Below are 130294 nucleotides of genomic sequence, written 5' to 3'. Positions count from 1 at the left end.
TTTGAGCTGCATTGCGTTCTACAGGTAGGGTCCCATGGAGTAGATAATTGACGAGCAGGTCAATCCAGCTCGGTTCTGCTTGCAACACTGGAGCAACCTCTTCTGCCCCCCCAAGAATGTTGGGCCAAGGCAGGTCCTCTATATACATGGTTCGCATGGTGTTGTTGCTGGTACTTGCTAATCATGACAAGGCGTCGACCTCAGCATTCTCGGACTTCAGTATCTGCCTAATGAAACAAGAGCGAAGGCCTGGTAGTGTTTCTCTAACTTTGTCTAAGTAGGCCGCCATAGTTGCATCGCGAGCTTTGTAATTTCCATTGACTTGGTTTACTACTAGCAGCGAATCGCTACACACTACAAGGTGTTTAACACCCATCTCCTTTGCTAAGTTGAACCCGGCAATTAGCACCTCGTACTTCGCCTCGTTGTTCAATGTCTCAAATCCGAACTGGAGAGAGTACTCCAGCTTCACCTCACTCAAGTAGTATAGTATTTGTCCAGCACTGTTTCCTCGCAGGTTAGACGAGCCATCCACGTGGAGCATCCAAGGTTCCTTGTTCCAAGTCAATCTCACTCCAACCGGGACCGATGCCACACTGGTTGACGCCTCCGACATGCTAGCGGGCTCAGTCAGTTCTGGAGCCAGCATGCTAAACATACATTCTACAATGAAGTCCGCCAAGACTTGGGCTTTGATCGCTGGATGTGGCTCGAATCGGATGTCGTACTCTCTCAGTTCGATAAACCACTTCGTTAATCTCCCTGACTCCTCGGGCTTAAGCAGAATATGCCTCAAAGGTTTATTGGTGAGGACGATAATGGTGTGGGCATGGAAGTACAAGCGTAGTTTCCGAGCTGCTACTACTAACGCATATGCCAGCTTCTCGATGTCAGGAAACATGGTCTCCGCATCCTACAAAACTTTACTTACGTAGTAGACTGGTTGTTGGACCCGGTTTACTACTCTAATCAATACCGAGCTGACCACCTCGTCACTCGCCGAGAGGAATAGCTTCAATACATCTCCTTCCTTAGGTCGAGTTAAAACCGGGGTGGTACTTAGGTATTTTTTCAACTCATCGAACGCGAGCTGGCACTCTTCAGTCTATTCAAGGTTTTCGTTCTTTTTTATCGCCTTAAAGAAGGGTAGGCACCGACCCTCCGATTTAGACATAAACCGGTTTAGGGCAGCTACCCGCCCAGTTAACCATTGGACTTCCTTTATTTTTTGGGGTGGTCGCATATCTAAAATGGCTTTAATCTTATTTGGATTGGCTTTGATGCCACGTTGGTTTACTATGTATCCGTGGAACTTGCCCGGCGTGACCCCCAAGACACACTTATTCAGATTTAAATTCATATTTTATTTCCTTAGAATTTGAAAAACAACACTCAAATCATCAATTAAAGAATTAGCAAACTAGGTCTTAATGACCATGTCATCAATGTAAATTCCATTTTATTGCCAATTAAAGGCTTAAAAATCTTATTTACAAGTCGTTGGAAAGTTGCCCCAGCGTTTTTCATACCAAAGGGCATGACTTTATAACAATACAGCCCGAGTTCGATTACAAAAGCAGTTTTGTCTTGGTCGGCTATGTCCATCCTAATCTGGTTGTAGTCAGAGTAGGCATCCATGAAACTCAGCAACTCATGCCCAGAGGTCATGTCTACCAGGCGGTCTACTCTGGGCAGGGGGAAGTAGTCCTTCGGGCAGGCTTTATTCAGGTCGGTATAGTCGACGCACATGCGCCACTTTCCATTGACCTTCATCACCAGCACAGGGTTGGCAACCCAGCTCAGGTAATGGACCTCCCTGATGAAATTTGCAGCGAGGAGTTTCCCAACCTCATCGACTACCCTCCACCGCTCTGGGGTGAAGTTGCAATTTCTTTGTCTAACTGGCCTAACTAAAGGGTCCACATTTAACTTGTGAGTTATCACTCTGGGCTCGATTCCGAGCATTTCTGCCGCGAACCAGACAAAAACATCTAAGCTATTGAGTAAGAAACTTACTAGTTGTGTCCGGAGTGGTTCGCTTATCAGGGCACCGATCTAGAGAGTCTTGGTCGATTCGATCTCAGAAACCGGTATGTGGACTATCTCCTTCATCGGGGCAGCTCGCTCCTTGGTGTAATTCGTTGGTTGCTCTAATTCGGCGTCTTCTACCAACTTTGCTTTTCCCTTGAGGGCATCCACGTAGCACTTACGGGACTCGAGCTGATCGCCTCGTATGACCCCTATTACATAATTTGTCAAAAACTTCACCGCCACATAGTAGGTTGATACTATCGCACGTAAAGCATACGTGATGGCCCGACCTATGATCGCGTTGTAGGGGGACGGAGTCGCGACCACCAGGAAGGTATGCTCGAACTGCACAATGTTCGGCCACATGCCCACGTCCACTAGTGTTGTGATCTAACCAAGAAATCTAACTTCTTCTCCACTAAACCCTACAAGGGGGGTATCCGCCAGTTTCAAATCACTTTTCTGTAGTTGTAACTTGTCAAAGGTCCCTTTGAAGAGGATGTTGGTCGAACTGCTCGAGTCCACCAAGATCCGCTTCACTTCGAAATCATTGATGTTGAGCTTCACGACAAGGGCATCGTCATGAGGGTACTGAATCCCACGAGCATCGTCCTCGGTGAAGTAAATGGGTTCTTCTATCCGAGGTCACTTTGGTGAGTTCTCTGTGTCGTGCTCCAGTTCTCGAACCGAAGTCTTCTCTGCTACTGTTGTGCACCCCGCTACAACTTTCTTCTGGTAGCTGCCGAGGTGATTGCTCATTTTGTTTACTAGTCTCTGGGGAAACTTTCTTCTATTCTCCCTATCGGTCGCCCTACCCCTTTTCCTCGCACAGAATATAGTTTTTCAAATACCTGCGGTGGATGATTTCCTCGATCTCGTCACAGAGGTTTCTACAGTTCTCCGTGATGTCACCATGGTCCCGATGAAAGTGTCAGTAAACATTTGGGTTCCTGGTCGTTGGGTCTTCCCGTAGCCTAGGTGGCCATCTGACAATGGAGGAGTCCTTAATGGCCATTAAGATCTCTCCTCGCTTTGCATTAAGGGAAGTGTAGTTGGTTCTCTCTACAAGATGGGTCCTGGAACGCCGACCCGACCTATAGCTTCGGGAGGGGGACTTACTCCTTGAGCATAGGGGTGTCAATTGGACTGGATTTGGTCCAATCCGGTCCAATCCAATGTGAGTCCATTACATGTGGACTTGGTCCAATCCAGTCCAATGAATATTTTGGACCACTTTGGACCGGTCCAGAGATTGTTCAATATGTTCAAATTCCTATTAATTTAGATTGGTTTCAACTCAAACCTAGTCCATTGACAACTATGTTCTTATCTTTTATCAATGGACCAAATATTGGCTCAACCCAATATAAATTCATTTTGGACAGACCAGGTCCAATCCAATATGTCATATTGGTCTGTCCAATCCATCCAAATTCAATATGTCTTATCAGTCCATCCAATCCATCCAAATGAATTTTGATTTGAATGGAGTCCAACCCAAAACCAGTCCATTGACACCCCTACTCAAGCGCGACAACATGCTTCTTCTCCTCGGGGACTTGCTCTTTTTCCTTTTTTGCTTGTCGTTGCATGTTCCTTATTCTTCTCTCTTCCTCTTTTTTCCTTGCTGGTTTTCTGTCTTCTGGTTGATCTCTTCTTCAGTGCTTATGAATTGATCTGCTAGCTTGAGGAACTCGGTGATGTTCTTTGGCTTGTTTGCTACAACATGCCACTTGAATTCCTTGTGAGTGATTCCTTTCCGAGCTACGGTAAGGTGCACTGCTGGATCAAGGTCCAATATCTACAAACAGGTCTCGTTGAAGTGCTTGATATAGCTCCAAATCGATTCTCCTTCCCTCTACACCACGTTCAGAAGGCTCTCATGCGACTTTGGGCACTTCTTATTAGTGATGAAGTGGATCGTGAACATGTTTGCAAACTGCACCCAACTAAATGTGGTGGAGAAAGCCACGCACATACAAGCTTCGTTGACTCCGACGAGATGCATCTAAGACTGGAAAGCATCCACATGATCATTGGGGTTGAAAGATCCGTCGTACTTGTCCAACAGTGATACTTTAAAATCCTTTGGCATTGGGGCCGCTAGGAGTTCAGGTGATAGGGGCGAGGGCCAGCTCAACAGAGCAGGTGCCATTCTCGTAGCCACCAAGAATACCTCTTCTCTCTCTCTGATTCTTTCCACTGATTGGTTGTTCTTGGCTGGGGAACAGCAAGTCTTGCGACGTCGCCGCTACTGCTTCTTTGCTGGCCCTTCATTTGTGCTGACGGCTTTGATGTTATCAAGTATTTCTATCTTGCTCCAATGCTGGGGCGAGGTGGATCAGGGGTCCTTGTTCTTGCTTCTTCTTCGTTACGAGACCGGCATTGGATGTCGTGGGGTGCCGAGGGGTCTCACCTTGAGCCTGCACCTCAGTCATCGAGCTAGAGGTCATTGTTGTCTGGTCACGAATGCTGCTAATGATCATTGTTCTCGGGCCTATCCTTCGGGTTCCCCGCTTGAGAGATTGGGAGACTATGTTGCCCGTTCGTCTGACCCCGAGGTGGGGTCTGGCCCCTGGGCGGGACCTATACTTGTAGGGTCCCCTCACTCCAATGAGGAGATCGGGGGACGTTCTGGTGGGCCTTGTGCCGGTGCTGGTTCTAGCGGTTCTAACCTACTAATAGAAGTAATGTTGTTGGAACTGTTGAAACTGGTGAATCTGTTGCATCTCGATCTGCATCGCTTGTATGCTCTGAACGAGGTCATTGAACTGGGAATGTTCGACCCAATGGAATCACAGAGGGCTCCAAGAAGGTGGTATTCACCTGAGGGAGAAGGACATTCACCTGCAGAGTGGTATGTGGTATAGACAGTGATGGGATCCCCGAGGCTGTGAGGGGGATGGTGAACTGCCTGATGGTCACCAAGGAACCTTGGGGAAGAGTCATCTGTTGACTTTGCCCCCGGTGACGTTCATGTCAATACCTTTTCCGGTGCTGTTGGAAGATGCCATCGATGTTAAGATTGAGTAAAACAGGAGGTGAAAATGCGGAATGACCTTTTAATCGTTCTCACAAACGGCGCCAATTGATGGTGCGCAATCTGGATCCTCCTAGCTGTAGGGCAGCTTAGACGTCTGTTGCCAAGTAGGTCACTCAAACTGCAAATAAAAGAGGATTAGAGAACCCGGGTCGCTAACTCGGCGAGGTCGCTTTGATGCTTAAGTCAGTAACTATGATATGCGAACTGAGAGTTGAGAAATAGGAGAGCTAGAATGCACTTAATCGCGTGTACCTGGGTCTTGAGGGTCGATGCCCTTATATAGTTGAGCTACCATGGGTCTCACAAAACGGCTCTGGAATCCTCGACCCGCATAGGTGAGACCCGTTCCGCTTTAGAAGGAGAGTAACGTATCGGTCAATGAAATCTATTGTTACCTTTTGATCCAGGCGGGAAGAGGATAAGGTATGCTGTTATGTGGCGTGATCCTAGGAGATTCGGAATTCGCTGAGAAGCTTTTGGAATCGATTACGTGTCACTTCGGTACTCTGGTGCCGAAGTGGCTTTGGTACCGAGGTGCTTGAACACTCGGGAGGTCGCGTCCACGTGTCTCTTACTTATTAGGTCAAGCCACATCACCCCTCATCAATTATAATTTGTAAAAAATATATAAAATTTTATATTCTTATATTAATATCAAATTTGTTATCTAAATATATATGTATATAAATTCTAGGTCGAGTTTACGAGTTGCTTAACTTGGGCCTTGCTCACTGGGGTTGTTAATGGACTTTGAAAGTCTAATACTTAATTTGACCCCGAATCTGACCAATTATGCCGGATTTAGATGTTAGAACTTGCATCTAATTAATAATCATATCATATGCAAATTTAACCCCATTCAATCCAACTAAAATCCAAGTCCAATAAAATTATTATTTTATGTATATAAGTAGTATAACTATGTATACATATAGATATTATGTATAATTATATAAAGTTTATAATTGATAAATTTATATACATTTATTATACATATATATATATATATATATATATTTAAAATAATTAGTTTTTAAAACATTTTTAATTTTTTGGTCATTTTAAACACAATAAGATGGTTATAAATTAAATCCAAATCTGATCCAAAATACGTCATAATAATCGGATGTGGATGCAAATCTAGAGATTTCATAATCGAACGCTGGTGCAGATGCAACTAGACTAAATCTAAATCCAATTTGTTTACAACCTTAGTACTCGCATTATGTATGGGCTTGGTGTAGATCAGAGCTATCTAAGAAGAAAATAGTTGTTTGAGCCTTGAAATTTGTAGGTCCAATTAGGTTGGGTTAAGATATAAATGATCATCCTTAAGTATGAGTCTTATTACATTTCTAATTTGGCCACTATTAGTTTTATTATTTTAATTATCTTTATAACTTGTATATGGAACAATTATTTTTAAATAGAATTCAAATGTATTTTAATTAATTTTTAATTTAGTAACTAGTAATTTTTATTAATTTATTAATTTTTAATAGTTGTTAGATAAAAATATGGTAAAATTTAATATTTTTATTAATTTTTGCTATTAAGAATCAAATTATAATTTTGAACAATTAACCAATTAAATAGAATTTGAATATGAAACAAATAAATGGAACTCGGATGAGCGTAGAACCCTCTCTTAGAATTCTCTTTGTAAACTGTTATTTGTTTTTAACTACTTTTAGGTGATTTAACTATTTATAATATTTTTATTAACTAATTTTTAAACTGTCATTTGTTTTTGGGTCGGATTGGGCCTATGCCTACATGAACCTGAAATTTGTCAGCCTAATGTGGACAAGGCTCTGGTTGGACTGAAATGATGAATGATCATTCTTGGCCCGGCCTAGAAACCCAACCCAGCCCAGCCCGCAAATTTCTGGGCTTGGGCCTAGGTTTTTGTGTGCAAGCCTGGCCTGGCCTGAGCCCACATCAAGCCTGAAAAATTTTGTGCTGGTCTTTCTTCCAACACTTCAAGCTCGGCCCGACCCACAATATAATATAATATATATTTTTAAATATATTATGACATTACCTTATATGTTATATATAAGTATATTTTATTTTATACTAAATATTTATTATTTTGTATAAGATGTAAAAAATTTAAGTTTTACCATAAATAAATATTAATTAGTTGACACATATTAATATATATGTGAACACTTGGGCCTAGATTAAAGCACTTATCATTAGTGTTAAACCCGGCCTGGGCCCAGCCCACGATCACGAAGTTAGAAATCCAATTGGGAAGAAAAAAAAATGGTGGAAGAGAGTGATCTTGAACATCTTCAATAACTCAAGTCAGTGGTGAAGGAGATCCTAAGGATACACCCTCTTGATACATTGCTATCTCCACAGGAAACCACGGAGGAATGTAAGATCAGTGGATATAACATTTACCCTAATGCAATAAGGGCTATTGTGAGTCATTGGACTATTAGAACAGATCCTGAGTCATGGGAAATTAAACCCAAAGAATTTTACCCAGAAAAGGTCCAATTAATTGGATCCCTTTGCTATAAGAGCTCTTATTTTTGTGTTAATAACAATCTATGTTTGAAATCTGATTAAAACTATAGTGATGGAGAGTTGTTGATTTGAATGTCAGTTGTAGTTTATTAATCTTATTTAGAACATGGGTATGAGAGGTGTTCTTTTCATTATGTACGAAAGATTATTTAAATGTGTTAAAAGTATAAAGTGATAAAATCAATCATTTATTTCTACCATTTTTTTTTTGATAGAAATACTTACCTTACTTAACTTTGACCTCTGCCAGGGGCGAAGGAAAGAATTTTCTTTCATTTTTTTCTTTTCCGGGGGCAAAACATTATATGGATGTGGATGGGGTGGGGGAATAATAAACTGGATGAGGGGCAACTACCCATAAACATAAATGGTGATTTTGGGGCATAGGAGGGACGATGGCTCCCTTGATCCCCCTTAGGCTATGCTTGGTTTGAAGGAAAAGGTAGAGAATTAAAGGAAATGAAAGGTAGCAAAACCCATACAAAGTTTGTAAAGGTTTCTCTACCTTTCCTTTTCTTTCCCTTCAAACCAAACACAGCCTTAGTTCTATCATTGACCACGGCTCTTCCATTAACTATCATCTATTGGATATGTTAAATTTATGAAAATTCTCTTGTTACAAATGTGCATGGTGAAAACCAATCAATCTCTAGATTGCCTGAGTAAGATGTTTCTATTAGACATGTTACGGGCCAGGCTTTGGGCCTGATTTTACACTATTCCGGATTTGGGCTTTGGGTCAAGTTCATTCAAATTTTGGCAAAAGTTAAACTTGAGACCAGACCTTGAACAAACCTAGCTTCTACTAATAGGGGAAGTTTTAAGTTCAATCCCAACTTAGTCTTTGTTGTTGGACTTGACGAAGTGAACAAAGAAGCACACTTAAATAAAGTTAATCTCCTTTTTGGTGGTAGTTTGGTAAATCTTCATACAAATAAAGTTTCTCATTAGCAAAATTGGGATTTTAAAAGCTTTAATACATAGTGTTTTCCTTTAGGACAATTAATGGAATGGGTGTACTTGCATGCTTATTGAAACATTAAGACTGTTTGGTTTGAATAAAAAGGTAGGGAATGGAAGGAAAAGGTAAGGAAACCTTTACAAATCTTGTATAAGTTTCCTTGCCTTTCCCTTCCTTTTCCAACCTTTTCCTTCAAACCATAAGGGAAATTTTTACAGAGGTTCAGGTACAGGGGAAATTTTAGTTTACTTTTGATTCATAGTTGAGTTTGCCTTGTATGTTTATGAGAAGTAAACAAGAAGAAAAATGAACCAGTCCCCACTTTATATAAAAGAGAATGGAGATAGGAGGGCTTATTCTTTTGGAAGTGAGGTAGGAAGTAAGAAAATGTTGTTCCTGCTTTGTATGAGGAGAGTTATATTGAGGAAGGAGAAAGGTGATGCATATTTTGCGTTAGTTTTTGCAATACAAAACTTGTATTGCTAGTGAGTACAAATGAGAGAAAAGTGCAAATTCCATATCAGGTAGAAGTGCAAATAATAGTTCCAAATAAACAGATGCAAAATTTATTGAGAAAGGGTCATCGGAACAGACCTAGACCTACCCAGAAGACCTACAAACAGCAAAGATTACTTCTTGCCTTGGTGCAAGGGTTTCTAATATCCGTTTCCCTCCCTACCATCCTTTGATAATTCTCTTCCGTTATCTTCTTGAAAAGCAGAAGGATCGACAGAATAGAGAGCAGAATAAGCTAGAAAGCTTGTATTGATATTATACAGTTATACATATATTATACGGTTATACAAGAATTAAGAGATATGACTAGCTACAAATCTGGAATATAAAAGGAAGATATATACAAGATATTGATCAGGTTTAATATAGAAGATATGTAGAATCTTCTCTTTAACACTCCCCCTCAAGTTGGAGAGTGGATATCCTGCACTCCCAACTTGCGAACCATAGGAGCAAAATTTTCTCTCCCCAAAGGTTTGGTTAGGATATCTGCCAGTTGATGTGCAGAATTTACGTACTTTGTAACGACAGAACCATCTTGGATTTTGTCCCTGATGTAATGGCAATCCATCTCAATGTGCCTAGTTCGCTCATGAAAAACTGGATTGGCTGCAATGTGCAAAGCCGCCTTGTTGTCACAATATAATATGGCAGGTCCACGATGAATAAGTCCCAAGTCTTTTAATAGAGAACGGAGCCATGTTAACTCACAGCATGCCCCTGTCATTGCACGGTTCTCAGCTTCGGCTGAAGAAAGAGACACTGTTTTCTGCCGTTTTGATCTCCAAGATATTAATGAAGGTCCAAGAAAAACACAGTAGCCTATAGTAGACCTTCTACTAAGCGGGCAACCTGCCCAATCAGAATTAGAATAAGCTCGTAGTCTGAAATCACTATTTGAAGAAAAGAACAATCCCTGGCCAGGTGCACCTTTCAAATATCAAACAACTCGAAGAGCTGCTTCCATATGAAGTTTCCATGGTTGATGCATAAACCTGCTCAAAACATGAACTGAATATGTGATGTATGGCCTTGAAACAATCAAGTATATTAGTCGCCCGACTAATAGCGGCCTAGATCTTTAAGTAAATCACTCTTATCTAACAACTTCAAACCTTTCTCCATAGGAGTGTCAACTGGTGCCGCACCCAACAACCCAACATCTTTGAGAATTTCTAATGCATACTTGCATTGGGAGATAAAAATTCCATTTTTAGAGGCAGAATTTTCAATTCCCAGAAAATATTTCAAGTCACCAAGATCTTTAAGACGAAATATGCTATGTAAAAAATTCTTAATCGTAGCAATACTGACAGGATCATTCCCAGTAATCAAAATATCGTCAACATATATCAAGAGTGCGGTGAAAGACTTGACTTGTTTTCTGGTGAATAAAGAGTAATCGGCTCGGGATTGCACATAACCAACGGAGCGGATAGCATCTGGAAATTTAGAGAACCACTGACGTGATGCCTATTTCAAGCCATATATGGACTTATGCAGCCAACAAACCAAGTGTTCCTCCCCCTGTCTCCGAAGCCCTGGCGGTGGAGACATATAAATTTCCTCATGAAGGTCACCATGAAGGAAAGCGTTGTTGACATCCAGTTGGTGAAGGGACCAACCCCGAGCAGCGGCTAAGGCAAGCAAGCAACGAACTGTAATGATCTTAGCAGTGGGGGAGAAAGTGTCATGAAAATCAACACCCTCCAATTGAGTGAATCCTTTGGCTACTAACCGCGCCTTGTACCGTTCAATTGAACCATCAGACTTATGCTTGATTTTATAAACCCAATGACAGCCAATTGGTTTCTTACCGGGTGGAAGAGGGGTGAGAGGTCAAGTGTCGTTGGCTTGGAGTGCCTCTAATTTGGATTGCATTGCTGCCCACCATTCAGGATGAGCAACGGCTTCGGAATAGGACTGTGGTTCAGTTGTGTGACTGATATGGGCGATGAAGGTAAGGTGTGCCAGCTTGTATCGATGATAAGAGACATAATTGCAAAGTTGATAGCGGGTGCCTTTGGTCGGACCCAGAAACAAAGAGGATGACGGCTCGGGTGAAACATGTGTGACATTAGAACAAACATAATCTCGAAGCTTGACCGGTGGACCAACGTGGTGGCTGGAGCGACGAAGTGGTTTAGGTGATGGTGCTGGTGGATTAGGCGAGAAGAGGGGTGGTTCGGGTGTCGGTAAAGTTGGATGGAGGGAAGACGTCGATGTTGGAGATGGTGCATCAGATGGCAATGATAAAGGGACATGGACGATCGGTGAAGATGGCTCAATGTGTTGTGATGGGTTGGAGGGAGGAGAGGAAGGGGATGGTTGTTTGGGTTCCAAAGAGGAAGTAGGTGAGTGAGATTCGTCTGTGTGGGGAATAGTGTTGTGGAGAGGTGAGTCTAAAAGTTGGGTCAACGGTAGGAAGTGTAGGAATTGGGCTATAATGATGGGCTGAAGAAGGTGTATTAAGGGTGGGCTGACTAAAGGCATAGGGAAAAATATTTTCATGGAATTTTACATCTCGGCTAGTGAATACCTTCTTGGTTGATAAATCGAATAATTTGTATGCCTTTTGACCAATAGGATAACCAATGAAAATTGAGGGTGTAGCGCAGTGATCAAATTTATGTGAAGTATTCACATTAGTAGCATAGGCTAAACGGCCAAAAACACGGAGATGGGAAAAGGAAGGTGCTTTTGAGTAGAGCAACTCAAAAGGAGTTTTGAAAGAAAGAACTAATAAGTAATCGATTAATTATGTGGACAGCAGTAAGAGCACATTCACCCCAGAATTGGGTAGGGAGTTGAGCTTGAAATCGTAAAGCTCGAGTGACTTATAAGATGTGACGATGTTTGCGTTCCACAACACCGTTTTGTTGAGGTGTGTAAACACAAGAATGTTGAAAAATGACACCATTATCTTGAAAAAAAGAATGAAGTGAGAGAAATTCTCCACCATTATCACTTCGAAATATTTTAATGCGAGTTTCAAATTGAGTGAGAACGTGGTTAAAGAAGCATTTTAAAAGGGATTGTGTTTCATTTTTGTGTCGCATCAAGAAAATCCAAGTGAAACGTGTATAATCATCAACAATGGTAAGAAAATAATGAGCACCTAAAGAGAGAGGTGTCGATATCGACCCCAAATGTCACAATGAATAATGTCAAAAGGTTTGGAAGAAGAAATCACACTAGTACTGAAAGGTAAACGACTTTGCTTCGCCAAAGGACATATAGGGCAAGCATTATTTGATTGAATGGAAAAATCCAAAAAATTCTTAGCAATGAAAGCCAAGCGAGAGGATGATATGTGGCCTAAGCGTCAATGCCAGAGGTCAATGGTAGAAGTGGTGATATTGCAGGTTGGTTGGAAGTTGGTGGATGATGAAGGGTTGGTAGATTTCTTCGTTGCTAGTGCCACTAAATAATATAGCCCGTCACGCTATTTACCCAAACCAATCATCCTCTTCGTAGCTAGATCCTACAAAATACACTACTAAGGGAAAAATGTCACTAAACAATTTAAACCTCTCGTAAGACGACTAATTGACATCAAATCAACTTGGAAAGTAGGCACACATAATACATCATGTAGAGAATAAACAGAATTCAGAGTCAATGACCCCTTGGCAACAATATTAGCCTTTTGTCCGCTAGGCAGTAATACAGGAGGCAACGAGCAAGCTTTATCTTTATGTGAAAACAATTTAAATGATGAAGATATGTGATCTGCCGCACCGCTATCAATGATCCAATTGCGGGAAGTGATCTTAGACAAACCTGGTTTGGTTACCGCATTAGCTTGAGGACTAGACTCCTCATTTTTTACGCTAAGAAGCGATAAGAGCTACTGCAATTGAGACTCTGATATCCCAACAATTGGTTTTCCTTCCTCCTTAGAATAGCCTTCTGAAACATGAATAGCCGCTGGTTTGCCGAACTGATTTGAGCCTGAAGTATTCTTTGCCTTTGGATGGCCTGGTGGATGTCCATGTAGTTGATAACACTTCTGGACCCAATGGCCCTTATCACCACAATACGTGCATTGAGGTCTACCTCTGCCAAAACCTGAACGTCATCTATCAGTATCAGAACGACGTTGGCCATACTCCTGTGACTGCTGGAAATCGACTGATCGAGTTTGGGAACCATAAGGCCGATTAGTCTTCTCTGTTTCTGTCGAATTACGCACAGCCATAGCAGCACTGGATTCTGCATCGGAATGGATTGAACTTAGGTGTCACTGCTTCTCCTCTTGACCGACTAAAAAGGAGGCTTGACGAACAGAAGGAAGCAGATTCATTAGGAGAATCTGCCCGCGAATAGCATTATTAGATTCATTCAAACCCATTAAAAATTGTATTAATTTTTGTTGATCAGCTTGCATCCCATACGCTGTGTCTGAATATGTTGCCAATTCGTCCCATAGGCTCTTCAATTTTGTATAATAAGCAGAGACAGAGAGTTGTTCTTGTCGAAGGCAAGCAATATCTCGCTGAATCTCAAAGATATGAGGTGCATTATTTTGAGAGAAACGCTCATGGAGATCTTCCCAAACTTCATGAGCAGTAGAATAATAGATCACATTGTCTGAGATTTCTGGACTGAGAGTGTTAATAATCCAAGAATGGACCATATCATTGCATCGCGACCAAGTCGCATAACCTTCAGGATTGGCTTCTTTTGAAGGAGCCTTGATTGAGCCATTGACAAAACATAGCTTGTTCTTGGAATTCAAGGCCAGTGTCATAACCCTCTTCCAAGCAGAATAATTGTCTCCATTCAAAAGTTTGGAAACCAGGTTGATCTGAATGGTGAAGGAAATAAGGATTGGAGATATCTGTGGGAGTAATAATAATTTCTGGTTTGGATATACCAGAATCGACATTGATCTTGCCAAGAGCAGGAGTCATATTATCGTTGGCCATGAAGACTGAAAAGATGAAGATATGCTACACGAAGGAATAGAGTGCAGCGATGATTGAGTCAGGATCTTAGTCCCGCTCTAATACCATGAAAAGCAGAAGGATCATAGAATAGAGAGCAGAATAAGCTAGAATGCTTGTATTGATATTATACGGTTATACATATATTATACGGTTATACAAGAATTAAGAGATATGACTAGCTACAAATCTGGAATATAAAAGGAAGATATATACAAGATATTGAATATAAAAGGAAGATATATACAAGATATTGACCAAGTTTAATATAGAAGATATGTAGAATCTTCTCTTTAACACTTCTCTTCCTCTACTTCATCTTCTTTCGATTATTTCATGGTTGATGATGAGATATTGAAGAGTACCTTGTGACTTCTCCTTCCTGAATGGTCTAATACTGTCAAAGCTAGAAGATTGGATCAATGCTTCCTTTAGTGAAGAACGAAGATGATCCCTTTGTTGGAAAAATGGGGTCATTGAAAACTTTGGAGGAGAAGATCTGAGGCATGTCTAAAGACACTGTCTTTAGAACGTTATTTGCCCCTACTCAGTGTCACCGAGTTTGCTGTTGGGTTACAAGCAAATTCGTTCCTGGGATACAACAAAGCCTTGGGTGAGAATCTACAACCAATAAAGTTGAAAAGTCTCCGAAGAAACCTTCTATGAGACTATAACAAACCGGATTGAGAAAGAGAGAGAGAAAGTGATTTGAATTGTGCCTCTTGATCACACCCGATTGAATCATGATCAAACAGTGATCAACAGTCAGCATCGCACCAATACCAAAGCCACCCTTCGCAAGCAAAGTGCGCCTCTAAAGCGCTTCATTGCGTGGTATCAAACCTCCATACTCTCCTCTACTATTTCTAAGGAGCGTATATCAGTTCCTATTAAAATACTGAAAACAAAGCTTATAATTTTCCAATGTTGGACAAGTTCAAAAATGGGTTTTGTAAGAGAAGCTAATTTTCCAAACAAGGGTGCAGGTGCAACTTCTCATGTAATTGACCAATCAAATCCATTGGATTTAATCTCTCATGAGATCAAAATCCAACACCCTCATCTTTAGAGTCCACAAAGATCAAAACCTAAGGTTATGTTTGGTTTGAAGGAAAAGGTAGGGAAAGGTAGGAAAACCAATATAAAGTTTGTAAAGGTTTCCCTACCTTTCCTTTAATTTCCCTACTTTTTCCTTCAAACCAAACACAACCTAAAGGTCTCAGGGCTAAAAGAAATGATTTGCAAACCGTGGAAGGTCAAAGAACCAACCATTTTGGATTTCAGTGTTAGAACCTTTCTAGAGAACGAGAGTTAACACAACGCCAACTTCATGTAGATGAAACCAATGTTTTCAACCAGCCTTGACCCAGCCAATTGAACTGTTCAAACCGTCACCCAGTCAAGATTTCGGGTCCGGTTTAATCAAGACCCAATGTTCGATTGGGGTCTTTTTTTTTTGATAACTTTTCAAGATTTATGTGCCCCAAGGGCCATAGGCACACCTTCTCCGCTATTTTCATGAAAAAAAAACCTATTTTTTTGTCTCAAATTACAATTTTTAATATTTTTTATAAATAAAAAATTAAAAACATAAAATAATATATATATTATAACATATCTAAAACATATATATACATTGTTTGTTGCTAATATATATATATATATATATATATATATATATATAAACAAACACTTAATACATATTTGCGCTGAGGTTGCACAGTCTAAACCGTTCAGCTGGACCATTCGACCCAGCTAATCAAAACAGTGACCCTTGCCCGGAGGCAAAAACGGTTCGTCGGATCAGTTTTTTAAACATTGGATAAAACCAATACTCATTTATATGATAAATAAAGTTTTAACGATGTCATCTAAAACATGTTGATTTTTAGTAATTAGTAGTAATTAATTAATGGTTTGGACTATTTTGTCCGTTTCTTTTTTGCTTTGACTTTGAGCTCAGGTTTCTTTGTATTTTGTTTGTTCTTTATATTAATATATTTTTATACTTTACCTTGGGAAAATTTACGATCAGTAACTTTTACTTTGACGCGACAAACTATTCACCTGCCATTAACCATCCGTTAAATGGCACGTGGAAAGATACAAATGCCCATCCATCAGTGGCATCCCTTGTTATTTCGTCAAATCCCAATCCTAAATATTTTAATAACTCAACCCAACAAGATAAATTACTCTGCACTGAGGTTGGGGACTTTGGGGCTGGGGACCTCTATTCTATTTTCCATTACCAGACAGACCATCGTCATCAAATCCAATTTTAGAGCAAAGGTACGGAATCAATGAGTAGAGAGAAGCAAGGGAGAAGAGACCTAGACCCAGACTTCTGAGATCTAAAATTTTCTTTAGGGTTTTTTGTTTTTTGGTTGTATTTCGAGATGAAGAGAGCAGTCGTCACTGGCGAAGAGTTCAACGGTTGATGATGAGAAAAGGAGGAAAGAAGAAAGAGGAGAATAGTCAAGAGACTAAATTTGTGCTTCTCGATGAGGATCTTCTCTTCAAGGTGAAGCACTTGGATGTGCAGTCGCTTGCGATCACATCTTGCGTTGTGGTTGCGGGAGTTGGCATCCGACATAAAAACCAAACAATCTTATTGATAATGTATCAATCAAGAATCCAAAATGAAAAACATATAATCCTATTATATTTTAATTATTATATCAGTTATTCTCTATTTTAGTATTTTTACATTTTTATATTAACAGAGAAGTCAAGTGAATATTAAATTATCAAATATAAATTAAAATATCAATTAAACATTTATAAAATATATCATCTCAACCTAAATTATATCAAATGTATTAAAATTTTTAAGATACATATTTTATGCAAATTCATAATTTTTAACTACTAAAACGATTATTTCATTATTAATATTTTTATTTCTATAAATTTTTAAAATTAAAAATCTTTTTTTATATAAATGCAGATTAGTAGATTTTATAGATTCTATTTAATATTATATTCTTGAATATTTTATAAACAATTTTTATTTTTGTAAATAATAAACATGTGTTTAATTTAGTGTAAATTAAAATATTAATTAATAATTTAAAAATTATATAAAATGTTAAAATACATATTCTATGCAAATATATAAATTTTAAGTACTAAAATAATTATTCTATTATTAATATTTTTATTTCTACAACTTTTCTAAAGTTAAAAATCTTTTTTTATAAAGATGTATATTAGTAGAATAAGTCATGTGCAAATTTATAAATTTTAAGAGTTAAAATATTTATTCTATTATTAATATTATCTTTGTATAAATTTCTTTAAATTAAAATTATCTTTTGAAATAAATATGAATTTGATATATTATTTATTCCATCATTTTATAAAATTCTAATTTTAAATATTATTTTTTTAATTCTTAATTGGAATTATTAAACATAAATATTTAATGTGTATTTGGGTTGTCTTTCAACAATAATAATAAAGGTTATTTTATTTTACATATGCATATAAATGTTGGGATACCTTCATGGCTTAAGAATGGATGTGTTAAGTGTGTTATCCTTATTGGCCCAGGTTCAAATCACCTAATATATATCATCCGAATAATATATCATCTTGAAACCAACCCACTGGTTCCGGTTCCTGGAACCACATCAGAACCGATTCAATCAGTTCGGGTCCAACCCGACCCATTGACAACCCTGGAGAGAATAGGTATTGAATCTACACTCTACACTAGTCATTTTTGGGTGGAAAAGAAAAGGGGCAACGGCCAGGTGCTTTAGCTTTTGTGATTTTCTTTTTTAATTTTTCATTTAATTCTTGAGAATTTGGCGCCGTACGTTGAACTAAGAAAAGGCATAGAAAGTCAAAGTTGAGCATTATTTAATGGTCCTGTTTGTGACTTAAACTCCGGTCAGAGACAAGACAGTCAAAAGAGTAGGCGCATTTTGCCATTTTCTTTTGCCCCAAAAAGCTTTTGTTTATTAAAAGGGAAGATATACCAAATGCAGAGATGCCACTCTTGACACTTTGCTCTTTGTGGGAATAATCCAGAAACTCCAAATTGACGATTTGATTGGCCATGACTGAAGTTATTCATAGCAAAATTTGATGGATGAATATACATTGGTTTTACATATTCTGCTATTTTATGATTGATGGCAAAATGAAAAAGGGTGGGAGGAAATAATTAGGAAGATTTCATTTTTTTTTTCCTGACTGATCTAAGGATAAGGATGTTTGGTTCCTGTGAGAATAGTGGGCTGTAATTGATATCATTCTAATTGTTTGGTGGGATAGAATCAAAATTTTATTCCCTTTTTTTTTAGAATGGCATTTTCCTATTTAAGAGAATGGACATTCCCTTCCCTTTCTTTGGGAATGAGAATTCATTTGCAAATATCTGATTGAACTAAGCAGGCAATAGGTATAGACCATTCCCGTTCTAGATCAAAAGGATTTTGATTTTAGTTCCAAGTGTGAACCAAACAGACCTTAAGTTTCTTTATGTTTAGGAAATATGACTTTTTCATCGATGATGTACTAACAAACTTGTTGGGATAAGACATGGATGATGATGATGATGATGATGATAGTGTACTAACAAGTTTCCAAGTTCCATCCTCCTTTCTTGGACATTGTCTTTGTTTATAATATAGACAACACCAAAAGAGAAAAAATGCCTTATAGATACAAGAAAAACAGTTCAACCCACAAAAACAAAAAGGAATAATGCTGATACTTGCCTTGGTTCTTAGCTAATGAAAGGAATTTGATAGCTGTTTTACTGGCTGTGAGACCAATCATTTTGTTCCGCACCAACTATAGTGCATTATTTATATCATGGGCATCACCCTTTATAATTTCAAATTCTAGAGTATAAGAAGCTATTGCTTGGTGTAATGGTAAACCCAAATTCTAGAGTATCAAATTAAAGGGCCATTACCTAATCCTTTAAGCTCAAGCTAAAAGTGAAAAATTGTAAGCTTGAGCTTAAAGGAAAGCATGCACCCACTTTGTGGCAAATAAAAAACATAGAAGAGAAAGCTCAGGTCCCTAACCAATCCACCCTTCTCAGTATCCTATAGGATTAGGTAATGGCCCTTTAATTTGATAGAGTATTTTCATTTCTTGGATTCATGGGGTCAGGTAATGGGTCAGGTAAACCCAAAACTGAACAGACCCAAACCATACCAACCCAATTATATGGGGTTTGAGTATCCATTACATTTCCAGATTATAATTGGTTTGGGGTTGCATGGTTTGGTTGTTTCAAACCAAAACCCACATGTATGTAAATTGGACCCCGTGTGACGACGCACAAGATGTACCAAGTGAAAATTGAAGTATAAAGACTAAGGGTGCAACTTGGGTAGGCCTAATTGCCCAAGACTGACCTAAACCTGGCCCAACCCATTCAACCTGCCCAACCCAGCCCAGCCCAAGTTCTATTGGGCTTAAGATCAGGTTGGGCCTAGGTTGATAAACGTGGACTTGAACTTAGTTTGGATCATGTTTGAGTTTGAGGTTTATACCTTTAGGGTTGGGCTGCTCTTAAATTGGGCCATGTAATAAAAAATCGACATAAAAATGTTTAACATTCAACCAACCCACCCAAGCTTGACCTGATTCAACCTGAACCAAGCCCGAGCTGAGTTTTACTTCTGTTGGATTAAGGTCAGGTTGGGCCTGAGTTGATAAGCTTGGACTTGACCTTGGTTTGGCCAAGCCTAAGCTCAAAGTTTGCATCTTTAGGGTTGGACGGGATTGACCTTCCATTCAACCCAATCTGCCCAAGTTGCACCTCTAATAAAGAGTCTTGTGTTCTTAACCTTTTTTTTGAAGTGTAGTCCTTGTTCAGGATTTAATATAATAAATAAATTAATGCATCATTTTTTTCATTTATAAAAATATATTAATACTAACAAGAATTTTAAAATAAATATTATTATCTTAATAATAAGTTACTGCCAACTATAGTCAGGTCTTTTTAGGTTATTAGACCCAATCATCCCGACTACAGCCCCTATAGGAGTCAGGCTTGGAACTGGTTCTGCAGATTTAGTTAGCAAGTCAGAACCGGGTCTACCCTGATTAGACCTGGACCAAAGCCAACCCATTATTGACAGCACTATGTGGTAGCCTGTCCCCATACCAATGAGATCAGATCGGCGCCCCACACCACCTCCCACCTGTGTATTAGAAACATCTCCCTATGATAAATGTGGGAGATGTTCCCAATGAATGGTGAGATGTGCACGTGAGGCGCTTATGAGGCGGCCTCTGAACTAGTTGACACCTTCCCCTTCCTAGTGTGTAGTTTTTTTTTACTCCACACGCCCTCAATAAATCCTTTAACTAAGATAAAAAATGTAAAGATGTTCCATTTGATTCAAGTTTTCCCACCAGTGGAGAAACTTTCTCCTTTTATTTTTCTTTTTTTTTTTTTTTTGACTCTGTTTGTAAGAGACTGGTTCAAGGATTCAGATAGATGGTTTGGTTGCACAAATGTAGAACATGGAGTATGGATTCCATTGCAGATGTAATTGGGTAAAAACTGATGAATGATTATTGAAATTTTATTACCAGCTAATGAATAACTTGTCACATATTGAATTGATGGCAAAATGAAAAATGACAAAAAAAAGGAACAATTTACTTTTCCTTACAAGAATAGGCAAAGAAAATTAAAATTATGGGCTAGCTGCATCACTCTCATATAATGCTTTCATCCGGGATCACTGCGCTTCTCAAAACAATGACAATTCCTTCACTGATGAAATACCCAAAAGCTTCCCTATCTCCTTCTTGGACATTGTCTTTATTTATAATCTACAAAACACCAAATTAAAAGAGACAAATTCCTTATCCACAGACACAAGAAAGACAATTACTCAACCCCACGAAGAAAAAAGAAAAAAAATGACATTTTAATTATTAAAATGGTATACAAAAGGGAAGGCAGGATTTAAGATAGTAGTCTTTCTTTTATTATTGATTTTGAAAAGCTGAATAAAACCCTTTAGTTTGATCACTTTTCAGAACTCTTTTGATATTTCCAAACTACATTAAAATTGAAGAAAACAGAGATAAATATGGAAGTTTGTCTTGCACTAAACAATACCTTGACATTTTTGCCGATCCTTGCATTCTTGTCTATAATGGCTTTCCTTATGTGAGAGCTTTTCCCGATTCCAATAGGGATTTCCATGCCATTTATTTCTTTAATTCTTCGATCTCCCTGTAAGTACTCAGCCATGAGGCCAGTGGAATTCTGAACCCACTTATTCATGTCTTTTCAAATTCATAGTATTTGAAATGAGTCTATCAGTGATTCAAATTTATAGGGATTAACAAGGATATTGGATCATATATATCATAGATAAAACCCTAGAAATAATAAAAATAGGTCATTTTCAGGATTTTAATGTGCTCATGTGTTTGATTTGTTTCTTTGATCATTTCATTTAGGCTATGCTTGGTTTCCAGGGCATAAAAGAGAAATAGAAAGTTGAGGGAACCAAAAACTAGGGGTGAGCATTGTTCGATTAAAACCGAAAAATTAAAATTTATTATACATATTAATATGTTAAAATGTATTAATATATTAATGAAATTCAGTTTTAATTGAAATAACAAAAAACCAAACTGAAAATTTTGGTTTCGGTTCGATTTTAAAAATTTTGATTTATTCAGTTCGATTTTTAACTGAATAAATCCATTGCTCACCCTTACTAAAAACAGCTTGTTATTGCCTACGGATATAAAACCTACAAAAACCAAAATTCCATTTCCAGATGGTTCAAAAGCAAACCTAAGTAGTATTCAAGATGTTTCTTACTTGGTATACATCAGATCCCATGATCATTGAATCCTCAACCACAGCTGCATCTCCAATCCATGTCCGCATGCCAATTACTGAACCCTTGATCCTGCAACTCTACTTTTTGTTCTAAAGATCAGAATTCTAGCAATCACTAGTAAAACAAGATGAAGATTTTCATGTAAATATGTTATCACATATTTATATTTCCGTGTGATACATGCATGCAATTAGACATGTTTGGATGACATTAAATGAATTGATTTTGTTCTGGTTTCCCTTTAAATTTTGGTTGTTAACAAAATGCTGGATTTAAGTCAGTTCAAATATTGGATTTTTTGGTTTTTCATAAAAATACTGGAAAAAAAATTTATGAAATTCAATCAGATCTTTCTTACAACTTTCTGTTTCTCATTTATTTTTGAACCAAATGCTTTTCTTATCTTAGGTTTGTGTTTAGTACCATTGCCATTTGGATTGATCAATGCAAAGTGGTGAGAGATATGTATTATCATATCACCATTGCCCTTGATGTTTCTACTTGAAACAGCAATTTTACATTTTATAATTATATATAATTATGTAAATCTTATAGATGATAAATTTAATGTTTTATATTTATATACATTTTCTATATACGTATAAGTTAAAAAGGATTAATTAATTTTTTTTACTTCTTAAATTTTTTTTCCCTAATAAGGTGGATGCAGATTAAATCCAAACCCAATCAAATCCAAAATATTGAACTTGGACCGGAGTTGGATCCGATAATTGGATGGGGTGCGAATTTAGCTGGATTCGATCCATTTATAGCACTGGTTTCTAAGGTATGTTTCAATTATAAGCAACATAAAATAACAAAAATAACAGTTGTATGTCAATTTGTATTAATCATTCAAAACAATTCAGATACAAACAGTAATGGTACCAAATAAAACCTTAATGGGCTAAAATGAACCCATTTCTGAAATGAAATGATTCCACTTCACGTGGAATCCATGTGGTAATATCAAGCATGGCCATGTCCACTATGTCCACACATGCAGAAATTTGGATGTATATATAACTTAGTTATATACGAATGTGGATGAATTGAGCTTTCTAAAAGAACTTAAATTAAGTCCTTACATTGAGAATGCAACCATCTCCAATGATGCTGTCTGTTATGTGAGCACCAGTCACCAAAGTAGGAGGAAGATACCTTGGAAGAGTGTAAACTGGAGAATCTCTATCATAGAAGCTGCCATCAAAAGAAAAGCTTGGGTTAGTTGGTAGGGGCTCAATAAAGTGTAGAAAGACTGGAATTATTCCTCATTTTAGGACTGATTTGAGAACATCCATTGTGTAGAAAGACAAACAAACAACAATGTAAAATGGTGAAAATCAATATCAAAAGTGGGATGTGCCCAAATCACTCCACTATATATAGAATTCTTTCACTCCTTCCTGGTAGTTGAAGTTACTAACTTGAACCCCGAGGTTTCTTTCTTCGTACATTCCATGTTGGCTCGATAGAATGATTTGATGCTGTTCATATCCTCCCAATATCCATCAAATAAATAAGACCGAACCTGATCCAACCCAAGAGAAGAATATGCCAATGAACTTAGTTTAGAAAGTAAGGGCACCAAAGGAATACCTATATCTTAAGATAGTCCCTATGAGTTAGGCTTATTAAACCCAGAAAGCTGACCTTCATTCCCATGGAAATTGCTCCTGGTATTATTTCAGTTGTAAAGTCATTGGCCTTTGGGAAGCACTCTGTTAGTAGCTTTGTCATTACTTCCCTCTTAATCACATAGATACCCATACTGCCCAAATCACAAGTAGAACCATCCTCAGATTTTCTTGAGCTATCCACCTGGTGAATAATTTTTTGTCACGTATATCTACGTTAGAGTTTTCTTTCTTTCTTGAAGCAACAGAAACAAAAGTGTATGAAAGCAAAGCAACACTTACTGCCATGAAATCCACTGGCTCCCTCTCTGGCCTCTCTTTGAATTCAACAACTTGATTTTCTGAGTTTATATTTAGAAAGCCAAAACCTGGATCATGATTCCCAATAGTGGTAGAAGAAACAGCAATTGTTATATCAGCATTGCTGCTCCTGTGGGCCTTTATTAGTCTCTGGTAGTTCATGTTGTAGAGATGGTGACCAGGGAGGATCAGAAACTCATCTACTGGGTATTCTTCCAATACCCACAAGCATCTTCTAACAGCATCAGCAGTTCCCTGAATTAGAAGAGCAGAAAGAAGTTTGATCAAATCAATAAATCATACAAAAACAATGAAACAGTAGGCTGAAGAAGACAATATGAAAACCCAGTAAAATAGATCAAAAGTAGGACTAAATTGAATGGAGAAAACTGTTTTCTCATTGTCATATATAGGTGCAAATTAACCTGAAACCAATCTTTTTCTTCAGGGCTCTGATACGCAGCTATAACTTCAACAAACCCATCTTTCCCCAGACCAACTCCAGAATAAGCTCTGGAGAGGTGAGAATTAAGCGAGGTGGAGTTGAATTGCGTGAGAGCATATATCTTGGTTATATTGCTGTTTATGCAGTTGCTCATAACTACATCAATGAGCCTGTAATTTGCTGCTATGGGAATAGCCCCTTTGGATCTCCTCTTTGTCAATGGGTAGAGCCTTGACTCTGATCCATCTCCAAATACAATGGCTGCAACACTCTGCGATATGAGTTAATGCATTAACCAGCTGAATTCAGAAATACCCAGAACCAAATTCCTCCAAAACCAAGAAAATATTAAACTAAAATGGTTAAAAGAAATAACATGTACTGCATTCGTTCTGTATGAATAATTCAATGTACCTGATTTAGTGAAGGGTACTGTGTAGTGGGATATTCTGAGTCCTGTGAACTGGATACACACATACTCGAACGAGCAGTGCAAGGGAGATTCAATGGAGGTTTCTTGTGTCCATGAACCAATCCAAGAACAGGGAGTGCTGTTGAATAACTTGCAGAAGTGGGAAGAGAAACCTGCCACATCACTTCAACAAGAAGAACAAAGACCAGAAAACAGTTCTTTGACTGCTTGTTATAATCTCTCCCTTTTATCTCCTTCCTTCCTTCTGCATTTGGTGGTGCAGCAAGGAAGAGAAAGGAATTATGGCAGAATATTGAGCTTTCTTCTTCCTTATGGCTACTAGTTTCTTTGCATGGATGAGAGAGGCTTGGCTTGATCCAACAACAAAAATTCTGGGCAAAAACCACATAATCCAACCAAAAGCATTAAGGATCCATTTGATTCATTTGCACATAACGCATCTCTATGGGACACTGAGGATGTGATATTTTAATTTGTAAACTGTGAAAAGCCCATGGTTTCTTTTAACTAAGAATTGTCTGTGTATATGTTTATATTTATTTGGTTTTCTCTTCTTTTGATTTGATTCTAAGCTTCCACGACAAAGCCAATGCTTTCTTTTAACTGTAGTCTATATATTTATTTTGTTTCCTAGATCTTTGTTTGCTTTGATTCTAAGCTTCTGCAACTCTTTCTTCTTTACGTGACGCGCATTCTCACTTTGTGTACGGATGGCACACTCAGTTTCCAGCCGAGAATCCATTGAATTGGGTTGGCTAGATTTCTTGACCCGACCCACCCACCCTACCCGAATCTTTATTATTATTATTATTATTATTATTATTATTATTGTTATTATTATTATTATTATTATATGATTTCTGATGTTCTTTTGTTTAATTTAATAAGAGGGCCTAAGCCTATGCCTAACCCACCGAAGAAAGTTAGAAACCCAAAAAATAAAAATAGAAAACAAAACAAAGAAGAACAGAAATGGTAGCTAGCCAAGTTTCGGGTTGGCGAGTCCAACCCAACTAATCCCAGCTCAGACACAGTCGGGTCCAAATGTCAGCAACTCTTTATTTGAATGAGCATTCACAGACACTTGGATTACGTAACCAACGACTTCCAATAGTAAGTTAGAAAGTGGTCAGATCGCAACAAAAAAAAGATTTAAAAGAAAAAGGGTAATTTGCTGAAACCCTGAATTTTCTGACTGTTGCTGAAATCTCCTCTAAAGTTTTTGTAACTGCAATCATCTCCTTTAAAATTCATTCATTTCGTTAAAATCTTTAATATATGGACACAAAAATGTTTAAAATACCTATGCAGCAATTATTGAGACTAGTTTTTAAGGAAAAAAAATAATACAAATTTTATAAACAACAAAAAATAAAGATTTTAAATTACAACTTTATATTTGAGTAGTGATTGATACGAAGGCCAAATTTGGAAAATAAATCAATTTCGAAAAAATGACATAAAGGTATGGGCTAGCCATTCACATGAAGAGAAAATTTGAAAATAAACATTTCGATCAAAATAATTGCATAAATATTTTGAACATTTTCATGCCTCTTTTTAAAAGATTCTAACAAAAAGGATCTACTTACAATTATATCAGAAAATTCAGAAGAGACGAATGTAATTACCAAATTTCAGGGAAGGTTTCACAAATTTATCAAAAAGAAAGATAACGGAGTTGTTTAGTGGGGCCCAAATGTGTTGGCCGTACCAATCTGGTTGCCTTTTTCAGGTATGGTCTTTGGCCCAAAGACAAAAGCCCAAAAACCCCATACATGGAATTGAGTCGTTCTGAAGATAGGCATGTTTTCACATGTTACATTTACAGCTTTTGCTTGCTCTCTTGACCCAAATTGACAAGTAGGACTGTGGTCATCTGGAACCAGTTGGAAACCTGGTTCTGATCTGGGGCCCTCGCAACTTGCCTCGTGTTGAAATTTCAGATACCATGACCTGCTGTTTGTGGGTCCTACCTAAGAACCTGAATAAAAAAAAAGGGTTTCCCAACCATATGATCTATGTTGCTTTTAGGGCTTTTAAAAGATCCATCCTCTGTCCAAATTCTAGCAGATAAAACACACTTCTGTAATCATATCTTAAGCTGATTTTCAATTAATTTTATGCCACTTAATCTCCTTGGTCGAACCCGTTGAGTGAGGCCGGTCCAATCATCCCAATGTGAATAACAGACAGCACTGTTATGGAGCCCTTGTCTTGTTTCCCACGACCCAAAATGTTCGCTCTCATTTACTAGTAAAATAATAAAAAAAAAAAAAATTGTTAAAGAATAAGGTGGTGTTTGATAACACTGAAATGGGATTATTTTAAAAATTGACGTAGAACTGGAATTGCTTTGACCACCAGTTTCTGGGTCAGCAATTTGATCATCTGGTTCAAACAGACGGCCCATTCCAATTTAAAAATTAAAATAAAAAATGACCAAAATCTATTGTCTGGGTCAACAGTTTAATTGCTCGGATCAACAAATTACTGGCCAAGTCAATGATTTTTGACCAAGGACCAATTAAGGGTGAAACAAAACCAATTGCCTGGATGATGATTTCCAGGCCGAACAGTCGACCATCCGGGTGAATAACTATTTCAGAGGTTCAGTCTCATTTGATAGGAGATGCTTGATAAATGGAATGTTTTCAAATGTGTTTCAAATGACTCATAATGAGGCTCTAAAAAGCAGAAAAGCAGATTTACTGTTCTCAAACATAAGACTTAAGATTTATTAAACCCCACCTAAATAGTAGATATGAACGTGATAAATGATAATGTACAGGGGTTGCACTTAATTGATGCCTCCGTGATAGATCATTTTTAGCCATCAAATCATAGAGACCATCATCAATCATCATTAAATCAAAGATTTAGTTTTAAGGCTAAATTTGAAGTGGTTATTTGAAAAATAAGCGTTTATTCTAACAAGTAGTTATGAGCATTTGGCGAAAAAGGATTTATTTTAAACAGAGGTGGTATAGGTATTTTTAAAATGATGTAACAGGTCAAGATAGGTCAAAAAGGAAATAAACAATTATTGAATAAACACTTAAAAATAACCCCAAAACTTAGGCTACTCAAATAAGTGTTTATTCTCATAATAAACACTTATTTTAGACTTATTTCTCAAATGTAAATAAGTGCTTAACTGCTTATTAAATACTTATTCATAATCATTTTAACCACTTCCAAACTTACCCTAAAGCAAGCAGAGCCCATTTTTCATACTTATCAACGACAAATTTCTTCCCTGTGGAACCTCAGAAAAAATAAAAAATTGGAAACACTCCAGCTGGCATAATGAGGGGGAAAATCTTCTACTCTAGGACAAAATATTTCCAAAAGACCAAATCCAACATGGGCTGGTGCTCTAGACAGTGGACAAGTTGGGAAAGCTGCTTGTCTGGTGGACAAGTTTTATTGGCCAAATCATCACTCCACATGGCTGATGGCCTTGTGGGAAAAGAATAAGCCACTAGGATGCTAAAGACTACACAAGTTCAGAAAGCTGATTGTCTGATAAGACACTTTACACTTTACACTGCTCCAATCATTCTTCCACCTGGATGGAGAGGGTTCTTGTAAGAATAGAATATTGAGTTGACATGGCTAGAAAAGGTTCTCCTAATCATATTCCAACTTTATAGCCTAAAGGCTGTGTTTGGTTTGATTTAAAATAAGATATAAACAGAAAATTGAGAGAAATTTTTTAGTCTACATTTGATTGCAGTATAATTTTATTTACACTAGTATAAATACATGGGAGTGCAGACGAAAAGTTAGTTTAATTTTGTTTGGGGTTTTACATCCAGTCTTAATTTACTTCATTGTACTGAAATAAAATAAAATAAAGTAAAATTTGGATTAAAAAAAATAAGTAAATCATAATTTGCATCCAAATCATTTACACTATAAATTTTGCATCAGTGCAAATAAATTTGTGTTGCAATCAAACTCAACCTTAAAGGAATTCCATCAAATTTGTTAGGAAATTACCCTCAACTTTTTGTTTGTCTCCTATTTTTTATTAATCGAAACATGACCAAAGTGGTTAGTTGGCATTCCGTGTTAAGGAAACCCACACGAAAGCAGTCTCGACGTCCCTCTAATCCTGACCCTACTAAATACAGTTTTAATGTATATTAGGGCAGCAGAATGATTCAAATTAGGTATACCCAGATCCAAATTTGGTTTGATTAAATAAAAGTTATCAGAATACTATATATCATTAAAAAAGCAAATTTGAAAAAAAAAATATTTTGATTATGTATCATGAAATATTGAATATGACCTGAGCTTGACTAGTATGAGCTTGTCTTACACTGTCGGTCTAAGTCTAGATGAATAAAAGGGTTTGAGGGCAATTTTTTGTCTTGAATATCAATAAAATATAATATTTTTATAAAACAATAAAAATAGGAAATATTTTATGAAAAATATTAGGGAAAGGCAATGACACTGTTCATCGCCTTCCTCTTTCCTCTGCCTTTGAATTCATCCACTTCCTTTTCATCGTCTTCCTCTTCCTCTACCTCTGTATTCATCCGAATACACTGGAATGAGACAAAGCGAGTCGTGTCGGACTGTGCACTCGCTACCAAACGCCACAAACACGATCGTTCTGGGTTTCTTCCCATCAAGCCACTTTAATATCTTGCCCCGATCTCCTTCCCTTTCCTTTGCTTCTGTGCTGCTCGGCGCCGGTGGAAGCAGACCCACTGGAATCACCAGTCTCCGCCATATCTTCTCGACCAGGTTCAGATAATCTGGTTCGTACTCCGAGCAACTACGGCTGGCCACGGCCTGGCATGCTTCAACAGCTACAACTACTCGCTCGTTGTCCGTTATACCGAACGCGTTTTGCCCAAAGAACCCGGCAAATGCGGCGTTTGCCTCGTGGCGCCGGAAGGCAACCGATGACGGGAACATGACCCACTCCGGTGAAGATATCATGCTTTCCGGTGACGTCCAGTATTTTGCATGGCTGTCATTAGTAAGGTACTCCAGGGGTCCGTGAAAGCCCAGCATAGCAGCAGAGTAGACAGAGAAGGTGATTAATGGGACGTCGTATTCTCGTGCGATTTTGGCCACCCAGCAAGGGATGAAATCTTGGATGATCCAATCAGGTGATTCATTAGCGACGAATTGCTTGACCTGATGGCGCAAGAGATCGTAAGCCGCCTTGAGGTGCTGGATTTCATCCATGGAGACGTCGACGGTGGCTTCAGCTCCGAGGGGTAGGCCCTCAACAGTGGGTAAGCGGAGCTCAACAAAGCTTAGGAGAGCAGCTAAATTTGGAGGAACTTTTGGGAGCCTCTAGACGTTCCTGGGAGTGGAGATGAAGGAGACGCAGATTCAGGCCTTGGCCAAAGCCATGAAAAGTTGGAGAAAAGGGATCAGATGACCGAGGGCCAACCATGGAACCATGACGACGTGTAGATTGCTGTTAGCCATGTCCCTCGACCAATTTTGCTATGGCTGGACCAGTGTATTCGGATGAATACAGAGGAGAGGAAGAGGAAGAGGATGAATAGTATCATTGCCCTTCCTTGATTATTTTTATAAAAAGTTGTCCTATTTTTGTTATTTTATAAAAATATTATCTTTTATTGATATTCAGGACAAAAAATTATCCTTACCTGCTAGAAATCCTAAATAAAAAGGGTGCATCATGCTAATATACAACACTAAAACTTTCACCAAATTCTCATGAAAGTACGTGATGATAGTTTTTACACAATATTAAATTAAAATTTTTGTCAAGCTCTCATGAATACTATAGGAAGATAGCTTTTACACAACATTTTCTTGCACTCCTTAGTAAATATACTACATTTCTAACCAGCTTTACTAATAGATGCATATTTTTTTTTATATAAATGCATATTAGTTATCTAATATAAAATGAATTGCAATACATATTCAAATTTTGAATGTTCCACTCAAGGTTCTAAATATTGACACGTCTGATACGTCAGTAGGGGCGTATTGGGCAGTATCAGTACTTTTTTTTACTTCTTTTTTATTTTTTTAAACTGGTTCAGAGGGGCGATTTAAGGTTCCTCCACCCCCTGAATCGATCAGAACCCCGATACACCCTTTGTAGGGGCATATTAGGGTGCTCCCAATACAATATATATCAGTCAATACGGGCATATACGTGTCGATACTTTGAACCTTGGTTCCACCCACAATGCGATAGTAATGTGCATTACTATTGTCAATGCATATGAAGAGCTTAAATTGACCACTTAACATTCGAAAAAGTTAAAATCTACCAAAGCTTGTTTATTTGAAACAAACGGTGGTTGTGTCTGGAGCTTTTCCAACAAGACACCTTATCTCAGTCATTCCTTTGTCTTTTTCACCAAGGCCATGTTTGGGTTTGAAGGAAAAGATAGGGAAAGGTAGGGAAACCCATACAAGGTTTGTAAAGGTTTCCCCATCTTTCATTTCTTTTCCCTACTTTTTCCTTCAAAGCAAATACAGCGTAAGGGGGTATTTGTTTTTTGGATTTCTAGAGGGGGACCAAGAAACCTTGTTCTTTTTTCATATTTATGTGGAGATCAAAGAAAGTTTATTTTCTTGGGTATCAATAAAAGTGACAACCATCTCCTAAGTGGAAAAGTTTTACCGACCTAGGGAAAAAGGTGTCAATTCTTAGATGGGACACAATGCCCCTTTTAATAATGGATTTTTATGGATAAAATGGTCATTAGATTATTTACTTGAGAAATAAAATATCATGAGAAAATGCACTTACCCAGGTAAATGTTTCCTAGGTAAATGCAACTTAACCAAATGGAGCCTAAAAGAATATTGGATAAAATTACTCTTTTAACTCACATCCATGGTAATGTATCATTTAAAGAAGCACTTAAACAAGTTGCTTCAGAAAAAGACATCACCTGCACCACATCAGAAATCCATATTTTAAGAAAACAGTTATCTTTGGTTAGCCATTTTTCTGAAAAACGTTTTCTCAGACAATGCCTTAGAAATCAGAAAAGGTGTGATATGAAAAAAGCCTTATTTTGGTGTTTTTCCATTATTTCTATTGTTGCAAGCAACAATATACTGATATGGCATTAAAATATGACTGGCAGCAACGGCAATGATGCCAAATAGAAAATCTAAAAAATATTTTCCATGAAAACAGCATGCTTATGCAACACCATTTTCTAAGAAAATGTCTTAGGAAACAATATTTGGTTCCAAACACCACAACGACCCAAAAACCAGTTCATATCATTGCGTATGATCCATGCATCATGTTGGTTTCGTAAGGTATATACATGCGTATTTTAACTCTATATTTTGCTCTCTTCAATTGAAGTTCCGAATCCAAGCTTAAGCTCAGTTTGAAGGAGTACAAATACGAATATGTACAATACAAATATATAAAATAATATAAAATACATAATTTTATACTCTATATATTTGTATTTCAAACAGAACCTTAGGCTGTGTTTGGTTGCAGTGCACTTTTATTTACATTAGTACAAATGCATGGTCGTGCAAATGAAAAAATGCAAATTCCTATTTAATTTTGTTTTCAATTTTACTTTATTCTATTTTATTTTTACTGCAATCAAACAAAACAAGCTAAAATTTGAAACAAACATAGGTCAGAATTTATGCTCAAACCATTTGCACTGCCATAATTTTGCATCAGTGCAAATTTACTTGCATTGCAACCAAACACAACCTTAAGTGCAAATGTCACTACAAACTACAACTTAGTGGTAAAACAGCATAGCTTTAAAGATTAACTTTTTAGCCTAGTTTCATAAACTTTAAAACCATTCTTTTAAGTATTAAAAAAATTATGTTGGTTTATTCTGCATGCCCTAACTCTTAAATCTTAATTAAATGTATCCCAGTAGCTCAAACTTCATATAAACTTTTAAAACATGTATTTATTATGAACTTATTTACAGTCCTTTTTGAGCCTTGGGGCTCAATTTGAAAAGAGTACAAATACAAATATATAGAGTGCAAAACCTTGTATTTTGTATTATTTTGAGCGTAAAACCTTATATTTTGTATTATTTTACAAGGCTCACGTTGGAAGAAGTACAAATACAAATATGTAAAGCACAAAACCTTGTATTTTATATTATTTTATATGTATTTGTAGAGGTGTAAATTGGGTCGTGCCGCTCGCAGCCCAATATGATGGTTCATAGGCCATGCCAGCCTGCCGGGCTTGGGGTTTTAAGTCTATGGGTCAGGCCAGCACAACACAACCAAGTGGGCCGTGCAACCTGCAGACCACATGCCGACACGGCCCACATATATTTTATATATTTATATATATAATATATTTATATATGTATTATATAGTATATAATATATTAATAAAATAAACAATTGTTTTTAATTTTATTATACTATTTTATTTAATTATTGTATACATCAAAATTCATATAAAATAAAATTTTAAGATTTTTTCAATTTTTTAGATAAATAGCTTTGGTCCGGTCCACGGCTTGGTCTGGCCTAAGGCTCAACCCACAGACCAGCCCTGCTCTTGACACAACACGACACAGCACAAGCCCACGCAGGCTTGGGCCATGGGCCATGCCAAGCTAACCCCCCAAAACATCCCAAGGGAGGGAGGCACGGCCTGGGATGGACCACAAGCCGGCACGACAGGGCCGTGGGCCATGCCGAGCTATAATATTTTGAATTATGTAACGTCCATAATTGTCTATCAAGTATCAACTGTGGAACTACTAGTCAATCTAAATAAAGTAAGAACCAGTTTGATCACTCCCAAACGTTGGCATGCTTGTTTGCTTTTATTATAAAATATAAGGTGCAAACCATTGCAAAAATAAAAATAAAAAAATAAATCAAGAAAAGTATTTGGTCCTACTAACCATTAAAACCGCATGTAGCATTAGGAAGTAGGAAATTCAGTTTTCAGGAACATGGAATATTCTGTCCCAGAATCTAAAGAAACAACCTGATTGTAGCTCCTTGAGGTTAAGCCAGATAACCTCTCATGATACTTTTACAATCTCAAAATGTTAACCCTCCAAATGATGTTCAAATAATGATGCCATTTCAATCTGCACCAAACCTAAAATATATCAGAAACTAATAAACAAATAAAGAAAAGAATTTCCCATACATACATTTTTCTCTTTTTATGTCAAAAATTCCCTGTTGGGAAGATCTCAAATTTGGTTCCATATGATTATGCCTTGTGAAATGGAAATGCCAAGATTACCAGTCAAACAATTATACCAAGTACTCATATTGGATTGTCAACATGACACAATCCTCTATCTTTTCGGAGCAGTAGTGCAAGGCGATACAAGTGGAGCTCCAACAATTCTACGGACTCCCATTCTAAAACCCGACTCAATCAGATGACAGAGTAAACTACACATTTTAACATTTTTTTAACAGCAGCCTGAACAAAAGCAGTATTGCCAATATGGCAGTCCAGAACTCTAGAAGAAAGAAACATTAAATCTATAGATCAGGTCAATTTTGGCAATAGAACTCTCAATCGGAAATGAGATACAAAAGAAAAGTTGTCCTTGGGCTGTTTGTTCTTCTAGTTGGGGAGGAAAAGCAAAATTTGGCCTCTTAGAAGGCATAAAGTTTGGTTTTCCACTCTTTACATTGATTCAGTATGGATTATGATCTTGGACAACAGTTTACACACAACGAAGGCCTTGGACTGGGAGGCCAACCCATACACTACAGGTGGCAGTGGAAGGCGAAGTTTATGAATGGCCGGAAGGAAGCAATGGACTACAGAGTAAATGATTTTCATGTGCAGCATGGTTCAGATAGAAGTTGACCTGTTCATGGGAAAGGTAGCCTAGTGGGCTTGCACAGCTCAGCCCGTTCTTTGGGCTTGAGCATGTTTTGAGGCCCGCAGGCTTGGGCTCAGGCTGTAAATATCAGGCCTGGTTATTTTTCAGGCTGGTCTTCAAATTCTTAAATAAGCCTGGCCCAATAATATTATATATAATAAAATATATATTAATAATATTCACTTCCTATTCAGATAGGGTTTTGGGCTTTATATAAGGGCCAAGCTCAGGCTATATATATCATCAGGCCTAATTATTTTTCAGGTTGGGCTTCAAATTCTTAGATAAGCCTAGCCCAATAACATTATATATAACAAAAATATATATTAGTAATGTTACTTCCTATTCAGATAGGGTTTTGGGGACTCATGCTCAAGAATAGGCCTGATGATCAGGCTGGGCTCAGACTCGAGCCCAGACATTTTCTGTTTATAACTGATAAAGCCCGGCCCAGCCCAGACCATGAACAGGTCTAGATAGAAGGGTGGGACAACACCCTACTATTTCAGGAATTAATCATTGGTTTGCATGTCCAAATTAGTCAGTGACTCGGTGCATGATGACTCTGCAACAGGTTTATCTCAAGTTTCTCAAATAACCAAGGAGTCGATGTGGGAGAAATGTTCAAAGGCCCATGATCCTTCAAGGAGATCTTGGGATTATATTGGGAAATGTGGAGCAGTGGAGGAACCACGAAGCATTGATTCAATGGATTTTCAAGCTTATGATACTAATTCATATTGGTTGAAGTTCATAAGTTTCCAGGATCCTTTCTTAGACCCCATACTGTTGAAATGGGTTTAATAGTTGGAAATGTGTCAAATCAGGTAAAGCCTATAGAGGATAAAAATTTGGATGGGCCTGGATCCAAACATCATTGGTTAGGGTCTAAAATAAAAGGAAAAAAATAAAAAAAAACAAAAAACAGTGTTTCCTGTGCTGCAAGGGCTAGGACCCCAAGATATGTTGGTCAAGTGGTTTTGAGCATGGAAGAATGACCATCTTATTTATAGCATCTGGCTTCCTGTTTGTGTTTTTTTTTTTTTTGTACACTTTTCCTTCTTTTAATTTTATTTTACTATCAAAACTATTCAACGAAGTCTGATGTTCAGATTATTTCCCCATCCAACACCTCAATTTTTTTCAACTATTACCAATTGCTTCCTTGTGTACTACTGCACTGAACAAGTGAACATACATGGCAATTCCCCATCAAGGGGCTGCCAACACACCACCCTGTCATTCCAAAAACTGATGCAACCACCTATAGGCTCTATTAGCCAAGCACCATATATTTTGCCTAAAATTCTTCAAGTTTTTGAAACATTACTCATATGGAGAAGAAAGCAGAAGGGAATTCCCAGGTATGGTTTGCTAACTCTTTTCTACATTTCTAACACTAATTCAAGCGCTCTTGGTTTATTGGCTCCAATAACACTCAAAAACTCTTTCCTTTCTGGTCTTAAATTTGGAAAGGAGCTAAAGTTGGAAAACATGTCAAGAGAAGCCGATTCTGGTATCTCCTGAAGTTGGGGAAAAGGATCAAAGGATTCATGGAGGATGTTTGATGATATCAAAGAAGTCTGGCCATAGTGCTATCTATGACTATTTTACTTGCTTTTGGGTGAGTTCAGAAAATAAAGATGCAGATATTTTAGCTAAGCAGATACAGTACTGTTTCACGAAAAGTAATTCCTTCTCTTTGTATCGTCTCTCCTTTAGGTGCTTTAACCAATGCTCTTTCTCTGCCACATGTTTCCTATTTTTCTTACACAGTCCCACTCCCTCTCATTAAATCTTTTTGTTTATTCAACCATAAAACAGAAGCACATGAATAATAGTGATAATACTAACAGTAAGAATCACGATCACAATCAACTTACAGCAGTCAGAGCAGCCTCAGCACCTTTGTTTCCAGATTTACCACCAGCCCTGTTTAAAGCCTGTGCATATCATCAAGTATAAGCCATTATGTCTCAGCAGTTAAATGGCAAAACAGCATATCTCCTGCTTCATTAAAGGGTGATGAGTGAAAAAACTTAATGGGAAGAATTATTAATTACATTAGCTATTATTAAAAAATAAAGAAAAAAATGTGTGGTTTATGTTCTAAATTATAGACAGAATTCAGATACCAATCAACCAATGACCCTTCTGTTAATAGAGATGTACAAACGTATCGAGAAAAAAGGCTAAAACATATTATCTTGGATTTCTTCCAGCTAAACCAACAAGTAAGAGGACAAACCCATCTTTTTCTCTCTTTTTTTTTTCATCTTGATAACATTTATTAGAGGAAAAGGAAGGAAAGGTACAACTTAGAGAAAGAAAACAACAAAACCACAAATTTACACATGGTGGCTATTGCAAATAAGATAGATGCCAGAAAAATAAAATAAAAAAATAAACTCCTCAATTCATAGAACTGGCTGCATTGATGGGTTTTCTTAGGGGACAACAAATCAAAATCATAAATGTCAGCAAGAAACAGAAGAAAATCCCAGCAATTTATCCAGTGATTTAAAAGGCGCGCCTAGGCGCGCCTAGGCGCTCAGGCAAGGCGCATTTTAGGGTAGGCGCCTTTGCTTCTTTTTCCCTTTTTTTGAGTCTGGTCACTGGGCTGGGGGCGTGGCACAAAGGCGGCTCATAGAATTAGGAATGTAATATATCACATTAGCTACTTGATGCAATTGAGAAAAAAAGAGATTGTGGGTTTTATATGCTTGAAAATGTTTTATATGTTTGATTTCATTTTTAAATTATCATTTGAATATGCTTTACATATTATATTTATGTATTTTACTTTTAGATAATAGGTTTTTTGAATCATTTATTTTAAAACTTAAGTTAATATTTTCATTAATATTATGTTTTATAATTTTTTATTTTTTTGAATTTTTTGCATTTTCTTTTGCATTTTTTTTGAATTTTTTGCATTTTTTTTAAATTGTGCGCCTTGCCTCAAAAAGGCGCACACCTCGCCTTGCGCCTTGCACCTTAGGTGCAATATGGCCCTTGCACCTTTTTTGCACCTTGCGCTTTTAAAACACTGAATTTATCCTAAACATTCCACTCACCATTTCGGAAGGGTAGAGGAAATAAAAGATAACTTGGTGAAAAGAATTGTGGAGATAGATAGGAAAGAGGCACTTAGAATCATTTCAGAAGAAGAAAGAGGAGAAAGAAAGAATCAAAAGCAAAAACTTGAAGAGATAGTACAAAAGGAGGAGATTTGTTGGAGACAAAAATCAAGGTGTCAGTGGCTTGCAGAGGGGAACGAAAACACTAAGTTTTTTCACTCTCTTGCAACTAGAAGGAGAAAGAACTTAATCTTGAGTGTGGAGGAAGAGGGACAAGTGGTAAGAGAAAGTCAGAGGATTACAATGATTTTTGTAGATCATTTTAAAGAAATTTTCTCAATCCCACACGGAGTGTTGCCAGGATTGCCAAAGATGGAAGGGGATGTTTTGTCAAAAGAACAATCTCGTTTCCTAGAAAGGAGATTTTCTCTACAATAAATCAAGGAAGCTATTTTTTCAATGGACAGATCTAAAGCCCCTGGATCGGATGGCTTCTCCATGGCCTTCTATTAAGAGTGTTGGGATATGGTGAAATCACACATCATGGAAGTCTTTAATGAATTTTTCTCCAAAGGGGAGGTATCACCAAGCAAATGCCACATTTATCACTTTGATTCCAAAGAAGAGGGAGGCCAAAACCCCTAAAGACTTTAGACCAACAAGTCTCATTGGGAGTGTTTACAAAATTCTGTCAAAGGTTTTAGCAAAAAGACTAAAAAAGGTATTACCCTTGATCATCTCTCCTTTTCAAGGAGCTTTTATAGAAGGAAGGTAGATTGTGGATCAAATCTTGGTGGCTAATGAATGCATAGGGGAAAGAAGAAAGGGTCGAGAAAAGGGGCTGGTTTGTAAGGTAGATCTAGAAAAAGCCTATGTCTTGGTTAATTGGGATGTCCTTCTAAAAGTTTTATTAAGATTCGGATTCGGAGATAGATGGAGGGTTTGGATCAAAGGATGCTTGAATTCAGCTCACTACTCAATCCTAATCAATGGTACAGCAAAGGATTTCTTCCCCTCCAGGAGAGGAATTAGGTAAGGTGCCCCCTTATCCCCATTCCTGTTTACCTTAGTGGCAGAAGTGTTAAGTAGAATGGTGGCGAAAGCTTATGCTCAAGGCCTCATCAGAAGGTGGAGGGTAGGTAGAAACCGAGTAATTGTTACCCATCGCTAATTTGCAGGTGACACCATATTTTTTTGTGAAGGAAACAATGAGGAGTTGGTGGAAAATTTGAGGGTGTTGCTGAATAATTTTGTGGGAGTGACAGACCTGAGGATAAATTGGACCAAAAGTGGAATTGTAGGGGTCAATTTGGAGGAATGAGAACTAATAAAATTTGCGGAAATCTTGGGGTGTGAGATCAGAAGCTGGCCTATTAGTTACCTAGGTTTACCCTTAGGAGGAAATCCCAAGTCAGTTGGTTTCTAGAAACCAGTGTTAGAAAGGTTTGCTTGGAAGTTAGCCCTTTGGAAGAGGCTTTGGGAATTGGGAACATCCTTTTAAGGAACACAGCTCTACTAGGTAAGTGGCTTTGGAAGTTTCCCTTTGAGGGTGACAGATTGTGGCAAAAAGTGATTGAGAGCATTCATGGGATGGCTGGAAATGGCTGGGATGCAAAAGTTTCCCCTCACAGGTCCTCGGCTTCTCCTTGGAAAGCAATTCATGAAATCTACCCTACTTTCCTCAATTCCATCCAGTTCGATGTGGGACAAGGTAATAGAATTCTGTTTTGGGAAGATCTATGGGTAGGGGAAACCCCACTAAAAGACCAATTCCCTGATCTCCTTGCACTATCTAACCTTAAGGGGGAAGCTATATCCATGTTGGGATCACCGTGTCCAACTGGTGTGAACTGGAATTTGGGCTTTAGAAAGGGACTAAGAGAAAATGAGTGTGAATCCTTAACCCACTTGTTGAACCTCTTAGGGCAGATCCACTTGGATCCTTCATTGGAAGACTCTAGAATCTGGGTAGGCTCTCCAAACGGCCTCTTTTCTTGCTCCTCTTTCTTCAAAGTACTTGCTTCCCCCAACCCTCTAGGTGGGATTTTCCCTGTGAAAGTAATCTGGTGCAAGCCTAGTCCCCCGAAGATCCAAGCTTTCTGTTGGGAAGTATTCCTTGGTAAGGTAAACACTTGTGATATGCTGCAGAAAAGAAGGCCATATATGTGCCTTTCTCCTCATGTGTTCATTGTGTAAGGAAAGTGGTGAGACCCTTTCCCATTTAATGATATCATGTTCCTTTGTGCATCGAATTTGGGAATTCTTTTGTACTCTCTTTGGCTACAGGTGGGCTCCCCCTCAAGATGTGGCAAGACTCTTCAACCATGATTTCTTGAGACAGAGAAAGAAAAGAGGGATGGTAATGTGTAGAGCAACGAAGGCAGCAATTTGTTGGGTAATATGGGAAGAGAGAAACAACAGAATTTTCTTAGAAAAAAAGTAGAACAGTAGAGGAAGTGATTGATAGTATCAAGGTGAAAGTAGCCCATTGGGTAAAACTCTTGGACTGCTTTCAAGTCTTCTCAGTCGCAGATATTCTAAGAACATGGTCCAAAGTAGCACAATCTTCGAGAGTAAGAGATAAAGTAAGGCTGGAGTCGAAACCACCTAAAGGCAATAAAGTAAAGCTGAATTTTGGCAGGTGCTCATATGGAAATCCAGGCATCTCAGGAATAGGAGGAGTATTAAGAAACTCCGACAAGAGGATATTGGGCATGTTCTTAGGACCGATTGGCAACAGAAACTCGCTGAAGGACGAACTATTGGCATTACTACGAGGGTTAAAGTTAGCCAAACAACTAGGATGCAGACATGTTGAAGTGGAAGGGGACTCAAAAGTAGTAATTTCATAGGCAACAAATAGCAGCCACACCCCATGGACGTTTAAACATGTGATTAGGGAAGTAGAGAAAATTGCAAAGGAGGTTGAGGCTGAATTTAAATGGATCCGAAGAAGTGCAAATGGGCTAGCTGATGGGTTAGCAAAACAAGGAGCATTGAGATAGCAATTATTTTGGGCTACACTGTAATGAGGGGTGAATAGAGTGATTAAAGGGGATCAGCAATCTCATCATCAAGTTGTATAAACTGCTTACAATCTGAATTTTAATAAAATACATATTTACTAATAAAAAAAAAAACACAAACACACACACAAAATAGCATTAACATAACCTTGTAACCTAAATACTTATTGGGCTCTTACGAATGTCTATGGGCCAAACTCTTAAAGGGAAAGGAACTTGATGCGGGATGAACTTGCAGATGTAAGGGGGATTTGGGAGGGACCTTGGTGTCCAAGAGGAGACTTCAATGTAATTGGATTTGCCAGTGAGTCAAACAATGCAAGACAGAAGGTGGCCACCAGCATGAGAAGATTTAATGATTTGAGCCGAAAGAAATATCTTTGGGATTATTCAGGTTCACATGGTCAAACCTCCAAATAAATCCTATATGCTCCAGGTAATCCTTGGATTGGAAAGAATATTGGTGTGGTATTCTGGGTGTTACTTTGCCAAGAATTACCTCGGATCATTGGCCTATATGCCTCTTTCCAACGTAGTGCATTAGGAGGTCCTACCCCGTTCAGATTTGAAAATATGGCTTTCTCATCCAGTGTTTAAGGAAAAGGTTAGAGAGTGGTCGGAAACACAACTTCAAGACCCGAAATGGGAAGGACAAAAATTTTTGAAGAAACTACAAAAGCTGAAAGAAAAATTGGGAACAACTAGCTACACTTTTGATGACATAAGGAGAAATTGGGAACAACTAGCTATAAGTTTCGCAATCAGAAGCAAGCCGGTGGTGGATTGGAAGCCTAATGATGCAGGCGTCATTAAACTAAATTTTGATGGCAGTAGTTTGGGCAACCCGGGGCCATATGGAATAGGGGGAGTCTTTAGAAATGATGAGAGTCAGACTGTAGCTCTATTTTCTGGTCCTATAGGGTGGGGAGACTCTGTAAATGCAGAACTCCAAGCTGTGTTACAAGGAGTAGAATATGCAAGAGAGTTGGCAGTGGAGCATTTAATGATTGAAGGTGATTCCAAATTGGTTATTGGATGGCTAAAAGAACCAGAGACAGCAGCCTGACCGTACAAGGGGGCTTTGAGAAGATTTAAGTGGCTGACTTCAAATATTTTAGTCACAGTTCAATGGGAAAGAAGATCAGAAAATGGGCTGGCAGACCTTCTAGCTAAACAAGGAGTACATAGGAATCAGCTCTTTTGGGCTCAATTGTAAGCTTTATGGTGTAGTTTGGAGGCTGCACCTCGTGCCTCTTTGTGGGGAATTGTATGATGAATACTTAGTTCTTTATTTAATAAAATTTTCATTATCATTATCTATCAAAAAAAATTAAAGAAGAATTGAAGAAATTAAAGAATGGAATAAAACTCCTTGAGAGAGGGAGAAAATTAGGAGGAGTATGAAGATAAGGCAGGGCAGAAGAGCAATGGTCATCTTGGAGAAGGAAGAATTATGCCGGTTCAAGGGCTTTGTAGATGGCTTAATCTTTGCTGAGAGAATACAAGGCTGGAGAAATGAGCTGGTACGAGATGGCAAAAGATTCTTGGTAGAAAACAGATGGAACAGAAATGGCTGGTTCATTACTCTAATTGAGTTCTTTGGCAAAAGGAGGGAGCAAATGATCTGCTTACCTGAAGGAAGAGATAAACAGAGTTGGAATTGTTAGTGGCAGCATTGGAAGAGGTTACTTTAGAGGGAGACAAGCCTTTGAAAACAGAACAAGTGGTTTCAGAGGAAGAGAAGAAAAGAACATCCAAAGAAGGTGAAAGTATGAATACTAAACTTGATGAAACAGAGACTGGTGCTCAGAATGGAAAAAAACAGTGTTGCTCTTCACTGGAGCCTGTTCAAAAATAGTGTGGAAGGAAGAGTAATGAACTGTACTGTAACTCTTGATGCTATTTTGGGGTCAACACTCTTTGTCTGAGTGGTTGACAGTGTAAGATGTTTATTTGATATCCTTAATGAAAGCTACCATTTCCAATCAAAAAAAAAAAATAATGTGGAAGGAAGAGTAATGGACTGGGTCAAGAAGAAAGTTGTGAAACTAGAAAGTGAAGTCAAAGACTGGAAAGAAATACTGGAAGTGCTGGTGGAGAAGCTTCACTTAAAACAGAAGGTCACCCTTATTCCATTTGACAAACAGAGAGAAATCCTCGATGTAGGGGAAACTCAGATTGATACGATGGCTGTTGAAACAAAGCTTGGCCAGATCATGGTGGAAAACTGGTCACCCTCTTGTAATGAGAGGAATCTCTCACAGAAGCATCATTATTAAAATCTTGGGCTACCTTTTGACCTTTGGCAGGAAATTTTTCTCCACAAAATTGCAGTGGTCTGTGGAGGTGTCCTGGAATCATACTGCATGCAAGACCTTTGAGCAATCAAGATCAAAGTGGCTGGAGCAAAAGCGGAGAAGATCCCCCAAGCAATGGAGATTTTTGCAGATGATTATTGGAGAACAGTCTGGCTAGCTTTAGAGGTTGAAGCCAAACTCTGGAATCCAAGGTCGAAGAAGGAAGAAGGTGCTGAGGTGAACAACTGGATGCCAGGGAGCTGAAACGTCGGTGGAATTTCTCAGAACGGACACTTTTCCTTTTAGGCTACGTTTGGTTTAAAGGAAAAGGTAGAGAAAAGAAAGGAAAGTTAGGGAAACCTATAAAAGATTTGTGAAGGTTTCCCTAACTTTCCTTTCCTTTCCCTACTTTTTCCTTCAAACCAAACATAGCATTAAGGATAAATTTTCAAATTATTTTGAACCAGATCAAACAGCCCAGAAGAAATCTTATGTGGAGGCGCTAAATCGAATTCTAACCTAGACGGGTCAATTAGAACCAATGGGTAGAGAAAGGAACCAGAAGCCCATACCTCTTTTACATCAAGTGAACTTGCTTTAAATCCAAACTGAGCCGGGTCATATTAATGAAGCATGTAGAGGGGCCTGTTTTGTCAATAGGGGACGATAATATCTGTCTATCATTGTCCTCCTCAACTCTTCCTAGCAGCCATCACATCCCTACAGCGTAAAACTCAACTAGGGGTGTTCTCCAATCCTCTCCTCAAGAAGAAATCAAAGTCAAGGTGCCACAAAAAGCTTGGAGGTGGCAACGTCATGGTATGGAAAACTCAACAACTCCTAGAAAGCCAAATCCACAGTATAACAGGGATTCACAATGAGATTCTGACTGTGAGACAGATTGGGAGGATCTTAGAGACCTCAAAGAAGAAGTGAATCAACCTTCTAGTGTAAGCAGTCTTGATTCAACGAGTGCCCACAAACTTGACAATTCTGATTTTTTTGGAACCGAACTCCTCTTCGGTAAAGACACTGGTACAGAAACTTTGGTACTGATGGAAATGGGAGATGGGGATTCCATTGCATATTGTGGGGAGTATTATTTAAAATTAAAATACATAAACATAAGATGTAAAGCATATTCAAATGAGAATTTAAAAATAAAATCAAACATATAAAACATTTTCAAGCATGTAAAACCTCTAATCTCTTCTTTCACTCAATTGCATTACTTCAAGTAGCTAATGTAATGTAAAACATATTACATTCCTGATTCTACGAGCCGCCTTTGTGCCACGCCCCTCGAGGCTAGCCCAAACAAATCAATGTTAGGTGTTAAATTCTTAGTTCTCAAACAAAAAATAATGAATTTACAATTTTAATTGCTTTTTAAGAAAATATTTTATTAGGATGAATGAATGAACAACATTAGCAAATAGGGGGTTCTCGGAGCTTAAGAAAATCTTTTGTGAGGATTGTGGTGAATGAATCCAGTTTAAGGAATCTGAAAGCTTTAGTTAATGATTTCCAAATGATCTCAAAGTTAAAAGTCAATTGGGGAAAGAGTTGTGGTAGGAACTAACATGGACGAGGGAAGAAATCCAATTTTTGGCAAAAATACTAGGTTGTGAGGCAAAAATGTGGCCACTAGAGTACCTTGGGATGCCTTTAGGAGGAAATCTGAAACTTGAGAGTTTCTAGAAACCAATTGTAGAGAGATTCACCAAAAAGCTACCCATGTTGAAGAGAAACTATATCTCTATGGGGGTAGGATTACTTTGATTAAGTCCACCTTGGCAAACTTGCCCACTTACTTCCTGTCCACCTTTAGGATCTCGACAAAAGTAGCTGGATAACTAGAGAAGATGATGAGGGACTTCTTATGGGAGCCAGGAGAGGGAGAAAAAGCCCACTTGATAAAATGGGAGCAAGTTCGTAAACCCACGGAGCAAGGCAGACTAGGCATTGAGAACTTGGCGAAGTGAAATACAGCTCTTCTAGGTAAGTAACTACAGGGACTTCCTCGTAAGGAAGATAGATTTTGGCACGAGATCATTGAAAGCATTCATGGTGTAGCATACAATGGTTGGGATACAAAATTAGCTTCAAAGGCAGCTTTAAACTCCCCCTAGAAAGCAATCATTGAGGTATTGCCTATTTTTCCTAATTTCATTCATCTTGATATGGGGTGTAGGAATAAGGTCTTATTTTGGGAGATCATTAGCTTGGGGACCAGCCCTTTAAAGTGCAATTCCCCGACCTTTACTCCTTGTCAAATCTTAAGGCTGAACTTGTAGCCAGGGTTGGAGTGTCATCAAGATTCGAGATAAATTGGAACTTTGGGTTTATAAGGGGCTTGAGAGATAATAAATGTGATTTCCTCCTCCTCCTCCTTTCAAACATGGAAATGGTTTACCTGGATCAAAATGTTCTTGATATTAGAGTTTGGCACCCAGCCCCTGGTGGCTTGTTTTCTTGTGCCTCTCTTTTTAATCTGCTAACCCTTTCTGACTCTGGAGGTAAATTTCACTGTGAGAGAAATCTATTGCAAATCAATACCTCCTAAAATATAGGCTCTTTGTTGAGAGATGTTCCTAGGGAAGGTAAAACACCTATGATGTGCTACAGAAAAGAAGGCAAAATAATTGCTTTTCTCCACATGTATGTGTCCTTTGTAAGGCTTGTGGTGAAACCCTCCCTCACTTACTGATATCCTGCTCTTCTGTATCTTATATTTGGGATTACTTCTGCTCTCTCTTTGGTTGCAGATGGGCCCCCCACAAGATACAGTGAGTTTGTTCAACTCCAATTTCCTGAGGTGACAAAAGAAAAGGGGAAAATGTATGTGAAAGGTAGTAAGAGAAGCCTTGGCTTGGTCTATATGGGCAGAAAGAAATAAAGAATATTCAATGAAAAAAGTAAGTCAAAGGAGGAATTGATTGAAGCCATAAAAATCAGATCTGCACACTGGGTTAAAACTCTGGAACAATTCAGGGGTGTTTCTACAGATGACATTTGAAGGAATTGGAGAGAAGTGGCACAATCAGAAACTTATAAAGATAGTGTGAGAATGGAATGGAAACCACCAAAGTAAATAAACTAAAGCTAATTTTGATTGCAGCTCAATTTGGCAATCTGGGAAGTGCAGAAATAGAGGGAGCTTTTCAGAATAACCCAGGAGAAGTAATGGCACTGTTCTCAGGACCAAATGGATTTCGTGAATCAATTCAGACTGAATCTCAGGCTCTTCTGCAGGGCTTGAAACATGCTGAGCAGTTAGGAGCAAGAGAATTGGAAATTGAAGGGGATTCACTACTGATCATAATATGGGCAAAGAAAATTGAATCAGTACCATGAAAATTCAGAATTATTTTTAGACAATTTGACCTACTTGCCAGGAGATTTAACTCTAGCCTTGGTTGGGTGAAAAGGGAAGCAAATGGGGTGGCTGATGTGCTAGCAAAGCAGGGGGTTAATAGACCCACTTTGTTTTGGGCAATGATGTAATCTGTTGTAAACTGGGTTCCAGAATATGGAATCACTTCTATAAAGGCAATTCCTGATTTTTGGTGCTACCCAATTTCAGTTAGGAACCTCCTGGAAGGGTGGAAAATACAAGGTATGTCTAAGAAAGGGAGACCCTTTCTGGGCAGTGGTGCCTATAGCAGTGTCTTGTGGGCTATTTGGCAGGAAAGAAAGAGTAGAATCTTTGATCAAAAGGTCAATTCTGAAGAGTAGAATCTTTGTTAATGTTTCAGTGGACCTCATCAAGAGCTAGATTTCAAATCTTAAATGTTTTGATGGGGAGGTTTTTTCTTCTTGTTTTGAGAGTAGACTTTTTGGGGTCCCTAATGGGTGTATATGGTGTACAGAATCTCTTTGTACAGAGGACCATGTATACTTTTTGCATTTTATATTAATAAAATATATGTTACCTTTCAAAAAAAAATAAGAAAAAAGAAAAGGTGAACCAAGTATATGAAATTCTCCATCAATTAGCAAGCTTGAGAAATTGCATTAACACATACCAAGAGGCAACACTTACACCTAAACTTACCTGATCCATGTCATCACAGGTTAGAACACCAAATATGCATGGAACCCCTGCAATATCAGAAAGAGAGCTCCTTCAGCTTCTTCACTACATTCAGGAACTGGGAAAAAATTGTAATAGATTGTGAAAAACTGGAAACTTCTGCAACCAGATTTCAACAGAGAATGCTAGCATCCCAATGCTTCTACCTCCCCACAGCAAAAGACTAGAAGCCATAAATATCTAATATGATAGACATACCAAAAGACAAAAACAATAAAGATAAAAAAACACTCAAAGGTGCTTTGTATCACCTCCAAAGAAGCAGACCCCACCCACTTTCAAGCAAAAGGCACTATTCTCATGATTTGTTAAAGAAACCAAGAACCATAATTCAATCTTGATACATTTCATTGCATGGGGGAAAATAGAATTGATATGACAGGGCAAACCTGAATTTAACCCTGCTGACAGTACTCCAGATGCAGCCGAATTAGCAACAGCATCATAGTGTGTAGTATCACCTCTTATCTACTGACACAGAAATCTCATGTTTAGCTGGGGAAATGGTGACAAGTCTGATGACACCAACATAAAAAATAAAGGGTGGACTAATAAGAAGAAAAGCTCTAGAAATGATATATCATTAATCATATGCCAACCAGTCTAACTAACCACATGGACAAAATGAATGGCATAGGCATGGCAAATAAGTCATGTTAGCAACATATAAGAACATGCTTCATGGCAGGGACATCAACAAGCATGATCAAAAAACTCCAATGACCAGTCATGTTGATGCAAATCAATCTACCTAAACTTGGAAGGACCAAAAGAAGAGAAGGTAAAAGAAATTTTTTCCTTGCAATATCTCAATAGAGGAGATACTGTTTTCATTAATCATGATTTAACAGACTAAGCACCCGAATACACTTTAAATTAGCCTGAAGTTATGTTTGGTGAAAAACCTGGAAAGTCCAATACACTTTAAATGAGCTAACGAACTATCTGGTAAAGCTAATCCTAGTAGCTTCTTCAATGCGGCTCAGTCGACGCAGCTTAATCAAAGCCGAAGCCCTCCCAAACGGGCTCTTTACAAAAGGGGGTTCCATGGTGTATATTGAAACTTGAAAGATGTGTTAAATTTAAAAGGTTTAAAGCTATGTGGGAAATGTCGAATCAAGCAATAGAAAATATATATTTTCCCATTACTAATAATATATTTACAGTGGAGCATCCAGAATCCAAAATTGCTAATAGATAATGTAAAAGGGAACCATACCACAGCTCCAATACATAAAACCGCTTGATATTTTCCTGATTTCCCAAGCCTTTCTGCAACAACAGGAATTTCAAAGCTTCCAGGAACCCACACAACCTAATGAACAGTGAAGAAAATAATAGTCCTTTTAACAAGTGCCTGGAGAAAAGGAAGACTAAAGACCAGGCTATACCTACATGTTGTCCATGCAATGAAGATAAGGAAGCATTTTATTATCCCATCAACATAACAATTGATAGAAACCATTCAGCAGGAGGGTCACAGTTCTGGTTGATGAAAACCCAAAGGTTTTAAGGGGGCTACTTACGTCAATATCCTCTTCTCTAACTGAATGTCTTTTGAAAGTTTCCAAAGCTCCCTCCAACAGCAGCTTTGTCACAATTTCATTGAACCGTGCTACAACCTTTATAATGAGGAAGGAATCAATGGCAAGAACAACTTATGGAAAAACGTGAAGTATTATAATAAATCTTCTTTCATTTGAACCTCCAATTCACACAAATTGTTTCACCTCTTGCTTCATCATATACTAGTTCAATTAAAGGTACCACTTTTACTCCACATTCCCTGACATTCCACTGGGTATGTGGATACTTTAAAAAAAATAAATAAAACCAAAAATAAATAAAAATCAAATCTAAAGGAACTGAAAAGTTTTTCACACTGAATTTAGGGGGTTCCGTGAAACTCACCACAGCGAAACGAAGGCCCTCTGTTCTGGTCAGGGATCCAATAAGGTGTCGAACAGCTGCTGTTTGAGCGAAAGAAGAACCCTTTCTCTGAATGATTACGGTAGGGGAAGAAACTACCCGAAACAGAAAAAAAAACAACAACTAAATTCTCAAAATGGGGGAGAGAGAGAGAGAGAGAGATTACACATCAAAGGGCAAATGGGCAAATGGTACCTTGAACTGACGACGAAAAGGAGACGAGTGTCTTTGGATGATCTAATGAGAGAAATGGAATGGATCGAGGAATTGTGGAGGAAGCAAACCATCTCTTATGCTGCGCAACGAAAGATCCAGCGGCCCCAGCAAACGAAGAAGATGCCATTGTCTCTCTCTCCCCCGCAACTGCAACTCCTCAAGCTAAGCCTGTACAGTAGAGCAGAGTGGAGTGGGGATATCTCAATGAATCCAATGACGATTCCGAAGTGGGGGAGAGTCCATGATTCAACCGGTGCGCAAGCACGTACGACAGATGGGAAGAAACTAAAAGATTCTGATCAAATAAATGATGTCAAATGTTCCAATTGAGTGATTTATTTACTCAGTGTGAATGTTCTCAATGAATCATCAAAAAAAAATTCCTGTGCAGCCGAAGTAGAGAAGGTGGTGATCAATTCTCTTGTGGGCCACATCTCAAGAAGTCCGTGGGTGATAAGGTCCCTCTAGGTGATCAATTGTTTTTTCATGGTTTTCAAAACCGGACCGATCGGACGGTCAGACCGGAAAATTGGGAACAGATCAGGTGACCGGTTTCATTTTACTCTTATTTGACCGAAAACCGCTGATTTGGTCAATAAATTGCTGATTCGGGTGGTTGAATTATTCAAATCATTCAATAGTTTTGACCATTTTTTTATTTTTTATTTCTTATTTTTTGTCAAAATGGGCCATTTATTCGGTTCAAATAATCGGACCATTTACCCCGAGAACCTAACCCCTGATTGCTTCATTATCCAATTCGGGTTTAAAAACCTTATGTTTTTTTTTTAAGTCCTAGCCTTAGGTGATCAATTGTTTATTTACTTAGTAAGCCGTTTGGCAACATTTATAACGGTTTTCTGAGCACCAAACCCGATCTCTATGCCTCATTCCTTTATCAATACCTATATAATACATTTACCTAGGCAAATGATTTTTAGGCTCTGTTCGCTTTTCGGTAAGTTATTTACTCTCGTAAATGTAGTTACTTGGGTAAGTTTTTCCTACAAAACACTTACTCGAGTAAGTGCATTTACCTAGGTTCTTTTATTTCTCATGTAAATAATGCAATGACCATTTTATCCATAAAAATCCATTATTAAAATGGGCGTTTTTGTCCCATTCAAGTGTTGGCAACTTTCCCCCTAGGTGGGAATAGAGGTATAAATCAGGCTGGGCCGCCCGTGGCCCAACACAGCATGAAGGCTAATGGGCCATGCCAGGCCTAGCACAGAGGTCCGTGCCATATTGGGTTGGGAGTTCGAGGTCCTTGGGTCGGCACGGCACGAAGCACGGCCTGCTAGCCCCACAACGGGCTACACTCGGCCCGCTTGGGAATGTAGTCGTTGGATGTCTCGGGACTTGGGACTTGGGACTTGGGCGGTTTGCCCCCCCCCAAGGGGCCCAATGGCTAGTTTCGACTTTTTGGGAGATATTTTACAGAAATACCCCCCAACAGCTATAAACAGCCATATTAGGGGGGGTATTTGTGTGTTTTGCTTATGGGGAATTGAAAAAATGACATAAATGCCCCCCCAACAGCTATATAACAACTAGTTTAGGGGGCATTTGGGGTAAAGTTATAAGTAACTTTACAATGACCAAAATGCCCCTCCCAACAACTAAATAACAGATAGTTTTTTGGGTATTTTGGGCAATTGAATTATGTTCAATTCCTATAAATAGCCCTATCATCCACCATTCTCATCACACCAATTCAACAATCAACATTCAATAATTCTCCTATTAAGTTATTCTCTTAATCTCTTCAGTCTTTCCTCTCTCAGTCTCTTTCAGTCTCTCATACATTCTCTACCATCTGAGAGAACTCTCATAGTTTCAGTCTGATTGGCTGATTGTCTGATTCTCCAAATTAGCAATTTGGGAGGCTTAGAGCCTTCGACATTGTCACATTGAAAGGCTTTAACCGTTGAAATCAAGTTGGGATTCTAAACCGGCAATCCGGGGTAAGTCCAATTAAATTAAATTTATTTTTTTTTTTAGAATTTGAAAAAAAATGGCCATCTCTTCCCAAAACCCCAAGTTTAGTAACCTGATTTGGAGAATATTTAAAATAGAGGATGTTGAGGGGAAGGGGAAAAGAGTAATTTTCCAAAAATATAGAAAAGACTTTAGCTATTGTAGCAAGGGTGGTACTGGCCATTTGACTAGACATTTTTTCACACATGAGAAGGAAGAAGAAATAACCCACAATTTAAATGAATTTTTGAAATAATGGAAAATAAATTTTAAAAATATTGAGAGAAGTCAAAGTCTCGGAGAACATTTCTCGCCACCAATCCCGCCATGCCACGTGATCCGTGATCTACTAACCCCTCTGGTGTCTATAGGCTATAGTTCCATTAGAGTCTTGTTTAGTTGTTTTAGTGCAGGACCTGCAGGTATCACACTACGACACTACCACTATACCAACCTACTAAGATTGGCTAGATGCAGTTATGAATCATGATGCAAAATATAGATTACAACTTTACAATTACAAGACAAAGGAGGGCATGATACTACAGACTACTATAGTACTACATACACCGAAAATTTGGTTTTTCACCTGAAGGAGATGATGAAAGTGTGTGTGAATACTTTTATCATAATGCATATGTAAATTTTGTTTAGATTGTAAATTTTAACAAATAACCCACAATTTTTTATTTTGTCAAATTATTATAAATTTTGTTTTAATTTTATTTAATTTATTTGCTATTAATGTAATTTTGTATTTTCAATTTGTAACTATATAGTCTATAATTCTATATTGTATTTTTTTATATTTTATTAATTTATTCCATTTTCATATTTCATTCATCCAACTATCCAAGTATAAAGTTTATATGAAGTATCCAACCATTGTATATTTCATAATTTCAACATTTGTATAATTGTATGCTTTGTAATTTGTATCATTATTCGTTCAAATTTAAATGAAATAAAATTTTTAAATTCCTATTTGAATTGTTTTATATTTTTATTTATTTATTCTTTGGGTTATTGGGTAATCATAAATTTGTTATTAATTTATTATTTGTTTCATGTCCTGATTCCTGAATCCTAATTCAATGATCCTGAATCCCTTATATGACATTTGATTTGACAAAATCCATTCAGTGAGTCTAGGCCCGCGTGCCGACACGGCACGACACAGGCTTGCTTGGGCCTGGGCCATGGGCCGTGTTGGACCGACCCCCAAAATTACCACCGGGGAAGATGGCACAACCCACTTTACACCTCTAGGTGGGAAAGTTATTTACCCACAAATGGGTATCACTTAGCCGAATAAGTGATACCCAAGAAAATAAATTTTCCCTAGTCCCCACATAAAAGAAAAAAAAATGGGATTCTTGGTTCCCATTGACCAACTTTTCTCCCTCTCAAAATCTGAAAAAAGAACGCCCCCTTAGAAGAAAGTTAACCAATTAACTTCCAGTTTTGGTGTTCGATCATGCTTCCACATATCCAATAAATACGAAGGTGAGAGAGGATTAATGTGTTTGGCTGGTTGCAACTTACCTACCCTTTAGAAGAGGGTAACGGATAACCTACCCTTTTGGAAGGGTAATCGTAACCGGTATTCTCTGAAAAATTCATTTTCTATGACTCATTATAGTGACACGGAAAATTAATCAATTATCTAATTGACTAACTTACCCCATGAGATACTGGCAAACAAACGAGACCTAAAAGATTAAGATCGTTTGATAAATACTTCATTTGAAATTTTAGATTTTCAACCATTCAAACTTTCAAAAGTTTTATGGAATATGGATTTTTCCAGCCACCCTAAAGATCTTAAAAGACCTGCCAAAAAGGCCCTAAACTGTAAAACTAAATTAAGGACAAGAGCTATGGATTTATGAAAATTTTAGACAAAAATATAGTTGGGAAGATCATTTAAATTTCAGAACTTATATAAATGCAACTCAACAGAAACAAACCTACGATCATTGACACAAAGAAAGAGCAAGATTCAACCAGAGAAAGATGAGGTATTCATCAATACTACTTTCCCTTAGAATGGAGTTGATGATCATTTATGATCTGGCCTGGGCTTAGAATGTCTTACTCAGCCCACAAATTTTTAGGCTTGAGCAGTCAATCATATTTCTGTCAAACTTAGCCTGGTTTGGATTCACATCAGGTCCACTAACGATATTAACGGAAAGATGAAAAAGACCTTTACCTATTATTCTTCTCTAAATTTTTAAAATAAAATATTAGCAATATCAGCAGTTTGGTGACAACGATGGCCTTGTCAACCGCCCCGAGCTTCTTGGCTTCAATCAGAATCCAGACCAGCTTTTCATCCGTCGTTTATCCACCACCGTTCTTCGCATAAAGCTATTCATCTAGGTCTTCATCTCCTGGACAAAATTGTTTGGGGTCAATGTTCTTCTCCTGTTTTGAAGAAAACCAATCAAACCGACTACATAAAAATTAAATTGTGAGAGACAATTTGAAAGTTTCCGTCTTCTTCATGACGAATTGACGATTGGGAGAAATTTCACACATCATGGCGTCCAATTAACTTTTGTGGAAATGCCCCTCCCTAAACCGCTGGCCATAGCCGAAAATTCTTTCCCCCAGCACGTTCGAGCTTGATACCACATCATTTCCTGGCCAGTTCTCAAGATTTTAGATGAGATGAATATTAAAGTGTGCCAATGTGGTCTCAAATATTTGAGACCAGTCAAACCCCATTTCTGTTTTGCATGTATCGTCAATATCACTTTGTTGTTAGTTTAGAACTAAGGAGAAAGAATTCGTACCTATAATTGAAGAATGAAAGATCTAAAAATGCAAGCTTTCCCTATTGAATGCCTTTCTCTTTGGTGGTCGCTTCCCCGAGGGGAAACAGAACATGAGAGCATCCAATATTGGTTTAGGTGTTGAAGATGTTTTTGATGAATGCGATTTGTCTCTTGACGCCAACAGTAGAGAAAGCTTTGGTGATTAAGAAACCTTGAGGAATGCAGACTGATAATGCAAACAGAGAAAAATAATTAATCTTTGGGTAATTTGGTCCTTCAAGTAACATCACGACACCCGGGATTTAAGTGATACTTTGGTGTTGAGTAAATAGACCACCTCGGCAGGTCGGTTAGTAGCACCTCGCCTAAAGACAACTTAGAGTACCGTGGCTTGGGCAATCTAAAGGACCTCCATGCAAGGAGCGACCTCCCTCGAGGACCGACCAAGCTAAGCAAGGTATAAAGTGGAGATCTGCAAGGCGTGCTCACCGACCTATTATATAGATCCGTTACCGAAGTAAATTCTCCATAGTGTTAACGGTCGACCATTAGGCAGGCCTACCCGCATCACCCGCGTCAAAGTCAATTGGATGGACCTCAGCTCTCTGCACAAATTATATAACTGATGGAGATACTCTCTCCCAACTTAGCGAAAATGGCTCTTCGGGAATCTAGGACCTGTTACAGAAGGTCTCTAATCCCTCACACCTATATAAAGGCGCCATTCTCCTCAGAGAAGGTACGCGCAACTAAGCTCTCGCATTCTCTAAACTTCTTAGCATTTCAAAGAATTCTAACTTAAGCATCGAAGTGCCTTCCTCGAGTAAAAACAACCTAGGCACTCTAACATTCCTCTTTTGCAAAACCACTTAGCTCATCCAAACTTAATTAGCTCAGCCTCCGACAAAGAAAACCTCTAACTCGGCGTCCGAGTCATTTGCCAAGTGAGAGCCGCCAGATCGCATACCATCAGAAATGTAGATGGAAGAGGTAAGCAGACAGAGGTGCCCAAAGTTGCATCACCTCAAAAGAAGAGAGAAAAGATGATGGCAAAGAAAATAAAGAAGCAGATGCACAAAAAATCACCCAGTAAGAACATGAAAATCATCCCAAGAATCTGAGAAAGGGGATTTGAATGAAGAGTTAAGGAATGAGGTGGAAAAGTCTACCGCCTGCAACGGGTGAAAGCACAGATACATGAACCAAAGATGAAGATCTAGGGATCTGCCAATTCTCCTTGTTGTAGAGGATCACAAGGTTGATGGTGCTGGGGTGTAGAACAACTGTTGTTTATATTCATAACATTTTGGATAGTCTAAAAGACGATGAGCAATCAAAAGATGCCATTGATTGGATGGCTATTTTTGATAACCTAGTGATGCGTAGTCTGCTAATACTTTCTTCTGTAGAGTATAATGTAAGTTAACCAAGATCTGTTCAACCAAATAAATGATCAGTATGTAGGAAAACTTTTACCTCTAGTGGCCTTAGTCTCTGTATAGGGATCTGCTGAACCTATGATTGTTGAGATCGAAACCTCCTTCTTCTTGCTCTATTCTGATCTCGTTGGATTTGGTTCCTTGCTTGCTGATTGATGCAGTCGAATCACCCAACAACTATTCATCGATTAGAGTCAATGAATCGTGAGAACTATAATATCCCCTTAGTGCTGATTTGATCTCTCTTGTGTTATCTCTCTAGTTTAAAGGAGAAGTCAAAAGAGATCACACACCTAGGGGAGATGGGTCCTCTCTCTAGTCATTCTATTAGGCAATCTTCCTATCAAAGATCTTGCCTAATTAGAGGGAAATCAACTCCCATAATTTCTCTCAATCAATCAACCCCATAGCTTCCTTAATTGTAAAATGGGAGATTTAAAATTCAAATTTTATCTCATAAATCACTTAATTTATGGGGCTGTTTTATTAGGAAATTGTGTAAGTCCAATACCCTCATAAATGAGCTCTTAACAGGTAAATTTTCTAACAATCTGGATCATGGCCACCATGATGGGCCTCAATCTGGGTCCTACCCAACTGGTAAATCACATTCTGAACCAACTTCTGCTTGCTGCTCCTCCAAGAGATCTCTCCTCCAACAGACAGAAATATATATCCTGATGTGGACTTTCTAATGTCTAGGCAACCACCATAATCTGAATTAGTGTATCCACATATATTCAATTTGTCCCCTTTCTTGTATGTGAGAACATACTATTTTGTTCCCTACAGATACCTGAGCACTTTCTTAACAGCTTTCCAATATTCCCTACCTGGGTTGCTTTGAAACCTACCCAATACTCCCACTACAAATGCAATGTTAAGTCTAGTGCAGACCTATGCATACATCAGGCTGCCAACGGGTGATGCATAAGGAACTTTATTCATGTCCTCCTTTTCATATTTAGTTTGAGGACAACTTTCACTACTAAGTTTATCCCCTTTATGAATGGGAACTACACTTGATGTATAGTTTTCCATTCCAAAGCGCTCTAAGACCCTTTGAATGTAGGCTTTTTGGGATAACCCTAGAACTTTATGAGTTCTATCTCTCAGGATCTCAATTCCAAGGACATAAGAAGCTTCTCCCATGTCCTTCATGTCGAATTTTTGTTTCAAAAATCCTTTTGTTTAATGTAACAAGCTCATGTCTCTACTGGCAAACAAGATGTCATCGACATATAACACTAATAGGATGAAACTACTCCCACTGACCTTGAGGTATATACATTGATCCACTGCATTTTCTTTGTATCCAAAGGATGTAATTGCACTATGGAACTTATAATACCATTGGCGGGAGACCTGCTTCAATCCATAGATTGCCTTCTTTAATCTGTAAACCATATGTTCCCTGCCCTCAACTTTAAACCCTTCGGGTTATTCCATTTACACTTCTTCTAGATCACCCTTCAAAAATGTTGTTTTCACATCCATTTGATGTAGCTTCATATCATAATGAGCTACTAATGCCATGATTATTCTAAATGAATCTTTCTTGGAGACTGGAGAAAAAGTTTCATTGTAGTCAACTCCTCTTTTTGTATTGTACCCTTAACCACTAGTCTTGCTTTGTACCTCTCAATTTCACCATTATGTGCTCTTTTAGTCTTAAATATCCAATTGCATGAAATTGTTTTAGCACCTATCGGCAGCGGTACTACATCCCAGGCGCCATTAGTGACCATGGAGTCAATTTCACTTTTCATGGCTTCAAGCCAGAGTGCGGAGTTACAAATTTCCATGGCTTCTCTGAATGTGACTGGGTCTATAAAAGGACCCAAATCAAACTCAGATTCTTGAAGGTATACATAATCAGAGGATGCGGTGCTTTTTCTAATTCGAGTTGATCCCTTAAGACGCATCGGTGCCTATGTGCTCACTACGGTTGATGGTATTTCCTCCACATGTTCTTGCTGAGTAACCGTTGCCTCTACTTCAGTAGTTTGTTCTACTAACGGTTGTTCTTCTTGTACTATAATAGAGTTTGTAGGTAGAGCAATGTTGAGAGGTCTATCAGTGTTTTGGACCTCTCTAATATCAATGCTTCGAAGATTTTCTTTCCTCTCTTAGGGGTCCTTTAAGAACTTGTATTTCTTGCCTCTACAATTCTTGGAGAATTATTTGGACAATAGAATTGAACCGTCATGGAGTCCAATTTTCCTAACTATGGGTTGTATACCTTTACTTCAACTTTGCAACCCCAAACGTGTACGTGATTTAAACTGGGTTTCTTTACAACCCATAACTCGAATGGAGTTTTCAGTACCGATTTAGTTGGTACTCTATTTAATATGTATATCGCAGTTTTCAGAGCTTCTCCCCACAGGCTTATGGGCAAGACAGAGTCACTCATCATACTCCTCACCAAGTCCATAAGTGTTCTGTTTCTTCTCTCAGCTACACCATTTTGGTATGGTGATCCGGGCATGGTGTACTGTGCGACTATTCCATGTTCTCTTAAGAACAACACAAAGGGTCCTGGACTTTGTCCCAAGTCCGTATGCCTTCCATAATACTCTCTTCCTTTATCAGACCAGACCAATTTTATTGTGTCTCCGATCTGTTTTTCTACTTCTACCTTGAAAATCTTAAACGCCTGCAAGGCTTTAGATTTTTCATAAAGTAGGTATATATACATATACCTTGAGTAGTCATCAATAAATGTTATAAAATATCTTTGACCACTCAAGCAGGGAATAGGGAGTGGTCCACATATATCTATGTGAATCAAAGCCAATCTCGCTTCACTTCTTGTAGCTTTCTTTCCTTTCTTGTTGATTTGCTTTCCTTTAATGCAATCAACCCATGTAGGAAAGTCCTCAAGGCTCATGTTTTTGAGAATTTCATCTTTCATGAGTCTTTTAAGGCGGTCAATTGAAATGTGACCCAATCTTCTGTGCCACAAGAACAAGGAGTTTTCCATTGTTGAACTCTTTTTCATTCCAACAGTATAGGACATTAATTTGTCTAAGTCCGATGAACAGTTCAATTTGTATAAATTATCAATCAAATTTCCAAAACCAATTAATCTAGATTAGTAAAATATCTCATAACCATCAAGTACTAGTTTAGAAACGAAAATTAAGTTCCTGCAGAATCCAGGTACACACACCACATTGTTCAAAATCAATTTATAACTAGTACTTAGAATTATTTAAAAAACTCCTATGGCTTCTATTGCCACTTTATTTCCGTCTCCCAGAAAAATGAACTATTCATTCACACACTAAGGAAAGATTAGTACTTTAGTCTTTCCCTTTCAAGCCGTTATTCTTTTCCAGCCAGCTCTTAAACCTCGTGCAATCACTTCTGAAATGGCCCTTCTTCTTACAAAAGAAACAAGTGGGGCTCACTTCGGTTTACCCTTAGCATTCTTATGCCCCTTGTTTTTCTATGTAGGACCTTTCCTTTTCTAAGATTGACAATTTCCAGCATTTCTTATTTAAGTCTTTCTTCCTCATGTACGCACATGGTTAGGAGTATATTGAAACTCCAGGGTTCTTTCTGAGTATTGTATGATACCTTGAATGGTCCATACTCAGAAGGCAAGGAGGTAAGTATGAAGGTGACTAAAAAGGGGTCTGTGACAATCACACCTAGGCTGTTAAGCTTGTCGTTTATGTCCTTCATCTCCAGAATATGGTCTCTCACAGATTTAGAGTTGGCCAATCTCATATTAGCTAGCTTATTCAGCAAGGTCTGTGAGACCACCTTTTCTGAGGCAATAAGTGTTCTTCGATGGATGCAAGGTATTCAGCCACAATGTCTTTTTCAGGGATCACACCCCTTATCCTCTTGTTTATTCGGGCTTTCACAACAGATTTGCAGATTCGGTTGGATTTCTCCCATGCATCCAAGTGCTCTATTGCTTTCTGAATTCTGAGATGCACTTTCAACAAGTACGGGTTTTACCTTTTCCCGTGTGGCCAGGTCTAAGTCTTAGAGCCCAGAATTATGTGGAGCATTTCACTCCATTCCACATAATTATCCCCGTCTAATATAGGGATTGCAGTAATGTCAAATGAATCGAGATTTGCTACAATTCGAATTAAACTGGATTAGAAATTTACCATAAAAGCAATTGAGTTTTACCTTTGGGCATTAAACCCAATTGTTGTATCAACTGAGTATGCATCATCAACGATGTCATCCCGTACCTTCGGGCATTAGGGAATCATTTGACGGTACACACTCAGTTCGTTAAATCTCAATTGCTCGCCTTTGGGCCCAAGTAGTTAAGATTTAACGTGATGAAATAAGTCTCGGCAACTTAACCCCTAAAACTAATACAAATGATAACCAGTTTGTCGACGCGATCAAAAGGTTACAAGGATCCCAAGCAAATTACATAATTAAACCACTCGGTTCAATTAAGAACCAGACCAACTTATGATGGTTTAGTTGGATTCAAATCAGCTTAGGTTTTGATCCCATCAACAAATTGGTATTTTACGAAACAATTAGCGCCAAGCCACAAAAGAGTTAACGGGCTTAAGGCCCACCACACAAAGTAGAGATTAGCGCAATTGTACATTTACAGAAAACAAATTATTAATTTTGGTCACTCCATGACTGCCATTTCGATGACATGGCAATCTCAAAACTTCTGCCGGTTACAGCACCGATTGATAGCATACAAGTTCCAACAAAATTTGGAACAACTAGGGCGTGCCATGACGTATATACGATTTCGGTGGTCAAAATTATTCAGATATTTCAGAAATGAAATTCTGATAAAATTAAATTCATTTGACCACTTGTTCATACGTACGTCAGCCCATAGTACGTTAACCCATGGATAAAAAAAAAAATCAAACGAGAAAATTATCCATGGCTGATCCTTTACTACTTGTTAGGCACCCATTTACAGGTCAGGTTGTGACCATTATTTGGACCAAACAGTGCTGGATCACAGTCAAGGTTTTGATCATGTTATGCCATCACAAACAAACAGGTTCACGCGCAATAAACTAACCAATAATTACTGCTACAACCCTCTATGTTTATGTGGTGGATTTAACCGTAATTATCAACATGGCTTGTTACATTCTTAACGCCATCCAAATCGGCATTTAAATAATGAATCAAATAGCAATATTAAATAAAGAAATAAAATAAAAAATAAATAAATAAACTATTCTCTTGAATCTAACAAAATGGGCAGAATATAACCCAAAACTCAAGCCAGAATACAACCCCAAAACTCAAGCCAGAATACAACCCAAAACTCAAGCCATGTTGTTTAAGTCCAATACCCTCATAAATGAGCTCCAATTAGGGTGATTGGATTTGGACCAGCTTCAATCTGGATCGTGGCCACCATGATGGACCACACTCCGGGTTTTACCCAACGGGTAAATTTTCTAACATATAAAACCAAACAGAAGACGAACAATCATTTTTGCATGATTGTCATTTTGCACAGCTTAAAACCAAGCAACCAGAATTTTACTTCAACCGGTTGCCTTCTGAGCAATATGTAAGTTATATTCTGCAGCAATGTGAATCCTCTGGCTTTATGCTCTTTTCAAGGACTTGATCTTTTCCCCTGTTTATATTCTTCTTTTTATGAAGGCATGAACTACTTATTCTGAAGTTCAGATGAATTCAAATAAAAAAAATTGCAGATTCTAATGACTAAAGACAATGGGCTTCCATCACAGACAACTAGCAACTGGCGACTAGGAAACAAAATCACAGACGGTGGCTCTCTAGCAATCTGCTCTGGTTTAGCATATTCAAAAGATTAAAGTTTTGGCAACCAAAATCGCAGACGACAATTGGCCACTTTGTTGGTAAGGGTGTCAATGGAACGGTTTTGGATTTGACTCCAACCAGTCCAAAATCAATTTGGACGGATTGGATGGACTAACAAGACATATTGGATTGGATCAATCTGGTTCAAAATATTTATTAGAGTGGATTGGACCTGGTTCGTTCGTAACAAATTTATATTGGGTTAGATTGGATTAAGCCAATGTCTGATCCATTAATATAAGATAAAAATATGTGTCAATGAACTGGATTTGGGTTGAAACCAATCTAAATCAAAATAAATTTGAACAGATTGAACGATTCAGACATTAAATTGGACCGGTCCAAAACATTCATTGAATTGGACCTGGTGCATTTATAATGGACTCACATTTATCCAGTCCAATTGACAATTGACACCCCTATTTGTTGGTACTTGATTGGCGATCAAATCTATTCGTCTTGGATGCTGTATCAAAGGCAGTTGGTCATCGACAACATCTGTAGTACTTCAGTGTCCTATACAGGGCCATTTAAATCATTGATTTCCCACATGGGATCTCTTGCTCATGTTGTTCATTTTCAGATTTTTTTTTTTTACTTTTTTAAATTTCAGACTTCAAATTTACCAAATGCCACCAAAGTGGCAAAACCCAAAGCTCAATGGTCATACCTATCAAATCTCAAAATTATGTCAAGCTTTAAAATCTACAAGGAGTAACTATTGATTGTAGAAGGAATTCATTAAAAAAGAAATATATTGTAGAAAGGTAATCATGTATAAATAGTTTTGAAAATTTAACAAAATTTTTAATTTAAGTTTCTAATAATATATAGGAAAATTATATCTACACTGATGTCTTATTTTTATTTTATTTAAAAAAACTGTTTCTATGAAATAGAAGACAAATGAAAGGTTTGTAGCAAATGAATTAAAAAAAAAAGCATAATGAATAGCCAGATTTTGGGTTAACAAAAATAGGGCCAGGATTCAACATGTAGAAACATAAATACCCATCAAAAAGAAAAGTCTAATTCACCTTGAATCTTAGGCCCTCCCAACATGTTCTAAAAAGGGAAAATTCCCGATAGGTACCTTGTACTTTAGGCCAAGTGCCGATTTAGTACCCAAACTTTAAAACACGACAATGTAGTACTCAAACTTTTATTTTGTGACAATCTAGTACCCGACGTTAATCAGCCGTTAAGTGACATGCAAAAAGACAAAAATGCCCTTCAAGTGTTATCTAATTTTCTTTATCAACCATTCGATAAAATCAGACCGGCAATGCTGCCTATTCATCGTCTCGTTTCTCCTCACTCTCTCTCCCCTCTTCCTTTATAAACTCCCCGATGGGCCAAACAAATGCAACTCAGAAGAAAAATACGCATCCATCATCACAAGAAGAAGAAGAAGAAGAAGAAGAAGAAGAAGAAGAAGGAACACATGGTGAGCAGATTCCGTCGTACTCTTTCCTTCTCAGCTCCCAATCCTAGCCGGCCATCGCCACAGGAGAAATCCTACCACATTAGATCCACCAGTTTTCCCCTATAGATCACACCACCCCCTCATCTCCCGGCTCAAGGATGCCATCAATGAGCTTAGAACCTGGGTATCATCCAATCCCTATCCCCTCTCCATGGTCAGTCAGGGATACTGTCGACAGTCAGCGACTCACTCGCTTCCCACTACTGCCACCAATGGTACCGTTGTGAGGGTGACGGGGAGCTGGTGGTGGCCATTTCAGTTGTCGTAGTTGGATGGAGGGTGGTATTGGTGTAAACACTACATGGCGTAAAGGAACAAATTTGTAGAAATGCCAAATACAAACAATCAAAATTCAAAAAAAAAACACAAAAAAAAAATCTACCTACAAAAAGTTCTTAAGAGAATGGAGAATTCTTGAACCAACAATGAATTTGATCGAAAAGGCCATAACTCTAGCTTCGTGGAGAGGCTATCTGCAACTTGCTATCTGATTAGTGGTTCTATAGTTAAATAAATAAATAATAATATAGAATATAAATAAATGTAGAAATTAAATGATGCAACTAAAAGTAAATAGACAATAAAATAAATGATAGTTGCACCTGGTGGTGTTTGCCTAAATAGCAGCTGGAGAGAGAGGACCAACCATTAGAGGTAGTAGAGAAAAGGACCTACTAGAATATGATAGTTGAGATGAGGACCAACTATCCAAGTACAATCAACTTGAGATTCAAACAATTGTTAGCTGATACCGGAATATCAATGATAGATCTAGCTATAGAAATATAAATACAATTGAATAATAAATAAAAACAACTATAAGTGTAAATTCTGAGTAGTTAGAATTAGCAGTTGAAAGAAGTTAGAAGATAAACCCAAAATGCTAAACTAACTTAGTGTAGTTAGTAAAGCTAGTGAGGTTAGTAAGTCATAACTTCACTAAGTGGCCTTGTATGTTGTATCTTGTAGATGGAAACAATGAAATACAAAGCAACAAAATATCTATAAGATCTCAAGGAATCAAGTTATTTAAATTAACTGAGAATGTTAGCAAATAAAAGGAAATTACAAAACTTGAGTAGAAGGAACAAACACACACAAGGCACACAAGATTATTTATAGAGGTTCAACCAACCCTGTTTGTCCTCTACCTCAAACCACCACTGAGGGTTTCCGCTAACCGATTGGACTTCCTAGCACCAGCCAAGCCTTTATAACTAGTAGAACTTTATAGGTGTGCTATAATACTTGAAACCGGTTGGACTTCAAGAATGCCAACCCAACCTGAACCAGTAGGGCTTCTGGCTGCTTACAAAACCTTGTAGTTGGGCTTAATAGCAGTGCCAACAAGACTTTGATGGTATTCAACAACCTACCTACTCAAAGATACTACTTTATTTAGCATAGGAACAATCTACAAGCAAGATAAGTCTCTCAATAGGAAAATATAACAATACAAGCACAAACTTTCTCAATTGCTAGAGTTCTTAATAGATGTTCAACTTAGTGAAAAGACTCTCAATGGATGGGTGAAATTGTACAAGCTCAATGGCTTCTCAGCTTTGCTCACCTTCTAACACTATTAAAGCTCAAGGATCTATTCAACAAAATGACTCTAGCTTGCTTGTTGTCTTTGAAGACAATTATACACAATATGTACAAGGAATGCACATGTTGTTTTTCACAAGCCTTTATTCAACCTCTTGCTTCTTGTTTTGAATCAAGTAAAACTATTTTATTTATAGAGGATTTAAGATTAAGTGGCCGTTTTCTAGCCATTAGAGGGACTTTTTCTTCTTTGCAAATGATTCAAGTTTCCCCTAACGTGTTTGAAGGCTTTACATAGATGGCAATAATTATTAGGTCCTTCAAATGGTCAAATTTCTTCAAAGTAGTCGATTGTCAATTTTTCTCGTTGGCTACTTGATGAAGGGAGGAATTTTTTTTCTCTCCTAGTCAATTGGTTCCTCCATATCAATTGACTAGTATCACTTGAAATCAGTTTATCCAAGTTAGTCGAATAGTCTTCTCAATCATGGCATATATATCATGCCCCGACTGTCATAATTAGTCAACTATGCCTTCTGGGATAGCCGACTATACTTCACAATCCCAACATTTCATGCCTTAACTGTCACAATTAATTGACTATGTTGTCTAGGGTAGTCAACTATGTCTCACGGTCAGGCTAATGTTTCCTAACAATTAGCACAATACTTAGAAACCTTGGATACTCTTATCCAAAGGTTTGAAAATTATTCCATTAGCTTTCAACAACTTAATAATGTAGTCTTCTCTTTGGTGAGATGTTGTAACAAATGTCCTTTGAGCAGTTCCAAAAACATTTAAGTTCTTTAGCAGCCTTGATGCTTGAATTGCTTGGAACTTCCTCAGCTTGGAAATATGATGATGGAGTAGAGATATTTGAAGCATAGGTATCCAACTCAATAAAACTTTCAATTCATCTTTGGTAGCATTCTAGTTTTAATACATTTTTTGGCACAGAGAAGCTTATTAAGGATTTGTTACACACTTAATTATAACATTATACTCTCAATGGATTTGTTATCACCAAAACACATAACGTCAACAAGCCTGGTATTTGGTGGAAAAAAAACTATACTACCTGTATGGTTAAATCGTAGACTTGTTCGACTTAATCACCAAGTCATGGGTTGCACACTCAATGTATGTGAAAATTTCTAAAGCCATAACTTTGCACTCAAATGTCCAATTAGGGTTTTTTCTTGTGAGCAACTTCTTAAGATCTATGCATCTTTGATACCTTTCCTCGCTATTTTCCCAAAAAACCTTTTTTGGCCTTAATCATAATTTTAACATTTTTTATAAATAAAAAATTTAAAACTGAATTAAAAATATTAAATTAAGTGCATCAATTCATAGGTTATGTGAATCAAGTGCATCAAAATCTTTACCTATGGTGAGATGAACATGCTACTTGAACTAAAAAACAAAGGCTGACATATTGCACAATTTATAATACAATTAAATCCTTCACCATTATATCAAAATTTCCCTAACGAACCAAGCAAGGTTACCTCTTTAGGATCCATTTGGAAAAAGTGCAAATGCAAATATGTTCGGTGCAAAACCTTACATATGGTATTTACAAACCTTGTATTTGTACTGTACATATTTGTATTTGCATTCATCCCAATTTAGCCGAGGATTACAAATAAAAATTTGTAGAGTGCAAAACCTTGAATTTTGTATGTATTTATACTGTACATATTTGTATTTGTATTCTTTAAAAGGGACTTTTTTGGTCTTAATTTCTTTAAACCTGGTTTGTTTGCAATGCAATTTCATTTGCACCTGCACAAATTCTGGTTTAATTTTATTTTAGTTTTTACCTTATTTTTGTTTCAAATAAAATAGATCCTGAAACAAAATAAGGTTGAATCGGATATTTTGCACTCTTCTGATCATATGCATTCCCATGCATGCATTTGTATTAGTGAAAACAAAATCGTAGTAGTGCAAACAAAAGAAGCTTTAGGCTGTGTTTGGAGTGCAAATTTATTTGTACTAGTACAAATGCATGGAAGTGCAAAAGTAAAAAAATGCAAATTCTTGTTTAATTTTGTTTTGGATTTTAGTTTATTCTACTTCATGTATTAATTTACTTCATTTGTACTGCAATCAAACAAAATAAGCTAAAATTTGAAACAAAAATAGGTTAGAATTTACACTCAAATCATTTGCACTGCCATGGTTTTGCATCAGTTCAAATTTATTTGCATTGCAACCAAACACAGCCTTAGGGAATTTTAACTGAGGGAAAAGTAACCGAGCTGGCCAGACTCATTTGTTTTTGTTTAGCGTGAAGTAGGCAGGTAGTTTTAACGTAGGCCGGGTAAAAGAACAGACTCAGTTGGGCCAATGGGTCCTACATACTCCTACTTGTAAAAGGATGGCCATGGTGAGTTCAGATCACCTACCAACAAAATACATTCCAACCCTCTACCAACTTGATCTAATACCACACATCTCACCATGAGACTAGGACCCGCCATAAAAGTGGGACCCCCATGTATGGGATATGTAGTGTGAGATCATGTTGGTAGAGAGTTGAAACATGTTTTGTTGGCAGAATATCCCAATTCGGTCAAAACTAGGTCAAATGAATTGTTTTTTAAGTCTCCTAGAATTATAATACTAGTGAGTCCCAACATTTTATATACATAGAGATCTAGATATTCTGGCAATTCTACTACGAGGGCAATGGTAAAGTAAAAACAAGTTGATTGATAAGAAAACTTTGGCTGTCCACATTCGAGATTGATAGTAGGGAGTGTGACTCAATGGTTCAGCCTGCATAACATTAATTCACCCAACACAGATGATACTGTTTACAAGGAGTCTGTAAAGTGTGAACTAACGAGGAAGGATTAGCTGAATGCAATGGCTGTTATGCAGGCTGTGGAACCAATGATAATATTCCACGGGCCTGCACCATACAATGGGGCCCATGAATTTATTACTGGCATGGAATATTATCATTGATTCCACAGCCAGTTGAACAGCCATCGCGTTCAGCTAATCCGAATTATGAACTTACACATGCCATGTTAGGAAATCCCTGTTGGATGCAATTAGATTTTTCCTCAAGGCTTAGTTTGTGAAGAGTGCATATACAAATATGTGTGTACAATGCAAAACCAAAACCAAGGCACAATAAGCTGCTTTATTTCAATACAATTAAAATTGGTAATCCCAAATCAATGTGACCGTGAATGAGCTATCCCCAAACTTACAAGTAGCCAACATGTCGATTAAATGGGATTACAAATACCATTTAGAGAATAAATGTAATAAAAATGCAAAAAAATTTAAATAAGGCAAGATTTATCACAAACAAGAAAGCCCAAAAGGTTCACTAGTCATTCTCATTCATTAACACCGTGGCTTGTGCAAACGAGGGCGGTTACAAAAGATCCGACCATTGGCTCGCAAAAATGCTAATATACACACAGTCAATCCCGCCCAGACAAGTGAGAAGAATAGACTACCAATATCAAAACCAACTGCAAAAAAGAAATACGAATACAAATAAGATTGAGATGTGATGGTTAATCTCATAGCTTTCAATAAGTCTCGTCTTTAATTTGTCTTCTCAAGGCTTTGATGGAGAAGATGAAGTAATTAGATTGCTGAGGAGCTGCCAACTCATTCAAAATTTATATAAATACGTGCAAATTTTCCTATTTAGAGCCAAATTCTCTCAAACCCAAAGGGATTAATACTATTATTCATTAGAACATCTATTTGGTTAAAATAGGGCTGTAAATGGTATCCAATTTTCCAATTTTGAATTTGAATTTGATCCCATCAAGGGTGATCTAAATTCGATCTGTTTATGATTGGATCAAATATAGAGACACCTCTATATGATTTGATTATATATATATAGTCATATATTCAAGTTTCATACAAGTAAATTTCAATTCTTTTTGCTAAGTAGATACAATATAAAGTCATTTTTAGTTCATTTCATTAATAATATATAATATTTTAATCATTTTTAGTTTAATTTATTTATACTATTCAGTATCCAATTGCAATCCGAATTCAGTTTGTACACAATATAAATCCCATAGATAAGATCCAATTCGAATTTGAATATAAACAAATCAAATTTGTATATATCTATATCCCATTCGATCCGATCTGTTTGCAACCCTAGGTTAAAAGTACAATTTTCAATAAATTATGGCTTTGCTATGTTTTCTGGAATATTTTGATTGTTAGGAGCTCAGTTTAAAATAAACTCATGAAATTTTATGTGAAGTTTTTCATGAAAAATGTGTCAAATCATGTTAGTTTTAAGTAGTTATGTCATATGTGAGTTTATGAGCACTCCTTTCCAGCCAAGTTACTTGCATTATTTTGATAAATCAGATTAGAAGAAACAAAAAAGGGTTTGGATCTGTTTGTAGTCAGTAGGATTTTGACATGTAAAGATGAGTTTTCTCTCATGTAAGAAGTTTTGGGACAGTTATCTCAAAAAAGACTTTTTCATGCTGGTTTCTCTAGAGCCTTAGTATTGTATCCTTTCCAACCTTTCACAACATTTATCCTCTCTTTAGTATTTTTGGACAAGATCCAGCATTTATTCTGATTGTTTTATTCACTTTTCTTACTGCTGTACCAAGCAAGGGTTGGTAGTTCATCCAACAGAGGTAGTATATATTTGTCCAGAAACAATGTCAATGTAGAATATATGATCACATATATATGGATGGATGGATAGATAGATAGATAGATAGATAAAAGCAATCTTTTCAAATGTTAAAGTGTGATGTAAAGTGACATGGGGCTTGAATCAGAATGTAAGAAGCGTAAGCTTCCTAATCACCAATTTTTAATTAATAAGTGAATAAAATAAAGTAAAATAAATAGAAAATAGTGTATTCCTTCTTTTCCTCTTAGCATATTCCAAAGTATAATTTTTTCAAGCCATTCTGAAAACAAATGGAAGTATAATGATATAAAATGCACATTGCAATGCCTAATCAACTACAATGTTACAATAAACAACAGATGAATAAATAGATTTATGGATACAATTAGAAAATGTTAAATTTTACTAATTTGGTTTTTCCCATTAATTTATGATATATCATGTAAAAGGGAGCATGATTAAAGATGCTCTTCTTTCATTTATATCAATTTATAACAAAAAAAAAGAAACATTAAAATAGGACCTAATGAGGTGCATGCCTCTTGTATAAGGGCATAAATCATAGGCTTTATACAAGTTGCACGCACTTATATGCACCTCAAAGTTCCTCAAGCCTTGCCTGGAAGTGTGCCTCTAGGCTTGTAGGCACATTCGTCCAGCACTAAACTAAGTCATCAATCAACCTGCAAAACCTAGGCTAAAACCAACATAGTTTATTTCCATCTTATGCATCAATCATGACAAGTAGCTGGTTTCATATAGAGCATCCAGGTGAACCTATAAAAATTCTCTTGACCAAGCTATTACTTTTAGAAACAGAGAAGCCAACTAACCTTGTCTCAGTGACATGAGAGCAAAGAAAAATCCAACCAAGGCTAATGCCAAAGCTGTTGAAGGGGACTGCAAGAGAGAGAGAGAGAGAGAATTAATATAGCCACAATAAAACAATGGGGAACATATAACATTGGATAAGTATTCATCAGAACCTAAATAAATTAGGGGAGTTCTTTTCAACACCACAAAAATTTTCCTTTTGTCTTCCAATAGTAGCAAATATCTCAAAAAAAAAAAAAACTTTGAGACATACATTACAAACCTAAACTGCTAAGTTTCTCAAGCCTAGTGAAATACAAGAGAAGCCTACTTGCCACTAAATGAGATCCACTTGAAGCACACATTTTATCTTGGATTTTCTCCCAAGTTACAGGGTTACTGGGTACATGCCCACCATCTAGATGTCAGCTTTCTCTTTTACTGGTTATTGAGTCCTGCAGGTTTTCATTGAATAAAAGTAACCACAAATCTGTCATATTTGGATGGTGAAGGTTAGTGTCATCATTATCGGCTAGAATGTTGGAAAAATAATTGTAATTTTTGGGACATCTCAAAGCACATGTTCATGTGAACCATGTTTCTGTTGTTCACTTAACAAGAAAATTGAATTTCTTATACCACTTTTTCTTATTAAATAAACTACCTACTTTTAGCTGTTAGAGAATAAAAACCTATTCAGGTACCTCACCTAACAGCTTAATCTTTTAGGTTGAATGGTTCCTTGACATGGAATCAGAACCTGTTTGACCAAGTAGTCTAGTGCCCAATCCTCGTTGCCCCCAATATAATTAATTAAATTTCAGCACAAGTTGTGGGTAGGCCTGTGCTTTTCTACCCTTCAAGCCGGCTTTTGCATGAGGGGGCATGCTAGAGAATAAAAACCTATCCAGGAACCTCGCTTAACAGCTTAAGGTTGAACGGTTTCTTGACATTAGCAAACAAAAGAGAATTCTAGAATTTGAGAAATATAAGGAAACAAAGTTTCCATTTGAATTGACTGAATAAACATATTTTACTTCAATCTTTATGGCAAACTAATTAAAATTTAGAAAAGATGTTAACTACATGGAGGAGACTACTTACAGCTATAGCCTCAAGATTTCCTTTCTGGGATGGAGTAGTCATATCTCGACTGACAGAAATAATATAGTGTCCATGAAGGAGATCAATAGCATCCTTGAACATTTGTGTAACATATCACACAAGAACAACATTATAAAGTTAGCACTCGAATATCTATTTAACAATTAGATTAAAAAATGAAAATAATCCACAATGGGATAAACGAAAATTCTCCCACAAAGCCAATAACTATTTCAACAGGAGTTTGCTCACTACATACATCGGCATATAGGGGATTGATGGACTGTTAGGTGGTTATTATATGGGTTATAGAGGGTAATGAGGGCAACAAGTCTCTTCAACAAAATATTAGAAGGAATAGATCCTGCATCCAGACTGAACACCGCAGGAACCCAGAGATCAGCCAGTTCATATAATAGGCATATCATATGCATATGATATGCAACAAGACAAGTTTGCAGACAATAGGTTGGATATTAATGTGGTTTGGGCTTGTGAATGTGAATCTAGATATCTGAACTCATCATGCTTATAGCCATTTAACTTAAGTATGATCTCCAAAGAAATGCTGCTTGCCATAGAAACATATAAGAAATAGGGGAACAAGATTCCTTTAGATTCACAGGAGCTGTTTCTATGACATAAAACTTTGTAAAATTCACTAAATTGTCAAATAGATGTATTCTTCTTTGAGAAGTCATTCTAAGAATAATCATTTACACATGCTACGATTAGATATGCATATATACATACAATTTTCTGAACCATGCTTTTCCAAATTTCTTCGCAGCATTAACAAGAAAATACCATTGTTTTCAAAACCGGACCGGACCGGATGGTCGGACCGGAAAAACCGGGAACCGGTGACCTGACCAGTTCCGTTTTCCTCCAAAACCGCTTTTTCCCCTAAAACCGTTGATTTTGGTCAGCAAATCGCTGAACCGGCCGGTTAACCATTCAAACGGTTTTGACTGTTTTCCAATTTTTTAATTTTTTATTTTTTTGTCAGAATGGGCCAGCCGTTCGGGTTGAACGGTCAGACCGTTCGAACCGGTAACTGGACCCCTGACCGGTTCGGTCACCGGTTCGTTTTTATAAAACATGGAAAATACCACCACCTCCACCACATGGGCATCATATTGTTTCACAAAGTTAATTACTTACATTATGGTAATTATGGGAGAACAGTGAAGATCATTTGGTGAAGCTGAGATTCATAGCAACTAGGGTTACGACTTAGGCAGGTCTGGTTGAACATTTGTTAACTTTTAAAGGGGACCAGGCCTAAGTAGTGGAAATTCCTCAAATATCTTACCCAATTTGTACCACTAAGCCCAAATACCTAGATTTAGATGCATGATAAAAGGATGCAAAACCTCTATTGGCTTCCACCCGCTGGGGAGAAGCTAATATTCCCAAGGTTCTTCAATAGATCAACAAGGAACTTTTTAACATTCTCTAACAGTTGGGGTGGCAAAATCTAACAGAAGGCTTTCAATTCAGTTGACTTTTGACCACATGATCAATATTCTTGTAAACCCACAAGGCCACGACCTATTTATAACCATGATGAGTTCAGTTAGCCATACTTGGTAAGTCCCAATACCCAACATCTAAACAATTCTCTCACCTCCCCACTAGTTTAGGGTTTTCATTTTTTGTGTTAATTAGGTTACAGGTTTTGAGTTCTTTCCTAATTCCTATTTTTCTCAAGATCAGGTTTTAGTTAGGCATCATCATCCCTATAAATAATTATGTTGGCTTATAGTTGGATATAAAATAATTAGGTAAATATCAAACCAACCTGAAGCTGACTCATTGCCACCCCAAGTAAATATACTCCAGATATTGGTTCTTTAAGGAGACATGAAAAACCTGTTTATATTGATAGGCATTTTTGAGGAAAAATAATTTGATAGCAGTGCAACAAATAGGAGTTTAGCTTCCAAGAACAAAGTGACAAAATTTTAATAGGTTTGTACCATAGAAAGTGAACCTAGTCAAATGGTTTTCCTTTTTCTGGAAATTGAAGGATTGAATAAGATTAACATTTATAGGCAGGCATAGCAAGTTGAAGAGAAAAGGGAGGGCAACAAAAAAGGTAAATACAATAAGACAATATAGATGATGGATCATGTTAAGAAGCATGTTGGATGTGATGGAGGAGAATATGGACAAAAATAGAATGACAATTGCAATATAGTCACTTCAGGTTTTCACATATTTTTCACTTTTAATGCTTTTCACACTACTGCAGCAAAAATTGGCAAATATGACTTATGGATTTGTCTTTTTTAGTGAATAAGTTGTTAAGGATGTTGTGAGATCCTTAATGGCTGAGCTGAAGTTGGGTTGATCACTATAGCTTCAGATGTTTTTATCATTTAATTTTTATATCCACTACATGACAAAGCAATAGCCAATAAGCAATTCAGTTCAGCCACTTCATCCATTATCAAACAGTCCCTTAGTCTCTATTGATTTACATCAAAAACATGACAAGAACAGTCAAGAAATGCACAAAATCTCTAACGTTGGGTATTGATTAACAGTCAAGGTTCAAAGTCTTGATACACCCCTATAGACATGTATGAACATGCGTATTAGGGTTTTGAAACACTCGCTCCTTATTTATTTATTTTTTGAAATTTTACAGGGGCTGATCGTAGCAAGGCCAACCCCCTGAAAATATTAAAAAAACAAAATACTAAATATTTAGTGTATAGGGACACTACCAATATGATATGATATATTCCAATACGTGCGACATTTTGAACCTTGCTTAACAGTATGGAACTTACTGAATTATAAGTAAATTGATAGTCAAAAAAAGATTAGTTATGTCTCTCTACATTTTTTTTTCTCTATCTCTCAACATTCTGTGATGTTCCCTGATTGTAACCTAAAATTAATAAAATGAACAAATGAGCATACAAACCTGCTTTGTGCCATCACTGAAATTATTAAAGTAATATCGAGCACCGGCATTCCACAAATCCTGCACGATTCCTTGGATTGTCCTGTTGCCATATCTGGAAAACCAGAAAGTAAACATGCCATGATCTTAAACTTGGAAATAACCATGAGAAAGAAAATACATCAATCCCCCACCCCAGACAAAGAATAGATAAGAAAAGAATGAAAGAAGAAATAAATGCAGCAAAGTTATCATTAAATACATATTGAAGTTAGTAGAGAACAAACATGCATTTCAAGTTTATGCATTTTGACTGGAAAATATCAGATTCCAGAATGCACCTCAGATGTGTAAATCTAACAATTAAATGAACTTCCCAATGAGACTCAATCATTTTGCTTAAGCCGGTAGTCATCAATGACATTCAGAAGTCATTTAATAGAAAATACATTAAGTTGATACTAAAAAACAAGAGCATCCTAAGGATAGGTGAGTTACCTAACAAAATCTCCTTTCAAAGCAGGAGTTCCTGAATACTGAATGCTTATGTCATCCCCATGATTAGCCCACACTGAATAAAAAAATGTGGAGAAAAATGTTGGCACAACTCTCCTATATACCTAGGTGAAACCTGGATCCACCAGCACTAAGAACTCCCATTCATGGACTGGACAATAAATAAGAAAAATATACTCACAAACTTTAAAGCTTTCATCAAAATTTGGATGTGAACTAATAGTTTCACCAGCACTGAAAACTCCCATTTTTTGAAGTTGGCTTTCCAACATCTTTCTTCCAATCATGCTCTGTTAACCAGAAAGATCAATAGCAAAATGGAAAAAGTGATTCAGGAACATCTAATAAAAGCAATGACTAGATGTAAGCGCATCAAAATAAGAAAAAAAGAAAATATGGAAAGGAAGAGAAATATGACAAAAGAAACACAAGAAGGAGATGCCTTCAGCAATGCTACAATTAGCCACCTTTATTTAAATAAAATAATACAAGGAAGAATATCAATGGATAGACATAAACAAATATCAGTGAACAGAAAACTCATAGAAACCTCATAATTAGAGCATAACTATTCGTTGCATTAGGAATAGGTGCTACAAGCACAGCAGCAATAAGACAAAAAGAAAAAAAGAATACCATGAAATTTAGCATGGTATCATTTTGGCTGGCTTACATCAGTTTAGAAACCTCTTGTTCTCAGGACAATATGGATATGATGTGGTTAGACAAGCACATTATTTTTTCTATCAGAAAATAAGCTGTTATCAAATCATTAATTACTGATGAGAGTACACATCAGATTACAATCTAGCCCAAAATAAAGTAGGTCTGTCTGCTCCTTGTTTGGCTAGGACATCAGCAAGTCCATTTGCTTCCCTCTTTACCCAACCAAAACTAGTATTAAACCTTCTTGCAAGTTGGTCTATTTCTCTGAAGACAAATCTGAGCTTCCAAGGTACGGAAGTGATTTGCTTTGCCCAAGATATGACCAGGAGTGAATCTCCTTCACCTTCCAGTTCTGTTGCTCCAATCTGCTCAGCCAGTTTCAAGCCTTGTAGGAGAGACAGTTTCAGCCTAAATTGTGTCATCAAGGCCTATTGGTCCTGAGAAACGTGCCACAACTGTTCCTTGATGATCTCTAAGCACTCCCTCTATACCTGCTTCTCCTGGGTTGCCAAAAGAACTCCCATCAAAGTTCAGTTTTAGTTTATTTGGTGCAGGTGGTTTCTAGTCCACTCTCACACCATGTACATCAGTTTGTATCACTTCAGTCCAGTTCCTTATAATGTCATTTATAGAGACATTCCTGTAGAGTTCCATAGTTTTAACCTAATGTGCAAATCTGACTTTTATAGCTTCAATTACTTCCTCCTTTGATTTGCTTTTTTTCATTGAAGATTCTTTGATTTCTTTCCTCCCAAATAGTCCACACCACAGCCGCTCCTACTACCTTCCAAAGACATTTTCCCTTTTTTTTTTTCTGTTGCCTCAGGAAATTAGAGTTGAAAAGATTTACTACATCTGTGGGGGTGTCCATCTGCAACCAAAGAGAGAGCATAAGTGTTTCCAAATACAAGAAACAAAAGAGCAGGATATTAGAAAATGGGTTAGGGTCTCACCACAATCCTTAAGAAGGATACACACATGAGGAGAGAGGCACTTATTTGGCTTTCTTTCCTATAGCACATCACAGGTATTTACCTTCCCTAGGAACACTTCCTAACAAAAGGCTTGTACTTTAGGAGGGATTGGTTTATACCAGATTTCTCTAACGGAAAAGTTCACCCACAAGGTTTCAGAATGAGTAAGCAGGCTACAGAACGAGCGACAGGAAAATAAACCATTAGATCTTGGGAACCAGCTTCTACTATCCACAAAATTTTGGTCCAAGTAGACCTTCTCTAGAGTTGAAACTAGGAGAATTAGGGAATCACATTCATTATCCCTCAGACCCCTTCTGAAACCAAAGTCCCAAGATAGGCCCAAGTCTAAAAGTACACCAAATCTAAAAATAGGTTCAGCCTTATGGTTTGACAAGAAATAAAGTTCAGGGAATTTGTCCCTAAGGGACAATTCCCCTACCCATAAGTCTTCTCAGAATAACACTTTATTCCCACACCCAACATCAAAACAGATAAAAGTTAAGGAACACTGGCAATACCTCAATGTTTGCTTTTCAAGAGAATTAGGAGCTGCATGAGAGGCTAGTTTTGTATCCCAACCATTGTCTGATTCACCATGAATGCTTTTAATGACCTTGTGCCATAACCTATCTTCTTCGCGAGGGAATCTCCGCAGCCATTTCCCTAGAAGAGTCGTATTTTTCTTCAAAATATTTCCTATACCTAGTCCACCTTGCTCCTTGGGTTTACAAACTTGTTCCCATTTCACTAAATGGTCTCTCCTTTCTTCTCCTGGCTCCCACAAAAAATCCCTCATTATCTTTTCTAGCTGTCTAGCTATTTTCACCGGGATCCTGAAAATGGAGAGGAAATAAGTGGGTAGGTTATCTAGGGTGGACCTTATCAAGGTTATTCTTCCCCCCAAAGAGATATAGCTTCTCTTACACATTTTATCTTTTCTATAAATCTCTCTATAATTGGTTTCCAAAAGCTTCTTGATTTTGGGTTCCCCCACAAGGGCATACCTAGATACTCTAGGGGCCAAGTTTTTACCTCATAGCCTAGTAATTCTGCCAAGGCCTGAATGTCACCCTCATCCAAGTTTATTCTAGCTACACAACTTTTCCCCAATTGACTTATAGTGTTGAGATTAGCTAGAAGTTATCCACTAAATCTTTTAGCTTTGAGACAAGCAAGTTATTTGCAGTACTTTAAGCGAACAACAATAAAAAAACAATACAAAATTGAAACAACAAAAACAAAGTGGATATTTATAGGTTTCAGAATTGAACCTGAAGTACAACTCCTCCTGGAACTGTTTTATTATAGTAGCAACAGCATCAAGTTGACCTCTCGTGCAGATACGCATCGAAAGAGGGATTGGAAGGCGTCAAAAGGGTTGATTCCTCAGAACCCAAGCTCCTAATATTTGAAATCCCTAGTTAGGGGTTGAGCCACAACTCAAACAAGAGAGAAAGAACCAACAGACTCCAAGAAGGGGAGACATTACTGAGAGAGGAAATATGTTGGAAACAAAAGTCAAGAGAGAGATGGATCCAAGAAGGTGATGGAAATACAAATTTTTTCCATGCCATTGCAAATGGAAGGAGAAGGAAGTGCTTGATTACCTCTCTAGTGGTGGGGGAAAGTGAGATCATGGACCAAGTTGAGATTGCTAATGCATTCTCAGAGCTTTTTGGTCAATTTATAGAAGACCCCTAATTGAGAGGTGGAGGATTGAAGGTATTGATTGGGAGACATTGGGGGAGATTCAGGTCCAATTTCTGGAAAAAAGGTTTGAAGAGGAAGAGATTAAGGAAGCAGTCTTTTCTATGAATAGATCAAAATCACCTGGACCTGATGGTTTCACAATGGCTTTCTATCAAGATTGTTGAGACATAATTAAAGGAGATCTGATCAGAGTGTTCAATGAATTCTATAGAAGAGGGGTGATAAGTCCGGGAATGAACTCTACTTTTTTTAGCACTGATCCCAAAGAAGAACAATGCCAACCATCCAGGGGATTTCAGGCCAATATGTCTAGTCACTAGTATTTACAAAGTGATAGCAAAGGTATTATCCTTGAGGATTAAGAAGGTGATCCCTCCACTTGTTTCTCAAGAACAAGGGGCCTTTGTGCAGGATAGATAGATTATTGATCAAATATTAATTGCCAATGAATGTGTGGAGGCTCAAAAGAGATTAAAGAGGAAAGGAGTGGCTATCAAACTGGATGTGGAAAAAGCCTATGATTCAGTGGATTGGAACTTTTTACTTGATATTATGAGGTGTGGCTTTGGAAATTTGTGGTGTAAATGGATCAAGGGATGCTTACAAACTAATCACTACTCAATAATATTTAACGGGACAGTGTATGACTTTTTTTAAGGTTTCTATGGGCTCAGGTAGGGTGACCCCCTTTCTCCCTTTCTATTTACTTTGATTGCTGAAGCCTTAAGCAAATTGATTTCAAGAGCAAATAGTGTGCAACTATTCAGAGGTTGGCCAGTTGGGAGGGATAATGTTTTGGTCACTCACTTACAATTTGTAGATGATATTCTTATTTTTTGTGATGGAGAAAGTAGGGAGGGAGTATCTGAGGTTGGTTGTGAAACTTTTTGAGAGGTTGTCTAATTTGGGGATTAATTGGTCAAAGAGCTTATTGGTTGGAACCAACATTGAAGAGGATGAAGTGAGATCTTTAGAAAATACCCTAGGCTGTGAGAAAGGAGAGTGGCCAATGAAATACTTGGGGTTACCCCTTGGAAACAACCCTAGATCTGCTAGTTTTTGGACTCCGATGGTGGAAAGATTCGAGAAACGCTTAGCGGCATGGAAAAGGAACTATATCTCACTGGGGGGAGAATAACTTTAATTAAGTCTACTTTAGCAAATCTTCTAGTGTACAATATGCTAGTGTTTAGGATGCCACAAGGGATAGTGAGGAAAATTGAAAAAATCATGAGAGATTTTCTGAGGGAGCAAGGGGAAAAAAGAAGGATCATTTGTTTAGATGGGGAACGGTGAGGAAGTTGAAGGTGGAAGGGGGGTTGGAATTACGTAACGTTGGATTGAAGAACCAGGCTTTGCTTTGTAAATGGCTTTGGAGGTTTCCAAATGAAAACGAGAAATTATGGCACAAAGTGGTTGCAAGCATTCATGGCATGTCGAGTAACGGATGGGATGCTGGATGTCTCCGCAGGGCTACCTTGGCTTCTCCCTAGAAGGCCATCCATGGTTTTCTCCCTACATTCCTAAATCATATCAGGTATGATTTGCCTTCTGGTAGTAAAATCAGATTTTGAGAGGATGTGTGGATTGGGGATACTCCTTTGGGTGAGAAATTTCCTTCTCTTTGTGATCTGTCCAGGTTTAAGGGTAGGCCAATTTCAGATTTCCTAAGTCAACCAGCTCACCTCCCAGGGTTGAATTGGAACTTTGGATTTAACAGGAACCTTAGAGAGTCTGAACTTCTTGCAGTGTCCGAGCTGTTAGGTATGCTGAATTCAGTATTCTTGGGGGAAGGTGCGTCAGATTCTAGAATTTAGGGTCCTAATTCTGATGGGACGTTTTCTTGTAAATCCCTTTTTCGTTCGTTGGTTGCCACACAATCTTCTCTTCCTTTCCCAGTCAAAGAAATTTGGTGCCCTCCTACTCCTAAAATCAATGCTTTTTGTTGGGAAGTTTTTCATGGTTGTATTAATACCTTTGATGGACTTCAAAGGAAAAGACCAAACTGGTGCTTATCCCCTAACTGGTGTGTCCTGTGTAAGTTTAGTGGTGAGACTACTTTCCACCTTCTAATATCTTGCCCTTTTGTCAGTTTTATTTGGAATTGGTTTTCTTCCCTTCTAGGGTGCAAGTGGTCCTCTCCTGATAGGGTGGAAGGTTTATTCAGCCCTAATGGTATCAGTAGCATGAAAAGGAGGGGTAGGATTATGTGGAGGTGTACTAGAGCAGCAATACTATGGACCGTTTGGGAGGAAAGAAATGATAAAATATTTGAAGGAAAAGAAAAATGCAAGGAAGCTTTAGTTGAAACAATAACATTGAGGGTGGCACATTGGGTCAAAAGCTTGAAGCTGTTTTCCGTTTTTACAATCGAAGACTTTTTCAGGGTTTGGGGACTTATTGCTGCCTCATCATCTAAGAGACAACAGTTTGTTGAGGCTTGGTCTCCTACAGACGGTTGGAAGAAGCTGAACTTTGATGGGAGTTGTGTGGGTAACCCAGGCCCTTCTGGCATTGGGGGGGCCATTAGAGATAAAAATGGTCTCATTATTGCTCTGTACTCCGGTCCTGTGGAGGAGGGTGATGTGGCTAGGGCAGAGTTTCTAGCTGCAGCATATGGGGTCGAGAAGGCTAAAGAACTGGGTATTAACAGACTGATCATTGAGGGTCTCAAAAACGGTGATAGAATGGTTGCAGAAAGGGGAAGGGGTGACATGGAATTTGAAGAATGATTTCCGAAGATTTAAATGGATGTCAAGGAACATGTCAATCCAGGTGGGATGGGTTAGGAGATCTTCCAACAGTTTGGCAGATAGCTTAGCAAAGCAAGGGGTTCAAAGAACAAATATGTTTTGGGCACATCTGTAATTCTGTCCGGGGTCAGTTTATTTAGCTGATTTCTTGTTGTATTCTAATGTATTCTAAATCTTTCTAACTAACGAAAATTTCAAAGTTATTGATCCAAAAAAAAAAACAGCCACTATCTCTTTTTATAAGACTTAATGGCATGCTAGAGAAGCCAACTAAAATATTTACTTATAAACCCCTAGAATGTACCCCCTTCACAAATAGCTCCTTAATCGAAATTACTTCAAACAACATCCCAAGATAACTTTAGCTACAAAAACACCTAGGGGACCAAAACCCAACAATGGTGCACCCAACTGCCCCTTACTAGAATCCATATTATGAAATGAAAAAAATTACCCCTAGATCCAGATCAACTACAAAGCTACCCAAGACAACTATTTGGTATCCTACTACAAAAACAAACAATTCCAAAACGCATTTACATCATTTCCTTATTCCTATTTTGGCTCATCATTCCCACCAGCTTAAAATAGCTTGACTTCATGTGTGCAGCACTTTTAGCAGCCTTGCACTTTATAAATAGGCCACATTTCAAGTGTTGATGACTCAACCACCTTCTACTTGCTCAAATTCATTAAAATTGTTATCCTTTTATGCTTCTCCTTGATCAATTTTTTCTACTGGATCTAATCTCCATGATAATCAAAGAGGTATACTACATTAAAGATGGTGAAATGGACAAACCAGTAGGTAGTTCAATTTCATATGCATTGTTCCCAAACCGTCTCCGCACTTGACATGGGCCAATCTTTTTCTACTTCATCTTGTGGTAAATCCCAATAGAATACCAGTCAGGCTACAAATAAACCATAAGTAGATCACCCTCATGAAACTCTCATCCAATAATACAACAGGTGATAAGGCATCACCCACAATTCAGCTAACAGAGAATAAGACATAAAAAAGTACAAAAAAAACACAGAGAAACATAAACTCTTGCAACAATTAATGAAGACTCAAAAAATTCCAGAAATCTGAGCCAAAGTTTTCTCTATTAAAGTTTCTGAGTTCTGGGAGAGTTAACATCCCTTCCACTAATCTTGAACCAATAACAGAACAAAGTCATTCCTTCTCTCTTGCTTTGTTGGAGAGAAATCTTCTGTTTCTTTCTTTCTATACCTCCCAGCAGACTGAAAATGGAACACAACTCCACATGATTTTAGCCTTTTCCCCACAATTGATTCTTGGCCACTTTTCAAAGATTTCCCTAGGCGTCTGAGGATCCCATCTACCCATGTTGAAGAATTGAAAGTAGAATAACCATATACAGCTCACATAAATACAGTCGACCAACAAATGCATCACATCTTCTGAATCCATTTCACAGAGGATGCACCTGTTACCCAAGAAGAAACCTCTTTTTTTTTTTTCAAATGGTCTTGAGTAAGGATGCTGTTCATTGCCACCAGCCACGTAAAAGCTTCAATTCTGGGCGGAATTGAGTTACCCCATATTCCTCCAATGTGATGACTTTTGACCTGATTCCTGACCAATTCTTTATAGAATGAATTAACTGAAAATCTTCCATTTTTTCTCTCTTTCCACCATCTCTCATCGAACTTTCTTGCTGAATCTCTGTCTCTAGAAGTCTGGCCAGAAGTACTACACATTCTTCTTCCACCTCTCTATCCAGGAGAGGCCTCCTAAAAGTGGGGCACCAGCACACCTCACCCTGCCTCCATTCAAAACAATTAGCACTAGCAATATTTTTTCTGCTTAGCCTATATAATCTAGGACAGACCTCACAAAGATTCCCCACCTTTAACCACTCATCCTCCCAAAATCTAATAATAGACCCATCTCCCACCTTATATGAAGCACAGGCTTTTACTGAAGCTTGGAATTTCATGATACCCTTCCATATACTCACCCCATAAGAAGATACCTCCCTCGGATCCCAACCAAAATTCACCATCCCATATTTGCTCACAATTACCGTCCTCCATAATATCTCCCTCTCCCACCCAAACCTCCATACCCACTTCCCCAACAAGGCTTGATTAAAATCTCTCACCCTTCTGATTCCCAAACCCCATTCTTTCTTTACCCTACAAACCCAATCCCACCTAACCAAATGAAACTTTTTCTGGGCTACTGTAGAGAAGATGGGATGAATGGCCCATATGCTGTTTATCCTTCTTTATTTTTTATGTTCTTTGCTGTAATTGGCCTTAATCTGGGCTTAGATCCTTGATGGAGGAATTGGGTATTGAGCATGATAAGCCAATGATGTTATACTGTGATAATCAGGCTGCCATCAACATTGCTCACAATCCAGTGCAACATGACAGAACTAAACATATTGAAGTTGATAGACACTTCACTCGAGAAAGAGTGGCTTCTGGTGAAGTGTGTCTACCTTTCATCACTTCTGAATGACAGTTAGCTGATTTCCTCACCAAGGGCATTCCCAAGGCTAATCTTCAACATGATACTAGAAGCTTGGCATGATTGACATCTATGCTCAGCTTGAGGGGGAGTGTAAGAGAAGATGGGCCGAATGGCCCATAGGCTGTTTATCCTTCTTTATTTTTTATGTTCTTTGCTGTAATGGGCCTTAATCTGGGCTTTATTCTTTCTTGTGTTATGTTTTTTAATTTTCTACCCAACTAGGGGCCTCTCTGTAAATTATTAAAGTTTAACTTAATGAAAAGGAATTAAGGAAGTAAGAGGGAAGATTATGTTTGAAAATCTCTCTCTGAACCCTAGTTGCCGCCACCTTCTTCTTCTTCTTCTTCTATCTACTTGAAACCTGATTTCTGCTACTTTCTTTTGATTTTCTGCAACTTTTTGAACAGTCCTTTCTTTTCAAAAGGCTGTTTTTCTTCTGCTACTTTTATATTCCACAAAAGATCCCTTTGCATCCTTTCAATTTCTTGGCTCACTACTGCTGGAATTTTCAATAGAGATAAATAATAGATTGGTAGATCTGACAAGACACTTTTAATGGTTGTGATCTTGATCCCAAATGAGAGATACCTCCTCTTCCAACCTTCCAGTCTCTGGTCAATTCTATCTAAAACTGATTGCCAAGTAGAAAGTGCGGAAGCTTTCGCACCAATATGCAAGCCCAAATAAGTGAAAGGAAGCTCCCCTCTTAGGCAATCCAAAGAGGTGGCACACTCTTCTAAGACATCTTGAAGCACCTTCCTCCAATCATAACACTTCTTTTAAATTAATCTTCAGACCTGAAAGCACTTCCAACCATTTAAGAATTCCCCTTAAATTCAGCACTTGCACTGGTGATGCATTCAAAAAAATCAAAGTGCCATCTGCATATTGAAGATGAGAAATCATTAAGTTTTTTCTTCCCACCTCGAAGCCTCTAAGAAGCCCTGCCTCCACTCCCTTACCAATTAATTTTCTTAGCACCTGTACCACTAAAACAAAGAGCAAAGGAGATAAACAGGCCCCCTGTCTCAACCCCCTTGAAGACCCAAAGAATTCAATAGAGATCCCATTCGCCAGCACCAAGAACAAGACTGATGAAATGTATGCAAACACCCAACTCCTCCATTTTTCTCCAAAACCCAGTAGCCCCATCACCTCCTCTAGGAATCCCCATTCCACATGATCATAAGCTTTTCTCCATGTCTATCTTACAAATCATCCTCAACAAACCACTCCTCATTTTTGCATCCACACATTCACTTGCAATTACCACTCCATCCAATATTTTTCTCCCTTGTATGAATGCCATTTGTGTTGGACCCATCACCAAATGGAGCACCATCTTTAATCTTATGGAAAACACCTGTGCTAAAATTTTATATGGGCTGAAAATAAGACTTATAGGTCTGAAGTCTTTCATTCTCACAACTATCATTTTGGTTGCTATCTTTCAGCTTTCATCAAACATTTTCTTGAATCTCTCAAATGGTCAAATGGATTCAACAAAAGCCTCAACATCACTCACTCACTACAACCTTTTTATAGGAACTAGGTCTACAACACCTTTAGGTGACCAACCATACACAACCTCAAAAGCGGTCTTCCCTATGGATTTGTTAACTGAACCATTGAAGGAAAACTCAGTTTACAATAGGATAAAATCCCACTGTTTCAAGTAGTCTCCAACTAAACTCCTTGACAAGTTGCCTAAGCTTTGATTAACCACTTCAGTTTTCTCATCTATTTATGGATAAAATGTGCTTTTGTACTGTAGGGAAGTACCCATATGCTTCCATAAAGTTCTCCAAAAGTGGCTAAGGAATCTTTTGTCACAATCTGATGTGATGGATCTTGACAATCCATGTAACTGAACAATATCTTTAAAAACCAAGTTAACTACATGTGAAGCATCAAAAATCTTTTTGGAACCAATAAAGTGAGCTAATTTAGAGAAACAATCAACCACAACAAAAATAATCATTTTTTTATTAGCAAAAAATGGGAGCTAAAGTTACAACAGCTTGGGGATCCATCCACCCAAAAATACAAATATCCAAAAACTAATTTACAATCTCAAAGTTTGTTTAGCCCCTCATTCTTTGCTTGGCCAAACAAAAGGGGAAGGATAATGTGGAGATGTGTGAGGGCTGCTGTTTGTTGGACTCTTTGGGAGGAAAGGAACACCAGAATTTTCTTTGAAGTTGAAAGAAGTAAAGAATGCCTTATTGAAGTAGTAACAATGAGGGTGGTACATTGGCTGAAATCCTTGGACCTGTTTGTTGATATTTCTACGGATATGTTGTTGAATAGCTGGATGGAGGTGGAAAATTCTGCTCCTGCTCGCTCTTTAGTTTGTCCTACATGGTCACCACCAGGAAGTGGACTTATAAAGCTAAACTTTGATGGAAGTAGTGAAGGAAATCCAGGTCCTTCAGGTGTAGGAGGGGTATTCAGAGATGAGGGTGGGTATTCAGGTTCCATTGGGTTTGGAGACTCTCTCAAAGCTGAGGTCTATGCAGTACTGGAGGGTATAAGGAAGTCTAAGGAACTGAATATACAAAAGTTAGTCGTTGAAGGGGACTCAAAGCTGGTCTTAAGTTGGTTACAAGAAGGTAGTGGACTTTGGAAATATGCTAATGAGAGGAGGGAGATTAAGTGGCTAACTAGAGGACTGGAAATCAAGTTTCAGTGGGTCAAGAGAACAGCAAATGCATTTGCTGATGCTTTGGCAAAGCAGGGGGTGGGAAGGGATCAAATGTTTTGGGCTCTTCTGTAAATTTTTCCTTTTTTGTTATCTTCCCGAAGAGAGTTAAGCCTGTTTATCTCTCTTTGGAGAGCTGTAACTAAATTCTTTTAATCTAATGAATTCCAGTTATTGATAAAAAAAAAAACTAATTTTCAATCAATGTTTTAAAAGGTGTGGGAAGCACCTCCAGGCAAGATGCCCCCAAAACGCCCTAAGGCATAGGCCAAAGGCGCTGACACTTCTAAGGCGTACGACTCATGCACCGCATGCACACTTCATATAAAAAGACAAAAAAAGGAAAAAGGAAAAAAGGAAAGGAAAGGAAAAGAAAGGGAAGGTAAGGAAAGAGAAAGAAAGCAAAGGAAAAAAAAAAGAGAAAAAGAAAGTAAAGAAAAGGGAAGGGAAGAATAGATAAGGGGAAAGAAAGTGGGCCGGGGGCTCTACCCCCGGATCCCTTAGTTGGGGGGCTTCACCCCCTATACCCCCAACCCCCCTTTTCAATGCAGCCCAATTTGTTTTTCTTTTCTTTTTTGTGTGTTAGGGGGGTCTTGCTCTGCTTCAACAAGACCCCCCCCCTTCAACTAGTGTTATGCATCTTCATTATTTTTAATATAAATTATTTTTATTAAAAATAATGAAAAATGGGGTCCTCCTTCATCTTATTCCTCTTCCCCTTCCTCCCCATCCCCCTCCTCTTAAGGAGGCTTACGCCTCCTTGTGTTCAGGAAGCTTACGCCTCTTATGTTTTGAATTACGCCTTATGCCTCTAGGTAGTGGAACGCCTCGTGTCACGCCTCCACATTTTAAAACATTATTTACAATAGAGACCAAAATAACTGCTGCCTCAAAATTGCTTTGCTAGAGTGTCAGCCATCCCATTAGCTGTCCTATGAATCCAATTGAAGGAAGCATCCAGGTCCCCTCTCAAGTTGTCTATCTCCCTTAAGGCATGTTTGTAAACCCATAGAACATTTTGACTAGAAGTGAACAAAAATAGAGTCATTACCCCTAGCTGTTCTTGGTAGTCCCAACACAAAATGCATAGTAATATTAGTCCATAGGCTTCCGGTATAGGAAAAGAAAGATACAAACCTGTATTTTGATTTTGCTCCTTAGATGTTTGGCACTTGTGACACCTATCAACATAGTATAACACATCCTTTTGTAGCCTTGGCTAAAAGTGTCTTTTGGGGACTATTGCAATTGTCTTCTTGTTACCAAAATTCCCCTTACAATTCAAATCTACAATGAATAATTTCATCAAAGACCCTATTGCAATACATATCTACCGTCCATGAATAAGTAGCCGTCATTCCACACAAACCTGGCTTGGGTATCCTTGTCACCTTCTACATAACTTCGACAAATAAGGCCAACATAAGGTTCATCAAGGTACTACTCTTTGATAGAGTTAAATCTTATGATATCATTAGACATAGTGGTCACCAAATCAACTCCTACTTGCAATACATAATATATCGTCCATGAATAAGTAGCCATCATTCCACACAAACTTGGTGTAGAGAGACTGGGCCGAATGGGCCCTAGTATCTTTTCTTGTAGTATGTTATTTGTTTATTTGTTAGTTAATGGGCCTATCTTTATGGATCTGTTATTTCCTTTGTGTTGCTGTACTCTACTTTCTTCTTCTTCTTCTTCTTTTCTCTCTAATTTTACCAAGTTTATATCAATTTTAGAGGACTGATTCACATCTTGGTATCAGAGCAGGTTTCTTTCTTCCTTTTTTTTTCTTTTTTCCCACACACCCTTCGATTAAGAAAGTGTATGGAGAGATAGGTTCTCTATAGTTCAGAGGACCTTTTGCCTAGTTGGTAGAGGGTTTGGAGAGTTGAAATCTGGCCGAAAACTGCCAAGAAGTGATGTTGTACTATTTCTGCCCAAAACCCTAGCTGATTAGAGATTTTCGAAATTACAGGTAAAAGTGAAGCTTTGGGTGTGGCGCTCTATGCTTGGGAGGTGCCTTTTGACTTCTAAAAGAGGGCGGTTCAGTTCTAGAAGAGATTGGGAAGCTCTGGCAGGAGCTGCCGCATCTTCTCTCTTTCTCTCCAACAGCCAGGCGTAGTGAAAGCCTAGTTTTCAAGCATCTGGGTTCTAGTTTGACTTCAAGTAAGTTTATAAAGACCAAATTTCTGGTTTTTTTATTTTCGTTTGATTAATGGAGCAATATGGAAGTGAGTTCAAGCAGGTGCCAGTTTCCAGACTTGGCTCGGTAGATCCCGTTTTGACTAGTGTGACCACAATTAAGCTAAATGGAACCAATTATCTTGCTTGGGCACAATCTATAAGGAATTATGTCTGTAGTAGAGGAAAATTAGGGTATCTCACAAGTAGTAAGGTGAAACCCGAAGAAACAGACCCTGAATTTAAGAAATGGATGCAGGAGAACTTTACAGTCATAGGATGGTCGGTCAACTCTATGCAACCTCATATAAGTCAACAAACACCATCTCTGGATGTCCTCGGCCAAGGAGATCTGGGACAGTGTTACTGAAACCTATTCACAGAAGTTGAATGTGGCTAGAGCCTACAAGCTGAAAAGTGATATGAAGAACCTAAGACAGAGGGAGAAGAGTGTGGCAATCTACTATTCTATGCTAAAATCCCTATGGCAGGAAATTGATGTTATGGAGACAGTTGTATGGAAAAGTACGAAGGATGCAAAAACTTTTAGGAAGTTGGTGGAACGAAATAGGGTCTTTGAGTTTCTCGCGGGACTCAACCCTGAGTTTGACATCATTAGGCAAAATATTTTGGCCAAAGATGAGGTTACTCTTGCCCAAGCATATGCTATCGTAAGCAGTGAGGAGAGTAGGCGGCAGGTTCGGTTACAGAGTCCACCTACAGAACACTTTTCACATACTGGAATAAAGCCGAAGGGTCCAACTGAGAAGAAGGAGCAGGTATGTGAATATTGCAAGAAACTAAGGCATACTAAGGACAATTGCTGGAAGCTTCATCCTGATCTTCTACCTGACCGGTTTAAGAATAACAACCATTTTAAAAAGACCAGTCAGACAGGAAAGCCTAAGATAGCTAATGTTGCCACAGTACCTGAAGGAGGAAGTATGGAGAGTGAAGAGAAGTCAACCATGGAACAGTTGGCAGCAATGAAGGCAGATTTTGAAACGTATGGAAGGTTGTTAAAGCACTTGGAAGCTACTGTCTCTACATCTCACTCTTCAAGCAACACATCATCATCATCAGCATTTTCTCACTCAGGTATTCGTGCTTCTGCAAACCATGCTTCAGTTTTAGGTAATCATAAAATCCCTTGGATCATTGGTTCTGGTGCATCAGACCATATGACCAGCTTGTCTAATCTTTTTTGTCCATACCACCTTCTCTTTGGTAAAGAGAAAATATCCCTTGTTAATGGGTCTCTTGCTCCCATTTCTGGAAAGGGGGATATCAAGACCTCTGACACTCTTTATTTATCCTCTGTCCTTCATGTCCCTAAACTTAACACAAATCTTTTATCTGTCAGCAGCTTAAGTAAGTCCAAGAACTGTAGCATAACCTTCTTTCCCACTCATTGTGTTTTTTAGGACTTGCAATCTTAGAGGATGATTGGGAGTGACAATGAGGCGAATGGAATATACTTGCTGGACACACCTGATAGAGTTCTTGGACCACCTCATGGAGTTGCCTTGGAGTTAGTTTTGTCAGAGTCCATTGACAAAATCATGTTATGTCACTTTCTTTTTTTAAAGAATTGTCATGTTAGTCATTTGTTTCCAGATATGTTTAAGGGAGTGTCTTTTCAAGTCTTCATTGTGAGTCATGTGAACTGGAAAAGCATTGTAGACAATCTTATTCAGTAAGCAAAAAAAGATCTATTTCTCCTTTTCATATTGTTCACTCTGATGTGTGGGGGCCATATCATTTACCAACTATTGTGCAAAAATTTCATGAACTCATTCTTACCCAGTTTAAGACCCGGATCAAAATATTCCGTTCTGATAATGCCAAGGAGTATTTTGAGAAAACCCTCTCAGCTTATCTTGAAACCTTTGGGGTTCTTGTTCCCACACTCCACAACAGAATGGAGTGGCAGAAAGGAAGAACCAGCATGTGGTTGAAGTTGCCAGATCCCTCCTTTTTGCATCCCATGTTCCTACAAAATTTTGGGGAGATGCTGTCCTTACTGCTACCTTTTTTATTAACCGTATGCCATCCCGGGTTCTTGGCTTCAAAACCTCCTTTAGCTTTCTCTTTCCAAATGAGGATCTCTTCTCTCCTCCTCTCCGTGTTTTTGGGTGCACCTGCTATGTACATGTTCACATCCATCAAAGGCACAAATTTGAACCTAAGGCTCGTAAATGTGTTTTTCTGGGATATGCCTCCACACAAAAGGAATATTGTTGTTTTGATCCGGTTAGTGGCACCCGCTTTGTATCTCGGGATGTCACATTTGCTGAGTCTACTCCTTTCTTTAGTATTCCTCCTGAGGGGGAGCAATAAGAGGAACCCTTTGCTATGTCTCCAGCAATTCCTCATCCTATTCCTTTTAAGTCGTCTGATGAGGTGTCCACTTCTCCCACTAGGCCTACCTCCAGTATTCCTTCTCCTCCTCCACCTCATCCTCTTGTAATTCCTCCCCATCCTATTCTCCAAAGGTGGTACCAAATACACAGATTCAAACATGGGCAAGTTGTTTCCACTCCTATAGAAGAGCCTCTTGCTCCTCCCATCATTACTGAGGTAACAAGTCAGCCTTCCTCTGACCCATCTACTTCTTTCCCAGACCTTTATCTTCCTATTGCTCTTCGCAAGGGCAAGCGGAAGTGCACAACCCATTGTATCTCTAAACACCTGTCCTATAGCCTTTTATCTCCTACCTACTACTCTTTTGTTGCTTTTGTTTCTTCCCATGTGATACCTACTTTGCATAAGAACCATACCTGGGATATTGTTGACTTGCCAGAAAGGAAGGAACCAGTGGGTTGTAAATGGGTATTTGCCATTAAATATCATTCTGATGGCTCTATTGAGAGGTTTAAGGCCAAGATGGTTGCTAAAGGCTACACTCAGATGTATGGTATTGACTATCTTGAGACCTTTGCTCCTGTGGCTAAGATGACCTCAGTCCGGATTTTGTTGTCCCTAGCTGCCACTTTTGAATGGCCTCTTCACCAGTTTGATGTTAAAAATGCCTTCTTGAATGAAGATCTACATGAGGAGGTCTATATGTCTTTGCCTCCAGGAGTGTATGGAAAGGAAATGCAAGGGAAGGTGTGTAAACTGCAAAAATCCATTTATGGTCTCAAACAGTCTCCTCGGGCTTGGTTTGAGAGATTCAGGGCTTCTCTTGTCTCATTTGGGTACACACAAACTCAACCTGACCATACCTTGTTCTTGAAAAGAAGTGGCTCTCTGGTGACCTTTCAGATAGTTTATATTGATGATATTGTGGTCACGGGTAATGACACCAAGGAGGTTAGTAAACTCAAAAGGTTTCTTAACTCTGAATTTGAGATCAAGGATTTAGGAGATCTCCGATATTTTTTGGGCATTGAAGTTGCTAGATCTAAGGATGGTATCTTCATTTATCAGTGCAAATATGTCCTTGACCTCCTTGCTGAGACTGGTAAACTTGGTGCTAAACCAGCCTCCACTCCTATTGATCCCAATCATAAGCTTTATGCTACAGATGGTGAAATTTTATCTGATAGGGGAGTGTTTTAGAGACTGCTTGGGAAGTTGTTATATCTCTGTATGACTCGGCCAGACATTTCCTATGCAGTGAGTGTTATTAGTCAATTTATGCATTATCCCAGAGATGCTGATTTAGCTGCTGCAAAAAGAGTTCTGTGTTACTTGAAAGGTACTCCAAGGAAAGGCATTCTATTTGCCAAACATGGATACATGAAGCTGGAAGCATACACTGATTTTGATTGGGTAGGATGTATTGATGATAGGAGATCCACCTTGGGTTATTATGCTTTGGTATCATGGAACATTATTTCATGGAGGAGTAAGAAACAATCAGTAGTTGCTAGATCCTCTGCTGAAGCAGAATACAGGGCAATGGCACATGGTGTGTCAGAATTACTGTGGCTACAATCACTTATGTTGACTATGAGAAGCCAATGATGCCTACTGTGACAACCAAGCAACTATCAATATTGCACATAATCTTGTTCAACATGACAATACTAAGCACATTGAGGTTGATAGACATTTTATACGAGAAAGAATTTCCTCAGGAGAAGTTTGCTTGCCATTCATCGCTTCAAAAGAACAGTTGGCTGATATTTTGACCAAAGGAGTTCCAAGAGTGAAGCTGACACACTATATAAGCAAGCTGGGCATGATCGGCATCTATGCTTAGCTTGAGGGGGAGTGTAGAGAGACTGGACCAAATGGGCCCTAGTATCTTTTCTTGTAATATGTTATTTATTTATTTGTTAGTTAATGGGCCTATCTTTATGGGCCTGCTATTTCTTTTTGTAAGTTCTCTTTATGTTACTGCCTAGCTGGCCGCCCACTTAAGGGCATACTTGTAATTAACCTAATGATTGAAGTACAAAAACTCTTCTTCTTCTTCCTCTTCTTTCCCCATCTTCTTCCTTTGTGTTGTTGTAGTCTACTTTCTTCTTCTTCTTTTCTCTCTAATTTTACCAAGTTAATATCAGTTTTAGAGGACTGATTCACATCTCTTGGATTGGGTATCCTTGTCATCTTCTACATAACTTCAACAAATAGGGCCAACATAAAGTTCATCAAGGTACTACTCTTTGACAAAGTTAAATCCTACAATATCAATAGATATGGTTGTCACCAAATCAACTCCTACTAAGTGCATCGACTACCTAGTTCTACCATCTAGCCTACACTGCAAAACCAAATTATTCTTGCAAAATATCAACCCACTTAGCATGTCTTCTCTTTATCTTCTATTGTGAGTTAAGGTGCTTCAATGCTCCATGGTCAAAATATAACATAAACTCTAATTGGATAAGATGCCTCCAAAATTATGCAATGGCATAAAACTCAACATCATAAGTGGAATACTTATTTATAGCATCCTTAAGTTTATCACTAAAGTAATTGGACGACCTTATTGACTAAGGACAGCCCCAAATCCCCACATGTGATGCATTACATTCAACTTCAGAAAGCTTGCTGAAATCTGGTAAAGATAGTATCAAACCCTTTGTCATCCTCATCTTTAGCTCTTGGAATCTTTGCTCAGATATGGGAGTCCAAGTAAACTCTCCTCCTTTCAAGCACTTGGTAATGAGTACCACAATAGTTCTGAAATTCTATCATAAAATTACACTTTTTAAGCTTATATAGTTGACTTTTTCTCAAGACTTGTAGGACTACTCTCAAGTGTTCCAAGTGGCTGTCATGATCTTTGCTATGGATGAGTATGTCATCAAATTAAACTATGACAAGCTTTCCCTTTCAAATACGAATTTGGTACTACCCACACTTTAAATCTATCTTTTAAAGGACTTGTGAGACAATCAATGTGTCAAGGAAAGGTATAGTAAACTTGTATTTAATAGTAATCTTGTTGATAGTTTGGTTGTCAACACACATATACCAACCACCATCATCTTTCTTTGGCATGAACAAAACTGGTACAACGTATGGGCTCAAGTTTTCACAAATTAGTCCTTTCTTTAACAGCATTGTTACTTGACTTTGGAGATCTTCATGCTCCTTAGAACTCATTCTATAATGGCGCAGGTTAGGCAATGCTACTCCGAACAATAAATCAATGTGATGCTACACATCCCTTAATGGAGGAAGGCCATCTAGTAGCTCCTCAGGCATCACATCAGCATACTTGTGAAGTAGCTTCTTCACCTTCCCTAAAACAGATTTTCTTTGTTAATTTCATTCCTTGATAACCAACACATTAACAACATCCAAATCCCCATCTTCTTGAACCAAGTTATTTGAAGTAAGGAGGGAAGTAGTTGGCTTAGTTTTTTCTTCGAAAAAGAATCAATCTACATTGGTTTAAGAGTTATCTTCTTATTATCTTTGACAAAGCTGTATGCATTATTTTTTTCATAATTGAAATTAGTTCATTAATCAAAGGATAGGACTGCTACAAGCATCCCATAGGAAGGCGTTAGATGCACCCTCACTCTAAACAAAGGCTATAAAACAGCCAAAAAGAAAAGAAATCAGAATTAGACAATTATAAAACGGCCCACAACAAATTATCCCTATTAACCCCTTGTTTGGAAAGTGAATCAGCCAAATTGTCTGCGGACCTTTGCACCCATTGGCACCTCACATTCATGTCTCTTGTTAGCCACCTGGCTTTCTTTATAAGATTTCTAAAACACCAAACAATCGAATCCAGATCTAACAACCACCTTAAGAGTTATCTTCAATTATTAAATTCTCCACACCAAGCTGAATTGCTAGCTGAACCCCTGTAAAGCTGCTAGTAATTCAGCCATGTTAGAATTTTCACTTCTCACAGGTTCTGAAAGCAAGGCTATTATGTTGCTGTCCTTATCTCTCAAGACCCCTCTGACACCAAACAAGCCGAGGTTACCTTGACCGCTGCCATAAAAGTTCAATTTAATAAAACCTTCAGGGGGATGAAACCAATTTGCAATAATACTTTCCTTACAAAAGGAACTACTGGCAACTTCTAGCCAACACCTCCACAACTCATCAAAGGAGAAAGACTGGAAAGTAGTAGTAGCCTTTAACCAGTGTATTTCCCTAGTCAAAATGCAGTCATTTAACTTATGACATATTTCTTTCCTTGTCTTGGAAAATACTAGCATTCCTTTCCTCCCAGGTTGTCCACAAGTCAGTTGCTCTAATTCATCTCCACATTACCCTCCCTCTTTTGTAGGCCAAGCAAAAGTTGAGGACTCAAATAACAGTATTGGCAGGTTCCACCCACACCCAAAAAAATCAAGAATCCAAATCCAAATAGCCAAAGCAAAAGAGCAGGATATAGTAAATGACAACAATCTTCACCACCAGATTTTCAAAGAATGCACCAAATCGGGACAAACACATAAAAGGTCTCTTTTGCATATTATCCAAAGTATTAATTTTCCCATGAAACACTTCGCAGCAAAAAAACAGAAACCTTAGAGGGAATAGGCCTAGTCCAAACATCCTTTACAGGGAAACCCAAAGAGGTAGGGGTAACATAGAGGGACTTGAAAAAAGAAGCAACCGAGAAGGAACCTTTTGGAGAGGGAGACCAAATTCTTCTATTCGGTTTAAGTGGGTCCGAGCAAACATCACCAAGGATAAGTAGAAACTCTGAGGCATAAACAAGCTCATCATCCCTTAGTCCCCTCCGGAAACCAAAATCCTAATTCAAAGCTAAGGGAGAGACAAGAGGGGACAGACATCTAGAGATAGTTTCTTTTTGTAAAGTGAGAGAGTAGAGGGAGGGGGAGAGGTCCTTGAGGGCTGAATTGCCCACCCAAATATCTTCCCAAAATAGTATTGAATTTCTAGAGAAAACGTCATATCTTATAAAGGTGAGGAACTAAGGAAGGATAGCAGCAATAGCTTTCCAAGTCAAAGCCAAATTAGCCCAACATGACACACCAGCAACCATGAATACTATTAATCACCTTATGCCATAACCTCTCTCTCTCTCTCTAGTAGCCACCTCCACAACCATTTTCCCAACAAGGCCACATTCTTATAGGTTAAATTCCCTAAACCAAGTCCATCCTCCTCTTTAGTCTAATAAACTACCTCCCACATTATCAAGTGATCCTTCTTCTCCTCCACAGGTTCCCAAAGAAATTCCTCATTAACTTTTCTAGCCTCTTAGCTTCCCTAGAGTGGATTCTAAAGTCAAAAAGGAAGTAGACTGGTAAGTTAGCTAGTGTATCTTTAATCAAAGTGATTCTTGTGCCTAGAGAAATGTATTCCCTTTCCATGTCGACAACCATTTCTCAAAATTTTCCAATATTGGAATCCAAAACTGACTCTCCTTTGGGTTTGCACCTAGATAGAGACCTAGGTAAGACAAGGGCCAAGAGGAAGTAGGACAATATAAACAATCTACAAATGGAACCAACAACCCACTCATCTAAATTAATACCTACCACACCACTCTTATCCCAATTGACTTTCAAATTATAAACCCTTCCAAAACATTTGATAATATCTTTGAGATTCCTCACCAACCTCAGATCACCCCTTCACAAAAAATTATTATATCATCAGAAAATTGGAGATGGGTGATTGAAATATTAAAGTTGTATGTATTCTTGACTCTATAATAAATAGTCTAACAGCCGTTCTTCCATGGGCGTCCCAAGATTATATGTCATGCATCCATTGGGAGGACATCACACCAAATGGATTCTTCAAATGTATTACCAATAGAGAAATTAACCAAGCATTTGGAAGAAACTCTTCCTTTCCTTTATTGAACCACAAAATGTGATATGGCTAGGGGTGCTCAATAGTTTTCACCTGCAACTTATCCATCATCTCTTGAGACACAAGATTATGATTACTTCCATTGTCAATAATCAAGTTCCACAATTTCCCACTAGTTGTATAGTGTGTTCTAAAGATATTCTTCCCTAATTACTCCCCTGATAGTGGTTCTTGAGGCACAATCATGGGGTGTCTAATCACTATCACTTCACATTCAAGTTTCTTAATGTCTTCTTCACTTGATTCTTCACTAACAATGTTAGTCGGTTGTTCTGTTGTTCATCAGCTCTAGAAGCTTGCCATCTCCTTCCTAGCCCCAAATCGCTTGCTACATAACAATCTCTGGCAACATTTTGGGATACAAGTTGGGCAACACACTCAATCTATTCATATAGCCCTTTTATATCCTCTTGAAATGCCTATATAATGACATGTTGTAGTCTTCCACTACCCCTACCACATGCACCCCTTGCAACCATTATAATGTAAGCAAGATATAACAAGAAAGTGAACTTTGAAGAAATTCCAAGGAAAGAATTTGCTTTGGTGCCACTTGATGTTGTCAGCAAGAAAGTTAGAATGTAGCACTTTAAGTGAACAATAACACAAAGCTGAAACAACAAAAGCAAACTATATTTTTATAGGTTTCAAAACTGAACCTAAAGCAAAACTCCTCCTAGAACCATTTTTCTATAGTAGCAATGGCATCGAATTGGCTTCTTGCGTGAACACATGGCAATACAAGGATTGGAAAGAGCCAAAAGGGTTGACTCCTCAAAACCTAAGCTTCCAATACTTGAAAACTCTAGATAAGTGTTGATCCACAGCTCAAACAAGAGAAAAGAACCAAAATACACCCAAAAATAGCCCCTATCTCCTTTTATAAGACTCAACGGTTTACTGGAAAAACAACTAAAATATTTACTCATAAACCCCTAGAATGTCCCCCTTTCACAAACAACTCCTTAAGAATAAAATAACTTCAAATAATCCCCAAAAGATAACTTTAGTTACAAAAAACCCAAGGGACCAAAGCTCAACAATGGTGCACCCAACTGCCCCTAACCAGAATCTAAATTATGAAATGACGAAAATACTCCTAGACCCAAACTGACTACCCAAGACTACTATTTCGCATCCTACTACAAAAACGAACAATTTCAAAACATGTTTACATTATTTTTTCTTTATTATTTTTTGGCTCGTCAGGATATATAAAGCTAAGAATGTTTTGTTCTGTATTTGTTCCCTTCCTGTAATCCACTAATTCCAAGCATTTTATATAGTTTGGATAACTTCCAAGAAACGGTTTTCATCCTGAGTCTAGAATCGCTTTGACATTTCTTGCAATCTTCTATAGAATTTCTAAATATCTCCAATTCAGGTAGTTAGCCAATGGAAATTATCTGCCTAAAGTGCAATCTTAATATTTATATGGTACCTAGCATACCTGTTCAAGCTAAGAAAGAGTAAAGTAAATGTGAGAGAAAAAATAGACTAGTATATTTAACTTCACCTGTGTAACATTTGTGCGGTCTAAACAATCAATGCAATTGGTTCTCACAATCCCATGCTGCTCCTCAACTTTTTCACCTTTCTCATTCAACAAAAAATACCTATAGAAATATAAAAGGTAAAAATACTGAATGTGGAGAAACACAATATATGTAGAAAACTATGCTGCCAAACAAATTGAAAGGGAATTAATAAATTGATTTGGAGATACAGACAGTTAAATAATTTCTACTTTTGGAAGTCAAGTTTAATTATTTCTTCTTTTTCCTTTACTAGAACATAAAGAATACTAACATGAACATAAAGGAATACACACAAACACAAATGCCACCAGAAGTATAGACCACACAAGAAAACAATAGTACACAACAAAGGGAGAATCTCTGTGCAATTTTCCACCAATGGTAACCCTACCCAAGACTGGATAGGGTCAAATCCAACAAAAAAGCCCATGAGTGTTTGAGATGGAAAAGTGAACAAACTTCAAACTAGATTGGTTTTGATATCAAGGGATGGAATAGCATCTATTGCATTTGTAAAAGGGAGATGTATCCCTAGTGCAGGTTTTCTATCTAGCCCACCTCCCACTAGAAAACTCCTACACAAAATGGGAGAAATAATGTAGAACAAAATAACAAATTTTCAAGGACATAAAATGCTGTTCTCTTGGAAAGTCCCATGAACCAGAAACTTACTTTTTACCATGGTTCACAGAAGGTCATTATATGTCAGATTTGAAGGAAATCACTAGAGACAGTTTCCAGAAAGAAAGGCTTTCCACCCTGCTAATGCACATAATACATCAATTAGCCTTCTTGTAACTTTTTTCCCTTAGGTGATACACAGTCAGATGTTGCCCATATCTTCCCCCAGCCTTCACAGAAATCCAGCATTCCTCCCCCTGCCTTCCCAAGTTGAGAAAAGGTTTTGATCACTGATATACCTCATTCCTCTATCTATCAAATCCCTCCAAAGTTTCTATAGATCAACTCCACAGCCAGTTCACCCTATCTTCAAGATCTATCATTAAAAGCATGCAAGTTTATTATTTACCATCTTTCTCTCTAATACATATTATTCACCAAACACCTCTTACTCTAATGGGGATCAACTTAAGAAGTATCAAAAGAGAACCAAAGCTGCTCCTATGCATATTTAGCATCATTATGATGACATGGGGCCCACACGGGAGCTGGGTTAGCAATGGATCAACTTGGGAAGACCCTAGAGTCTTCAATCCACCTTAAGATGCTCTTTGTGTGGTTGAGTTTGGACAGGACTTATTTGACTTCTTTACATTTCTAGATAGAAAGGGTACTTTTGTAATTTTGCATGTTTAAGGTTATGTTTGGTGACAAGTATTAGCCTAGTAATTTCCCTTTGTATTATTGTTTTATGTATGCACTTCCTTGGGGGAGGTTTAGCCTAATCTAGCTTCTTTTAGTAAGTGGCTTGTTTGGGCAAGCTAAATGGGGGGGGGGAAATTGAAGCTTCTTCTTATTATTAAGCTTTCAAGGCTCATTTGAAGAGGAGTTTTAGCTAATGAAAAAAGAAAGTTCTCTACAGAATTGGTATGATTGTTGGGGTGTGATTTACCTCACCCTTAGGTGTGATTGCCTAGGGTTTTCATCTTATTTCCATCTCTTCTCTTCTTTCTCTGTTAGCTCTTTGTTTTGTGCTACACATATAGACATAAGTTGGTTACAAGAATAGTGCTGAATCACAAAGATCCTGCATCATACTCTTCCTCCCTCTTTTTTTTTTGATAATTCATACTCTTCCTCCCTCTTATAGATATTATTCTCACATACAAATGAAGAAAGCATTGGAATATAATATTATATATAGGGAGTGTATTGGGTTTGGTTACCAGCACCTATAGAAGCATCTGAGGCCCACATATCTTTCCAAGTATTGCATGTTTTAAGGATCAGGATCCACCATTAGATAGGTCCTACCTAAAAATCTGGCCACAAAAAAAGCATAAATGGATGATTTCTAACCATATAATTTGGACATTGTTCGTGGAGAACTTTTATTTATAAAACAAAGATTTTTCTGTCATCAAATTAAATTCAACAATGGCACAGTTATAATCTTACAGGCCAATTCTTGTACCAGCTAATCAACTAAGTGAGAGTGGAACCTATCCAATGACACAAGAAATGGTAAAGTTAGAAGGGTCCAGACTTATGTACGAACAGGGCCAGATTTAACCAATATGTATATATCATCATTTAAAGGGCCATTACCCAATGTTCGTCCTATCTATCTGCAATTTAGGGAGGGATATACTGACAAAGGACCTGATTTTTGGCTTTTTGCATGAAGTGGTCACTCTCAGTCTTGAAGACATTTAGAGAAGCTCAGTAAATGATCTAAATGGTAAGCACAGTATATGTATAGAAAAATGCAAGTAACATATACAGAAGAAAATATTTTGAAATTTGGCACTTCTATATTCCAACCTGCTCCATACTTTGTTACTTTGGTAAACAATACTGTTTATTGTAAATCTATATTTAATTAGAGAAGAAAATATAGGCTATGCTATTTCAGTTCACTTTTCCTTGTATTGGTATCTTGTTCACATGTTGCTGAAAATACCCTTTGCTTTAGTCTTTTGACAATAGAAATGGTATCTTAACTAAGGTAAGCGAGGCATTCAATAAGAATCAATATAAATATCTGTAATCAAATTATTAAAGTTGTTAAATACAAAATGAAACATAAAGATTAAAAAATAAAAATAGAAAGCCCTTTAATTGTAAGATGACATTGGTATATTATAAACAACCAAGAGATGAAACAAAAACCCATAAATTATACAAACAAATCTTTTGTACCACATTGCATTTCTGTTTGAATTTATAGGGTTTTAAGCAAAAAATTCAAGAAACATAGATTTAGCATTAATCAAGAATAAAGTATTTCATGATTTCGCATTTGAAAAGGATAGAATACCTATTTTTCTTCAGGAAATCTTCAATTTGTTCATAAAGAATAGAGAGACGCTCAAAATGAATATGACCACAAATGTGGTGAAAATCGAAGTGGAGATATCTACAGTAATTGATTGATTTCAGAAGATAATAAGAGCAAATAGTAAAAGGAAATTGCACACTAACAAGAGAGGCAATTATTTACCTTATATCGTCATTTGTAACATTCTGCATTGCATTGGAATACTTTTGACTCAACCATCCTTCACCTCCACGCTGATGAGAAAATGACAACCAAAACTATATCAAAGTCATCTCATAGATTCATGCATAACCACAACTGACATAACATATACACACAATTATACATATGTGTGTGTGTGCATATGTATATGTACATACATAAATATGTGTATATATATATATATATATATATGCATGACTACAAGCACCTCTAGTTGTACATGTTAGCACTCAATAGGCTTTTGTGCCATAATTTTAAGTAATACAAACATATTGATCCAAAGGTCATTGTTTGGTATAATGGTAAAATGTCAGACTCGCAAGCATGAGAGTATAGGTCCAAATCTATGAGAAGCCACTTTGTTAAAAAAAATGTCAAAATTTAGGCATGTATCCAGTCTACCACTCCTAAGACCATGGATAGTGATGCAGTACGGGATTCTGTCCAACTGAGTAAACATTTACTAAGTTGGTTTCCGACAGCTCAACTGAGTTTGTATTTACCAAGATAGCATCAATGCAGGATTTTTGTATCAATCTATTTTGGTTTGCATTTACCAAGTTAGCATTATAGTGGGATTTCCGAATTTGTATTCAATTAGGATTATAATAAGGAGTGTTTTATTAGATTAGGAAACTTCCTTGTAGGAGGCATAAGGGTGTAAATAAGTATATATAAAGAGTAGCTAGGGCAAACCCAGGGGGTTTTGTTGATTTTCTCTTAATTATTTAGTGAAAATTTGTTCTTCCTATTCTTTTCGGATTTTGTTCTTTTCTTTGAAGCTTCTCTAAATGTGATGTGTTTCCGAACTACGCCATTTGGTATCAGAGCATAAGTTTGATCCTTCTTTGGATTATGGCTCCTAAGAAGAAACAAGTGGATCACGTCGTGGATCAGAAATTCAATAACAAATCACAAGAAGAGGTGGCAGAATTGAGAAGGTAAGTCGATGCACTTCCTCAAGAGTTAAAACGCTATGTTCTCATTCTGAAACAGGGGATAGTGGCCCCAACGCAAGTGCCTCCACTCGTTACTTTTCATCATCAAGGCAAGCATCCAGGTCGGCTGTAGTTGCCAGTGGTGACTAGAAACAGTGGAAAACGGGTTTCAATATTGAGATCCCAGAGTTTCATGGAGGTTTCTCTACTTGGCAAGCAACCAAATTGGTTGTAGTTACGAGTGGTGAACAGAAGCGATGGGAAACAGATCTCAAATTTGAGTTCCCAGAGTTTCATGGAGGTATAGCCCCAAATAAATTCATTTAATAGAGTTCCATGGAGGAGTTATCAGTTCCAATGTCTGAAGGTAAAATCAAATCTTTTGACTTTGTTGATTGCTTTAATATTGTTGAGGATTGTAACGAATATCTTTCATGGTCATTCTCCTCAACAATATCTATTGAAGAGAAACTTGTTGATTGGAACAAACCTCCAATCTTTGATGAAAAACCAATTGCTAAGGCGGAATCTTCCATCATTCACAATGAATTCCAAAATAATGGAGATAATATTTATCGTCTTGGGGATTATGATCACATTGTCTACATACATGTCTACGAAGATCCTTATTGGCAAAAAAGTTTTGCAATGTCCAACATGGTTAGTAAAGGAAGAAATAAGTTATTCGAAGATCAAGAAAAATGTTTCAAAATTTAAGAGATGTAATGAAGATATTCCAATTCATATTAGAGGATTACACCACCAATTACCTAGAGAAAGTTAAAGAAGCATAATGGAATTGCAACGCCATATGTTGGCAGCCTCTCAGATGGTAACATGAATCCGGGGTCAGATTCTCTCCAACCTGGGGAGGATGATGCAGTACGGGATTCGGCCCAATTAAGTAAACATTTACTAGGTTGGTTTTCGACAACCCAACTTAGTTCATATTTACCAAGATAGCATCAATGCAAGATTTTTGTATCTATCTATCTTGGTTTGCATTTACTAAGTTAGCATTACAGTGGGATTTCTGAATTTGTATTCAATTAAGACTTTCTTTTTTGAAGAGATTTAGTAGGATTATAATAAGGATTGTTTTATTATATTAGGAAACTTCCTTGTAGAAGGCATAAGGGTGTAAATAAGTCTATATAAAGACTAGCTAGGAAAAAGCTAGAGGGTTTTTGTTGATTTTCTCTTAATTATTTGGTGAAGGATTGTTCTTTTTGTTATTTTCGGCTTTTGTTCTTTTCTTTGAAGCTTCTCTTAACGCAATTTGTTTCTGAACTGCACCAGATAGCCAGGGAAACCATTGGAAAATGGCCCCATAGAATCCCGCACTCTAGTCATGATTAGGGTACTAAGTTGAATCAACCACTAGAGAATTAATATGAAGATAGTATCATGCTTCTCAAAACGATTTAAAAGTATAAATATGAAGAAACACATGTCGAGTGATTAGATTACACTACACAACCACTTGGAACCACTGAAGATCTAGTTGAAAGGAGGTTTTGTCCCCATTGGACACTCAGGGGTATGCATATATAGTAAAGAATTCAGTACATGCAAATCTATGTGTTTAAATAAATTAGTATGGTCATGTGCAAATAACTAAATAATGAAATGCTAGAATACTTATAGCAGCCATGAAAACAAGAAACACAACTTTTTAGATTTACCTCATTGACAAGGTCAACAGATATGACAGACCCATAACTTTTTCTTAGGTCCAAAAAGTGTCGCTCAACAACTCGAGGCTGAAATGAATATAAATCGACAAGAATCAGCATTTGGAAATTTGGTAATGCAGCATTGGCAAATACAAATATAAATTGAAAAGACTGTACAACAAATAATTTCAATACAAAAGAAAAAAGGAAAATAAAGAACTGATTGATGGTATATGGATATTAAAATACTCACTGCCTCCTCAGGTTTCACAATCTGATATTTAGGCTTATATGTCAAATCAACAATCTGCTCCCATAGCAATGGAATAGACCCTCGAACCTGCAATTTGAAAGCAGAAATCAATTTAACACAATGTAGATATTCACAAAAATAAAACTTCAAGTATACTTGTCTAAGTTACCTGAACAAATGATGCTGTAAACCCGTTCATATTAACAATCTGCTCACTTTCCACAAAATTTGCAACATAACCATCTGAATCAGCCCCTCTTCTCCACATTCGTGTACCTTATAAGTAATAATTACATTAGGATGAACAATATGTTCAAACCACTATAACATATTAACATTACGGGTTGTCTATTCTCAACTGATGATATTTAATTAGAACATCAAAATTTTACTTCAATTGATGATGGTGTTCTGATATACAAAAGAATGATTTCTCAATAACCGAATGACTTGGACTGGAATTATTTTTCTAGGGTCAAGTATCATGCAGTTTACCCACAACCACCACCCATTTTGCCAAAGTTTACTAATCTGACTATGGCCAATTTCTCTAATGTGGGACATAATGGAGCTAAATTCCAAAGTTGTTTTGTACCACTTAGTCTTCACCTAAAGTAAGGAGATAATTTTGTCTAAAGGCCATTATGCTACTTGCATCCTAAAACTAAAGGGTTAAAACTTGTTCCAGTGGCCTTATTCCAGTGTTACCATAGGGTATTTGATCACTTATCTAACAAGCCCAAAATTATGTGATTTAGACACAAATTAAGCAAGTTATGGTATTTTGTCAACAAATACATGAAGGATTATGAATTTTTTTAATTTTTTTATCATCAAGTTTTTCTTTAATTTATGAAGATAAAGTTGTCTATTTTATAGTACATTTTGCTAGGTATTAGGCTTAGATGCTGTTCTCTTTTTACAAATTCATGTTTGCATATTAGATGTTACAGTTAGTGTCCAATTTTGATTTCTTGGTGCTTAAGGAATGTATGTGTCAACATGATATACATATATGAGAAAACTCCTTTTAATTGGCACATTTGACCATTCAAAAAAATGGTTCTTTCCTTTGTTTTGTTTGGTTGTGATGAGTTCACTAGTTTTAGGCTATTGACAAATGTGTACTAAGAGTGCTTTAATTCAACTTGATTTGAGAAAAAAAAAGGTTTGATTCTGACTTATTTTAACTTCAATTTTCTATGATTCTATTTTTCTCTAATAATAGTAAGAGATACATTATCCCAAATCTGTCCTACATCGGAACCTTTTAAATCATCTTGGTTCTTCATTATTTCCTTCCAAGTCCTATCCCAATGAAATAAGATAAGCTCAACTCAATTAAACCAGAACAAAATGGGCTCCTCCCACCAAAACCACTGTATCCACCAGTGGCAAATTTTAGCAAACCAAACAACTTAAGTCCAAATTCAGATTCCGAGAGCATACACACCATTTCTCCTTGTGCATCGCCGTGCAATAAGAGTAACATCAATTATGTCTCTCCCAATTGCTGCCTGAAAGTTCTGAAAGCCTAATGGGCTGTTAAGATGTAACTCCAATTTGGAAGATAGATAAAATCCCTATATTTAGTCAAATAATGCAATGGAATAAATCAAGACAATAGTTGGCTCTTTATAAATCTAATAAAAGCTAGAGCTCATCAAACGTAAGGATACTCCCTTGGACAACAGGAAGCAAGTATGGGTCAAGCTGTAGACATTACAATCAAGAGGTGTCAGAAGCCACTTGTTTACAATTGCAAAATATTGGAGGAAATGAGTCATGCAATATATTAATATCTTTATGAACACATCTTACCTGGTTATCTATGAGCACTTCCAGCATATAATTATTCCATACAAACCTAGGGTCTACCTGAAACAAAACAACAACTCAAAGGAGTGATGAGATAAACCAAATTAGTCATTTATTGGGTAAAATAAGAAAGAAAAATTCTATACATAACATCTGCAAAGGGTGAATCAGATATAACGTTTTTTAATTGGTGAAACATATATGACATTTACAAATGGTCAATTTCTCAAATATAAAGATAGAAAGGCCATTATTTGTATCATAATGCAGGTGCAAGAAACAAAAAAGCCACCTTTATCTGGAAAGCCAGAAAATTCTCTTATCATATTAGACAATTCAGTTAGCAATTAAGTCAATTTTTTAAGTAGAAAATCATCTATCTCCAAAGAAGCTTATTTGATTCATCACCCACACCAATGCAGGTGCAAGCAACAACAACAAAGGCACCTTTATTTGGAAAGCCAAAAACTTCTTTCATCACTGTTAGACAATTCAATAAGCACTAAATCAAGTCAATTTTTAAGCAGAAATTCACCTGTCTCCAAAGAGGAAGCGCATTTGATTCATCACCCAAATTATGCAACCGCTGAGCACTGCAATACAAAAGCAACAAAAGCCAAATATTAACAAATAAAAGCCTACCAGAAGAAAATAAACATACAGGAGAAAGATCTAACACTGAAACACCAAATAGGAACAAAGAATATAAAAGAAATGAAAGTATATGAATAGAACTCTTTTAGATAAAAAAAAAAAAAGCAATGATATTTTTTGAATAAAAAAAACTAATCATTGTAGGAAAAGTTGAGTTCATATAATGTTAAGTCAAAGGGATTTAAGTGCTTCCATAAGCATAAAACTATTTCAGATGGTAAAAATGTACGCAGATTAACAGCATGAGTTGTGTAAATGTGGTTCTAGGGTGCAACTTGGGCAGGCTTAGGTTTGTTAAATTTGAACAATCCCCACCCAAAATCCTGGGTCTAGAGTGAAAAGTATTTAATCAGGTAACTAAGTTACACCCCTGAATAATTCAAGGCTATATTATTTTTTGAGAAAGTATTACTTCATTACTTCAGAAAAAGGGAAGGATGTACAAACAAGGGCTTAAACAAAATTATCAAAAGCCCACCAAAGAAACAAGTAAAGAATTAGTACTGTATAAAATATCCCTTCCCATACCAGACCTAGCTAAGAAATCAACAATATGATTAAGATATCTTGGAATGTTAGACAGTTATGCCCTTAGCTCCAATCAGATTGATGTACCTTTCGACATTTATTGTAAATGAATAAAGTACATAATTGATTCATGTCATTGTGGTGTGTTTCTGTGTAATACCCTTAAACTGGACACTTATGAGACTCGTGTTAGTTTAGAATCTTCATAGCCGTTGGATAGATCTGGGGAGATTTATCCTGCCAAGGCTGACACTGATGTACCACCAAGTTGGTTGGGATGGCTTGTCTCAGCTGCCAGGGTGAGACCTGAGGTACATGCAGTGTGGGTTTCTTGAAACCCTAAACCGGACCAAAATTCCAGTATTGCCCTGGACCTTGGAGATAGATGGGCAAAACTGGAATGTTACACCTGACCCCTAGACTCGATTATGGTACTGCACTACGTGTCGGATTGGGCTATCTTTGATATGCCAATCAGTGAGATCCTTAGATGGGGTCAAAACCTGGGTATGTTGGGACAGTCTAAGAATTCACCTGAGTAGGTGATCATAGTGACAGGATCAGTCCCTTTGTCGGACAAAGTGAATGATCGGGGAATGCACTCTCTCTGATGGAAACCTAAACTGCCGGCAGTTGATTTCAACCGTTGAAATTTGTTTTGCAAAATATATTTATATAAAGATATACATATATATATTATGGTTTCAAAATGTTTGCAAATGGTTTTAATTCCCAGGATCCATGTGAGTAGAGAGTGCAGCATTGTTCCTTGCAGCCAAGGGAGAGGTCCTCTCTTGTCGGGCAGTGTTTGATCATTATGGGCTGAGAGGTTAAGTGTAAGACCATTGAGGGTAATACCTGATGGGCTAATCTTGCATCTGCCCACAATCCTTGGGTTTTCATAAGGTGGCTAGAACCAATGACCATTTAGTGTAAATGTTGGGCCCATTAAGAGCCCATGGTGATGGACTCAGGGGTTCACTGTCTCCTACAGTGAATTCGGCCAGGCCTTGTAACAAAGGTTGGGCTGAACCCATGTAACTGATGTGTAGATCAATGTTTGGGTCCCACGCCACACAAAGAGAGCCAACTGGGCAGTAGGTTAGGAGGTTAAGTGAGCACATAAACTTAATGGACCTAAAGCCCAATTCGAACTGGGTTAATTAGATTAATTAAATCGGGGAAATCTGGGTTTGGATCAACAGATAAGGATAAGAGGATAAGTCCTATCCACTTAAAGAGTCCAAATCCAAATAAAGATTTGGATCAGGAAACTCCTAATTTGATTAGGATCAAGCTGATCTTAAACTGCAGATAAGATAGGGATTATCCTTATCACTTAAAGAGTCTAGATCCAAATAAAGATTTGGATCAGGAAACTCCTAATCAGATTAGGATGTTGTCTCTTTAAGGCTATAAATAAGAGAGCAGGGCAGACATGCAGAACACACAACAGACATTACAGCAGTCTGCAGAGTTCTCCCCTGTTCTTGCCGCCCCTACCCAGTTCGATCTCCACTTGTGGGAGTGATCAAGAATTGTTCTTGATATTGCTTTTTGGAAGAAGAGGCAATTTGAAGTCGTTCTCACCAGCCCTCTACCCCATTCTTGCTGAAGAATTCGGTTCTTGCTGAAGAGCCATCCTGCTGATCCTGCTTCACCTCACACTGTGCCATCTTCAGTGGAAGCAGTTTTTGGATTTCTCCTTGGGCATGAACACCTTCATTGGGAGTTACTGTTACTCCGTATTAGGTATATCCCTCTCCTCCCTTTTGGTTTCAGATCTGGTCCGGTTTGGTTCAAGATTGATCCTTGAAAATGCAATTTTCTAAAATAGGGAATGCGATTCCCAGATGGGAGAGATAGAAATTTTTTAAATTTCGCCCAACCTTCCTGCAGTTTTCTAAGTGCTTCCATAAGCATAAAACTATTTCAGATGGTAAAAATGTATGCAGATTAACAACATGAGTTGTGTAAATGTGGTTCTAGGGTGCAACTTGGGCAAGCTTAGGTTTGTTAAATTTGAACAATCCCAACCCAAAATCTTGGGTCCGGAGTGAAAAGAATTTAATCAGGTAACTAAGTTGCACCCCTGAATAATTCAAGGTTATATTATTTTTTGAGAAAGTATTACTTCATCACTTCAGAAAAAGGGAAGGATGTACAAACAAGGGCTTAAACAAAATTATCAAAAGCCCACCGAAGAAACAAGTAAAGAATTAGTACTGTATAAAATATCCCTTCCCATACCAGACCTAGCTAAGAAATCAACAATATGATTAAGATATCTTGGAATCCATCTATAGCTGCAATTGAGAGAGGAAGAAATATTGAAGATTTCAGGCAGAAGGTGTGCAAATCTCCAAGGTCCAGAGTTCGACTTCTTAGCCCAGCCATTAAATACTAGATTCACCTTCAATAAGGACAGATTCAAGCTGAAGAGATTAAGCCTGTCCAACAGGCCCTGGACTTTAGCTTCAGATGCATCCTTAGTGGAACAAGGGCCACAAAAAGCCCATATAATATTTCCCTTCTCCATTAGAATGACTCCACCAATCCCATAAACCATGTGACTCTCCAGAAACCCCCTGAAACTACCACCAAAACAAAGGATGATAGCAAATCGAGGCCTTGGAAGAAGGGAAATATTAACATGAAGACCAAAACGGGAGGACTGAAAAATCTCTAGGAGATCCCTATCAACATCACCATAGTTAATTCCCAAGAAATACTTATTAATCATCATCCAAGAATTGACTTGTGACAAGATATGCCTCTTCAAACCTTGCAAGGAGCTAAACCTGTTCTAAAAAGTCTTTTGTTTCATTCTTCCCAGATACTCCACAAGATACATGAATTAAGGCTTTCTAGTAGCTCTTACCTCTCTTCCCTAGCTTACTTCCTTTCCACTAAGCAATGAAATCACAAAAAAAAAGGGAGGAACCCACTGGAAACTGCCTTCATAGATCAGGTTGAGAAATAATTGTCATATAATACGGGCCACCATGAAGCTAATAAGTAAATGTCCAATGGATTCCCTATCTTGAAAATACAGGAAACAAATATGTGGGGAAAAGTAAACCTGCCTTGTCCTCTTCTTTTGCAAGTTGTCATCAGTATTTATTCAACCACAAGCAGCCTCCCAAATGAAAAATCAGATACTTGGGGGAATTGAAGTAAGCCATACCTTCCTGTCTAAGGAGGAAGACGAGAATCCAGCAACCAGCCTATGGAAGAAAGACTTGGAAGCAAAACTTCCATTGGGCTAAGGGACCAAACTAACTGGTCAGGTTTGGAAGGAGAGAGATAGAAATCAAAGAGGAGCAGGAGAAGCAAGGAAACCTGGGATAATTCCTGATCGTTGAGCCCTCTTCAGAAATTGAAATTAAAGGATAAGCCATGATTCTCAAAAACAAGGGTAGAGGCAACAAGGGCATATTTATCATGGACTAACTAAAACAAGTTAGGAAAGGACTGACAAAATGGCAGTGATCCCAACCACAAATCAGTCCAGAATCTAATATGGAGACCATACCCTAAACAGAACCTAATGAAAGGAAGGAAAGAAGAGGAGATTTGGACAATATCTTTCCAAAGGTTGGCAGCAGAGAATCTACTAGCGGATTGGGTGCTGCTCCTACCAAAGTCACTCCTTCCATACTTTCTACAGATGACTGAGTCCCAAAGAGATTTAGGTTCCTCTGAAACCTCCAGAGCCGTTTACCAAGAAGAGAAACATTCTTCTTTGATATATGCCCCAAACCTAGACCTCCTTCTGCCTTAGGCTTGCAAACCGCATTCTACCTTACTACATAATCTCTTTTCTCACCTCCCCCGTCCCAAAGAAAGTCTCATTGAAGATTCTCAATCTGATTCCTCACCTTCGCAAGCACTTTAAATAAGGAGAGAAAAAAGGTGGGAAGATTGGAAAGAGTCACCTTAATTAAAGTAAGCCTACCGCCTTAGGAGATATATTTTTTTTTTCAAGCTCCCAACCTTCTTTTGCACTTTTCCAACACTAGATCCCAAAAGCCTATAGAATTTGGATTTTCACCCAATGGAGGCCCAAGGTATTTGATCGGACAACTCTTAATTCTGCAATCCAAGGCATCCATGAAGGTATTTAATTGCTGATGGGAGATGTTAATCCCAATTATACTACTTTTCCCTAGGTTGGTTCTCAGCACTGTCACTACCTCAAAGCATTTCATCATCTTTTTCAAGTTAAGAAGGTAATCCACTCCATCTTCAAGAAAGAAGATAGTGTCATCTGCATATACAAGGATATTTTATTCCCTACCCACTAAAAAACCTTTGATGAGATGCAAAGAGATTGCTTTATTGAGGAAAAATCAAGAATATTTGTCATCAAAGTGAAAAGAAGAGGGGATAGGGGGCATCCCTACCAAACAAAGAACCAAGCCATTTGCACACATCCCTTCACTCACATAATACACCTTTCACCAAAACCTTTTAACTTCAAAATTATCCAAAGATACATCCAATCCACTCTGTCCTAAAGCCTTTCCTAGACCATTAGTTGTGACCTGACTATTAATATTATCTAATGAGGTTTCTAGAAACCTTTTCTAGATCATTTATAAGACAAAGAACCAAGTCATTTGCAAACATCCCTTCATTCACATAATCCACCTTTCACCAAAACCTTTTAACTCCAAAATTATCCAAAGACACCTCCAATCCTCTTTGTCATAAGCCTTTTCTAGACCATTAGTTGTGACCTGACTGTTAATGATATCTAATGAAGTTTCTAGAAACGATTCTCATGAAAGCAGAACATAACGAAAACCTTGGAACTTCTAAATATGGCATGAGGCACTTGACACTTGCAACCATAAGCAGCAAAAATAGGAATAACAATTTGGACAACTCCCATTCCAAGGGAGAAGTTTCTATAGTAGGCTTTCTCTCTGCTAGTGGGTTTGAGCTTCATATGCAATTGTTCATCACTGTGTAGTGACAACTTGCTTTTTCTCTCTATTGTTGTGTTCTTACATTTTAAAATATTAGTCTTTTTTTTTACATCTTCCTTTATTAGTTTTTTTAATCTTCATATTTTTATAGGTAAAGTGCATAAGTATTTACTATGATCAAAAACAAAAGAAATAAGGAGAAGCCCCCCTGAGTAAGTATTTGCAGCCCATATACATCAACAACTAGCTACCCCGACAAGAATCAATAACAATAACAAGATCAACATGACCAATTGGAAAACTGAGAAAGAGAACTTACAATTGGAAACAAGATCAAAGAGATTTATGAGATAAAAGGAAAGAGAACAATAATATCAGAAGGTCTCAAATGGGTATTGCAAGAAACCCCAGGCTGATCCTTTTTTTCCTAACATAAGGTATAGGGAAAAACCACTTTCAATTGAAATGCTGTAAAACTAAAAAAATCTAACAAATAGTATGCTAGTTATAGTGGAATAAGAGATTGGAGGCTATAGAAGCAAGGCTGGGAGCGTTATAATATTCTTTGCTAACTAAAGCCCAAGAAAAGATCTTAGCAACCGTGTTACTTCGGATTTCATCTGAGAGCATTAAAAAAAAAATCACCTGTTTCTTTCCATCCAAACTGTCCAAAAAAAAATAACAGCCAGAATCATGTACCACAGTACCATCAGTTTACCTTTCTTGTTTTACCCACCTATGTGCCAGCTACTCCAAAGTTATTTTTGGGAAAACCCTACTCAAATCGAAGCAGAAATGGGAATGAACCCATATTTGTTGACTTAAAAAGGGAAATGCACGAACAGGGAGTCAGCCATCTCTGTTTCATACCACAGACGGACCTATGCAATGAATAATCTAATCAGGAATGGCTGAAAACCAAGCTTGAAGTGGGGGGCTGTTCTCAGGCTTTCATCCTTGATTTGGCACCTAGGTTTTGAGATAAATAAGTGCTACTTCTAACTTCTAGTTTATCTTATTGATAAAAAAACACCAAGATGCAGCAGAAGATCCAAAGGAGATGTGAATTTCTTGTATTTTCCTTCTGTTTTCATCTTTCATGTTTCAATACAATTAACCATTACTTATCAAAAAATAGCAATGGGGGGCAGTTCAAAAGTAATCAAAGGGTTAATAGTTTCAATTGCTTGAGCATTACAAGCATAATATAACCAAATAATCAAACTGATAATCAACAAGCACAAAGAAGACAGGAGATGGTAGAAGTTCTTTTCTTTTGTGTTTTGAATACTCATCCCCATGTCATCTATCAGTACAGACTACAGAATACAGTACATCAAACAGATTCTGGGTTTAATCATGCACCTTAGTGTTAAATTGATGTCATAGGAGAAGTACAGACCATGCATCCTCTCTGCAGCATTTAGGAGAACAGAAAATTCGGTTTCCATCTTTTTCTGTCAAAGGTGGTGCAAATGACAGTTTAAACATAACCAACCTATCATAAAATCGACCAAGAAAGACAAAATACAAATTTGGCACCTGTTCCGTAGGGGAACTATGTAGAGAACCATCACATGGCAAAATCTTCAAGGATTTAACTTTAAAGATTGGATGCCCTAAGTAAGAGCCAACACATTCACGCTCCGTTATCACTAAGATATATGACCCTACAAAATACATCAAAAAAAAATGGAATAAGGTCAAAGTAACATGAGAAATGCCATTCTTGGTTTCAAAAAAGAACATGACGAATGCCATTCAAGAATAGAAGACACATAAAAATTGCACTTTAATAAAAGCTCAGAAATTTGTACTCGTACATGTTTTTGTAGAATGTGAACATTGTAAATGAGTAGGATGATCAATTCCACCACATAAACTGATGATATGAACTTCATTATATTGATTTTTGCATCTATGTTACTTCATGGATAACCATTTCATTTTCGGTTTATAAAAGATTAGAAAAAAAAACAAAAAAAAAAACAAAGTTACAAATATGGAAGCAAAGGAAAATACATGGCAGAAGAAATCAAGATTCTTCATAATTTTTAACCACTAGAAGTTTCAGTTTTAATGATTTCTAGTGTATCGAGATATATATACAAAGATGTTCAGTATGCACCAAGTCTGTTAAGCCACCACTATGTGCTTAACCCAACTACACGCTAGTTGTGCTATCAAAATGCTATTACCCCGCAAATAATTGTTCCCTCTAATTACACTGCTTCCGCTTGTTTGGCCAATTTGTCTCCCAAACTATTTTTTAATGGACTGGTTTTTTATTGGACCCCGTTCAGTTCAAAATCAATTTGGATTAATTGGACGGATCAATAAGACATATTGGATTGAATCAATTCATTTCAAATTACTTATTAGATTGGATTGAACCTGATCCGTTTGTAATAAATTTATATTAGATTGGCCTGGGTTGGATTAAGTCAATATCTGGTCCATTAATATAAGATAAGAATATAGGTATTAATGGACCAGATTTGGATTAAAACCAATCTATATTAAAATGAATTTGAACAGATTGGACGGTCTACACATTAAATTGGATCAGTCCAAAATGGTCCAAAAGATTCATTAGATTGGATTGGACCTGGTCCATTTGTAATGGACTCACATTGGACTGGATTGGATTGGACCAAATCCAGTTCAATTGACACCCCTAGTTGGAACCCAATTACAAACAGCTCCCAGTCCAAAATCATATGATTGGTTCTCTTATGGTGTGCCAATGGTATCATGACCCTTGACTTCTACTTTGTATCCACCCCACTACAACGGTACAACCTATGAATTAACCCTTCTATTACCGCATTTCTTGCATTCAACGAACTAGCCAACTTCAGACCTTAGAGTACCTCATACCTGAATCCACTGGTCTAAAATCATGTCCAAGCCTGAGAAATAGAGGATCAGCCAAGCCGGCCCATTAGGCTACTTAGCCTATGAACAAGTCTAATAACCAAATAAGAGAGGAAGGATTATGTGGAGAAAATACCAAAGCAGCAATTATTTGGATAATATGGAAAGAAAAGAATGCCGGAATTATGTGGAGAATGTCAGAATTTTCAAGGAAAAGGAATGGAGCCAACAGGCATTAATTGAATGCATTATTGCTAGAGTGGATTATTTAATTAAAACCAAGGTTTATTAATCTTAATATCAATAAATATTTTGCCATAAAGTTGGAGAATTAAAACAATTAGGAAAATTTTCTATAAACATGGAATTAGTTAATACACCTTCAAAAGATCATTAGAATAAATATAATTGCAAATTTAGGCTCAAAAAACTATAGCAAAGAATAGTATAAATCAAATAAAAAATTAAGAAACTATAACTAATGTGTTTCTCCCTAAGAGTCCAGATCAAATAGTCACATCATTGTAAGCACATTAAATGAACACTTTCAAAATTTTTTGACACTGTCCCTTGAAATACCCCCAACCTACCCTTGAGAAAGATTAAAGACAACTTTTAACAGTTGTCAGAATATTTATAAAGTGCTCATTGAATGCGCTTCTTATGTTGTGCCTATTGGATCCAGTCCCTCTCTTTAACTCCATTTTGGTATTTAGTCATCTTCTCTTCTTTATATATGCCAATTACTTGCCATTTTAACTTTTGGCTTTATTGTTACTATATGTTCTGATCAGATTGAGAATGCTCTTTTATATAATTGTATGCAATTTTCTTTTTGTTTTAAAAAACAATGACTTTGTAAGTGAATCATATCAAAGTAGTAAGACAATTATCCAATCACCAATTCTCTATTAGTTCTCTTAATTAGGAAAATATTTTTATAAAACTATGATGATTTTAATGAAATATTGAAAATTTTTCAATAATATTCTAAAATTTTAAACTTCAAAAATATCTAATCTACCAATGAAATCTGAAATATCACTAACATATCAGAAAAAGATCGAGGATATTTATAAAAAAAGGATTTCCAAAGGTTTTGTATCGCCACCTAACAAATGGGGATATTTTGCCAAATATCGTCCATAGATGAAATTATAGCATTAATATAAGTAGTCAAGGAGAAAAAGAGACGAATATGAAAATATTGATAATTGAAGGGCACTCAAAACTAGTGACAAAATGGTTGTAAAGAAGAGAGGCTGTCTCTTGGTCTTAAAAATTAAAAAAAAAAAAAAAACGTTTAGGTGGTTGACAAGAGATATAGAGCTGAAAGTATAATAGATTAAGGGCAGCTAATAGCATGGATAATGAATTAGCAAAGCAAAGGGTGGGGAGACGCCAAAAATTCTGGCCGTAGTTGTAAGACAACGAAAATCAAAGAATTGAGATGAGACTCTACATCTCTATGAGGGTATTGTATACAAGTATACTTCACAAATCTCCTATTTAACAAAATTGTTGAAAAAATTTTCCAAACCCTAAAGGTTGGCTAGCAGTCACCTTACCTTTTACATATAGATTGAAAAAAAAAAAAACACTTGATTCTAATATATAGTTATGTCCCTACTACATAGTAGAAAAATCTCTCTCATGATGTTTATATATATAATGTCAAGGCATCATTTCCATATTTTAGAGCCATCTGATCACCACTTTAGGGTAACCTTCCACTTCTAGGTCTCTATAATTAGGCATTCAATGTTTAGTAAAGGTCTTTACTACAGAAGATCTTGTTGATGAATGGAAAACTATGGAAAATACAATGCCTTAATGAGTGAGAGAACACTAGGAGATCTTCCCTATTTCCGGTTGCTTTGTATCCATCCAAGATCAAAACCCCTTTGAAACTGCTGTCAATGAAGGGAGGAGAACTTGTGGTTTTCTATTCAAAGGCCAAAATCAATCTTTCTACTGTTCCATTCTATTTTGCACTTGTTGGTAAGTTTTCTTTTGGACGACTGCCGTTTGCTAATGTTAGAGAGTTTTTGGTCAATACCTTTACCTTAAAGAAAGGTATAATGGTGACTACCTTGAATCAATTTCATGTTCTTTTACGTTTTAAGGATGAATCCGAGTTCCTTAACCTTTACAACGACATGTTAATTGCGCAAGTGATGTGTAGGGTGCTAAAGGTTGATATTATGACCAAGGGGCTTATGTGAACGAAAAGGCTTATTTGATGAAAAATAAACCTTTCAGGGTGTGGAATGGAATGGGAAGAGATGGTTTTTGGCATAAGATTACCTATGAAAATCTTCTACAATATTGCTCTTACTATTTCAAGCATGGGCACGAGGAGGCTGATTGACAAGTTAAGGCAAAGAAGGAGAATAAGGGGAAGGAGACCATCAAAGAAACTAGGGTTGTGGCTGAACAGGTGAATGCACAACAACAAAACCCTGCTATACTTGCTCATGTGATTAAGAATACTACAGGCAAACTAAACCCTAAGATGAAATATATGTATCAAAGAACAGGGAAGGAAATCCCTCTAGTTGTTAACTTGTCTCTAGAGTTGTGTAATTTGCTAAGTGCTGATAGTAACTCGGATTTTTCTCAAGGTGCATTGAGTGTGGAGCAGCCTACGGTCCTAATTAGGATCCTATTCCTAATGAACAGCCTACTACTCTTGGGGACATGTTAGGTGTTTAGGAAAATGACCCTATGACCAATGGTGCAAATCATGGTGCTCCTACACAAGTCCTGAAACAGTGTAAAATGGAATCAATAAAATGTGCTCAACAAAATGCGGATAAGATCACAAGAAAGGAATAGGAAGGTTTGGTGGAAGAAGATAATTAAAATGATGAGAATGGAACAAGCAAACAATGAAGAATGATGGTAGGTCATATTTTCCTTGGCGAAGGGTAAACCAATGGAGTCATGACGATCAAGAGATTGGAATCCATGACAATGTGAACCTCCTTTTTCATAGATCTCGTCATTATAGAGACAAGGATGTTCCTAATGATATATGCATAATGACCTATGTTCATATGGCTACTCCAGCGATTAAAGTTGATCCTATGGGTGAAACACAATTGAAACCGCTATACCTAAGGTGATAGTGGAAAGAAAGAGGAAGAAAAAGAATTTTAAATCTAAGAAGATCTAGGAGATGTCTATTCACAAAATGTCCATAGATCCTCTGTACCAAACAAAAGCTATGACCCTTGTTATTCTTAAATTACTCTTGTTCTTTTGTTTCTTAGTTTGTTTTCTTTTCTATTGAGCTTCGACACATAGTTTTGTTTTGATGATTAGGTTTCATGTCCCCCTCCTTTTAATTATTAATAAATTCTTCTTTTTTTAAAAAAAAAGGCATTTTGTGCAATGTTATTGTTATGACTAATTTTGTAGAGTTCCTTATGACCAATTGGACCAAAAAATAAAGTTGTTATTACCCCATTCCAGTCCTTAAAACACCCCCTATACCTAAAGGTCTAGGATTACTTGCAGTGCAACCATCAATTTTCAACTTGATTAAATCCATTTAAAGTGGATTCAGACATAGTACATGGCAATGTCTAGATGTTCATGTGTTCATTATGCATTGTTAACCTCTCGTAATATATTCTACATGGAAAGGTCTTTATTACCAAAATGTTTTCACTAATTGCCTCCTTGTTTTGTAATTTTTCAAGGAAAAGAAAACTTAGAGTTGCTTGCTTTTGGTTTGATTGTTTGTAGTAAGAGTAACTGCTATTAGAGTTATTTTAGGAGCTAAATTCCTTGTTTAATTTAAGTGTCCCTATGGGTTTGCCTTAATCTTTATGTAGTTAGAATTTTGTTTTAGGTAGTTTAAATTGGAGTCTAAAAAAGGAAATCCCATGCCCTTATGTTTAATCTATAGATAGAGATATTTCAATTAGAAATTTAAAGCTGAATCAATGGAATAAGAGCTAATTTCTAAGTTACATGTGGTATTAGTGTGACCTTCTTTCTCTTTTTTCCCCATACTAAATCAACAAGAAAATGTGATCAAAATAGGTCTCCCTATCATTCTCTTTCAAATTCCTTGCTTCAAAAGAACCAAAATTCAAAGGTCAAACATTATAGACAACTATATTCCAATAAAAGAAATAGTGGTCACCATGGCAGTCTATGGTCAAAACACAAATGCTGAAAGGAATTAGCTCTAGATTGAGTTAGATTATGATGGCTTTTATCCTAGCTATGATGGGAGGCTTCAATATGATTAGATTTGCTTCCAATAAAATAGGAGGAACAAAGTTGATTTCAGGTATGCATGCCTTTGGCCTCTTTCATCAATAGGCATGACTTGCTTAACCATCCTATGAAATTTGCATAGTATACTTAGTCAAGTAACCATGAAAATCCGATCCTTGTTCAACTTGATCGGTTTCTTATTTTTGTAGAGTCACCAAAAGACCACTTTCATGATTCTCATCAAGAGGCCCTTCCTAGACCTCTATCAGATCACTCTCCAATTCTATTGTCAAGAGGTTGGTTTTTCAAAGCCCTAGGACCTTTTCGATTTGAAAAATATTTGGCTGGAAGAAGATGGACAAGATTAAAAACTAGTGGCTCAGCTATATAGTGCAAGAGAGCAGCTTCCGTATCTTTGCAAAAAAAAACTATAACTCCTAAAAAAGAAAATTAAGGTCCAGAAATCCTCCTCTCTCTCTCCTCTTACTGAACAAAAAGAGGATTATTTAAGAGCCATTCAAAATATTGATGAAAAAGAAGAAGAGGTTGTATCAAGAAGAAGAAGAAGAGAGTAATATCACTTTGGAGGAGATACAAAAGAGGGGTCAAATCCAAAAAGCTTTTTGATAGTTTAGCATACAAAGAAGAGATAAAGTGGGGGCAACAAGCTCAAGTAAAATGGATTTGGGAAAGAAACAATAACACAGCATTCTTTTACAAATTAGCTAATACTAGAGCCAAAATAAATCTGATTGCCAAAATTAGGTGCAATGACAGATTAATTGGTTAAAACTTTTTAACTCTTTAGTACATAAAGAAGAGATAAAGTGGAAGTAGCAAGATCAAGTCAAATGGATTTGGGAAGAAAAAAATTATGATTACCAAAACCATATGCAATAATAAATTGGTTGAAGACTTAGATGGTGTGCAGAAGACTTTGGCGAAGTTTTACAATGACTTGTGCAAAGGTAGATTAAAATACCTACTCCCAATGGTCTGCATTTTCAACGACTCATAGATATGATGGTTTTAATCTGGAGTTTTACAATAGTGATTGGGAGATCATCAAGTTTTTTTCATTATTTATTTTCCTTTTGTTATTTTTTCATATTCTAGGGTGAATAGAAAATTAAGGACTACTTTTTTTTAGTCTCAATTTAGTATTTTATAGGACTACATTAAGGGTCTATATTTTACAATTTGGATTTTTAGTTGGCTACTTAGTAAGGTGCATTTATTTTTTAGATCACTCTTCTTAACTTTTATTAGATAACAAAATTGAGAATTTAATTAATGTTCTTTATATCAAATATATTTGATAACAGTGTTGTTTTTACATGTTTGGTAAAGCAATCATGGTGGAATTTAAACGGGAATATTGATTGATAGACCATTAGAATATCAAATAAGCAATTAGATCTTGAAGAGGTAAGGCATAAGACTCAAGGTGGTTTGATTTTTGGACAATGTATTAGATCCACTTAGATTTAACCCCCAAACACATGAAAACCCATGCTAACCTTAGGGGCTCATCTTATAAGAAAGATCCCATTTATTGGCTTGTATTTTTTTTTTTTTTCATCGTAGCCTAGGCAGTAGAATTTGTCTATGAGAAAATTAAATTCTACGTTAATATCCCTAGTTTTCTATACCAAACAACATGCATATAGCTTAAAATAGTAGTATCTATACTATATGACACCGATTTTCATTCCAATACATGAAAATTCATTATATCTAAAAGAAAATAACATTTTAAATTTTTTACTTTAAATATTCCAAATACAATATTATAATATAATTTAATAGAAGAGTTTCATGCCAAAATATTATTAACAACTAAAGAAGGGTATAATTTATACTAATAAAATATTCCAAAGAAAGAGTAACAAAAAGAAGAAGGAAGAAATGATGCAACCCCTACTATTTAACGTGTAAAAGTAATTATACAAAAAGGAACCATTTTATATCCTTCTCTTCTCTCTCTTTTCCTATATTCTCAAAACGCCTATGCTTATTTTATGTAAATCTGACCATTTGCATTTTAATAAGAGAAGCCTAAAACATCATATTAATGCAAGTATATATGCATTTAGTAGATAAAAATGTTCTATGGGTGCATCTTTAATGTGTGCATCAGTATACATAAGACTAAACAAGTAGGCATCAATAAACTTCAACATTATATAGTAAAGTTTATGATCTCATATCATAGGTATATAAGACTTTTGGATTCATCAAAAGAAAGCTTACTTGTCAAGAGCTTCAATGTCCCTACTACTCCAAAAATTGTTCGAATTTTTGGAGAACGAACAGGTTTGCAATGTGGAAACTCATCTACGTACAAAATATAAAGTATAATAGTAAATCATTTTACATTTAACCAAATAAATTGTAAAATAGACAATAATTATAGAAAATATATAATTATAATAACAATAATGAACAAGAAAAAGTAGCCAACCAGTCAGATTTAATGATCCATTCGCGCGGGTTATTGTCAAAATAGAACCAGTAGGCCTATCGATTGGCTCAACAACATATTGATCTGGAAACTCCCATAGTCGCATTTGTGTATAAAGCTTTTGTGGTGAATCTGTTTTCTCCATTGTAGTAGGAATCTTATCCACTAAGAACAACAATAGATTTAATTAAACAACCACTAACAAAAAATATAAATAATAATATTGAAATGCCTTATTTCTAAATAATGAAACCAAATTTATAAATGAGAAAATTATCAAAGCATGAGAAGGCATAATATGCATAAGACATGAATGAAAATAATTGGAAATAGAAAAGAAATAATATTCCTTCATGGAAGAAAGAAAATTAAATACCACTATACCTTAAGCAGGAAAAATAGAGAAAAAAGACTAGTCATTCAAAGAAACTTAATTTAGGAGAGCAAATAAACATACACCATAAAAGTTGTTTTAATATGTTAAAAAGTGAACGCCTCATAAAAACTAGTAGGTACAAGGTTTTAAAAATTGAAATCATTGAAATACTTTAACATCTAGAAAACATATATCCTAATAAAATTTACTTAAAATATTCTCAAAATTTTAACCAAATAAATTTAGGTAATATATAAAATTAAATGTTTCAATATAGCTTACAGAAACCAAAATATTTTAAAATTTTATAAAATTATGAAAACATAGAAAAACTTAAAATAATGGAGAGAGAAATAAATTAGTGGATTCTAAAACCTTAATGACATGTATAACTTAAATGTTAAAAGTTTGATAAAAGAAACAAAATCATTAATAGTAAATTTAACTAAATTAAATATAGTACTTTCCTACTAAATATGCAATACTAATAAAAACCATAAAATTAAATTAAATAGAAAATTACTTTCTAAACTTGTAATAAAACATATGGAAATAGAGCATATATATAATTGAGTAGTATTACATTCTTTAGCTACTCAAGATTTTGGAGTCACAAATAAACATGTATATCTTAATCTATACTATAAAAGGTAAGAAAAAACATAAAACCAATAGTTAAATTTACACTAAAAATAATAATGTATAAATATAAAAAAAAATGCATAAACACAAAATAAAAAAAAATCATAGAAGATGCTCTAATTACAAAATTAATGGAAACTCATACTCTAAATGACTACGCAAAATATAATCAAAGATGTCATATAATTATTTTAAAAGTTCCTAAAATTAGGCTAAATAATTTGGTTCGTAATTTACATAACACATTTAAAATGCAAACTACAAAAAGGAATTCATTCAAAGGAAACCATGCCAAATACAATCAAAATAAAAATGAGTATTCCTTCAAAAACAATGGATCCATATAACAATAATTGCATTACACTTGAAGGAACCGTGACTTAAACTATGAAATTCTAGTTTTCATCATAATTAAAGTAGAAAAAAAAAATAATTACTAATCTGCCTCCAAGGAAATAATTAACAAATGATTATAAAATAAATCATTTAATAATTAATTTTAATAAAAAAAGTCAAGAGAATAGAAATTGAAGAAGATAATTGAAATATACCTCCTAGAAGACGTGAAGACGATAGCACCTTCTCGAAACGTCTTTGATTATAGTAGAAAAAGCAAAGGGAAATAAGGAAAGACAACCATTTTATTAGTATTGAGATACTGTAAATAGAGTCAATACAATAAGAGTTTAAATTAATGATGTTTGACCTAAAAGTAGAATTGATGTTCCATTAGTCACACTATAATCTATTATAAAAATGATGTCACCATGGGCTATATAAACAATCATATTGTAACATGTCACCTTAAGATTATAGAGTGTATAAATTTGATAGAAATTGACGAAATTATATTAACTATTTTCTGCTTATTTAAAATAAATAAAAAACAAAAATAAACTTAAAAGCTTCATTCATTCAATGCAAGAAAGCACGATTATTTCAGTCCAATAATTCAAAAATATATAAATAATCAAAATGTATTAGATAAAACATACATTATTTCAATATATCCTAAAATTTTAATTGAAATATTATGAAACATTTATAAAATTTCAATTAAATAAATTTAAGTAATATATTCAATTAAACATTTTAATGCAACACAACAAAATCAAAATATTCCAAAAAGTAAAATTGTGAAAATTTGAAAAATAAACTTAAAACTATGAAGAAAGTAAAAGAGAATCTTTTAGATTTATAAACCTTAAAAATACGTATAACATAAAATTTCAAAGGTTTAATAAAGGATACAAAATAATTAATAATAAAATTAACAAAATTAAAGATAGTATTACTCGATTAAAAAACAATACTGACAAAGATCATCATGAAATCAAATTAAAGAGAAAATAATTTTTTAAATTTACAACAAAATTAAAGAAAATAGTGGACGATTATCAAGAAGTACCATTACATTCTCTAGCTATTCTAAACTTTGGTATTACAATCAAACAAGTATTACTTATTTATATCCTACAAAATGTAATGAAAATGCAACAAATCAATAGTTAAATTTATATTAAAGATATTAGTGTAAAAATTAAAAAAAAAAACTATATATACGTGAAGTAAAAAAATGCGTGCAATCTACTTTAATTAAAAAAGATAATGGAAGCATATAATTCAAATGACATCACTCAATAAATAATAGAACATGCCATATAATTTGTTCAAAGTTTCTTCAAATAAGGCATAATAATTTAAATGGTAAAGTATGGGCAGGTCCATTGCAGATTTATGAATTCCATTACAGGGCTACAAACAATCAAAATGTCAAATACCCCCACTATATACATCAATGCCCGCCCATCAATTGGCATTAATTCCGAGTTGGCACCTACCCAATTGTACTTTAGGGCTAAGAAATCTGACCATCGTTTGAACTGTCATTCTCCTTAATTTAAATAGAAATTTATATTACAAATTTAAAGTAAAAGTAAGAAAAAAGAGTTTCTTCGAAGGAGAATTCTAACAAATAATCATAAAAATGAAAATGATTATTTCTTCAAAACTAAGGGTCCGTACAATTGATTGTAATGCATTTAAAAGTGCAACTTGAACTATGAAATTATATTTTCATCCTAATTATCTAAACAAAAAGAAAATCAAGAAAAAAACGTTTACTCTACCTCTATATAGGGCAACAATGAATCAAATGACTATAAAACATCCCAATTAATAATTACCTTAAATCGAATGACATTAACAAAAAACTGAAAAAGACAATCGAGAAATACCTCCACGAAGACGTGAAAGCAATATCACTTTCTTGCGACGTCTTTAATTATTGAAGAAAACACATAAGCAAAAAAACAAACTGTAATGAAAATAAAACATTTCAATTAATAAATACCTTTAATCGAATTAGATCAGTAAAAAAGGAACTGAAAAAATAAAAAAAAAACAATACATCCACAAAGATGTGAAAACAATATCACCTTTTTGAGATGTCTTTAATTATGGAAGAAAAAACACAGAAGCAAAAAAGAAAGTGTAATTATAATAGAACATTTCAATTAATAAACACTTTTAATCGAATTAGATCAGCAAAAAGAAACAAAAAAAAATACCTCCACATAGATGTTAAAACAACATCACCTTTTCGAGATGTCTTTAATTATGGATGAGAAAGCAAAGCCAAATAAGGAACTATTTCGTTTGTGTTAATGCAATGTAAATAGAGTTGGTACAATAAATGTTAATCGAGAATGTTGGATCTAAAACTAGAATTCCTATTTCATTGGTCACATTCAAATTTGCTAAAAAGATTATTTCACTACGTATACCATATAAGTAAAAATGTTATAACACATCACCCTAAGACTACGAATATGCAAGTGTGATGGAAATGAATGAAACAATGCGTTAACATTTTTCTTAACTTGCTCATTTCAAAGAAAAAAAACAAAATTAAACTCTAAAAATTAAAACTCCATTTTTTTCAAATTGGGACGGCATAAAAAGACATTATATGCATAAAAGTTGAATAAAGAGAATTGGAATTAGAAAAAATATATACCTTCATGAAAAAAAATAAATAATTAAAGGTAGAAAAAGACCAATCATCCAAAGGGAGTTGACCTAAGAGAGCTAATAAACAGACATAAAAGTTGTTTTAAATGTTAGAAATTAGATAACTCAAGGAAACTCCAAGTAAAGATGAGTTTAAAAATCTAAAATCATGATTATTCTAATTTTGTCATATATATTATTGTTTTGTCCATCAAAAAACATCATTAAAATACTTTAACATTTCAAAACATGAAAACCAAAATTCATTAGCTAAAAATTCCATTTTTTTGGTTAAATTTTTGAAATGTTTGACAATATTTTCCAATATATCCTAAAATATTATTAGTTGAAAATATTGTGAAACATTTCAAAAATTAAACCAAGTAAATAAAGGTAAAATATTCAGTTAAACATCAATGTAGCTTACTAAAACCAAAATATTAAAAAACACAAAATTTAAAAAATATTGAAACCATGAGAGAAAGAAAATATTTTCGGTTCTCAAACCTTAAGGAAATTAATAGTAATTGTAAAAACAAATAAAGGTTTGACGAATGATGCAAAATTGTTAATAGTAATTTAATCGAATAGAGAATGACTATCACCAAGTAGCATTACACTCTCTAACTACTCTAGATTTTGGTGTCATAATGAAACTAGTATTCTTCAATTATATCTTACAAAAGATAAGAAAAATGTATCAAACCAATGATTAAATTTCCATGAAGAATGACCGTGTAAAAATATACAAAAAACGCTACATAGACAAAAAAAATTAAAAAGACGCAAATGCTGCTCCAATTAAAAAATCGATAGAAGCACATAATCCAAATGATAACTCTAAAAAATAATTGAAAATGTCTTATATTTAATTTAAAATTGCATAAAATAAGGTAAAATAATGTAGTTAGCAATTTATATTACAAATTTGATATAAAAGTTATAAAAGAGAGTTCCTTTTTAGGAGAATATCATAATGAATAACCATCAAAACAAAAATAAATGTTCCCTTGAAATTAGGAGTCCATAAAATAGATTACATTACACTTAAAAGCTATAACTTGAATTTTAAATTTTCTTTCTAATTAAATTTAAAAAAAAGAAAAGAATTATTGGAGCATAAAGAGAATCCATAAAAAACTACTACACTACCTTTAAGGGAATAGTGAAGTGGACAATTATAAAATATCACATTAGCAATTACTTTTAATTGAATGAAATTGAGAGAAAAAAAATAAAGAAGGGTAAATTTCTTAAACTACCCTTATGGTTTATCTAATTGACCAAGTATACCCTTATTGTTTCAAAATTAACTAACACTACCCCTACTTTTTCTAACAATTGACTAATACATCACTTACCGCTATCGTCCGTTAATAGAAAGACAAAAAAAGACTATTTTGCCCTTTATTCTTTTTCAAATTTTCAAAACAAAGCTTTCGCCATCTAAGTCTTCGGATCTGAAATAGGGGCAAGTGGGAAGCAGCGAGGGTTCTTCTCCCAGTCATCCACCACGTGATGCATGGTACTGTCATTGCACGCCACCACATTTCAGTTCAGCAAAATTGTGCATGCCCGTAGATCCCCCAAAAGGATCTCCCAAGTAGAAGCAATAGTGGGAATGCTCTGTATCACGTTTCTGAAGTAGTATGGATTGACCTTCGGTTCAATTCGTTGGTAGAAGTTCACAACCATCCAAAAAGTAGTTGCCTGGGAAGGGAGAAGCTTTCTCGCTCGTGTGACTGAACGCCATAGCTGAGCACAGAGATGGAATCTTGATTATTTGATCGGGGCTCTTGCTCTCCATTTCCAATGTATTGAGATTTTGAAATAAAGTGTAACAAAGATCACAAAAGGTAAACAATGAAAAAAAAGTAAATGATAAAAACAACGATTACAAACCCTAGAGAGTAAACAAAAATGGCGTACTTCGCAAACCTTCTTGAGACTGATAGTTATCGGGGCTTTCCCTTTATTCTTTGAATGCAAAGCTTCCAAACTATTCTCTTCTACTTTTTCGCCATTCTCTTTGTCAGAAACATCTTCTTCTTCCACCATTCCCCGTTCTTCCTCTTCTTCTTCTTCGGATGAAATTTCTTCTGTATTTATATCCCTCTCTATAACTACTCTAGAAAACCTCATCATCCTTGTTTGCAGGAGCATTTCTTAAAAACTTCAGGGGATTTGAGGAAGAAGATAAAATAGAGTCAAAGAGGTGTGAGTGTAGAAGAAAGTGAGAAAGTAGTTGAATTGAATTTTTGCGAGAGGCATAAAATAGTCACAGGTGTAGGGAACCGTCACAAGTGAGGTGACCTTCTCACAGATAACGCGCCTTTGGGTTTTCATGACAGAGAGGATCAATGTTCGACAGGTGCTGGAGTAGGTTTTTCGAACGATATTGTGTTCAAATGAAGGGGATGAGGGTAATATTGGGTTTTGAAAAAAAAAATTAATGACGGAGTATTAACAGATGCTAACAATAGGGGTAGAGCTAGTCAATTGTCAGAAACAGTAGGGGTAGCGTTAGTCAATTTTGAAACAGTAAGGCTACACTTAGTCAATTTGCAAAACCATAAGGGTAGTTTAAGAAATTTACCCAATAAAGAATTGAAGAAGACAATATTAAATTATTTAGTATTGAATAGGGGTGGATCTATATTTGGTCCAATTATAAACGAATCAAATTTAGATAAGCCTTTAATATCATCAAATTTGAATTCAAAATTTGGGAAAACATATATTATTTGTAGCCCTATTTTAATCAAATTGGTGTTTTAATTAATAATTTAATCCGTTTGGGTTTTATAGAATTTCACCCTAAATGGGAAAATTTGTATATACTTATCATAAATTATGAATGAATCCCCTGCGGTTAGTCAATAATCGAAGTACTTCATCTTCTCCATTAAAGCCTTCAAAATAATATAAAATTGATAAATTAAGATAAGACTTATTAAAGGCTATGAGATCAACTATTACATCACTTATTTTTATTCATTTTCCTTTCTACAATTGATTTTGATATTCAATCATTTGTTTTTTTCTCTCATGGCTAGGGAATTTTGAGTGAGTGAGTGTGTGTGTGGTGGGGGGGGGATGCATATTGGCATTTTATAACCAAATGATCGGATATTATACAACCACCTTCATTTCCACAGGCTACAATGTTATTGAATGACTTGTGAACTTTCTAAAATTTCTAAATTGTGCTCACCTTATTTACATTCTTGCATTTTAGTGTATTTATTCTTTAATGGTATTTGAAATCTAATTTAGTTAATGTGTTAGCTACTTGTAAATTTGGACAATAACCCATTCATGTTTACATTGTTTTGGAATTTCCAGATAGTTGGACTGTTTAACCTAGGGTTTTAGTCCATCTTGCAGTCTATTTTGCCCTTTATTACTCTTTAATTTTTCAAAATATGTCATTACAACCAATTTATGAACGACGGGATTAATAACAAAGTAAAACCAAACTACAACAGATGTAAAACTTCAAACAACTTAATGAGTAAGAATGAAAAAAAATGAATGAGAAGAAACCAAATTCTAAAACAACAAAATAAAAAAAGGGAGAAACAGAACAAAATTAGTGAATCTTGAACCAAGTTTGCTCATTTGGTTCTAGGTTGTTGTAAAATAGTCATGTTGATCTAATTCGAGGCTTTAGGTATAGAACTAGTTTTGTAAACTGAAACAATGGTATTGTTGAAAATTGCTATTGAGGTAATAGATGAAGAGGTAAAATGGTAAACAAAAGTCTTCTATGCACCTTTTGAAACAAACTCAAAACCGATAAATTGTCACATATCCATTAGTGGGTCCACCAACCTAAGTATTAGGGAGAGAATAAAAAAAAATTGTTAATTGAAATCATTAGGCACAAGTATCTACTTGAGTTAGTTAGAGTCCATGTAAGTCCATGTAGTGCATTGATGTTAAGTCTTGTGTAGTCCATGTTGGTAGTTATGTAGAGAGTAATTGTATAGAGTATGATAGTAGATCATAAAGGAGATTAAGCTTAGAGGAGTCTGTTTTTCAAGAGTTTAAGTTGTAATTCTCTTCTTAATTAAATTATCATGAAAAATAATCTTGTTAATTGAGAGTTATCTCTTTGGAGGTTTTCATCTCCCTCAAAGTAGATGAAATTGTACGCATATACTTTAGCACTAAATGAAATTGTATTGCATGCATGCAAACCAAGCTTAAATAAATTAATATCACAAAAAATGCCCCTAAAAAGGTAACATTGCTCAGTTCATTAGTCGTTGTTGAGTTCAAGTGTCCTATTTGTTCATCTCACCATAAGGAAAAGATTTTGATAAATTCAATTCACATAACCTGTGAATTGATTGGCATGGGTGTGGGGTTGATTTTATGTTTGGCAAATGAATGTAAAAGAATTGTAATGAAGGATTAGAATGATTTTGCTAACTTATCAATTATCACTTTATCCCTTTTGTGTTAATTTATTTTTGGAAAATTTTTTAAAGTACCATTATGGTTTAAGAAATTGAATAAGTCTACCCTTGTTGTTTATATATTGCCTTAAATTACCCTTAAAATTTTAGACATTTGTCTAAAATCCCCCTTGCCGTTAACTTTCCGTCACTTTGTTCACATGTGACATCACATGACGAGATATTTTTTAAAAAATTCCTAAAATACTCTTTCTCGACATCTTCTCAAAGAGCTTTTGAACCCGAATTCATTATGAAAAAAGGGACATTTACTGACGGCTTAAATCTATCGATAAAAAATAGTGAATCAGTCGGTATAAGTCAATTTGGCTTATACCAACGTTTAAAGTGTTTATATCAACGGGCACACTCTCCTTAGGTGTAAGCACTTTGTCTATATGGTTATATCAATGGACTTGGGTTCCATCGGTATAAATCAATGTGCAATACTGACAGTTTTAGGATTACTAGTGATAGTATTAACCCGTTGATATAGATGAAAAAATTATTGTCGAGATCTTTAGTGATGCAATTTATACACCTTTTAGCGACATGTACCCGTCAGTATACATTTTATTAGCACACCCTTTAACGATTAGTCACTCGTCGGTATATATTTTACTAATACACCTATTCGTTGGTAAAGATTTCACGAATGATATTTTTCATGCATTTTAGGACGGTTGTTTT

At 36.7% G+C, this 130294-nt stretch overlaps 3 protein-coding genes and 1 pseudogene across 7 annotated transcripts; all 4 read right to left on the bottom strand.

The window, feature by feature from the left end:
• Window positions 1–20571: 20571 nt before the first annotated feature.
• On the bottom strand, window positions 20572–24998 carry LOC104612203 (inactive glucose-1-phosphate adenylyltransferase small subunit 2, chloroplastic-like). 2 transcript variants are annotated; one of them, XM_010279551.3, is made up of 9 exons: window positions 24685–24998; window positions 24251–24541; window positions 23808–24080; window positions 23542–23709; window positions 23316–23419; window positions 22977–23088; window positions 21867–21965; window positions 21150–21266; window positions 20572–20857 (listed from the first exon to the last, which is right to left on the bottom strand). In XM_010279551.3, exons 1-9 carry the CDS (start codon window positions 24862–24864, stop codon window positions 20741–20743), a joined length of 1461 nt encoding a protein of 486 aa, XP_010277853.1. In that variant the 5' UTR covers window positions 24865–24998; the 3' UTR covers window positions 20572–20740. The 2 variants fall into 2 exon arrangements, with proteins under 2 accessions (XP_010277853.1, XP_088752456.1); XM_088896330.1 differs by lacking the exon at window positions 20572–20857 and having other exon boundaries at window positions 21867–21957.
• A 4092-nt stretch (window positions 24999–29090) lies between these two features.
• Window positions 29091–30304, bottom strand: LOC104612202 (UDP-glycosyltransferase 91C1 pseudogene; annotated as a pseudogene).
• Window positions 30305–33479: 3175 nt separating this feature from the next.
• Window positions 33480–49421, bottom strand: COS1 (6,7-dimethyl-8-ribityllumazine synthase / DMRL synthase / lumazine synthase / riboflavin synthase). The gene is made up of 8 exons (XM_010279550.3): window positions 49172–49421; window positions 48959–49071; window positions 48574–48669; window positions 48267–48362; window positions 47437–47515; window positions 47009–47055; window positions 36432–36491; window positions 33480–33789 (listed from the first exon to the last, which is right to left on the bottom strand). The coding sequence occupies exons 1-8, from the start codon at window positions 49317–49319 to the stop codon at window positions 33748–33750; spliced, it is 681 nt and encodes a 226-aa protein (XP_010277852.1). The 5' UTR covers window positions 49320–49421; the 3' UTR covers window positions 33480–33747.
• Window positions 49422–67391: 17970 nt separating this feature from the next.
• On the bottom strand, window positions 67392–124794 carry LOC104612231 (phosphoinositide phosphatase SAC6-like). Of its 4 annotated transcripts, none has more exons than XM_088896715.1 (23): window positions 124700–124778; window positions 124367–124446; window positions 122681–122721; window positions 121112–121276; window positions 120901–120984; window positions 113080–113207; window positions 112903–112994; window positions 105957–106014; window positions 105425–105481; window positions 105283–105316; window positions 105057–105137; window positions 103773–103879; window positions 103604–103690; window positions 103360–103437; window positions 100698–100768; window positions 100515–100613; window positions 97552–97651; window positions 74437–74545; window positions 74238–74310; window positions 73761–73854; window positions 70823–70915; window positions 69739–69805; window positions 67392–67748 (listed from the first exon to the last, which is right to left on the bottom strand). In XM_088896715.1, the coding sequence occupies exons 4-23, from the start codon at window positions 121254–121256 to the stop codon at window positions 67618–67620; spliced, it is 1788 nt and encodes a 595-aa protein (XP_088752841.1). In that variant the 5' UTR covers window positions 121257–121276; window positions 122681–122721; window positions 124367–124446; window positions 124700–124778; the 3' UTR covers window positions 67392–67617. The 4 variants fall into 4 exon arrangements, with proteins under 4 accessions (XP_088752841.1, XP_088752842.1, XP_088752840.1 ...); XM_088896716.1 differs by lacking the exon at window positions 124700–124778 and adding an exon at window positions 124568–124673; XM_088896714.1 differs by lacking the exon at window positions 124367–124446 and having other exon boundaries at window positions 124700–124794.
• Between the last annotated feature and the right edge of the window lie 5500 nt (window positions 124795–130294).

This window comes from Nelumbo nucifera, chromosome 1 (assembly GCF_055504915.1).
Source record: "Nelumbo nucifera cultivar China Antique chromosome 1, China Antique-T2T, whole genome shotgun sequence".
Taxonomy (NCBI): domain Eukaryota; kingdom Viridiplantae; phylum Streptophyta; class Magnoliopsida; order Proteales; family Nelumbonaceae; genus Nelumbo; species Nelumbo nucifera.
Note: the sequence above shows the minus strand (reverse complement) of the source record. Positions and strands in the feature narration are given on the sequence as shown.

Bases quoted from the DNA above. Each gene is read 5' to 3' on its own strand.
- LOC104612231 (XM_088896714.1), bottom strand. The intron at 74,546-97,551 runs GTGAAGTTAAAT...TCTGGTTAACAG, and splicing joins ACCGCACAAATGTTACACAG to AGCATGATTGGAAGAAAGAT. The intron at 70,916-73,760 runs GTTTGTATGCTC...CAAATGTTCAAG, and splicing joins TCAGTGATGGCACAAAGCAG to GATGCTATTGATCTCCTTCA.
- LOC104612203 (XM_010279551.3), bottom strand. From the start codon at position 24,864: ATGTGGCAGGTTTCTCTTCCCACTTCTGCAAGTTATTCAACAGCACTC. The intron at 23,420-23,541 runs GTCAGCTTTCTG...GGGTTGGATCAG, and splicing joins CAATTTCCATGGGAATGAAG to GTTCGGTCTTATTTATTTGA. The intron at 23,089-23,315 runs GTTAGTAACTTC...TTTTGATGGCAG, and splicing joins AAAGAAACCTCGGGGTTCAA to CTTCTATGATAGAGATTCTC.
- COS1 (XM_010279550.3), bottom strand. From the start codon at position 49,319: ATGGCATCTTCTTCGTTTGCTGGGGCCGCTGGATCTTTCGTTGCGCAG. The intron at 47,516-48,266 runs GTATGGTTCCCT...CTGTGTCAGTAG, and splicing joins TTTTATGTATTGGAGCTGTG to ATAAGAGGTGATACTACACA. The intron at 33,790-36,431 runs GTAAGTTGATTG...GGTTTGGTGCAG, and splicing joins CTGAGGCTGCTCTGACTGCT to ATTGAAATGGCATCATTATT.